Source organism: Quercus robur, chromosome 12 (assembly GCF_932294415.1).
Source record: "Quercus robur chromosome 12, dhQueRobu3.1, whole genome shotgun sequence".
In the NCBI taxonomy this organism is placed as follows: domain Eukaryota; kingdom Viridiplantae; phylum Streptophyta; class Magnoliopsida; order Fagales; family Fagaceae; genus Quercus; species Quercus robur.
The window spans coordinates 24,862,403-25,006,045 of NC_065545.1; positions in this window are offsets into that span (position 1 = coordinate 24,862,403).

The window sequence follows — 143,643 nt, forward strand, 5'->3', positions numbered from 1 at the left end:
GAAGGAAAATTTTTTTTTCTCTATTTTTGGGCCTGTCCTGACCCGTTTCGTCTTGAAATGAAACCTGGATGATGTTTTTTAATTTTTCTAATTTTTTTCAATTAATTTTTGAATTTTCTAACTCTGGTTGACTTCGAACGGATAGGAATGAAATTTTTTTTGTTCTCTATTTTCCAGCATGTCCTGACCCGTTTCGTCTTGAAATGAAGCCTGGACGATGTTTTTAAATTTTTAGAATTTTTTTGCATTTATTTTTTAATTTTCTAACTCGGGTCGGGTTCGAACGGATAGGAAGGAAATATTTTTTCTTCTCTATTTTTTGGCCTGTCCTGACCCGTTTATTCTTGAAATGAAGCCTTGACGAAGTTTTTTAATTTTTAAAATTTTTTTGCATTTATTTTTGAATTTTCTATCTAGGGTCGGGTTCGAACGGATAGGAAGGAAAAAAAATTTTTCTCTATTTTTCGGCCTGTCCTGATCCGTTTCGTCTAGAAATGAAGCCTGGCTGATGTTTTTTAATTTTTAGAATTTTTTTGCATTTATTTTTGAATTTTCTAACTCGGGTCGGGTTCGAACGGATAGGAAGGAAAATTTTTTTTTCTCTATTTTTGGGCATGTCCTGACCCGTTTCGTCTTGAAATGAAACCTGGATGATGTTTTTTAATTTTTCTAATTTTTTTCAATTAATTTTTGAATTTTCTAACTCGGGTTGACTTCGAACGGATAGGAATGAAAATTTTTTTGTTCTCTATTTTCCAGCATGTCCTGACCCGTTTCGTCTTGAAATGAAGCCTGGACGATGTTTTTAAATTTTTAGAATTTTTTTGCATTTATTTTTTAATTTTCTAACTCGGGTCGGGTTCGAACGGATAGGAAGGAAATTTTTTTTCTTCTCTATTTTTCGGCCTGTCCTGACCCGTTTCGTCTTGAAATGAAGCCTGGATGATGTTTTTTAATTTTTAGAATTTTTTTGCATTTATTTTTGAATTTTCTAACTCGGGTCGGGTTCGAACGGATTGGAAGGAAATATTTTTTCTTCTCTATTTTTTGGCCTGTCCTGACCCGTTTATTCTTGAAATGAAGCCTTGACGAAGTTTTTTAATTTTTAAAATTTTTTTGCATTTATTTTTGAATTTTCTATCTAGGGTCGGGTTCGAACGGATAGGAAGGAAATATTTTTTCTTCTCTATTTTTTGGCCTGTCCTGACCCGTTTATTCTTGAAATGAAGCCTGTATGTTTTTTAATTTTTAGAATTTTTTTGCATTTATTGTCCAATTTTCTAACTCGGGTCGGGTTCGAACGGATCGGAAGGAAATTTTTTTTCTTCTCTATTTTTCGACCTGTCCTGACCCGTTTCGTCTTGAAATGAAGCCTGGATGATGTTTTTTAATTTTTAGAATTTTTTTGCATTTATTTTTGAATTTTCTAACTCGGGTCGGGTTCGAACGGATTGGAAGGAAATATTTTTTCTTCTCTATTTTTTGGCCTGTCCTGACCCGTTTATTCTTGAAATGAAGCCTTGACGAAGTTTTTTAATTTTTAAAATTTTTTTGCATTTATTTTTGAATTTTCTATCTAGGGTCGGGTTCGAACGGATAGGAAGGAAATATTTTTTCTTCTCTATTTTTTGGCCTGTCCTGACCCGTTTATTCTTGAAATGAAGCCTTGACGAAGTTTTTTAATTTTTAAAATTTTTTTGCATTTATTTTTGAATTTTCTATCTAGGGTCGGGTTCGAACGGATAGGAAGGAAATATTTTTTCTTCTCTATTTTTTGGCCTGTCCTGACCCGTTTATTCTTGAAATGAAGCCTTGACGAAGTTTTTTAATTTTTAAAATTTTTTTGCATTTATTTTTGAATTTTCTATCTAGGGTCGGGTTCGAACGGATACGAAGGAAATTTTTTTTCTTCTCTATGTTTGGGCCTGTCCTGACCCGTTTCGTCTTGAAATGAAGCCTGGATGATGTTTTCTAATTTTTAGAATTTTTTTGCATTTATTTTTGAATTTTCTAACTCGGGTCGAGTTCGAACGGATCAGAAGGAAATTTTTTTTCTTCTCTATTTTTCGGCTTGTCCTTACCCGTTTCGTCTTGAAATGAAGCCTGGATGATGTTTTTTAATTTTTAGAATTTTTTTGCTTTTACTTTTGAATTTTCTAACTCGGGTCGGGTTCGAACGGATCGGAAGGAAATTTTTTTTCTTCTCTATTTTTCGGCCTGTCCTGACCCGTTTCGTCTTGAAATGAAGCCTGGATGATGTTTTTTAATTTTTAGAATTTTTTTGCTTTTACTTTTGAATTTTCTAACTCGGGTCTGGTTCGAACGGATAGGAAGGAAATTTTTTTTTTCTCTATTTTTCGGCCTGTCCTGACCCGTTTCGTCTAGAAATGAAGCCTGGCTGATGTTTTTTAATTTTTAGAATTTTTTTGCATTTATTTTTGAATTTTATAACTCGGGTCGGGTTCGAACGGATAGGAAGGAAATTTTTTTTCTTCTCTATTTTTTGGCCTGTCCTGACCCGTTTATTCTTGAAATGAAGCCTGTATGATGTTTTTTAATTTTTAAATTTTTTTTGCATTTATTTTTTAATTTTCTAACTAGGGTCGGGTTCGAACGGATCGGAAGGAAATTTTTTTTCTTCTGTATTTTTGGGCCTGTCCTGACCCGTTTCGTCTTGAAATGAAGCCTGTATGTTTTTTAATTTTTAGAATTTTTTTGCATTTATTGTCCAATTTTCTAACTCGGGTCGGGTTCGAACGGATCGGAAGGAAATTTTTTTTCTTCTCTATTTTTCGACCTGTCCTGACCCGTTTCGTCTTGAAATGAAGCCTGGATGATGTTTTTTAATTTTTAGAATTTTTTTGCTTTTACTTTTGAATTTTCTAACTCGGGTCTGGTTCGAACGGATAGGAAGGAAATTTTTTTTTTCTCTATTTTTCGGCCTGTCCTGACCCGTTTCGTCTAGAAATGAAGCCTGGCTGATGTTTTTTAATTTTTAGAATTTTTTTGCATTTATTTTTGAATTTTATAACTCGGGTCGGGTTCGAACGGATAGGAAGGAAATTTTTTTTCTTCTCTATTTTTTGGCCTGTCCTGACCCGTTTATTCTTGAAATGAAGCCTGTATGATGTTTTTTAATTTTTAAATTTTTTTTGCATTTATTTTTTAATTTTCTAACTAGGGTCGGGTTCGAACGGATCGGAACGAAATTTTTTTTCTTCTGTATTTTTGGGCCTGTCCTGACCCGTTTCGTCTTGAAATGAAGCCTGTATGTTTTTTAATTTTTAGAATTTTTTTGCATTTATTGTCCAATTTTCTAACTCGGGTCGGGTTCGAACGGATCGGAAGGAAATTTTTTTTCTTTGCTATTTTTCGGCCTGTCCTGACCCGTTTCGTCTTGAAATGAACCTGGATGATGTTTTTTAATTTTTCTAATTTTTTTGAATTTTCTAACTCTGGTTGAGTTCGAACGGATAGGAATGAAATTTTTTTTGTTCTCTATTTTTCAGCATGTCCTGACCCGTTTCGTCTTGAAATGAAGCCTGGATGATGTTTTTAAATTTTTAGAATTTTTTTGCATTTATTTTTTAATTTTCTAACTCGGGTCGGGTTCGAACGGATAGGAAGGAAATTTTTTTTCTTCTCTATTTTTTGGCCTGTCCTGACCCGTTTATTCTTGAAATGAAGCCTTGACGAAGTTTTTTAATTTTTAAAATTTTTTTGCATTTATTTTTGAATTTTCTATCTAGGGTCGGGTTCGAACGGATAAGAAGGAAATTTTTTTTCTTCTCTATGTTTGGGCCTGTCCTGACCCGTTTCGTCTTGAAATGAAGCCTGGATGATGTTTTCTAATTTTTAGAATTTTTTTGCTTTTACTTTTGAATTTTCTAACTCGGGTCTGGTTCGAACGGATAGGAAGGAAATTTTTTTTTTCTCTATTTTTCGGCCTGTCCTGACCCGTTTCGTCTAGAAATGAAGCCTGGCTGATGTTTTTTAATTTTTAGAATTTTTTTGCATTTATTTCTGAATTTTATAACTCGGGTCGGGTTCGAACGGATTGGAAGGAAATTTTTTTTCTTCTCTATGTTTGGGCCTGTCCTGACCCGTTTCGTCTTGAAATGAAGTCTGGATGATGTTTTTTAATTTTTAGAATTTTTTTGCATTTATTTTTGAATTTTCTAACTCGGTTCGGGTTCGAATGGATCAGAAGTAAATTTTTTTTCTTCTCTATTTTTCGGTCTGTCCTGACCCGTTTCGTCTAGAAATGAAGCCTGGCTGATGTTTTTTAATTTTTGGAATTTTTTTGCATTTATTTTTGAATTTTCTAACTCGTGTCGGGTTCGAACGGATAGGAAGGAAATTTTTTCTCTTCTCAATTTTTTGGCCTGTCCTGACCTGTTTATTCTTGAAATGAAGCTTGTATGATTTTTTTTAATTTTTAAAATTTTTTGCATTTGTTTTTGAATTTTCTAACTAGGGTCGGATTCGAACGGATCGGAAGGAAATTTTTTTTCTTCTCTATGTTTGGGCCTGTCCTGACCCGTTTCGTCTTGAAATGATGCCTGGATGATGTTTTTCAATTTTTAGAATTTTTTTGCATTTATTTTTGACTTTTCTAACTCGGGTCGGGTTCGAACGGATCGGAAGGAAATTTTTTTTCTTCTGTATTTTTGGGCCTGTCCTGACCCGTTTCGTCTTGAAATGAACCTGGATGATGTTTTTTAATTTTTAGAATTTTTTTGCATTTAATTTTTAATTTTCTAACTCGGGTCGGGTTCGAACGGATAGGAAGGAAATTTTTTTTTTCTATATTTTTCGGCCTGTAATGACCCATTTATTCTTGAAATGAAGCCTGTACGATGTTTTTTAATTTTTAAAATTTTTTAGCATTTATTTTTGAATTTTCTAACTAGGGTTGGGTTCGAACGGATTGGAAGGAAATTTTTTTTCTTCTGTATTTTTGGGCCTGTCCTGAACCGTTTCGTCTTGAAATGAAGCCTGGATGATGTTTTTTAATTTTTAGAATTTTTTTGCATTTATTGTTGAATTTTCTAACCAGGGTCGGGTTCGAACGGATCGGAAGGAAATTTTTTTTCTTCTCTATGTTTGGGCCTGTCCTGACCCGTTTCGTCTTGAAATGAAGCTTGGATGATGTTTTTTAATTTTTAGAATTTTTTTGCATTTACTTTTGAATTTTCTAACTCGGGTCGGGTTCGAACGGATAGGATGGAAATTTTTTTTTCTCTATTTTTCGGCCTGCCCTGACCCGTTTCGTCTAGAAATGAAGCCTGGCTGATGTTTTTAAATTTTTAGAATTTTTTTTGCATTTATTTTTGAATTTTCTAACTCGTGTCGGGTTCGAACGGATAGGAAGGAAAATTTTTTTCTTTTGCATTTTTTGGCCTGTCCTAACCCGTTTATTCTTGAAATGAAGCCTGTACGATGTTTTTTAATTTTTAGAATTTTTTTGCATTTATTTTTGAATTTTCTAACTCGGGTCGGGTTCGAACGGATAGGAAGGAAATTTTTTTTCTTCTGTATTTTTTGGCCTGTCCTGACCCGTTTATTCTTGAAATGAAGCCTGTACGACGTTTTTTAATTTTCAAAATTTTTTTGCATTTATTTTTGAATTTTCTAACTAGGGTTGGGTTTGAACGGATCGGAAGGAAATTTTTTTTCTTCTGTATTTTTGGGCCTGTCCTGAACCGTTTCGTCTTGAAATGAAGCCTGGATGATGTTTTTTAATTTTTAGAATTTTTTTGCATTTATTGTTGAATTTTCTAACTAGGGTCGGGTTCGAACGGATAGGAAGGAAATTTTTTTTTTCTCTATTTTTTGGCATGTCCTGATCCGTTTCATCTTGAAATGAAGCCTGTATGATGTTTTTTAATTTTTAAATTTTTTTTGCATTTATTTTTTAATTTTCTAACTAGGGTCGGGTTCGAACGGATCGGAAGGAAATTTTTTTGCTTCTGTATTTTTGGGCCTGTCCTGACCCGTTTCGTCTTGAAATGAAGCCTGGATGTTTTTTAATTTTTAGAATTTTTTTGCATTTATTGTCCAATTTTCTAACTCGGGTCGGGTTCGAACGGATCGGAAGGAAATTTTTTTTCTTCTGTATTTTTGGGCCTGTCCTGAACCGTTTCGTCTTGAAATGAGGCCTGGATGATGTTTTTTAATTTTTAGAATTTTTTTGCATTTATTGTTGAATTTTCTAACTCGGGTCGGGTTCGAACGGATCGGAAGGAAATTTTTTTTCTTCTCTATTTTTGGGCCTGTCCTGACCCGTTTCGTCTTGAAATGAAACCTGGATGATGTTTTTTAATTTTTCTAATTTTTTTCAATTAATTTTTGAATTTTCTAACTCGGGTTGACTTCGAACGGATAGGAATGAAATTTTTTTTGTTCACAATTTTTCAGCATGTCCTGACCCGTTTCGTCTTGAAATGAAGCCTGGACGATGTTTTTAAATTTTTAGAATTTTTTTGCATTTATTTTTTAATTTTCTAACTCGGGTCGGGTTCGAACGGATAGGAAGGAAATATTTTTTCTTCTCTATTTTTTGGCCTGTCCTGACCCGTTTATTCTTGAAATGAAGCCTAGACGATGTTTTTTAATTTTTAAAATTTTTTTGCATTTATTTTTGAATTTTCTAACTAGGGTCGGGTTCGAACGGATGGGAAGGAAATTTTTTTTCTTCTGTATTTTTGGGCCTGTCCTTACCCGTTTCGTCTTGAAATGAAGCCTGGATGATGTTTTTTAATTTTTAGAATTTTTTTGCATTTATTGTTGAATTTTCTAACTCGGGTCGGGTTCGAACGGATCGGAAGGAAATTTTTTTTCTTCTCTATTTTTCGGCCTGTCCTGACCCGTTTCGTCTTGAAATGAAGCCTGGATGATGTTTTTTAATTTTTAGAATTTTTTTGCTTTTACATTTGAATTTTCTAACTCGGGTCTGGTTCGAACGGATAGGAAGGAAATTTTTTTTCTTCTGTATTTTTTGGCCTGTCCTGACCCGTTTATTCTTGAAATGAAGCCTGTACGATGTTTTTTAATTTTTAAAATTTTTTTGCATTTATTTTTGAATTTTCTAACTAGGGTTGGGTTCGAACGGATCGGAAGGAAATTTTTTTTCTTCTGTATTTTTGGGCCTGGCCTGAACCGTTTCGTCTTGAAATGAAGCCTGGATGATGTTTTTTAATTTTTAGAATTTTTTTGCATTTATTTTTGAATTTTCTAACTTGGGTCGGGTTCGAACGGATAGGAAGGAAAATTTTTTTTTCTCTATTTTTCGGCCTGTCCTGATCCGTTTCCTCTAGAAATGAAGCCTGGCTGATGTTTTTTAATTTTTAGAATTTTTTTGCATTTATTTTTGAATTTTCTAACTCGGGTCGGGTTCGAACGGATAGGAAGGAAAATTTTTTTTTCTCTATTTTTGGGCCTGTCCTGACCCATTTCGTCTTGAAATGAAACCTGGATGATGTTTTTTAATTTTTCTAATTTTTTTCAATTAATTTTTGAATTTTCTAACTCGGGTTGACTTCGAACGGATAGGAATGAAATTTTTTTTGTTCTCTATTTTTCAGCATGTCCTGAACCGTTTCGTCTTGAAATGAAGCCTGGACGATGTTTTTAAATTTTTAGAATTTTTTTGCATTTATTTTTTAATTTTCTAACTCGGGTCGGGTTCGAACGGATAGGAAGGAAATATTTTTTCTTCTCTATTTTTTGGCCTGTCCTGACCCGTTTATTCTTGAAATGAAGCCTAGACGATGTTTTTTAATTTTTAAAATTTTTTTGCATTTATTTTTGAATTTTCTAACTAGGGTCGGGTTCGAACGGATAGGAAGGAAATTTTTTTTCTTCTGTATTTTTGGGCCTGTCCTTACCCGTTTCGTCTTGAAATGAAGCCTGGATGATGTTTTTTTATTTTTAGAATTTTTTTGCATTTATTGTTGAATTTTCTAACTCGGGTCGGGTTCGAACGGATCGGAAGGAAATTTTTTTTCTTCTCTATTTTTCGGCCTGTCCTGACCCGTTTCGTCTTGAAATGAAGCCTGGATGATGTTTTTTAATTTTTAGAATTTTTTTGCTTTTACTTTTGAATTTTCTAACTCGGGTCTGGTTCGAACGGATAGGAAGGAAATTTTTTTTCTTCTCTATTTTTTGGCCTGTCCTGACCCGTTTATTCTTGAAATGAAGCCTGTATGATGTTTTTTAATTTTTCTAATTTTTTTGAATTTTCTAACTCGGGTTGAGTTCGAACGGATAGGAATGAAATTTTTTTTGTTCTCTATTTTTCAGCATGTCGTGACCCGTTTCGTCTTGAAATGAAGCCTGGATTATATTTTTAAATTTTTAGAATTTTTTTGCATTTATTTTTTAATTTTCTAAGTCGGGTCGGGTTCGAACGGATAGGAAGGAAATTTTTTTTCTTCTCTATTTTTTGGCCTGTCCTGACCCGTTTATTCTTGAAATGAAGCCTTGACGAAGTTTTTTAATTTTTAAAATTTTTTTGCATTTATTTTTGAATTTTCTAACTAGGATCGGGTTCGAATGGATAAGAAGGAAATTTTTTTTCTTCTCTATGTTTGGGCCTGTACTGACCCGTTTCGTCTTGAAATGAAGCCTGGATGATGTTTTTTAATTTTTAGAATTTTTTTGCATTTATTTTTGAATTTTCTAACTCGGGTCGGGTTCGAACGGATTAGAAGGAAATTTTTTTTCTTCTCTATTTTTCGGTCTGTCCTGACCCGTTTCGTCTAGAAATGAAGCCTGGCTGATGTTTTTTAATTTTTGGAATTTTTTTGCATTTATTTTTGAATTTTCTAACTCGGGTCGGGTTTGAACGGATAGGAATGAAATTTTTTTTCTTCTGTATTTTTTGGCCTGTCCTGACCCGTTTATTCTTGAAATGAAGCCTGTACGATGTTTTTTAATTTATAAAATTTTTTTGCATTTATTTTTGAATTTTCTAACTTGGGTCGGGTTCGAACGGATAGGAAGGAAAATTTTTTTTTCTCTATTTTTCGGCCTGTCCTGATCCGTTTCGTCTAGAAATGAAGCCTGGCTGATGTTTTTTAATTTTTAGAATTTTTTTGCATTTATTTTTGAATTTTCTAACTCGGGTCGGGTTCGAACGGATAGGAAGGAAAATTTTTTTTTCTCTATTTTTGGGCCTGTCCTGACCCGTTTCGTCTTGAAATGAAACTTGGATGATGTTTTTTAATTTTTCTAATTTTTTTTCAATTAATTTTTGAATTTTCTAACTCGGGTTGACTTCGAACGGATAGGAATGAAATTTTTTTTGTTCTCTATTTTTCAGCATGTCCTGAACCGTTTCGTCTTGAAATGAAGCCTGGACGATGTTTTTAAATTTTTAGAATTTTTTTGCATTTATTTTTTAATTTTCTAACTCGGGTCGGGTTCGAACGGATAGGAAGGAAATATTTTTTCTTCTCTATTTTTTGGCCTGTCCTGACCCGTTTATTCTTGAAATGAAGCCTAGACGATGTTTTTTAATTTTTAAAATTTTTTTGCATTTATTTTTGAATTTTCTAACTGGGTCGGGTTCGAACGGATAGGAAGGAAATTTTTTTTCTTCTGTATTTTTGGGCCTGTCCTTACCCGTTTCGTCTTGAAATGAAGCCTGGATGATGTTTTTTAATTTTTAGAATTTTTTTGCATTTATTTTTGAATTTTCTAACTCGGGTCGGGTTCGAACGGATCGGAAGGAAATTTTTTTTCTTCACTATTTTTCGGCCTGTCCTGACCCGTTTCGTCTTGAAATGAAGCCTGGATGATGTTTTTTAATTTTTAGAATTTTTTTGCTTTTACTTTTGAATTTTCTAACTCGGGTCTGGTTCGAACGGATAGGAAGGAAATTTTTTTTTTCTCTATTTTTCGGCCTGTCCTGACCCGTTTCGTCTAGAAATGAAGCCTGGCTGATGTTTTTTAATTTTTAGAATTTTTTTGCATTTATTTTTGAATTTTATAACTCGGGTCGGGTTCGAACGGATAGGAAGGAAATTTTTTTTCTTCTCTATTTTTTGGCCTGTCCTGACCCGTTTATTCTTGAAATGAAGCCTGTATGATGTTTTTTAATTTTTACATTTTTTTTGCATTTATTTTTTAATTTTCTAACTAGGGTCGGGTTCGAACGGATCGGAAGGAAATTTTTTTGGTTCTGTATTTTTGGGCCTGTCCTGACCCGTTTCGTCTTGAAATGAAGCCTGGATGTTTTTTAATTTTTAGAATTTTTTAGCATTTATTGTCCAATTTTCTAACTCGGGTCGGGTTCGAACGGATCGGAAGGAAATTTTTTTTCTTCACTATTTTTCGGCCTGTCCTGACCCGTTTCGTCTTGAAATGAAGCCTGGATGATGTTTTTTAATTTTTAGAATTCTTTTGCATTTATTGTTGAATTTTCTAACTCGGGTCGGGTTCGAACGGATCGGAAGGAAATTTTTTTTCTTCTCTATTTTTCGGCCTGTCCTGACCCGTTTCGTCTTGAAATGAAACCTGGATGATGTTTTTTAATTTTTCTAATTTTTTTGAATTTTCTAACTCGGGTTGAGTTCGAACGGATAGGAATGAAATTTTTTTTGTTCTCTATTTTTCAGCATGTCCTGACCCGTTTCGTCTTGAAATGAAGCCTGGATTATTTTTTTAAATTTTTAGAATTTTTTTTGCATTTATTTTTTAATTTTCTAACTCGGGTCGGGTTCGAACGGATAGGAAGGAAATTTTTTTTCTTCTCTATTTTTTGGCCTGTCCTGACCCGTTTATTCTTGAAATGAAGCCTTGACGAAGTTTTTTAATTTTTAAAATTTTTTTGCATTTATTTTTTAATTTTCTAACTAGGGTCGGGTTCGAACGGATAAGAAGGAAATTTTTTTTCTTCTCTATGTTTGGGCCTGTCCTGACCCGTTTCGTCTTGAAATGAAGCCTGGATGATGTTTTTTAATTTTTAGAATTTTTTTGCATTTATTTTTGAATTTTCTAACTCTGGTCGGGTTCGAACGGATCAGAAGGAAATTTTTTTTCTTCTCTATTTTTCGGTCTGTCCTGACCCGTTTCGTCTAGAAATGAAGCCTGGCTGATGTTTTTTAATTTTTGGAATTTTTTTGCATTTATTTTTGAATTTTCTAACTCGGGTCGGGTTTGAACGGATAGGAATGAAATTTTTTTTCTTATGAATTTTTTGGCCTGTCCTGACCCGTTTATTCTTGAAATGAAGACTGTACGATGTTTTTTAATTTTTAAAATTTTTTTGCATTTATTTTTGAATTTTCTAACTAGGGTTGGGTTCGAACGGATCGGAAGGAAATTTTTTTTCTTCTGTATTTTTGGGTCTGTCCTGAACCGTTTCGTCTTGAAATGAAGCCTGGATGATGTTTTTTAATTTTTAGAATTTTTTTGCATTTATTGTTGAATTTTCTAACTCGGGTCGGGTTCGAACGGATCGGAAGGAAATTTTTTTTCTTCTCTATTTTTCGGCCTGTCCTGACCCGTTTCGTCTTGAAATGAAGCCTGGATGATGTTTTTTAATTTTTAGAATTTTTTTGCTTTTACTTTTGAATTTTCTAACTCGGGTCTGGTTCGAACGGATAGGAAGGAAATTTTTTTTCTTCTGTATTTTTTGGCCTGTCCTGATCCGTTTATTCTTGAAATGAAGCCTGTATGATGTTTTTTAATTTTTAAAATTTTTTTGCATTTATTTTTGAATTTTCTAACTAGGGTTGGGTTCGAACGGATCGGAAGGAAATTTTTTTTCTTCTGTATTTTTGGGCCTGTCCTGAACCGTTTCGTCTTGAAATGAAGCCTGGATGATGTTTTTTAATTTTTAGAATTTTTTTGCATTTATTGTTGAATTTTCTAACTTGGGTCGGGTTCGAACGGATAGGAAGGAAAAATTTTTTTTCTCTATTTTTCGGCCTGTCCTGATCCGTTTCGTCTAGAAATGAAGCCTGGCTGATGTTTTTTAATTTTTAGAATTTTTTTGCATTTATTTTTGAATTTTCTAACTCGGGTCGGGTTCGAACGGATAGGAAGGAAAATTTTTTTTTCTCTATTTTTGGGCCAGTCCTGACCCGTTTCGTCTTGAAATGAAACCTGGATGATGTTTTTTAATTTTTCTAATTTTTTTCAATTAATTTTTGAATTTTCTAACTCGGGTTGACTTCGAACGGATAGGAATGAAATTTTTTTTGTTCTCTATTTTTCAGCATGTCCTGACCCGTTTCGTCTTGAAATGAAGCCTGGACGATGTTTTTAAATTTTTAGAATTTTTTTGCATTTATTTTTTAATTTTCTAACTCGGGTCGGGTTCGAACGGATAGGAAGGAAATATTTATTCTTCTCTATTTTTTGGCCTGTCCTGACCCGTTTATTCTTGAAATGAAGCCTAGACGATGTTTTTTAATTTTTAAAATTTTTTTGCATTTATTTTTTAATTTTCTAACTAGGGTCGGGTTCGAACGGATAGGAAGGAAATTTTTTTTCTTCTGTATTTTTGGGCCTGTCCTTACCCGTTTCGTCTTGAAATGAAGCCTGGATGATGTTTTTTAATTTTTAGAATTTTTTTGCATTTATTTTTGAATTTTCTAACTCGGGTCGGGTTCGAACGGATCGGAAGGAAATTTTTTTTCTTCACTATTTTTCGGCCTGTCCTGACCCGTTTCGTCTTGAAATGAAGCCTGGATGATGTTTTTTAATTTTTAGAATTTTTTTGCATTTATTGTTGAATTTTCTAACTCGGGTCGGGTTCGAACGGATCGGAAGGAAATTTTTTTTCTTCTCTATTTTTCGGCCTGTCCTGACCCGTTTCGTCTTGAAATGAAACCTGGATGATGTTTTTTAATTTTTCTAATTTTTTTGAATTTTCTAACTCGGGTTGAGTTCGAACGGATAGGATTGAAATTTTTTTTGTTCTCTATTTTTCAGCATGTCCTGACCCGTTTCGTCTTGAAATGAAGCCTGGATTATTTTTTTAAATTTTTAGAATTTTTTTGCATTTATTTTTTAATTTTCTAACTCGGGTCGGGTTCGAACGGATAGGAAGGAAATTTTTTTTCTTCTCTATTTTTTGGCCTGTCCTGACCCGTTTATTCTTGAAATGAAGCCTTGACGAAGTTTTTTAATTTTTAAAATTTTTTTGCATTTATTTTTGAATTTTCTAACTAGGGTCGGGTTCGAACGGATAAGAAGGAAATTTTTTTTCTTCTCTATGTTTGGGCCTGTCCTGACCCGTTTCGTCTTGAAATGAAGCCTGGATGATGTTTTTTAATTTTTAGAATTTTTTTGCATTTATTTTTGAATTTTCTAACTCGGGTCGGGTTCGAACGGATCAGAAGGAAATTTTTTTTCTTCTATATTTTTCGGTCTGTCCTGACCCGTTTCGTCTAGAAATGAAGCCTGGCTGATGTTTTTTAATTTTTGGAATTTTTTTGCATTTATTTTTGAATTTTCTAACTCGGGTCGGGTTTGAACGGATAGGAAGGAAATTTTTTTTCTTCTGTATTTTTTGGCCTGTCCTGACCCGTTTATTCTTGAAATGAAGCCTGTACGATGTTTTTTAATTTTTAAAATTGTTTTGCATTTATTTTTGAATTTTCTAACTAGGGTTGGGTTCGAACGGATCGGAAGGAAATTTTTTTCTTCTGTATTTTTGGGCCTGTCCTGAACCGTTTCGTCTTGAAATGAAGCCTGGATGATATTTTTTAATTTTTAGAATTTTTTTGCATTTATTGTTGAATTTTCTAACTAGGGTCGGGTTCGAATGGATAGGAAGGAAAATTTTTTTTTCTCTATTTTTCGGCCTGTCCTGATCCGTTTCGTCTAGAAATGAAGCCTGGCTGATGTTTTTTAATTTTTAGAATTTTTTTGCATTTATTTTTGAATTTTCTAACTCGGGTCGGGTTCGAACGGATAGGAAGGAAAATTTTTTTTTCTCTATTTTTGGGCCTGTCCTGACCCGTTTCGTCTTGAAATGAAACCTGGATGATGTTTTTTAATTTTTCTAATTTTTTTCAATTAATTTTTGAATTTTCTAACTCGGGTTGACTTCGAACGGATAGAAATGAAATTTTTTTTGTTCTCTATTTTTCAGCATGTCCTGACCCGTTTCGTCTTGAAATGAAGCCTGGACGATGTTTTTAAATTTTTAGAATTTTTTTGCATTTATTTTTTAATTTTCTAACTCGGGTCGGGTTCGAACGGATAGGAAGGAAATATTTTTTCTTCTCTATTTTTTGGCCTGTCCTGACCCGTTTATTCTTGAAATGAAGCCTAGACGATGTTTTTTAATTTTTAAAATTTTTTTGCATTTATTTTTGAATTTTCTAACTAGGGTCGGGTTCGAACGGATGGGAAGGAAATTTTTTTTCTTCTGTATTTTTGGGCCTGTCCTTACCCGTTTCGTCTTGAAATGAAGCCTGGATGATGTTTTTTAATTTTTAGAATTTTTTTGCATTTATTGTTGAATTTTCTAACTCGGGTCGGGTTCGAACGGATCGGAAGGAAATTTTTTTTCTTCTCTATTTTTCGGCCTGTCCTGACCCGTTTCGTCTTGAAATGAAGCCTGGATGATGTTTTTTAATTTTTAGAATTTTTTTGCTTTTACATTTGAATTTTCTAACTCGGGTCTGGTTCGAACGGATAGGAAGGAAATTTTTTTTCTTCTGTATTTTTTGGCCTGTCCTGACCCGTTTATTCTTGAAATGAAGCCTGTACGATGTTTTTTAATTTTTAAAATTTTTTTGCATTTATTTTTGAATTTTCTAACTAGGGTTGGGTTCGAACGGATCGGAAGGAAATTTTTTTTCTTCTGTATTTTTGGGCCTGGCCTGAACCGTTTCGTCTTGAAATGAAGCCTGGATGATGTTTTTTAATTTTTAGAATTTTTTTGCATTTATTGTTGAATTTTCTAACTTGGGTCGGGTTCGAACGGATAGGAAGGAAAATTTTTTTTTCTCTATTTTTCGGCCTGTCCTGATCCGTTTCCTCTAGAAATGAAGCCTGGCTGATGTTTTTTAATTTTTAGAATTTTTTTGCATTTATTTTTGAATTTTCTAACTCGGGTCGGGTTCGAACGGATAGGAAGGAAAATTTTTTTTTCTCTATTTTTGGGCCTGTCCTGACCCGTTTCGTCTTGAAATGAAACCTGGATGATGTTTTTTAATTTTTCTAATTTTTTTCAATTAATTTTTGAATTTTCTAACTCGGGTTGACTTCGAACGGATAGGAATGAAATTTTTTTTGTTCTCTATTTTTCAGCATGTCCTGAACCGTTTCGTCTTGAAATGAAGCCTGGACGATGTTTTTAAATTTTTAGAATTTTTTTGCATTTATTTTTTAATTTTCTAACTCGGGTCGGGTTCGAACGGATAGGAAGGAAATATTTTTTCTTCTCTATTTTTTGGCCAGTCCTGACCCGTTTATTCTTGAAATGAAGCCTAGACGATGTTTTTTAATTTTTAAAATTTTTTTGCATTTATTTTTGAATTTTCTAACTAGGGTCGGGTTCGAACGGATAGGAAGGAAATTTTTTTTCTTCTGTATTTTTGGGCCTGTCCTTACCCGTTTCGTCTTGAAATGAAGCCTGGATGATGTTTTTTTATTTTTAGAATTTTTTTGCATTTATTGTTGAATTTTCTAACTCGGGTCGGGTTCGAACGGATCGGAAGGAAATTTTTTTTCTTCTCTATTTTTCGGCCTGTCCTGACCCGTTTCGTCTTGAAATGAAGCCTGGATGATGTTTTTTAATTTTTAGAATTTTTTTGCTTTTACTTTTGAATTTTCTAACTCGGGTCTGGTTCGAACGGATAGGAAGGAAATTTTTTTTCTTCTCTATTTTTTGGCCTGTCCTGACCCGTTTATTCTTGAAATGAAGCCTGTATGATGTTTTTTAATTTTTCTAATTTTTTTGAATTTTCTAACTCGGGTTGAGTTCGAACGGATAGGAATGAAATTTTTTTTGTTCTCTATTTTTCAGCATGTCGTGACCCGTTTCGTCTTGAAATGAAGCCTGGATTATATTTTTAAATTTTTAGAATTTTTTTGCATTTATTTTTTAATTTTCTAAGTCGGGTCGGGTTCGAACGGATAGGAAGGAAATTTTTTTTCTTCTCTATTTTTTGGCCTGTCCTGACCCGTTTATTCTTGAAATGAAGCCTTGACGAAGTTTTTTAATTTTTAAAATTTTTTTGCATTTATTTTTGAATTTTCTAACTAGGATCGGGTTCGAATGGATAAGAAGGAAATTTTTTTTCTTCTCTATGTTTGGGCCTGTACTGACCCGTTTCGTCTTGAAATGAAGCCTGGATGATGTTTTTTAATTTTTAGAATTTTTTTGCATTTATTTTTGAATTTTCTAACTCGGGTCGGGTTCGAACGGATTAGAAGGAAATTTTTTTTCTTCTCTATTTTTCGGTCTGTCCTGACCCGTTTCGTCTAGAAATGAAGCCTGGCTGATGTTTTTTAATTTTTGGAATTTTTTCGCATTTATTTTTGAATTTTCTAACTCGGGTCGGGTTTGAACGGATAGGAATGAAATTTTTTTTCTTCTGTATTTTTTGGCCTGTCCTGACCCGTTTATTCTTGAAATGAAGCCTGTACGATGTTTTTTAATTTATAAAATTTTTTTGCATTTATTTTTGAATTTTCTAACTAGGGTTGGGTTCGAACGGATCGGAAGGAAATTTTTTTTCTTCTGTATTTTTGGGCCTGTCCTGAACCGTTTCGTCTTGAAATGAAGCCTGGATGATGTTTTTTAATTTTTAGAATTTTTTTGCATTTATTGTTGAATTTTCTAACTCGGGTCGGGTTCGAACGGATCGGAAGGAAATTTTTTTTCTTCTCTATTTTTCGGCCTGTCCTGACCCGTTTCGTCTTGAAATGAAGCCTGGATGATGTTTTTTAATTTTTAGAATTTTTTTGCTTTTACTTTTGAATTTTCTAACTCGGGTCTGGTTCGAACGGATAGGAAGGAAATTTTTTTTCATCTGTATTTTTTGGCCTGTCCTGACCCGTTTATTCTTGAAATGAAGCCTGTACGATGTTTTTTAATTTTTAAAATTTTTTTGCATTTATTTTTGAATTTTCTAACTAGGGTTGGGTTCGAACGGATCGGAAGGAAATTTTTTTTCTTCTGTATTTTTGGGCCTGTCCTGAACCGTTTCGTCTTGAAATGAAGCCTGGATGATGTTTTTTAATTTTTAGAATTTTTTTGCATTTATTGTTGAATTTTCTAACTTGGGTCGGGTTCGAACGGATAGGAAGGAAAATTTTTTTTTCTCTATTTTTCGGCCTGTCCTGATCCGTTTCGTCTAGAAATGAAGCCTGGCTGATGTTTTTTAATTTTTAGAATTTTTTTGCATTTATTTTTGAATTTTCTAACTCGGGTCGGGTTCGAACGGATAGGAAGGAAAATTTTTTTTTCTCTATTTTTGGGCCTGTCCTGACCAGTTTCGTCTTGAAATGAAACTTGGATGATGTTTTTTAATTTTTCTAATTTTTTTTCAATTAATTTTTGAATTTTCTAACTCGGGTTGACTTCGAACGGATAGGAATGAAATTTTTTTTGTTCTCTATTTTTCAGCATGTCCTGAACCGTTTCGTCTTGAAATGAAGCCTGGACGATGTTTTTAAATTTTTAGAATTTTTTTGCATTTATTTTTTAATTTTCTAACTCGGGTCGGGTTCGAACGGATAGGAAGGAAATATTTTTTCTTCTCTATTTTTTGGCCTGTCCTGACCCGTTTATTCTTGAAATGAAGCCTAGACGATGTTTTTTAATTTTTAAAATTTTTTTGCATTTATTTTTGAATTTTCTAACTGGGTCGGGTTCGAACGGATAGGAAGGAAATTTTTTTTCTTCTGTATTTTTGGGCCTGTCCTTACCCGTTTCGTCTTGAAATGAAGCCTGGATGATGTTTTTTAATTTTTAGAATTTTTTTGCATTTATTTTTGAATTTTCTAACTCGGGTCGGGTTCGAACGGATCGGAAGGAAATTTTTTTTCTTCACTATTTTTCGGCCTGTCCTGACCCGTTTCGTCTTGAAATGAAGCCTGGATGATGTTTTTTAATTTTTAGAATTTTTTTGCTTTTACTTTTGAATTTTCTAACTCGGGTCTGGTTCGAACGGATAGGAAGGAAATTTTTTTTTTCTCTATTTTTCGGCCTGTCCTGACCCGTTTCGTCTAGAAATGAAGCCTGGCTGATGTTTTTTAATTTTTAGAATTTTTTTGCATTTATTTTTGAATTTTATAACTCGGGTCGGGTTCGAACGGATAGGAAGGAAATTTTTTTTCTTCTCTATTTTTTGGCCTGTCCTGACCCGTTTATTCTTGAAATGAAGCCTGTATGATGTTTTTTAATTTTTACATTTTTTTTGCATTTATTTTTTAATTTTCTAACTAGGGTCGGGTTCGAACGGATCGGAAGGAAATTTTTTTGGTTCTGTATTTTTGGGCCTGTCCTGACCCGTTTCGTCTTGAAATGAAGCCTGGATGTTTTTTAATTTTTAGAATTTTTTAGCATTTATTGTCCAATTTTCTAACTCGGGTCGGGTTCGAACGGATCGGAAGGAAATTTTTTTTCTTCACTATTTTTCGGCCTGTCCTGACCCGTTTCGTCTTGAAATGAAGCCTGGATGATGTTTTTTAATTTTTAGAATTTTTTTGCATTTATTGTTGAATTTTCTAACTCGGGTCGGGTTCGAACGGATCGGAAGGAAATTTTTTTTCTTCTCTATTTTTCGGCCTGTCCTGACCCGTTTCGTCTTGAAATGAAACCTGGATGATGTTTTTTAATTTTTCTAATTTTTTTGAATTTTCTAACTCGGGTTGAGTTCGAACGGATAGGAATGAAATTTTTTTTGTTCTCTATTTTTCAGCATGTCCTGACCCGTTTCGTCTTGAAATGAAGCCTGGATTATTTTTTTAAATTTTTAGAATTTTTTTGCATTTATTTTTTAATTTTCTAACTCGGGTCGGGTTCGAACGGATAGGAAGGAAATTTTTTTTCTTCTCTATTTTTTGGCCTGTCCTGACCCGTTTATTCTTGAAATGAAGCCTTGACGAAGTTTTTTAATTTTTAAAATTTTTTTGCATTTATTTTTTAATTTTCTAACTAGGGTCGGGTTCGAACGGATAAGAAGGAAATTTTTTTTCTTCTCTATGTTTGGGCCTGTCCTGACCCGTTTCGTCTTGAAATGAAGCCTGGATGATGTTTTTTAATTTTTAGAATTTTTTTGCATTTATTTTTGAATTTTCTAACTCTGGTCGGGTTCGAACGGATCAGAAGGAAATTTTTTTTCTTCTCTATTTTTCGGTCTGTCCTGACCCGTTTCGTCTAGAAATGAAGCCTGGCTGATGTTTTTTAATTTTTGGAATTTTTTTGCATTTATTTTTGAATTTTCTAACTCGGGTCGGGTTTGAACGGATAGGAATGAAATTTTTTTTCTTCTGAATTTTTTGGCCTGTCCTGACCCGTTTATTCTTGAAATGAAGACTGTACGATGTTTTTTAATTTTTAAAATTTTTTTGCATTTATTTTTGAATTTTCTAACTGGGTCGGGTTCGAACGGATAGGAAGGAAATTTTTTTTCTTCTGTATTTTTGGGCCTGTCCTTACCCGTTTCGTCTTGAAATGAAGCCTGGATGATGTTTTTTAATTTTTAGAATTTTTTTGCATTTATTTTTGAATTTTCTAACTCGGGTCGGGTTCGAACGGATCGGAAGGAAATTTTTTTTCTTCACTATTTTTCGGCCTGTCCTGACCCGTTTCGTCTTGAAATGAAGCCTGGATGATGTTTTTTAATTTTTAGAATTTTTTTGCTTTTACTTTTGAATTTTCTAACTCGGGTCTGGTTCGAACGGATAGGAAGGAAATTTTTTTTTTCTCTATTTTTCGGCCTGTCCTGACCCGTTTCGTCTAGAAATGAAGCCTGGCTGATGTTTTTTAATTTTTAGAATTTTTTTGCATTTATTTTTGAATTTTATAACTCGGGTCGGGTTCGAACGGATAGGAAGGAAATTTTTTTTCTTCTCTATTTTTTGGCCTGTCCTGACCCGTTTATTCTTGAAATGAAGCCTGTATGATGTTTTTTAATTTTTACATTTTTTTTGCATTTATTTTTTAATTTTCTAACTAGGGTCGGGTTCGAACGGATCGGAAGGAAATTTTTTTGGTTCTGTATTTTTGGGCCTGTCCTGACCCGTTTCGTCTTGAAATGAAGCCTGGATGTTTTTTAATTTTTAGAATTTTTTAGCATTTATTGTCCAATTTTCTAACTCGGGTCGGGTTCGAACGGATCGGAAGGAAATTTTTTTTCTTCACTATTTTTCGGCCTGTCCTGACCCGTTTCGTCTTGAAATGAAGCCTGGATGATGTTTTTTAATTTTTAGAATTTTTTTGCATTTATTGTTGAATTTTCTAACTCGGGTCGGGTTCGAACGGATCGGAAGGAAATTTTTTTTCTTCTCTATTTTTCGGCCTGTCCTGACCCGTTTCGTCTTGAAATGAAACCTGGATGATGTTTTTTAATTTTTCTAATTTTTTTGAATTTTCTAACTCGGGTTGAGTTCGAACGGATAGGAATGAAATTTTTTTTGTTCTCTATTTTTCAGCATGTCCTGACCCGTTTCGTCTTGAAATGAAGCCTGGATTATTTTTTTAAATTTTTAGAATTTTTTTGCATTTATTTTTTAATTTTCTAACTCGGGTCGGGTTCGAACGGATAGGAAGGAAATTTTTTTTCTTCTCTATTTTTTGGCCTGTCCTGACCCGTTTATTCTTGAAATGAAGCCTTGACGAAGTTTTTTAATTTTTAAAATTTTTTTGCATTTATTTTTTAATTTTCTAACTAGGGTCGGGTTCGAACGGATAAGAAGGAAATTTTTTTTCTTCTCTATGTTTGGGCCTGTCCTGACCCGTTTCGTCTTGAAATGAAGCCTGGATGATGTTTTTTAATTTTTAGAATTTTTTTGCATTTATTTTTGAATTTTCTAACTCTGGTCGGGTTCGAACGGATCAGAAGGAAATTTTTTTTCTTCTCTATTTTTCGGTCTGTCCTGACCCGTTTCGTCTAGAAATGAAGCCTGGCTGATGTTTTTTAATTTTTGGAATTTTTTTGCATTTATTTTTGAATTTTCTAACTCGGGTCGGGTTTGAACGGATAGGAATGAAATTTTTTTTCTTCTGAATTTTTTGGCCTGTCCTGACCCGTTTATTCTTGAAATGAAGACTGTACGATGTTTTTTAATTTTTAAAATTTTTTTGCATTTATTTTTGAATTTTCTAACTGGGTCGGGTTCGAACGGATAGGAAGGAAATTTTTTTTCTTCTGTATTTTTGGGCCTGTCCTTACCCGTTTCGTCTTGAAATGAAGCCTGGATGATGTTTTTTAATTTTTAGAATTTTTTTGCATTTATTTTTGAATTTTCTAACTCGGGTCGGGTTCGAACGGATCGGAAGGAAATTTTTTTTCTTCACTATTTTTCGGCCTGTCCTGACCCGTTTCGTCTTGAAATGAAGCCTGGATGATGTTTTTTAATTTTTAGAATTTTTTTGCTTTTACTTTTGAATTTTCTAACTCGGGTCTGGTTCGAACGGATAGGAAGGAAATTTTTTTTTTCTCTATTTTTCGGCCTGTCCTGACCCGTTTCGTCTAGAAATGAAGCCTGGCTGATGTTTTTTAATTTTTAGAATTTTTTTGCATTTATTTTTGAATTTTATAACTCGGGTCGGGTTCGAACGGATAGGAAGGAAATTTTTTTTCTTCTCTATTTTTTGGCCTGTCCTGACCCGTTTATTCTTGAAATGAAGCCTGTATGATGTTTTTTAATTTTTACATTTTTTTTGCATTTATTTTTTAATTTTCTAACTAGGGTCGGGTTCGAACGGATCGGAAGGAAATTTTTTTGGTTCTGTATTTTTGGGCCTGTCCTGACCCGTTTCGTCTTGAAATGAAGCCTGGATGTTTTTTAATTTTTAGAATTTTTTAGCATTTATTGTCCAATTTTCTAACTCGGGTCGGGTTCGAACGGATCGGAAGGAAATTTTTTTTCTTCACTATTTTTCGGCCTGTCCTGACCCGTTTCGTCTTGAAATGAAGCCTGGATGATGTTTTTTAATTTTTAGAATTTTTTTGCATTTATTGTTGAATTTTCTAACTCGGGTCGGGTTCGAACGGATCGGAAGGAAATTTTTTTTCTTCTCTATTTTTCGGCCTGTCCTGACCCGTTTCGTCTTGAAATGAAACCTGGATGATGTTTTTTAATTTTTCTAATTTTTTTGAATTTTCTAACTCGGGTTGAGTTCGAACGGATAGGAATGAAATTTTTTTTGTTCTCTATTTTTCAGCATGTCCTGACCCGTTTCGTCTTGAAATGAAGCCTGGATTATTTTTTTTAAATTTTTAGAATTTTTTTGCATTTATTTTTTAATTTTCTAACTCGGGTCGGGTTCGAACGGATAGGAAGGAAATTTTTTTTCTTCTCTATTTTTTGGCCTGTCCTGACCCGTTTATTCTTGAAATGAAGCCTTGACGAAGTTTTTTAATTTTTAAAATTTTTTTGCATTTATTTTTTAATTTTCTAACTAGGGTCGGGTTCGAACGGATAAGAAGGAAATTTTTTTTCTTCTCTATGTTTGGGCCTGTCCTGACCCGTTTCGTCTTGAAATGAAGCCTGGATGATGTTTTTTAATTTTTAGAATTTTTTTGCATTTATTTTTGAATTTTCTAACTCTGGTCGGGTTCGAACGGATCAGAAGGAAATTTTTTTTCTTCTCTATTTTTCGGTCTGTCCTGACCCGTTTCGTCTAGAAATGAAGCCTGGCTGATGTTTTTTAATTTTTGGAATTTTTTTGCATTTATTTTTGAATTTTCTAACTCGGGTCGGGTTTGAACGGATAGGAATGAAATTTTTTTTCTTCTGAATTTTTTGGCCTGTCCTGACCCGTTTATTCTTGAAATGAAGACTGTACGATGTTTTTTAATTTTTAAAATTTTTTTGCATTTATTTTTGAATTTTCTAACTGGGTCGGGTTCGAACGGATAGGAAGGAAATTTTTTTTCTTCTGTATTTTTGGGCCTGTCCTTACCCGTTTCGTCTTGAAATGAAGCCTGGATGATGTTTTTTAATTTTTAGAATTTTTTTGCATTTATTTTTGAATTTTCTAACTCGGGTCGGGTTCGAACGGATCGGAAGGAAATTTTTTTTCTTCACTATTTTTCGGCCTGTCCTGACCCGTTTCGTCTTGAAATGAAGCCTGGATGATGTTTTTTAATTTTTAGAATTTTTTTGCTTTTACTTTTGAATTTTCTAACTCGGGTCTGGTTCGAACGGATAGGAAGGAAATTTTTTTTTTCTCTATTTTTCGGCCTGTCCTGACCCGTTTCGTCTAGAAATGAAGCCTGGCTGATGTTTTTTAATTTTTAGAATTTTTTTGCATTTATTTTTGAATTTTATAACTCGGGTCGGGTTCGAACGGATAGGAAGGAAATTTTTTTTCTTCTCTATTTTTTGGCCTGTCCTGACCCGTTTATTCTTGAAATGAAGCCTGTATGATGTTTTTTAATTTTTACATTTTTTTTGCATTTATTTTTTAATTTTCTAACTAGGGTCGGGTTCGAACGGATCGGAAGGAAATTTTTTTGGTTCTGTATTTTTGGGCCTGTCCTGACCCGTTTCGTCTTGAAATGAAGCCTGGATGTTTTTTAATTTTTAGAATTTTTTAGCATTTATTGTCCAATTTTCTAACTCGGGTCGGGTTCGAACGGATCGGAAGGAAATTTTTTTTCTTCACTATTTTTCGGCCTGTCCTGACCCGTTTCGTCTTGAAATGAAGCCTGGATGATGTTTTTTAATTTTTAGAATTTTTTTGCATTTATTGTTGAATTTTCTAACTCGGGTCGGGTTCGAACGGATCGGAAGGAAATTTTTTTTCTTCTCTATTTTTCGGCCTGTCCTGAACCGTTTCGTCTTGAAATGAAACCTGGATGATGTTTTTTAATTTTTCTAATTTTTTTGAATTTTCTAACTCGGGTTGAGTTCGAACGGATAGGAATGAAATTTTTTTTGTTCTCTATTTTTCAGCATGTCCTGACCCGTTTCGTCTTGAAATGAAGCCTGGATTATTTTTTTAAATTTTTAGAATTTTTTTGCATTTATTTTTTAATTTTCTAACTCGGGTCGGGTTCGAACGGATAGGAAGGAAATTTTTTTTCTTCTCTATTTTTTGGCCTGTCCTGACCCGTTTATTCTTGAAATGAAGCCTTGACGAAGTTTTTTAATTTTTAAAATTTTTTTGCATTTATTTTTTAATTTTCTAACTAGGGTCGGGTTCGAACGGATAAGAAGGAAATTTTTTTTCTTCTCTATGTTTGGGCCTGTCCTGACCCGTTTCGTCTTGAAATGAAGCCTGGATGATGTTTTTTAATTTTTAGAATTTTTTTGCATTTATTTTTGAATTTTCTAACTCTGGTCGGGTTCGAACGGATCAGAAGGAAATTTTTTTTCTTCTCTATTTTTCGGTCTGTCCTGACCCGTTTCGTCTAGAAATGAAGCCTGGCTGATGTTTTTTAATTTTTGGAATTTTTTTGCATTTATTTTTGAATTTTCTAACTCGGGTCGGGTTTGAACGGATAGGAATGAAATTTTTTTTCTTCTGAATTTTTTGGCCTGTCCTGACCCGTTTATTCTTGAAATGAAGACTGTACGATGTTTTTTAATTTTTAAAATTTTTTTGCATTTATTTTTGAATTTTCTAACTAGGGTTGGGTTCGAACGGATCGGAAGGAAATTTTTTTTCTTCTGTATTTTTGGGTCTGTCCTGAACCGTTTCGTCTTGAAATGAAGCCTGGATGATGTTTTTTAATTTTTAGAATTTTTTTGCATTTATTGTTGAATTTTCTAACTCGGGTCGGGTTCGAACGGATCGGAAGGAAATTTTTTTTCTTCTCTATTTTTCGGCCTGTCCTGACCCGTTTCGTCTTGAAATGAAGCCTGGATGATGTTTTTTAATTTTTAGAATTTTTTTGCTTTTACTTTTGAATTTTCTAACTCGGGTCTGGTTCGAACGGATAGGAAGGAAATTTTTTTTCTTCTGTATTTTTTGGCCTGTCCTGATCCGTTTATTCTTGAAATGAAGCCTGTATGATGTTTTTTAATTTTTAAAATTTTTTTGCATTTATTTTTGAATTTTCTAACTAGGGTTGGGTTCGAACGGATCGGAAGGAAATTTTTTTTCTTCTGTATTTTTGGGCCTGTCCTGAACCGTTTCGTCTTGAAATGAAGCCTGGATGATGTTTTTTAATTTTTAGAATTTTTTTGCATTTATTGTTGAATTTTCTAACTTGGGTCGGGTTCGAACGGATAGGAAGGAAAAATTTTTTTTCTCTATTTTTCGGCCTGTCCTGATCCGTTTCGTCTAGAAATGAAGCCTGGCTGATGTTTTTTAATTTTTAGAATTTTTTTGCATTTATTTTTGAATTTTCTAACTCGGGTCGGGTTCGAACGGATAGGAAGGAAAATTTTTTTTTCTCTATTTTTGGGCCAGTCCTGACCCGTTTCGTCTTGAAATGAAACCTGGATGATGTTTTTTAATTTTTCTAATTTTTTTCAATTAATTTTTGAATTTTCTAACTCGGGTTGACTTCGAACGGATAGGAATGAAATTTTTTTTGTTCTCTATTTTTCAGCATGTCCTGACCCGTTTCGTCTTGAAATGAAGCCTGGACGATGTTTTTAAATTTTTAGAATTTTTTTGCATTTATTTTTTAATTTTCTAACTCGGGTCGGGTTCGAACGGATAGGAAGGAAATATTTATTCTTCTCTATTTTTTGGCCTGTCCTGACCCGTTTATTCTTGAAATGAAGCCTAGACGATGTTTTTTAATTTTTAAAATTTTTTTGCATTTATTTTTTAATTTTCTAACTAGGGTCGGGTTCGAACGGATAGGAAGGAAATTTTTTTTCTTCTGTATTTTTGGGCCTGTCCTTACCCGTTTCGTCTTGAAATGAAGCCTGGATGATGTTTTTTAATTTTTAGAATTTTTTTGCATTTATTTTTGAATTTTCTAACTCGGGTCGGGTTCGAACGGATCGGAAGGAAATTTTTTTTCTTCACTATTTTTCGGCCTGTCCTGACCCGTTTCGTCTTGAAATGAAGCCTGGATGATGTTTTTTAATTTTTAGAATTTTTTTGCATTTATTGTTGAATTTTCTAACTCGGGTCGGGTTCGAACGGATCGGAAGGAAATTTTTTTTCTTCTCTATTTTTCGGCCTGTCCTGACCCGTTTCGTCTTGAAATGAAACCTGGATGATGTTTTTTAATTTTTCTAATTTTTTTGAATTTTCTAACTCGGGTTGAGTTCGAACGGATAGGAATGAAATTTTTTTTGTTCTCTATTTTTCAGCATGTCCTGACCCGTTTCGTCTTGAAATGAAGCCTGGATTATTTTTTTAAATTTTTAGAATTTTTTTGCATTTATTTTTTAATTTTCTAACTCGGGTCGGGTTCGAACGGATAGGAAGGAAATTTTTTTTCTTCTCTATTTTTTGGCCTGTCCTGACCCGTTTATTCTTGAAATGAAGCCTTGACGAAGTTTTTTAATTTTTAAAATTTTTTTGCATTTATTTTTGAATTTTCTAACTAGGGTCGGGTTCGAACGGATAAGAAGGAAATTTTTTTTCTTCTCTATGTTTGGGCCTGTCCTGACCCGTTTCGTCTTGAAATGAAGCCTGGATGATGTTTTCTAATTTTTAGAATTTTTTTGCATTTATTTTTGAATTTTCTAACTCGGGTCGGGTTCGAACGGATCAGAAGGAAATTTTTTTTCTTCTATATTTTTCGGTCTGTCCTGACCCGTTTCGTCTAGAAATGAAGCCTGGCTGATGTTTTTTAATTTTTGGAATTTTTTTGCATTTATTTTTGAATTTTCTAACTCGGGTCGGGTTTGAACGGATAGGAAGGAAATTTTTTTTCTTCTGTATTTTTTGGCCTGTCCTGACCCGTTTATTCTTGAAATGAAGCCTGTACGATGTTTTTTAATTTTTAAAATTGTTTTGCATTTATTTTTGAATTTTCTAACTAGGGTTGGGTTCGAATGGATCGGAAGGAAATTTTTTTCTTCTGTATTTTTGGGCCTGTCCTGAACCGTTTCGTCTTGAAATGAAGCCTGGATGATATTTTTTAATTTTTAGAATTTTTTTGCATTTATTGTTGAATTTTCTAACTAGGGTCGGGTTCGAATGGATAGGAAGGAAAATTTTTTTTTCTCTATTTTTCGGCCTGTCCTGATCCGTTTCGTCTAGAAATGAAGCCTGGCTGATGTTTTTTAATTTTTAGAATTTTTTTGCATTTATTTTTGAATTTTCTAACTCGGGTCGGGTTCGAACGGATAGGAAGGAAAATTTTTTTTTCTCTATTTTTGGGCCTGTCCTGACCCGTTTCGTCTTGAAATGAAACCTGGAGGATGTTTTTTAATTTTTCTAATTTTTTTCAATTAATTTTTGAATTTTCTAACTCGGGTTGACTTCGAACGGATAGAAATGAAATTTTTTTTGTTCTCTATTTTTCAGCATGTCCTGACCCGTTTCGTCTTGAAATGAAGCCTGGACGATGTTTTTAAATTTTTAGAATTTTTTTGCATTTATTTTTTAATTTTCTAACTCGGGTCGGGTTCGAACGGATAGGAAGGAAATATTTTTTCTTCTCTATTTTTTGGCCTGTCCTGACCCGTTTATTCTTGAAATGAAGCCTAGACGATGTTTTTTAATTTTTAAAATTTTTTTACATTTATTTTTGAATTTTCTAACTAGGGTCGGGTTCGAACGGATAGGAAGGAAATTTTTTTTCTTCTCTATTTTTGGGCCTGTCCTTACCCGTTTCGTCTTGAAATGAAGCCTGGATGATGTTTTTTAATTTTTAGAATTTTTTTGCATTTATTTTTGAATTTTCTAACTCGGGTCGGGTTCGAACGGATCGGAAAGAAATTTTTTTTCTTCACTATTTTTCGGCCTGTCCTGACCCGTTTCGTCTTGAAATGAAGCCTGGATGATGTTTTTTAATTTTTAGAATTTTTTTGCATTTATTGTTGAATTTTCTAACTCGGGTCGGGTTCGAACGGATCGGAAGGAAATTTTTTTTCTTCTCTATTTTTCGGCCTGTCCTGACCCGTTTCGTCTTGAAATGAAGCCTGGATGATGTTTTTTAATTTTTAGAATTTTTTTGCTTTTACTATTGAATTTTCTAACTCGGGTCTGGTTCGAACGGATAGGAAGGAAATTTTTTTTCTTCTGTATTTTTTGGCCTGTCCTGACCCGTTTATTCTTGAAATGAAGCCTGTACGATGTTTTTTAATTTTTAAAATTTTTTTGCATTTATTTTTGAATTTTCTAACTAGGGTTGGGTTCGAACGGATCGGAAGGAAATTTTTTTTCTTCTGTATTTTTGGGCCTGTCCTGAACCGTTTCATCTTGAAATGAAGCCTGGATGATGTTTTTTAATTTTTAGAATTTTTTTGCATTTATTGTTGAATTTTCTAACTTGGGTCGGGTTCGAACGGATAGGAAGGAAAATTTTTTTTTCTCTATTTTTCGGCCTGTCCTGATCCGTTTCGTCTAGAAATGAAGCCTGGCTGATGTTTTTTAATTTTTAGAATTTTTTTGCATTTATTTTTGAATTTTCTAACTCGGGTCGGGTTCGAACGGATAGGAAGGAAAATTTTTTTTTCTCTATTTTTGGGCCTGTCCTGACCCGTTTCGTCTTGAAATGAAACCTGGATGATGTTTTTTAATTTTTCTAATTTTTTTCAATTAATTTTTGAATTTTCTAACTCGGGTTGACTTCGAACGGATAGGAATGAAATTTTTTTTGTTCTCTATTTTTCAGCATGTCCTGAACCGTTTCGTCTTGAAATGAAGCCTGGACGATGTTTTTAAATTTTTAGAATTTTTTTGCATTTATTTTTTAATTTTCTAACTCGGGTCGGGTTCGAACGGATAGGAAGGAAATTTTTTTTCTTCTCTATTTTTTGGCCTGTTCTGATCCGTTTATTCTTGAAATGAAGCCTAGACGATGTTTTTTAATTTTTAAAATTTTTTTGCATTTATTTTTGAATTTTCTAACTAGGGTCGGGTTCGAACGGATAGGAAGGAAATTTTTTTTCTTCTGTATTTTTGAGCCTGTCCTTACCCGTTTCGTCTTGAAATGAAGCCGGGATGATGTTTTTTAATTTTTAGAATTTTTTTGCATTTATTGTTGAATTTTCTAACTCGGGTCAGGTTCGAACGGATCGGAAGGAAATTTTTTTTCTTCTCTATTTTTCGGCCTGTCCTGACCCGTTTCGTCTTGAAATGAAGCCTGGATGATGTTTTTTAATTTTTAGAATTTTTTTGCTTTTACTTTTGAATTTTCTAACTCGGGTCTGGTTCGAACGGATAGGAAGGAAATTTTTTTTCTTCTGTATTTTTTGGCCTGTCCTGACCCGTTTATTCTTGAAATGAAGCCTGTACGATGTTTTTTAATTTTTAAAATTTTTTTGCATTTATTTTTGAATTTTCTAACTAGGGTTGGGTTCGAACGGATCGGAAGGAAATTTTTTTTCTTCTCTATTTTTGGGCCTGTCCTGACCCGTTTCGTCTTGAAATGAAGCCTGGATGATGTTTTTTAATTTTTAGAATTTTTTTGCTTTTACTATTGAATTTTCTAACTCGGGTCTGGTTCGAACGGATAGGAAGGAAATTTTTTTTCTTCTGTATTTTTTGGCCTGTCCTGACCCGTTTATTCTTGAAATGAAGCCTGTACGATGTTTTTTAATTTTTAAAATTTTTTTGCATTTATTTTTGAATTTTCTAACTAGGGTTGGGTTCGAACGGATCGGAAGGAAATTTTTTTTCTTCTGTATTTTTGGGCCTGTCCTGAACCGTTTCATCTTGAAATGAAGCCTGGATGATGTTTTTTAATTTTTAGAATTTTTTTGCATTTATTGTTGAATTTTCTAACTTGGGTCGGGTTCGAACGGATAGGAAGGAAAATTTTTTTTTCTCTATTTTTCGGCCTGTCCTGATCCGTTTCGTCTAGAAATGAAGCCTGGCTGATGTTTTTTAATTTTTAGAATTTTTTTGCATTTATTTTTGAATTTTCTAACTCGGGTCGGGTTCGAACGGATAGGAAGGAAAATTTTTTTTTCTCTATTTTTGGGCCTGTCCTGACCCGTTTCGTCTTGAAATGAAACCTGGATGATGTTTTTTAATTTTTCTAATTTTTTTCAATTAATTTTTGAATTTTCTAACTCGGGTTGACTTCGAACGGATAGGAATGAAATTTTTTTTGTTCTCTATTTTTCAGCATGTCCTGAACCGTTTCGTCTTGAAATGAAGCCTGGACGATGTTTTTAAATTTTTAGAATTTTTTTGCATTTATTTTTTAATTTTCTAACTCGGGTCGGGTTCGAACGGATAGGAAGGAAATTTTTTTTCTTCTCTATTTTTTGGCCTGTCCTGATCCGTTTATTCTTGAAATGAAGCCTAGACGATGTTTTTTAATTTTTAAAATTTTTTTGCATTTATTTTTGAATTTTCTAACTAGGGTCGGGTTCGAACGGATAGGAAGGAAATTTTTTTTCTTCTGTATTTTTGAGCCTGTCCTTACCCGTTTCGTCTTGAAATGAAGCCGGGATGATGTTTTTTAATTTTTAGAATTTTTTTGCATTTATTGTTGAATTTTCTAACTCGGGTCAGGTTCGAACGGATCGGAAGGAAATTTTTTTTCTTCTCTATTTTTCGGCCTGTCCTGACCCGTTTCGTCTTGAAATGAAGCCTGGATGATGTTTTTTAATTTTTAGAATTTTTTTGCTTTTACTTTTGAATTTTCTAACTCGGGTCTGGTTCGAACGGATAGGAAGGAAATTTTTTTTCTTCTGTATTTTTTGGCCTGTCCTGACCCGTTTATTCTTGAAATGAAGCCTGTACGATGTTTTTTAATTTTTAAAATTTTTTTGCATTTATTTTTGAATTTTCTAACTAGGGTTGGGTTCGAACGGATCGGAAGGAAATTTTTTTTCTTCTCTATTTTTGGGCCTGTCCTGACCCGTTTCGTCTTGAAATGAAGCCTGGATGATGTTTTTTAATTTTTAGAATTTTTTTGCTTTTACTATTGAATTTTCTAACTCGGGTCTGGTTCGAACGGATAGGAAGGAAATTTTTTTTCTTCTGTATTTTTTGGCCTGTCCTGACCCGTTTATTCTTGAAATGAAGCCTGTACGATGTTTTTTAATTTTTAAAATTTTTTTGCATTTATTTTTGAATTTTCTAACTAGGGTTGGGTTCGAACGGATCGGAAGGAAATTTTTTTTCTTCTGTATTTTTGGGCCTGTCCTGAACTGTTTCATCTTGAAATGAAGCCTGGATGATGTTTTTTAATTTTTAGAATTTTTTTGCATTTATTGTTGAATTTTCTAACTTGGGTCGGGTTCGAACGGATAGGAAGGAAAATTTTTTTTTCTCTATTTTTCGGCCTGTCCTGATCCGTTTCGTCTAGAAATGAAGCCTGGCTGATGTTTTTTAATTTTTAGAATTTTTTTGCATTTATTTTTGAATTTTCTAACTCGGGTCGGGTTCGAACGGATAGGAAGGAAAATTTTTTTTTCTCTATTTTTGGGCCTGTCCTGACCCGTTTCGTCTTGAAATGTAACCTGGATGATGTTTTTTAATTTTTCTAATTTTTTTCAATTAATTTTTGAATTTTCTAACTCGGGTTGACTTCGAACGGATAGGAATGAAATTTTTTTTGTTCTCTATTTTTCAGCATGTCCTGAACCGTTTCGTCTTGAAATGAAGCCTGGACGATGTTTTTAAATTTTTAGAATTTTTTTGCATTTATTTTTTAATTTTCTAACTCGGGTCGGGTTCGAACGGATAGGAAGGAAATATTTATTCTTCTCTATTTTTTGGCCTGTCCTGACCCGTTTATTCTTGAAATGAAGCCTAGACGATGTTTTTTAATTTTTAAAATTTTTTTGCATTTATTTTTTAATTTTCTAACTAGGGTCGGGTTCGAACGGATAGGAAGGAAATTTTTTTTCTTCTGTATTTTTGGGCCTGTCCTTACCCGTTTCGTCTTGAAATGAAGCCTGGATGATGTTTTTTAATTTTTAGAATTTTTTTGCATTTATTTTTGAATTTTCTAACTCGGGTCGGGTTCGAACGGATCGGAAGGAAATTTTTTTTCTTCACTATTTTTCGGCCTGTCCTGACCCGTTTCGTCTTGAAATGAAGCCTGGATGATGTTTTTTAATTTTTAGAATTTTTTTGCATTTATTGTTGAATTTTCTAACTCGGGTCGGGTTCGAACGGATCGGAAGGAAATTTTTTTTCTTCTCTATTTTTCGGCCTGTCCTGACCCGTTTCGTCTTGAAATGAAACCTGGATGATGTTTTTTAATTTTTCTAATTTTTTTGAATTTTCTAACTCGGGTTGAGTTCGAACGGATAGGAATGAAATTTTTTTTGTTCTCTATTTTTCAGCATGTCCTGACCCGTTTCGTCTTGAAATGAAGCCTGGATTATTTTTTTAAATTTTTAGAATTTTTTTGCATTTATTTTTTAATTTTCTAACTCGGGTCGGGTTCGAACGGATAGGAAGGAAATTTTTTTTCTTCTCTATTTTTTGGCCTGTCCTGACCCGTTTCTTCTTGAAATGAAGCCTTGACGAAGTTTTTTAATTTTTAAAATTTTTTTGCATTTATTTTTGAATTTTCTAACTAGGGTCGGGTTCGAACGGATAAGAAGGAAATTTTTTTTCTTCTCTATGTTTGGGCCTGTCCTGACCCGTTTCGTCTTGAAATGAAGCCTGGATGATGTTTTTTAATTTTTAGAATTTTTTTGCATTTATTTTTGAATTTTCTAACTCGGGTCGGGTTCGAACGGATCAGAAGGAAATTTTTTTTCTTCTATATTTTTCGGTCTGTCCTGACCCGTTTCGTCTAGAAATGAAGCCTGGCTGATGTTTTTTAATTTTTGGAATTTTTTTGCATTTATTTTTGAATTTTCTAACTCGGGTCGGGTTTGAACGGATAGGAAGGAAATTTTTTTTCTTCTGTATTTTTTGGCCTGTCCTGACCCGTTTATTCTTGAAATGAAGCCTGTACGATGTTTTTTAATTTTTAAAATTGTTTTGCATTTATTTTTGAATTTTCTAACTAGGGTTGGGTTCGAATGGATCGGAAGGAAATTTTTTTCTTCTGTATTTTTGGGCCTGTCCTGAACCGTTTCGTCTTGAAATGAAGCCTGGATGATATTTTTTAATTTTTAGAATTTTTTTGCATTTATTGTTGAATTTTCTAACTAGGGTCGGGTTCGAATGGATAGGAAGGAAAATTTTTTTTTCTCTATTTTTCGGCCTGTCCTGATCCGTTTCGTCTAGAAATGAAGCCTGGCTGATGTTTTTTAATTTTTAGAATTTTTTTGCATTTATTTTTGAATTTTCTAACTCGGGTCGGGTTCGAACGGATAGGAAGGAAAATTTTTTTTTCTCTATTTTTGGGCCTGTCCTGACCCGTTTCGTCTTGAAATGAAACCTGGATGATGTTTTTTAATTTTTCTAATTTTTTTCAATTAATTTTTGAATTTTCTAACTCGGGTTGACTTCGAACGGATAGAAATGAAATTTTTTTTGTTCTCTATTTTTCAGCATGTCCTGACCCGTTTCGTCTTGAAATGAAGCCTGGACGATGTTTTTAAATTTTTAGAATTTTTTTGCATTTATTTTTTAATTTTCTAACTCGGGTCGGGTTCGAACGGATAGGAAGGAAATATTTTTTCTTCTCCATTTTTTGGCCTGTCCTGACCCGTTTATTCTTGAAATGAAGCCTAGACGATGTTTTTTAATTTTTAAAATTTTTTTACATTTATTTTTGAATTTTCTAACTAGGGTCGGGTTCGAACGGATAGGAAGGAAATTTTTTTTCTTCTCTATTTTTGGGCCTGTCCTTACCCGTTTCGTCTTGAAATGAAGCCTGGATGATGTTTTTTAATTTTTAGAATTTTTTTGCATTTATTTTTGAATTTTCTAACTCGGGTCGGGTTCGAACGGATCGGAAGGAAATTTTTTTTCTTCACTATTTTTCGGCCTGTCCTGACCCGTTTCGTCTTGAAATGAAGCCTGGATGATGTTTTTTAATTTTTAGAATTTTTTTGCATTTATTGTTGAATTTTCTAACTCGGGTCGGGTTCGAACGGATCGGAAGGAAATTTTTTTTCTTCTCTATTTTTCGGCCTGTCCTGACCCGTTTCGTCTTGAAATGAAACCTGGATGATGTTTTTAATTTTTCTAATTTTTTTGAATTTTCTAACTCGGGTTGAGTTCGAACGGATAGGAATGAAATTTTTTTTGTTCTCTTTTTTTCAGCATGTCCTGACCCGTTTCGTCTTGAAATGAAGCCTGGATTATTTTTTTAAATTTTTAGAATTTTTTTGCATTTATTTTTTAATTTTCTAACTCGGGTCGGGTTCGAACGGATAGGAAGGAAATTTTTTTTCCTCTCTATTTTTTGGCCTGTCCTGACCCGTTTATTCTTGAAATGAAGCCTTGACGAAGTTTTTTAATTTTTAAAATTTTTTTGCATTTATTTTTGAATTTTCTAACTAGGGTCGGGTTCGAACGAATAAGAAGGAAATTTTTTTTCTTCTCTATGTTTGGGCCTGTCCTGACCCGTTTCGTCTTGAAATGAAGCCTGGATGATGTTTTTTAATTTTTAGAATTTTTTTGCATTTATTTTTGAATTTTCTAACTCGGGTCGGGTTCGAACGGATCAGAAGGAAATTTTTTTTCTTCTATATTTTTCGGTCTGTCCTAACCCGTTTCGTCTAGAAATGAAGCCTGGCTGATGTTTTTTAATTTTTGGAATTTTTTTGCATTTATTTTTGAATTTTCTAACTCGGGTCGGGTTTGAACGGATAGGAAGGAAATTTTTTTTCTTCTGTATTTTTTGGCCTGTCCTGACCCGTTTATTCTTGAAATGAAGCCTGTACGATGTTTTTTAATTTTTAAAATTGTTTTGCATTTATTTTTGAATTTTCTAACTAGGGTTGGGTTCGAACGGATCGGCAGGAAATTTTTTTCTTCTGTATTTTTGGGCCTGTCCTGAACCGTTTCGTCTTGAAATGAAGCCTGGATGATGTTTTTTAATTTTTAGAATTTTTTTGCATTTATTGTTGAATTTTCTAACTAGGGTCGGGTTCGAACGGATAGGAAGGAAAATTTTTTTTTCTCTATTTTTCGGCCTGTCCTGATCCGTTTCGTCTAGAAATGAAGCTTGGCTGATGTTTTTTAATTTTTAGAATTTTTTTGCATTTATTTTTGAATTTTCTAACTCGGGTCGGGTTCGAACGGATAGGAAGGAAAATTTTTTTTTCTCTATTTTTGGGCCTGTCCTGACCCGTTTCGTCTTGAAATGAAACCTGGATGATGTTTTTTAATTTTTCTAATTTTTTTCAATTAATTTTTGAATTTTCTAACTCGGGTTTGACTTCGAACGGATAGGAATGAAATTCTTTTTGTTCTCTATTTTTCAGCATGTCCTGACCCGTTTCGTCTTGAAATGAAGCCTGGACGATGTTTTTAAATTTTTAGAATTTTTTTGCATTTATTTTTTAATTTTCTAACTCGGGTCGGGTTCGAACGGATAGGAAGGAAATATTTTTTCTTCTCTATTTTTTGGCCTGTCCTGACCCGTTTATTCTTGAAATGAAGCCTAGACGATGTTTTTTTATTTTTAAAATTTTTTTCCATTTATTTTTGAATTTTCTAACTAGGGTCGGGTTCGAACGGATAGGAAGGAAATTTTTTTTCTTCTGTATTTTTGGGCCTGTCCTTACCCGTTTCGTCTTGAAATGAAGCCTGGATGATGTTTTTTAATTTTTAGAATTTTTTTGCATTTATTGTTGAATTTTCTAACTCGGGTCGGGTTCGAACGGATCGGAAGGAAATTTTTTTTCTTCTCTATTTTTGGGCCTGTCCTGACCCGTTTCGTCTTGAAATGAAGCCTGGATGATGTTTTTTAATTTTTAGAATTTTTTTGCTTTTACTATTGAATTTTCTAACTCGGGTCTGGTTCGAACGGATAGGAAGGAAATTTTTTTTCTTCTGTATTTTTTGGCCTGTCCTGACCCGTTTATTCTTGAAATGAAGCCTGTACGATGTTTTTTAATTTTTAAAATTTTTTTGCATTTATTTTTGAATTTTCTAACTAGGGTTGGGTTCGAACGGATCGGAAGGAAATTTTTTTTCTTCTGTATTTTTGGGCCTGTCCTGAACCGTTTCATCTTGAAATGAAGCCTGGATGATGTTTTTTAATTTTTAGAATTTTTTTGCATTTATTGTTGAATTTTCTAACTTGGGTCGGGTTCGAACGGATAGGAAGGAAAATTTTTTTTTCTCTATTTTTCGGCCTGTCCTGATCCGTTTCGTCTAGAAATGAAGCCTGGCTGATGTTTTTTAATTTTTAGAATTTTTTTGCATTTATTTTTGAATTTTCTAACTCGGGTCGGGTTCGAACGGATAGGAAGGAAAATTTTTTTTTCTCTATTTTTGGGCCTGTCCTGACCCGTTTCGTCTTGAAATGAAACCTGGATGATGTTTTTTAATTTTTCTAATTTTTTTCAATTAATTTTTGAATTTTCTAACTCGGGTTGACTTCGAACGGATAGGAATGAAATTTTTTTTGTTCTCTATTTTTCAGCATGTCCTGAACCGTTTCGTCTTGAAATGAAGCCTGGACGATGTTTTTAAATTTTTAGAATTTTTTTGCATTTATTTTTTAATTTTCTAACTCGGGTCGGGTTCGAACGGATAGGAAGGAAATTTTTTTTCTTCTCTATTTTTTGGCCTGTCCTGATCCGTTTATTCTTGAAATGAAGCCTAGACGATGTTTTTTAATTTTTAAAATTTTTTTGCATTTATTTTTGAATTTTCTAACTAGGGTCGGGTTCGAACGGATAGGAAGGAAATTTTTTTTCTTCTGTATTTTTGAGCCTGTCCTTACCCGTTTCGTCTTGAAATGAAGCCGGGATGATGTTTTTTAATTTTTAGAATTTTTTTGCATTTATTGTTGAATTTTCTAACTCGGGTCAGGTTCGAACGGATCGGAAGGAAATTTTTTTTCTTCTCTATTTTTCGGCCTGTCCTGACCCGTTTCGTCTTGAAATGAAGCCTGGATGATGTTTTTTAATTTTTAGAATTTTTTTGCTTTTACTTTTGAATTTTCTAACTCGGGTCTGGTTCGAACGGATAGGAAGGAAATTTTTTTTCTTCTGTATTTTTTGGCCTGTCCTGACCCGTTTATTCTTGAAATGAAGCCTGTACGATGTTTTTTAATTTTTAAAATTTTTTTGCATTTATTTTTGAATTTTCTAACTAGGGTTGGGTTCGAACGGATCGGAAGGAAATTTTTTTTCTTCTCTATTTTTCGGCCTGTCCTGACCCGTTTCGTCTTGAAATGAAGCCTGGATGATGTTTTTTAATTTTTAGAATTTTTTTGCTTTTACTATTGAATTTTCTAACTCGGGTCTGGTTCGAACGGATAGGAAGGAAATTTTTTTTCTTCTGTATTTTTTGGCCTGTCCTGACCCGTTTATTCTTGAAATGAAGCCTGTACGATGTTTTTTAATTTTTAAAATTTTTTTGCATTTATTTTTGAATTTTCTAACTAGGGTTGGGTTCGAACGGATCGGAAGGAAATTTTTTTTCTTCTGTATTTTTGGGCCTGTCCTGAACTGTTTCATCTTGAAATGAAGCCTGGATGATGTTTTTTAATTTTTAGAATTTTTTTGCATTTATTGTTGAATTTTCTAACTTGGGTCGGGTTCGAACGGATAGGAAGGAAAATTTTTTTTTCTCTATTTTTCGGCCTGTCCTGATCCGTTTCGTCTAGAAATGAAGCCTGGCTGATGTTTTTTAATTTTTAGAATTTTTTTGCATTTATTTTTGAATTTTCTAACTCGGGTCGGGTTCGAACGGATAGGAAGGAAAATTTTTTTTTCTCTATTTTTGGGCCTGTCCTGACCCGTTTCGTCTTGAAATGTAACCTGGATGATGTTTTTTAATTTTTCTAATTTTTTTCAATTAATTTTTGAATTTTCTAACTCGGGTTGACTTCGAACGGATAGGAATGAAATTTTTTTTGTTCTCTATTTTTCAGCATGTCCTGAACCGTTTCGTCTTGAAATGAAGCCTGGACGATGTTTTTAAATTTTTAGAATTTTTTTGCATTTATTTTTTAATTTTCTAACTCGGGTCGGGTTCGAACGGATAGGAAGGAAATATTTATTCTTCTCTATTTTTTGGCCTGTCCTGACCCGTTTATTCTTGAAATGAAGCCTAGACGATGTTTTTTAATTTTTAAAATTTTTTTGCATTTATTTTTTAATTTTCTAACTAGGGTCGGGTTCGAACGGATAGGAAGGAAATTTTTTTTCTTCTGTATTTTTGGGCCTGTCCTTACCCGTTTCGTCTTGAAATGAAGCCTGGATGATGTTTTTTAATTTTTAGAATTTTTTTGCATTTATTTTTGAATTTTCTAACTCGGGTCGGGTTCGAACGGATCGGAAGGAAATTTTTTTTCTTCACTATTTTTCGGCCTGTCCTGACCCGTTTCGTCTTGAAATGAAGCCTGGATGATGTTTTTTAATTTTTAGAATTTTTTTGCATTTATTGTTGAATTTTCTAACTCGGGTCGGGTTCGAACGGATCGGAAGGAAATTTTTTTTCTTCTCTATTTTTCGGCCTGTCCTGACCCGTTTCGTCTTGAAATGAAACCTGGATGATGTTTTTTAATTTTTCTAATTTTTTTGAATTTTCTAACTCGGGTTGAGTTCGAACGGATAGGAATGAAATTTTTTTTGTTCTCTATTTTTCAGCATGTCCTGACCCGTTTCGTCTTGAAATGAAGCCTGGATTATTTTTTTAAATTTTTAGAATTTTTTTGCATTTATTTTTTAATTTTCTAACTCGGGTCGGGTTCGAACGGATAGGAAGGAAATTTTTTTTCTTCTCTATTTTTTGGCCTGTCCTGACCCGTTTCTTCTTGAAATGAAGCCTTGACGAAGTTTTTTAATTTTTAAAATTTTTTTGCATTTATTTTTGAATTTTCTAACTAGGGTCGGGTTCGAACGGATAAGAAGGAAATTTTTTTTCTTCTCTATGTTTGGGCCTGTCCTGACCCGTTTCGTCTTGAAATGAAGCCTGGATGATGTTTTTTAATTTTTAGAATTTTTTTGCATTTATTTTTGAATTTTCTAACTCGGGTCGGGTTCGAACGGATCAGAAGGAAATTTTTTTTCTTCTATATTTTTCGGTCTGTCCTGACCCGTTTCGTCTAGAAATGAAGCCTGGCTGATGTTTTTTAATTTTTGGAATTTTTTTGCATTTATTTTTGAATTTTCTAACTCGGGTCGGGTTTGAACGGATAGGAAGGAAATTTTTTTTCTTCTGTATTTTTTGGCCTGTCCTGACCCGTTTATTCTTGAAATGAAGCCTGTACGATGTTTTTTAATTTTTAAAATTGTTTTGCATTTATTTTTGAATTTTCTAACTAGGGTTGGGTTCGAATGGATCGGAAGGAAATTTTTTTCTTCTGTATTTTTGGGCCTGTCCTGAACCGTTTCGTCTTGAAATGAAGCCTGGATGATATTTTTTAATTTTTAGAATTTTTTTGCATTTATTGTTGAATTTTCTAACTAGGGTCGGGTTCGAATGGATAGGAAGGAAAATTTTTTTTTCTCTATTTTTCGGCCTGTCCTGATCCGTTTCGTCTAGAAATGAAGCCTGGCTGATGTTTTTTAATTTTTAGAATTTTTTTGCATTTATTTTTGAATTTTCTAACTCGGGTCGGGTTCGAACGGATAGGAAGGAAAATTTTTTTTTCTCTATTTTTGGGCCTGTCCTGACCCGTTTCGTCTTGAAATGAAACCTGGATGATGTTTTTTAATTTTTCTAATTTTTTTCAATTAATTTTTGAATTTTCTAACTCGGGTTGACTTCGAACGGATAGAAATGAAATTTTTTTTGTTCTCTATTTTTCAGCATGTCCTGACCCGTTTCGTCTTGAAATGAAGCCTGGACGATGTTTTTAAATTTTTAGAATTTTTTTGCATTTATTTTTTAATTTTCTAACTCGGGTCGGGTTCGAACGGATAGGAAGGAAATATTTTTTCTTCTCCATTTTTTGGCCTGTCCTGACCCGTTTATTCTTGAAATGAAGCCTAGACGATGTTTTTTAATTTTTAAAATTTTTTTACATTTATTTTTGAATTTTCTAACTAGGGTCGGGTTCGAACGGATAGGAAGGAAATTTTTTTTCTTCTCTATTTTTGGGCCTGTCCTTACCCGTTTCGTCTTGAAATGAAGCCTGGATGATGTTTTTTAATTTTTAGAATTTTTTTGCATTTATTTTTGAATTTTCTAACTCGGGTCGGGTTCGAACGGATCGGAAGGAAATTTTTTTTCTTCACTATTTTTCGGCCTGTCCTGACCCGTTTCGTCTTGAAATGAAGCCTGGATGATGTTTTTTAATTTTTAGAATTTTTTTGCATTTATTGTTGAATTTTCTAACTCGGGTCGGGTTCGAACGGATCGGAAGGAAATTTTTTTTCTTCTCTATTTTTCGGCCTGTCCTGACCCGTTTCGTCTTGAAATGAAACCTGGATGATGTTTTTAATTTTTCTAATTTTTTTGAATTTTCTAACTCGGGTTGAGTTCGAACGGATAGGAATGAAATTTTTTTTGTTCTCTATTTTTCAGCATGTCCTGACCCGTTTCGTCTTGAAATGAAGCCTGGATTATTTTTTTAAATTTTTAGAATTTTTTTGCATTTATTTTTTAATTTTCTAACTCGGGTCGGGTTCGAACGGATAGGAAGGAAATTTTTTTTCCTCTCTATTTTTTGGCCTGTCCTGACCCGTTTATTCTTGAAATGAAGCCTTGACGAAGTTTTTTAATTTTTAAAATTTTTTTGCATTTATTTTTGAATTTTCTAACTAGGGTCGGGTTCGAACGAATAAGAAGGAAATTTTTTTTCTTCTCTATGTTTGGGCCTGTCCTGACCCGTTTCGTCTTGAAATGAAGCCTGGATGATGTTTTTTAATTTTTAGAATTTTTTTGCATTTATTTTTGAATTTTCTAACTCGGGTCGGGTTCGAACGGATCAGAAGGAAATTTTTTTTCTTCTATATTTTTCGGTCTGTCCTAACCCGTTTCGTCTAGAAATGAAGCCTGGCTGATGTTTTTTAATTTTTGGAATTTTTTTGCATTTATTTTTGAATTTTCTAACTCGGGTCGGGTTTGAACGGATAGGAAGGAAATTTTTTTTCTTCTGTATTTTTTGGCCTGTCCTGACCCGTTTATTCTTGAAATGAAGCCTGTACGATGTTTTTTAATTTTTAAAATTGTTTTGCATTTATTTTTGAATTTTCTAACTAGGGTTGGGTTCGAACGGATCGGCAGGAAATTTTTTTCTTCTGTATTTTTGGGCCTGTCCTGAACCGTTTCGTCTTGAAATGAAGCCTGGATGATGTTTTTTAATTTTTAGAATTTTTTTGCATTTATTGTTGAATTTTCTAACTAGGGTCGGGTTCGAACGGATAGGAAGGAAAATTTTTTTTTCTCTATTTTTCGGCCTGTCCTGATCCGTTTCGTCTAGAAATGAAGCTTGGCTGATGTTTTTTAATTTTTAGAATTTTTTTGCATTTATTTTTGAATTTTCTAACTCGGGTCGGGTTCGAACGGATAGGAAGGAAAATTTTTTTTTCTCTATTTTTGGGCCTGTCCTGACCCGTTTCGTCTTGAAATGAAACCTGGATGATGTTTTTTAATTTTTCTAATTTTTTTCAATTAATTTTTGAATTTTCTAACTCGGGTTTGACTTCGAACGGATAGGAATGAAATTTTTTTTGTTCTCTATTTTTCAGCATGTCCTGACCCGTTTCGTCTTGAAATGAAGCCTGGACGATGTTTTTAAATTTTTAGAATTTTTTTGCATTTATTTTTTAATTTTCTAACTCGGGTCGGGTTCGAACGGATAGGAAGGAAATATTTTTTCTTCTCTATTTTTTGGCCTGTCCTGACCCGTTTATTCTTGAAATGAAGCCTAGACGATGTTTTTTTATTTTTAAAATTTTTTTCCATTTATTTTTGAATTTTCTAACTAGGGTCGGGTTCGAACGGATAGGAAGGAAATTTTTTTTCTTCTGTATTTTTGGGCCTGTCCTTACCCGTTTCGTCTTGAAATGAAGCCTGGATGATGTTTTTTAATTTTTAGAATTTTTTTGCATTTATTGTTGAATTTTCTAACTCGGGTCGGGTTCGAACGGATCGGAAGGAAATTTTTTTTCTTCTCTATTTTTGGGCCTGTCCTGACCCGTTTCGTCTTGAAATGAAGCCTGGATGATGTTTTTTAATTTTTAGAATTTTTTTGCTTTTACTATTGAATTTTCTAACTCGGGTCTGGTTCGAACGGATAGGAAGGAAATTTTTTTTCTTCTGTATTTTTTGGCCTGTCCTGACCCGTTTATTCTTGAAATGAAGCCTGTACGATGTTTTTTAATTTTTAAAATTTTTTTGCATTTATTTTTGAATTTTCTAACTAGGGTTGGGTTCGAACGGATCGGAAGGAAATTTTTTTTCTTCTGTATTTTTGGGCCTGTCCTGAACCGTTTCATCTTGAAATGAAGCCTGGATGATGTTTTTTAATTTTTAGAATTTTTTTGCATTTATTGTTGAATTTTCTAACTTGGGTCGGGTTCGAACGGATAGGAAGGAAAATTTTTTTTTCTCTATTTTTCGGCCTGTCCTGATCCGTTTCGTCTAGAAATGAAGCCTGGCTGATGTTTTTTAATTTTTAGAATTTTTTTGCATTTATTTTTGAATTTTCTAACTCGGGTCGGGTTCGAACGGATAGGAAGGAAAATTTTTTTTTCTCTATTTTTGGGCCTGTCCTGACCCGTTTCGTCTTGAAATGAAACCTGGATGATGTTTTTTAATTTTTCTAATTTTTTTCAATTAATTTTTGAATTTTCTAACTCGGGTTGACTTCGAACGGATAGGAATGAAATTTTTTTTGTTCTCTATTTTTCAGCATGTCCTGAACCGTTTCGTCTTGAAATGAAGCCTGGACGATGTTTTTAAATTTTTAGAATTTTTTTTGCATTTATTTTTTAATTTTCTAACTCGGGTCGGGTTCGAACGGATAGGAAGGAAATTTTTTTTCTTCTCTATTTTTTGGCCTGTCCTGATCCGTTTATTCTTGAAATGAAGCCTAGACGATGTTTTTTAATTTTTAAAATTTTTTTGCATTTATTTTTGAATTTTCTAACTAGGGTCGGGTTCGAACGGATAGGAAGGAAATTTTTTTTCTTCTGTATTTTTGAGCCTGTCCTTACCCGTTTCGTCTTGAAATGAAGCCGGGATGATGTTTTTTAATTTTTAGAATTTTTTTGCATTTATTGTTGAATTTTCTAACTCGGGTCAGGTTCGAACGGATCGGAAGGAAATTTTTTTTCTTCTCTATTTTTCGGCCTGTCCTGACCCGTTTCGTCTTGAAATGAAGCCTGGATGATGTTTTTTAATTTTTAGAATTTTTTTGCTTTTACTTTTGAATTTTCTAACTCGGGTCTGGTTCGAACGGATAGGAAGGAAATTTTTTTTCTTCTGTATTTTTTGGCCTGTCCTGACCCGTTTATTCTTGAAATGAAGCCTGTACGATGTTTTTTAATTTTTAAAATTTTTTTGCATTTATTTTTGAATTTTCTAACTAGGGTTGGGTTCGAACGGATCGGAAGGAAATTTTTTTTCTTCTGTATTTTTGGGCCTGTCCTGAACCGTTTCGTCTTGAAATGAAGCCTGGATGATGTTTTTTAATTTTTAGAATTTTTTTGCATTTATTGTTGAATTTTCTAACTTGGGTCGGGTTCGAACGGATAGGAAGGAAAATTTTTTTTTTCTCTATTTTTCGGCCTGTCCTGATCCGTTTCGTCTAGAAATGAAGCCTGGCTGATGTTTTTTAATTTTTAGAATTTTTTTGCATTTATTTTTGAATTTTCTAACTCGGGTTGGGTTCGAACGGATAGGAAGGAAAATTTTTTTTTCTCTATTTTTGGGCCTGTCCTGACCCGTTTCGTCTTGAAATGAAACCTGGATGATGTTTTTTAATTTTTCTAATTTTTTTCAATTAATTTTTGAATTTTCTAACTCGGGTTGACTTCGAACGGATAGGAATGAAATTTTTTTTGTTCTCTATTTTTCAGCATGTCCCGAACTGTTTCGTCTTGAAATGAAGCCTGGACGATGTTTTTAAATTTTTAGAATTTTTTTGCATTTATTTTTTAATTTTCTAACTCGGGTCGGGTTCGAACGGATAGGAAGGAAATATTTATTCTTCTCTATTTTTTGGCCTGTCCTGACCCGTTTATTCTTGAAATGAAGCCTAGACGATGTTTTTTAATTTTTAAAATTTTTTTGCATTTATTTTTGAATTTTCTAACTAGGGTCGGGTTCGAACGGATAGGAAGGAAATTTTTTTTCTTCTGTATTTTTGGGCCTGTCCTTACCCGTTTCGTCTTGAAATGAAGCCTGGATGATGTTTTTTAATTTTTAGAATTTTTTTGCATTTATTTTTGAATTTTCTAACTCGGGTCGGGTTCGAACGGATCGGAAGGAAATTTTTTTTCTTCACTATTTTTCGGCCTGTCCTGACCCGTTTCGTCTTGAAATAAAGCCTGGATGATGTTTTTTAATTTTTAGAATTTTTTTGCATTTATTGTTGAATTTTCTAACTCGGGTCGGGTTCGAACGAATCGGAAGGAAATTTTTTTTCTTCTCCATTTTTCGGCCTGTCCTGACCCGTTTCGTCTTGAAATGAAACCTGGGATGATGTTTTTTAATTTTTCTAATTTTTTTGAATTTTCTAACTCGGGTCGGGTTCGAACGGATAGGAATGAAATTTTTTTTGTTCTCTATTTTTCAGCATGTCCCGAACCGTTTCGTCTTGAAATGAAGCCTGGACGATGTTTTTAAATTTTTAGAATTTTTTTGCATTTATTTTTTAATTTTCTAACTCGGGTCGGGTTCGAACGGATAGGAAGGAAATATTTTTTATTCTCTATTTTTTGGCCTGTCCTGACCCGTTTATTCTTGAAATGAAGCCTAGACGATGTTTTTTAATTTTTAAAATTTTTTTGCATTTATTTTTGAATTTTCTAACTAGGGTCGGGTTCGAACGGATAGGAAGGAAATTTTTTTTCTTCTGTATTTTTGGGCCTGTCCTTACCCGTTTCGTCTTGAAATGAAGCCTGGATGATGTTTTTTAATTTTTAGAATTTTTTTGCATTTATTGTTGAATTTTCTAACTCGGGTCGGGTTCGAACGGATCGGAAGGAAATTTTTTTTCTTCTCTATTTTTCGGCCTGTCCTGACCCGTTTCGTCTTGAAATGAAGCCTGGATGATGTTTTTTAATTTTTAGAATTTTTTTGCTTTTACTTTTGAATTTTCTAACTCGGGTCTGGTTCGAACGGATAGGAAGGAAATTTTTTTTCTTCTGTATTTTTAGCCTGTCCTGACCCGTTTATTCTTGAAATGAAGCCTGTACGATGTTTTTTAATTTTTAAAATTTTTTTGCATTTATTTTTGAATTTTCTAACTAGGGTTGGGTTCGAACGGATCGGAAGGAAATTTTTTTTCTTCTGTATTTTTGGGCCTGTCCTGAACCGTTTCGTCTTGAAATGAAGCCTGGATGATATTTTTTAATTTTTAGAATTTTTTTGCATTTATTGTTGAATTTTCTAACTTGGGTCGGGTTCGAACGGATAGGAAGGAAAATTTTTTTTTCTCTATTTTTCGGCCTGTCCTGATCCGTTTCGTCTAGAAATGAAGCCTGGCTGATGTTTTTTAATTTTTAGAATTTTTTTGCATTTATTTTTGAATTTTCTAACTCGGGTCGGGTTCGAACGGATAGGAAGGAAAATTTTTTTTTCTCTATTTTTGGGCCTGTCCTGACCCGTTTCGTCTTGAAATGAAACCTGGATGATGTTTTTTAATTTTTCTAATTTTTTTCAATTAATTTTTGAATTTTCTAACTCGGGTTGACTTCGAACGGATAGGAATGAAATTTTTTTTGTTCTCTATTTTTCAGCATGTCCTGACCCGTTTCGTCTTGAAATGAAGCCTGGACGATGTTTTTAAATTTTTAGAATTTTTTTGCATTTATTTTTTAATTTTCTAACTCGGGTCGGGTTCGAACGGATAGGAAGGAAATATTTTTTCTTCTCTGTTTTTTGGCCTGTCCTGACCCGTTTATTCTTTAAATGAAGCCTAGACGATGTTTTTTAATTTTTAAAATTTTTTTGCATTTATTTTTGAATTTTCTAACTAGGGTCGGGTTCGAACGGATAGGAAGGAAATTTTTTTTCTTCTGTATTTTTGGGCCTGTCCTTACCCGTTTCGTCTTGAAATGAAGCCTGGATGATGTTTTTTAATTTTTAGAATTTTTTTGCATTTATTGTTGAATTTTCTAACTCGGGTCGGGTTCGAACGGATCGGAAGGAAATTTTTTTTCTTCTCTATTTTTCGGCCTGTCCTGACCCGTTTCGTCTTGAAATGAAGCCTGGATGATGTTTTTTAATTTTTAGAATTTTTTTGCTTTTACTTTTGAATTTTCTAACTCGGGTCTGGTTCGAACGGATAGGAAGGAAATTTTTTTTCTTCTGTATTTTTTGGCCTGTCCTGACCCGTTTATTCTTGAAATGAAGCCTGTACGATGTTTTTTAATTTTTAAAATTTTTTTGCATTTATTTTTGAATTTTCTAACTAGGGTTGGGTTCGAACGGATCGGAAGGAAATTTTTTTTCTTCTGTATTTTTGGGCCTGTCCTGAACCGTTTCGTCTTGAAATGAAGCCTGGATGATGTTTTTTAATTTTTAGAATTTTTTTGCATTTATTGTTGAATTTTCTAACTTGGGTCGGGTTCGAACGGATAGGAAGGAAAATTTTTTTTTCTCTATTTTTCGGCCTGTCCTGATCCGTTTCGTCTAGAAATGAAGCCTGGCTGATGTTTTTTAATTTTTAGAATTTTTTTGCATTTATTTTTTAATTTTCTAACTCGGGTCGGGTTCGAACGGATAGGAAGGAAAATTTTTTATTCTCTATTTTTGGGCCTGTCCTGACCCGTTTCGTCTTGAAATGAAACCTGGATGATGTTTTTTAATTTTTCTAATTTTTTTCAATTAATTTTTGAATTTTCTAACTCGGGTTGACTTCGAACGGATAGGAATGAAATTTTTTTTGTTCTCTATTTTTCAGCATGTCCTGACCCGTTTCGTCTTGAAATGAAGCCTGGACGATGTTTTTAAATTTTTAGAATTTTTTTGCATTTATTTTTTAATTTTCTAACTCGGGTCGGGTTCGAACGGATAGGAAGGAAATATTTTTTCTTCTCTATTTTTTGGCCTGTCCTGACCCGTTTATTCTTGAAATGAAGCCTAGACGATGTTTTTTAATTTTTAAAATTTTTTCGCATTTATTTTTGAATTTTCTAACTTGGGTCGGGTTCGAACGGATAGGAAGGAAATTTTTTTTCTTCTGTATTTTTGGTCCTGTCCTTACCCGTTTCGTCTTGAAATGAAGCCTGGATGATGTTTTTTAATTTTTAGAATTTTTTTGCATTTATTGTTGAATTTTCTAACTCGGGTCGGGTTCGAACGGATCGGAAGGAAATTTTTTTTCTTCTCTATTTTTCGGCTTGTCCTGACCCGTTTCGTCTTGAAATGAAGCCTGGATGATGTTTTTTAATTTTTAGAATTTTTTTGCTTTTACTTTTGAATTTTCTAACTCGGGTCTGGTTCGAACGGATAGGAAGGAAATTTTTTTTTTCTCTATTTTTGGGCCTGTCCTGACCCGTTTCGTCTTGAAATGAAACCTGGATGATGTTTTTTAATTTTTCTAATTTTTTTCAATTAATTTTTGAATTTTCTAACTCGGGTTGACTTCGAACGGATAGGAATGAAATTTTTTTTGTTCTCTATTTTTCAGCATGTCCTGACCCGTTTCGTCTTGAAATGAAGCCTGGACGATGTTTTTAAGTTTTTAGAATTTTTTTGCATTTATTTTTTAATTTTCTAACTCGGGTCGGGTTCGAACGGATAGGAAGGAAATATTTTTTCTTCTCTATTTTTTGGCCTGTCCTGACCCGTTTATTCTTGAAATGAAGCCTAGACGATGTTTTTTAATTTTTAAAATTTTTTTGCATTTATTTTTGAATTTTCTAACTTGGGTCGGGTTCGAACGGATAGGAAGGAAATTTTTTTTCTTCTGTATTTTTGGTCTTGTCCTTACCCGTTTCGTCTTGAAATGAAGCTTGGATGATGTTTTTTAATTTTTAGAATTTTTTTGCATTTATTGTTGAATTTTCTAACTCGGGTCGGGTTCGAACGGATCGGAAGGAAATTTTTTTTCTTCTCTATTTTTCGGCTTGTCCTGACCCGTTTCGTCTTGAAATGAAGCCTGGATGATGTTTTTTAATTTTTAGAATTTTTTTGCTTTTACTTTTGAATTTTCTAACTCGGGTCTGGTTCGAACGGATACGAAGGAAATTTTTTTTTTCTCTATTTTTCGGCCTGTCCTGACCCGTTTCGTCTAGAAATGAAGCCTGGCTGATGTTTTTTAATTTTTAGAATTTTTTTGCATTTATTTTTTAATTTTATAACTCGGGTCGGGTTCGAACGGATAGGAAGGAAATTTTTTTTCTTCTCTATTTTTTGGCCTGTCCTGACCCGTTTATTCTTGAAATGAAGCCTGTATGATGTTTTTTAATTTTTAAATTTTTTTTGCATTTATTTTTTAATTTTCTAACTAGGGTCGGGTTCGAACGGATCGGAAGAAAATTTTTTTGCTTCTGTATTTTTGGGCCTGTCCTGACCCGTTTCGTCTTGAAATGAAGCCTGGATGTTTTTTAATTTTTAGAATTTTTTTGCATTTATTGTCCAATTTTCTAACTCGGGTCGGGTTCGAACGGATCGGAAGGAAATTTTTTTTCTTCTGTATTTTTGGGCCTGTCCTGAACCGTTTCGTCTTGAAATGAAGCCTGGATGATGTTTTTTAATTTTTAGAAATTTTTTGCATTTATTGTTGAATTTTCTAACTCGGGTCGGGTTCGAACGGATCGGAAGGAAATTTTTTTTCTTCTCTATTTTTCGGCCTGTCCTGACCCGTTTCGTCTTGAAATGAATCCTGGATGATGTTTTTTAATTTTTCTAATTTTTTTGAATTTTCTAACTCGGGTCGGGTTCGAACGGATAGGAATGAAATTTTTTTTGTTCTTTATTTTTCAGCATGTCCCGAACCGTTTCGTCTTGAAATGAAGCCTGGACGATGTTTTTAAATTTTTAGAATTTTTTTGCATTTATTTTTTAATTTTCTAACTCGGGTCGGGTTCGAACGGATAGGAAGGAAATATTTTTTCTTCTCTATTTTTTGGCCTGTCCTGACCCGTTTATTCTTGAAATGAAGCCTAGACGATGTTTTTTAATTTTTAAAATTTTTTTGCATTTATTTTTGAATTTTCTAACTAGGGTCGGGTTCGAACGGATAGGAAGGAAATTTTTTTTCTTCTGTATTTTTGGGCCTGTCCTTACCCGTTTCGTCTTGAAATGAAGCCTGGATGATGTTTTTTAATTTTTAGAATTTTTTTGCATTTATTGTTGAATTTTCTAACTCGGGTCGGGTTCGAACGGATCGGAAGGAAATTTTTTTTCTTCTCTATTTTTCGGCCTGTCCTGACCCGTTTCGTCTTGAAATGAAGCCTGGATGATGTTTTTTAATTTTTAGAATTTTTTTGCTTTTACTTTTGAATTTTCTAACTCGGGTCTGGTTCGAACGGATAGGAAGGAAATTTTTTTTCTTCTGTATTTTTAGCCTGTCCTGACCCGTTTATTCTTGAAATGAAGCCTGTACGATGTTTTTTAATTTTTAAAATTTTTTTGCATTTATTTTTGAATTTTCTAACTAGGGTTGGGTTCGAACGGATCGGAAGGAAATTTTTTTTCTTCTGTATTTTTGGGCCTGTCCTGAACCGTTTCGTCTTGAAATGAAGCCTGGATGATATTTTTTAATTTTTAGAATTTTTTTGCATTTATTGTTGAATTTTCTAACTTGGGTCGGGTTCGAACGGATAGGAAGGAAAATTTTTTTTTCTCTATTTTTCGGCCTGTCCTGATCCGTTTCGTCTAGAAATGAAGCCTGGCTGATGTTTTTTAATTTTTAGAATTTTTTTGCATTTATTTTTGAATTTTCTAACTCGGGTCGGGTTCGAACGGATAGGAAGGAAAATTTTTTTTTCTCTATTTTTGGGCCTGTCCTGACCCGTTTCGTCTTGAAATGAAACCTGGATGATGTTTTTTAATTTTTCTAATTTTTTTCAATTAATTTTTGAATTTTCTAACTCGGGTTGACTTCGAACGGATAGGAATGAAATTTTTTTTGTTCTCTATTTTTCAGCATGTCCTGACCCGTTTCGTCTTGAAATGAAGCCTGGACGATGTTTTTAAATTTTTAGAATTTTTTTGCATTTATTTTTTAATTTTCTAACTCGGGTCGGGTTCGAACGGATAGGAAGGAAATATTTTTTCTTCTCTATTTTTTGGCCTGTCCTGACCCGTTTATTCTTTAAATGAAGCCTAGACGATGTTTTTTAATTTTTAAAATTTTTTTGCATTTATTTTTGAATTTTCTAACTAGGGTCGGGTTCGAACGGATAGGAAGGAAATTTTTTTTCTTCTGTATTTTTGGGCCTGTCCTTACCCGTTTCGTCTTGAAATGAAGCCTGGATGATGTTTTTTAATTTTTAGAATTTTTTTGCATTTATTGTTGAATTTTCTAACTCGGGTCGGGTTCGAACGGATCGGAAGGAAATTTTTTTTCTTCTCTATTTTTCGGCCTGTCCTGACCCGTTTCGTCTTGAAATGAAGCCTGGATGATGTTTTTTAATTTTTAGAATTTTTTTGCTTTTACTTTTGAATTTTCTAACTCGGGTCTGGTTCGAACGGATAGGAAGGAAATTTTTTTTCTTCTGTATTTTTTGGCCTGTCCTGACCCGTTTATTCTTGAAATGAAGCCTGTACGATGTTTTTTAATTTTTAAAATTTTTTTGCATTTATTTTTGAATTTTCTAACTAGGGTTGGGTTCGAACGGATCGGAAGGAAATTTTTTTTCTTCTGTATTTTTGGGCCTGTCCTGAACCGTTTCGTCTTGAAATGAAGCCTGGATGATGTTTTTTAATTTTTAGAATTTTTTTGCATTTATTGTTGAATTTTCTAACTTGGGTCGGGTTCGAACGGATAGGAAGGAAAATTTTTTTTTCTCTATTTTTCGGCCTGTCCTGATCCGTTTCGTCTAGAAATGAAGCCTGGCTGATGTTTTTTAATTTTTAGAATTTTTTTGCATTTATTTTTTAATTTTCTAACTCGGGTCGGGTTCGAACGGATAGGAAGGAAAATTTTTTATTCTCTATTTTTGGGCCTGTCCTGACCCGTTTCGTCTTGAAATGAAACCTGGATGATGTTTTTTAATTTTTCTAATTTTTTTCAATTAATTTTTGAATTTTCTAACTCGGGTTGACTTCGAACGGATAGGAATGAAATTTTTTTTGTTCTCTATTTTTCAGCATGTCCTGACCCGTTTCGTCTTGAAATGAAGCCTGGACGATGTTTTTAAATTTTTAGAATTTTTTTGCATTTATTTTTTAATTTTCTAACTCGGGTCGGGTTCGAACGGATAGGAAGGAAATATTTTTTCTTCTCTATTTTTTGGCCTGTCCTGACCCGTTTATTCTTGAAATGAAGCCTAGACGATGTTTTTTAATTTTTAAAATTTTTTCGCATTTATTTTTGAATTTTCTAACTTGGGTCGGGTTCGAACGGATAGGAAGGAAATTTTTTTTCTTCTGTATTTTTGGTCCTGTCCTTACCCGTTTCGTCTTGAAATGAAGCCTGGATGATGTTTTTTAATTTTTAGAATTTTTTTGCATTTATTGTTGAATTTTCTAACTCGGGTCGGGTTCGAACGGATCGGAAGGAAATTTTTTTTCTTCTCTATTTTTCGGCTTGTCCTGACCCGTTTCGTCTTGAAATGAAGCCTGGATGATGTTTTTTAATTTTTAGAATTTTTTTGCTTTTACTTTTGAATTTTCTAACTCGGGTCTGGTTCGAACGGATAGGAAGGAAATTTTTTTTTTCTCTATTTTTGGGCCTGTCCTGACCCGTTTCGTCTTGAAATGAAACCTGGATGATGTTTTTTAATTTTTCTAATTTTTTTCAATTAATTTTTGAATTTTCTAACTCGGGTTGACTTCGAACGGATAGGAATGAAATTTTTTTTGTTCTCTATTTTTCAGCATGTCCTGACCCGTTTCGTCTTGAAATGAAGCCTGGACGATGTTTTTAAGTTTTTAGAATTTTTTTGCATTTATTTTTTAATTTTCTAACTCGGGTCGGGTTCGAACGGATAGGAAGGAAATATTTTTTCTTCTCTATTTTTTGGCCTGTCCTGACCCGTTTATTCTTGAAATGAAGCCTAGACGATGTTTTTTAATTTTTAAAATTTTTTTGCATTTATTTTTGAATTTTCTAACTTGGGTCGGGTTCGAACGGATAGGAAGGAAATTTTTTTTCTTCTGTATTTTTGGTCTTGTCCTTACCCGTTTCGTCTTGAAATGAAGCTTGGATGATGTTTTTTAATTTTTAGAATTTTTTTGCATTTATTGTTGAATTTTCTAACTCGGGTCGGGTTCGAACGGATCGGAAGGAAATTTTTTTTCTTCTCTATTTTTCGGCTTGTCCTGACCCGTTTCGTCTTGAAATGAAGCCTGGATGATGTTTTTTAATTTTTAGAATTTTTTTGCTTTTACTTTTGAATTTTCTAACTCGGGTCTGGTTCGAACGGATACGAAGGAAATTTTTTTTTTCTCTATTTTTCGGCCTGTCCTGACCCGTTTCGTCTAGAAATGAAGCCTGGCTGATGTTTTTTAATTTTTAGAATTTTTTTGCATTTATTTTTTAATTTTATAACTCGGGTCGGGTTCGAACGGATAGGAAGGAAATTTTTTTTCTTCTCTATTTTTTGGCCTGTCCTGACCCGTTTATTCTTGAAATGAAGCCTGTATGATGTTTTTTAATTTTTAAATTTTTTTTGCATTTATTTTTTAATTTTCTAACTAGGGTCGGGTTCGAACGGATCGGAAGGAAATTTTTTTGCTTCTGTATTTTTGGGCCTGTCCTGACCCGTTTCGTCTTGAAATGAAGCCTGGATGTTTTTTAATTTTTAGAATTTTTTTGCATTTATTGTCCAATTTTCTAACTCGGGTCGGGTTCGAACGGATCGGAAGGAAATTTTTTTTCTTCTGTATTTTTGGGCCTGTCCTGAACCGTTTCGTCTTGAAATGAAGCCTGGATGATGTTTTTTAATTTTTAGAATTTTTTTGCATTTATTGTTGAATTTTCTAACTCGGGTCGGGTTCGAACGGATCGGAAGGAAATTTTTTTTCTTCTCTATTTTTCGGCCTGTCCTGACCCGTTTCGTCTTGAAATGAAACCTGGATGATGTTTTTTAATTTTTCTAATTTTTTTGAATTTTCTAACTCGGGTCGGGTTCGAACGGATAGGAATGAAATTTTTTTTGTTCTCTATTTTTCAGCATGTCCCGAACCGTTTCGTCTTGAAATGAAGCCTGGACGATGTTTTTAAATTTTTAGAATTTTTTTGCATTTATTTTTTAATTTTCTAACTCGGGTCGGGTTCGAACGGATAGGAAGGAAATATTTTTTCTTCTCTATTTTTTGGCCTGTCCTGACCCGTTTATTCTTGAAATGAAGCCTAGACGATGTTTTTTAATTTTTAAAATTTTTTTGCATTTATTTTTGAATTTTCTAACTAGGGTCGGGTTCGAACGGATAGGAAGGAAATTTTTTTTCTTCTGTATTTTTGGGCCTGTCCTTACCCGTTTCGTCTTGAAATGAAGCCTGGATGATGTTTTTTAATTTTTAGGATTTTTTTGCATTTATTGTTGAATTTTCTAACTCGGGTCGGGTTCGAACGGATCGGAAGGAAATTTTTTTTCTTCTCTATTTTTCGGCCTGTCCTGACCCGTTTCGTCTTGAAATGAAGCCTGGATGATGTTTTTTAATTTTTAGAATTTTTTTGCTTTTACTTTTGAATTTTCTAACTCGGGTCTGGTTCGAACGGATAGGAAGGAAATTTTTTTTCTTCTGTATTTTTAGCCTGTCCTGACCCGTTTATTCTTGAAATGAAGCCTGTACGATGTTTTTTAATTTTTAAAATTTTTTTGCATTTATTTTTGAATTTTCTAACTAGGGTTGGGTTCGAACGGATCGGAAGGAAATTTTTTTTCTTCTGTATTTTTGGGCCTGTCCTGAACCGTTTCGTCTTGAAATGAAGCCTGGATGATATTTTTTAATTTTTAGAATTTTTTTGCATTTATTGTTGAATTTTCTAACTTGGGTCGGGTTCGAACGGATAGGAAGGAAAATTTTTTTTTCTCTATTTTTCGGCCTGTCCTGATCCGTTTCGTCTAGAAATGAAGCCTGGCTGATGTTTTTTAATTTTTAGAATTTTTTTGCATTTATTTTTGAATTTTCTAACTCGGGTCGGGTTCGAACGGATAGGAAGGAAAATTTTTTTTTCTCTATTTTTGGGCCTGTCCTGACCCGTTTCGTCTTGAAATGAAACCTGGATGATGTTTTTTAATTTTTCTAATTTTTTTCAATTAATTTTTGAATTTTCTAACTCGGGTTGACTTCGAACGGATAGGAATGAAATTTTTTTTGTTCTCTATTTTTCAGCATGTCCTGACCCGTTTCGTCTTGAAATGAAGCCTGGACGATGTTTTTAAATTTTTAGAATTTTTTTGCATTTATTTTTTAATTTTCTAACTCGGGTCGGGTTCGAACGGATAGGAAGGAAATATTTTTTCTTCTCTATTTTTTGGCCTGTCCTGACCCGTTTATTCTTGTAATGAAGCCTAGACGATGTTTTTTAATTTTTAAAATTTTTTTGCATTTATTTTTGAATTTTCTAACTAGGGTCGGGTTCGAACGGATAGGAAGGAAATTTTTTTTCTTCTGTATTTTTGGGCCTGTCCTTACCCGTTTCGTCTTGAAATGAAGCCTGGATGATGTTTTTTAATTTTTAGAATTTTTTTGCATTTATTGTTGAATTTTCTAACTCGGGTCGGGTTCGAACGGATCGGAAGGAAATTTTATTTCTTCTCTATTTTTCGGCCTGTCCTGACCCGTTTCGTCTTGAAATGAAGCCTGGATGATGTTTTTTAATTTTTAGAATTTTTTTGCTTTTACTTTTGAATTTTCTAACTCGGGTCTGGTTCGAACGGATAGGAAGGAAATTTTTTTTCTTCTGTATTTTTTGGCCTGTCCTGACCCGTTTATTCTTGAAATGAAGCCTGTACGATGTTTTTTAATTTTTAAATTTTTTTGCATTTATTTTTGAATTTTCTAACTAGGGTTGGGTTCGAACGGATCGGAAGGAAATTTTTTTTCTTCTGTATTTTTGGGCCTGTCCTGAACCGTTTCGTCTTGAAATGAAGCCTGGATGATGTTTTTTAATTTTTAGAATTTTTTTGCATTTATTGTTGAATTTTCTAACTTGGGTCGGGTTCGAACGGATAGGAAGGAAAATTTTTTTTTCTCTATTTTTCGGCCTGTCCTGATCCGTTTCGTCTAGAAATGAAGCCTGGCTGATGTTTTTTAATTTTTAGAATTTTTTTGCATTTATTTTTGAATTTTCTAACTCGGGTCGGGTTCGAACGGATAGGAAGGAAAATTTTTTTTTCTCTATTTTTGGGCCTGTCCTAACCCGTTTCGTCTTGAAATGAAACCTGGATGATGTTTTTTAATTTTTCTAATTTTTTTCAATTAATTTTTGAATTTTCTAACTCGGGTTGACTTCGAACGGATAGGAATGAAATTTTTTTTGTTCTCTATTTTTCAGCATGTCCTAACCCGTTTCGTCTTGAAATGAAGCCTGGACGATGTTTTTAAATTTTTAGAATTTTTTTGCATTTATTTTTTAATTTTCTAACTCGGGTCGGGTTCGAACGGATAGGAAGGAAATATTTTTTCTTCTCTATTTTTTGGCCTGTCCTGACCCGTTTATTCTTGAAATGAAGCCTAGACGATGTTTTTTAATTTTTAAAATTTTTTTGCATTTATTTTTGAATTTTCTAACTAGGGTCGGGTTCGAACGGATAGGAAGGAAATTTTTTTTCTTCTGTATTTTTGGGCCTGTCCTTACCCGTTTCGTCTTGAAATGAAGCCTGGATGATGTTTTTTAATTTTTAGAATTTTTTTGCATTTATTGTTGAATTTTCTAACTCGGGTCGGGTTCGAACGGATCGGAAGGAAATTTTTTTTCTTCTCTATTTTTCGGCCTGTCCTGACCCGTTTCGTCTTGAAATGAAGCCTGGATGATGTTTTTTAATTTTTAGAATTTTTTTGCTTTTACTTTTGAATTTTCTAACTCGGGTCTGGTTCGAACGGATAGGAAGGAAATTTTTTTTCTTCTGTATTTTTTGGCCTGTCCTGACCCGTTTATTCTTGAAATGAAGCCTGTACGATGTTTTTTAATTTTTAAAATTTTTTTGCATTTATTTTTGAATTTTCTAACTAGGGTTGGGTTCGAACGGATCGGAAGGAAATTTTTTTTCTTCTGTATTTTTGGGCCTGTCCTGAACCGTTTCGTCTTGAAATGAAGCCTGGATGATATTTTTTAATTTTTAGAATTTTTTTGCATTTATTGTTGAATTTTCTAACTTGGGTCGGGTTCGAACGGATAGGAAGGAAAATTTTTTTTTCTCTATTTTTCGGCCTGTCCTGATCCGTTTCGTCTAGAAATGAAGCCTGGCTGATGTTTTTTAATTTTTAGAATTTTTTTGCATTTATTTTTGAATTTTCTAACTCGGGTCGGGTTCGAACGGATAGGAAGGAAAAATTTTTTTTCTCTATTTTTGGGCCTGTCCTGACCCGTTTCGTCATGAAATGAAACCTGGATGATGTTTTTTAATTTTTCTAATTTTTTTCAATTAATTTTTGAATTTTCTAACTCGGGTTGACTTCGAACGGATAGGAATGAAATTTTTTTTGTTCTCTATTTTTCAGCATGTCCTGAACCGTTTCGTCTTGAAATGAAGCCTGGACGATGTTTTTAAATTTTTAGAATTTTTTTGCATTTATTTTTTAATTTTCTAACTCGGGTCGGGTTCGAACGGATAGGAAGGAAATATTTTTTCTTCTCTATTTTTTGGCCTGTCCTGACCCGTTTATTCTTGTAATGAAGCCTAGACGATGTTTTTTAATTTTTAAAATTTTTTTGCATTTATTTTTGAATTTTCTAACTAGGGTCGGGTTCAAACGGATAGGAAGGAAATTTTTTTTCTTCTGTATTTTTGGGCCTGTCCTTACCCGTTTCGTCTTGAAATGAAGCCTGGATGATGTTTTTTAATTTTTAGAATTTTTTTGCATTTATTGTTGAATTTTCTAACTCGGGTCGGGTTCGAACGGATCGGAAGGAAATTTTATTTCTTCTCTATTTTTCGGCCTGTCCTGACCCGTTTCGTCTTGAAATGAAGCCTGGATGATGTTTTTTAATTTTTAGAATTTTTTTGCTTTTACTTTTGAATTTTCTAACTCGGGTCTGGTTCGAACGGATAGGAAGGAAATTTTTTTTCTTCTGTATTTTTTGGCCTGTCCTGACCCGTTTATTCTTGAAATGAAGCCTGTACGATGTTTTTTAATTTTTAAATTTTTTTGCATTTATTTTTGAATTTTCTAACTAGGGTTGGGTTCGAACGGATCGGAAGGAAATTTTTTTTCTTCTGTATTTTTGGGCCTGTCCTGAACCGTTTCGTCTTGAAATGAAGCCTGGATGATGTTTTTTAATTTTTAGAATTTTTTTGCATTTATTGTTGAATTTTCTAACTTGGGTCGGGTTCGAACGGATAGGAAGGAAAATTTTTTTTTCTCTATTTTTCGGCCTGTCCTGATCCGTTTCGTCTAGAAATGAAGCCTGGCTGATGTTTTTTAATTTTTAGAATTTTTTTGCATTTATTTTTGAATTTTCTAACTCGGGTCGGGTTCGAACGGATAGGAAGGAAAATTTTTTTTTCTCTATTTTTGGGCCTGTCCTAACCCGTTTCGTCTTGAAATGAAACCTGGATGATGTTTTTTAATTTTTCTAATTTTTTTCAATTAATTTTTGAATTTTCTAACTCGGGTTGACTTCGAACGGATAGGAATGAAATTTTTTTTGTTCTCTATTTTTCAGCATGTCCTAACCCGTTTCGTCTTGAAATGAAGCCTGGACGATGTTTTTAAATTTTTAGAATTTTTTTGCATTTATTTTTTAATTTTCTAACTCGGGTCGGGTTCGAACGGATAGGAAGGAAATATTTTTTCTTCTCTATTTTTTGGCCTGTCCTGACCCGTTTGTTCTTGAAATGAAGCCTAGACGATGTTTTTTAATTTTTAAAATTTTTTTGCATTTATTTTTGAATTTTCTAACTAGGGTCGGGTTCGAACGGATAGGAAGGAAATTTTTTTTCTTCTGTATTTTTGGGCCGGTCCTTACCCGTTTCGTCTTGAAATGAAGCCTGGATGATGTTTTTTAATTTTTAGAATTTTTTTGCATTTATTTTTGAATTTTCTAACTCGGGTCGGGTTCGAACTGATCGGAAGGAAATTTTTTTTCTTCTCTATTTTTCGGCCTGTCCTGACCCGTTTCGTCTTGAAATGAAGCCTGGATGATGTTTTTTAATTTTTAGAATTTTTTTGCTTTTACTTTTGAATTTTCTAACTCGGGTCTGGTTCGAACGGATAGGAAGGAAATTTTTTTTCTTCTCTATTTTTCGGCCTGTCCTGACCCGTTTCGTCTTGAAATGAAACCTGGATGATGTTTTTTAATTTTTCTAATTTTTTTGAATTTTCTAACTCGGGTTGAGTTCGAACGGATAGGAATGAAATTTTTTTTGTTCTCTATTTTTCAGCATGTCCTGACCCGTTTCGTCTTGAAATGAAGCCTGGATTATTTTTTTAAATTTTTAGAATTTTTTTGCATTTATTTTTTAATTTTCTAACTCGGGTCGGGTTCGAACGGATAGGAAGGAAATTTTTTTTCTTCTCTATTTTTTGGCCTGTCCTGACCCGTTTATTCTTGAAATGAAGCCTTGACGAAGTTTTTTAATTTTTAAAATTTTTTTGCATTTATTTTTGAATTTTCTAACTAGGGTCGGGTTCGAACGGATATGAAGGAAATTTTTTTTCTTCTCTATGTTTGGGCCTGTCCTGACCCGTTTCGTCTTGAAATGAAGCCTGGATGATGTTTTTTAATTTTTAGAATTTTTTTGCATTTATTTTTGAATTTTCTAACTCGGGTCGGGTTCGAACGGATCGGAAGGAAATTTTTTTTCTTCTCTATTTTTCGGCCTGTCCTGACCCGTTTCGTCTTGAAATGAAGCCTGGATGATGTTTTTTAATTTTTAGAATTTTTTTGCTTTTACTTTTGAATTTCCTAACTCGGGTCTGGTTCGAACGGATAGGAAGGAAATTTTTTTTCTTCTGTATTTTTTGGCCTGTCCTGATCCGTTTATTCTTGAAATGAAGCCTGTACGATGTTTTTTAATTTTTAAAATTTTTTTGCATTTATTTTTGAATTTTCTAACTAGGGTTGGGTTCGAACGGATCGGAAGGAAATTTTTTTTCTTCTGTATTTTTGGGCCTGTCCTGAACCGTTTCGTCTTGAAATGAAGCCTGGATGATGTTTTTTAATTTTTAGAATTTTTTTGCATTTATTGTTGAATTTTCTAACTTGGGTCGGGTTCGAACGGATAGGAAGGAAAAATTTTTTTTCTCTATTTTTCGGCCTGTCCTGATCCGTTTCGTCTAGAAATGAAGCCTGGCTGATTTTTTTAATTTTTAGAATTTTTTTGCATTTATTTTTGAATTTTCTAACTCGGGTCGGGTTCGAACGGATAGGAAGGAAAATTTTTTTTTCTCTATTTTTGGGCCTGTCCTGACCCGTTTCGTCTTGAAATGAAGCCTGGATGATGTTTTTTAATTTTTAGAATTTTTTTGCATTTATTGTTGAATTTTCTAACTCGGGTCGGGTTCGAACGGATCGGAAGGAAATTTTTTTTCTTCTCTATTTTTCGGCCTGTCCTGACCCGTTTCGTCTTGAAATGAAACCTGGATGATGTTTTTTAATTTTTCTAATTTTTTTGAATTTTCTAACTCGGGTTGAGTTCGAACGGATAGGAATGAAATTTTTTTTGTTCTCTATTTTTCAGCATGTCCTGACCCGTTTCGTCTTGAAATGAAGCCTGTATTATTTTTTTAAATTTTTAGAATTTTTTTGCATTTATTTTTTAATTTTCTAACTCGGGTCGGGTTCGAACGGATAGGAAGGAAATTTTTTTTCTTCTCTATTTTTTGGCCTGTCCTGACCCGTTTATTCTTGAAATGAAGCCTTGATGAAGTTTTTTAATTTTTAAAATTTTTTTGCATTTATTTTTGAATTTTCTAACTAGGGTCGGGTACGAACGGATAAGAAGGAAATTTTTTTTCTTCTCTATGTTTGGGCCTGTCCTGACCCGTTTCGTCTTGAAATGAAGCCTGGATGATGTTTTTTAATTTTTAGAATTTTTTTGCATTTATTTTTGAATTTTCTAACTCTGGTCGGGTTCGAACGGATCAGAAGGAAATTTTTTTTCTTCTCTATTTTTCGGTCTGTCCTGACCCGTTTCGTCTAGAAATGAAGCCTGGCTGATGTTTTTTAATTTTTGGAATTTTTTTGCATTTATTTTTGAATTTTCTAACTCGGGTCAGGTTTGAACGGATAGGAATGAAATTTTTTTTCTTCTGTATTTTTTGGCCTGTCCTGACCCGTGTATTCTTGAAATGAAGACTGTACGATGTTTTTTAATTTTTAAAATTTTTTTGCATTTATTTTTGAATTTTCTAACTAGGGTTGGGTTCGAACGGATCGGAAGGAAATTTTTTTTCTTCTGTATTTTTGGGTCTGTCCTGAACCGTTTCGTCTTGAAATGAAGCCTGGATGATGTTTTTTAATTTTTAGAATTTTTTTGCATTTATTGTTGAATTTTCTAACTCGGGTCGGGTTCGAACGGATCGGAAGGAAATTTTTTTTCTTCTCTATTTTTCGGCCTGTCCTGACCCGTTTCGTCTTGAAATGAAGCCTGGATGATGTTTTTTAATTTTTAGAATTTTTTTGCTTTTACTTTTGAATTTCCTAACTCGGGTCTGGTTCGAACGGATAGGAAGGAAATTTTTTTTCTTCTGTATTTTTTGGCCTGTCCTGATCCGTTTATTCTTGAAATGAAGCCTGTACGATGTTTTTTAATTTTTAAAATTTTTTTGCATTTATTTTTGAATTTTCTAACTAGGGTTGGGTTCGAACGGATCGGAAGGAAATTTTTTTTCTTCTGTATTTTTGGGCCTGTCCTGAACCGTTTCGTCTTGAAATGAAGCCTGGATGATGTTTTTTAATTTTTAGAATTTTTTTGCATTTATTGTTGAATTTTCTAACTTGGGTCGGGTTCGAACGGATAGGAAGGAAAAATTTTTTTTCTCTATTTTTCGGCCTGTCCTGATCCGTTTCGTCTAGAAATGAAGCCTGGCTGATGTTTTTTAATTTTTAGAATTTTTTTGCATTTATTTTTGAATTTTCTAACTCGGGTCGGGTTCGAACGGATAGGAAGGAAAATTTTTTTTTTCTCTATTTTTGGGCCTGTCCTGACCCGTTTCGTCTTGAAATGAAACCTGGATGATGTTTTTTAATTTTTCTAATTTTTTTCAATTAATTTTTGAATTTTCTAACTCGGGTTGAGTTCGAACGGATAGGAATGAAATTTTTTTTGTTCTCTATTTTTCAGCATGTCCTGACCCGTTTCGTCTTGAAATGAAGCCTGGATTATTTTTTTAAATTTTTAGAATTTTTTTGCATTTATTTTTTAATTTTCTAACTCGGGTCGGGTTCGAACGGATAGGAAGGAAATTTTTTTTCTTCTCTATTTTTTGGCCTGTCCTGACCCGTTTATTCTTGAAATGAAGCCTTGACGAAGTTTTTTAATTTTTAAAATTTTTTTGCATTTATTTTTGAATTTTCTAACTAGGGTCGGGTTCGAACGGATATGAAGGAAATTTTTTTTCTTCTCTATGTTTGGGCCTGTCCTGACCCGTTTCGTCTTGAAATGAAGCCTGGATGATGTTTTTTAATTTTTAGAATTTTTTTGCATTTATTTTTGAATTTTCTAACTCGGGTCGGGTTCGAACGGATCGGAAGGAAATTTTTTTTCTTCTCTATTTTTCGGCCTGTCCTGACCCGTTTCGTCTTGAAATGAAGCCTGGATGATGTTTTTTAATTTTTAGAATTTTTTTGCTTTTACTTTTGAATTTCCTAACTCGGGTCTGGTTCGAACGGATAGGAAGGAAATTTTTTTTCTTCTGTATTTTTTGGCCTGTCCTGATCCGTTTATTCTTGAAATGAAGCCTGTACGATGTTTTTTAATTTTTAAAATTTTTTTGCATTTATTTTTGAATTTTCTAACTAGGGTTGGGTTCGAACGGATCGGAAGGAAATTTTTTTTCTTCTGTATTTTTGGGCCTGTCCTGAACCGTTTCGTCTTGAAATGAAGCCTGGATGATGTTTTTTAATTTTTAGAATTTTTTTGCATTTATTGTTGAATTTTCTAACTTGGGTCGGGTTCGAACGGATAGGAAGGAAAAAATTTTTTTCTCTATTTTTCGGCCTGTCCTGATCCGTTTCGTCTAGAAATGAAGCCTGGCTGATTTTTTTAATTTTTAGAATTTTTTTGCATTTATTTTTGAATTTTCTAACTCGGGTCGGGTTCGAACGGATAGGAAGGAAAATTTTTTTTTCTCTATTTTTGGGCCTGTCCTGACCCGTTTCGTCTTGAAATGAAGCCTGGATGATGTTTTTTAATTTTTAGAATTTTTTTGCATTTATTGTTGAATTTTCTAACTCGGGTCGGGTTCGAACGGATCGGAAGGAAATTTTTTTTCTTCTCTATTTTTCGGCCTGTCCTGACCCGTTTCGTCTTGAAATGAAACCTGGATGATGTTTTTTAATTTTTCTAATTTTTTTGAATTTTCTAACTCGGGTTGAGTTCGAACGGATAGGAATGAAATTTTTTTTGTTCTCTATTTTTCAGCATGTCCTGACCCGTTTCGTCTTGAAATGAAGCCTGGATTATTTTTTTTAAATTTTTAGAATTTTTTTGCATTTATTTTTTAATTTTCTAACTCGGGTCGGGTTCGAACGGATAGGAAGGAAATTTTTTTTCTTCTCTATTTTTTGGCCTGTCCTGACCCGTTTATTCTTGAAATGAAGCCTTGATGAAGTTTTTTAATTTTTAAAATTTTTTTGCATTTATTTTTGAATTTTCTAACTAGGGTCGGGTACGAACGGATAAGAAGGAAATTTTTTTTCTTCTCTATGTTTGGGCCTGTCCTGACCCGTTTCGTCTTGAAATGAAGCCTGGATGATGTTTTTTAATTTTTAGAATTTTTTTGCATTTATTTTTGAATTTTCTAACTCTGGTCGGGTTCGAACGGATCAGAAGGAAATTTTTTTTCTTCTCTATTTTTCGGTCTGTCCTGACCCGTTTCGTCTAGAAATGAAGCCTGGCTGATGTTTTTTAATTTTTGGAATTTTTTTGCATTTATTTTTGAATTTTCTAACTCGGGTCAGGTTTGAACGGATAGGAATGAAATTTTTTTTCTTCTGTATTTTTTGGCCTGTCCTGACCCGTGTATTCTTGAAATGAAGACTGTACGATGTTTTTTAATTTTTAAAATTTTTTTGCATTTATTTTTGAATTTTCTAACTAGGGTTGGGTTCGAACGGATCGGAAGGAAATTTTTTTTCTTCTGTATTTTTGGGTCTGTCCTGAACCGTTTCGTCTTGAAATGAAGCCTGGATGATGTTTTTTAATTTTTAGAATTTTTTTGCATTTATTGTTGAATTTTCTAACTCGGGTCGGGTTCGAACGGATCGGAAGGAAATTTTTTTTCTTCTCTATTTTTCGGCCTGTCCTGACCCGTTTCGTCTTGAAATGAAGCCTGGATGATGTTTTTTAATTTTTAGAATTTTTTTGCTTTTACTTTTGAATTTCCTAACTCGGGTCTGGTTCGAACGGATAGGAAGGAAATTTTTTTTCTTCTGTATTTTTTGGCCTGTCCTGATCCGTTTATTCTTGAAATGAAGCCTGTATGATGTTTTTTAATTTTTAAAATTTTTTTGCATTTATTTTTGAATTTTCTAACTAGGGTTGGGTTCGAACGGATCGGAAGGAAATTTTTTTTCTTCTGTATTTTTGGGCCTGTCCTGAACCGTTTCGTCTTGAAATGAAGCCTGGATGATGTTTTTTAATTTTTAGAATTTTTTTGCATTTATTGTTGAATTTTCTAACTTGGGTCGGGTTCGAACGGATAGGAAGGAAAAATTTTTTTTCTCTATTTTTCGGCCTGTCCTGATCCGTTTCGTCTAGAAATGAAGCCTGGCTGATGTTTTTTAATTTTTAGAATTTTTTTGCATTTATTTTTGAATTTTCTAACTCGGGTCGGGTTCGAACGGATAGGAAGGAAAATTTTTTTTTTCTCTATTTTTGGGCCTGTCCTGACCCGTTTCGTCTTGAAATGAAACCTGGATGATGTTTTTTAATTTTTCTAATTTTTTTCAATTAATTTTTGAATTTTCTAACTCGGGTTGACTTCGAACGGATAGGAATGAAATTTTTTTTGTTCTCTATTTTTCAGCATGTCCTGACCCGTTTCGTCTTGAAATGAAGCCTGGACGATGTTTTTAAATTTTTAGAATTTTTTTGCATTTATTTTTTAATTTTCTAACTCGGGTCGGGTTCGAACGGATAGGAAGGAAATATTTATTCATCTCTATTTTTTGGCCTGTCCTGACCCGTTTATTCTTGAAATGAAGCCTAGACGATGTTTTTTAATTTTTAAAATTTTTTTGCATTTATTTTTGAATTTTCTAACTAGGGTCGGGTTCGAACGGATAGGAAGGAAATTTTTTTTCTTCTGTATTTTTGGGCCTGTCCTTACCCGTTTCGTCTTGAAATGAAGCCTGGATGATGTTTTTTAATTTTTAGAATTTTTTTGCATTTATTTTTGAATTTTCTAACTCGGGTCGGGTTCGAACGGATCGGAAGGAAATTTTTTTTCTTCACTATTTTTCGGCCTGTCCTGACCCGTTTCGTCTTGAAATGAAGCCTGGATGATATTTTTTAATTTTTAGAATTTTTTTGCATTTATTGTTGAATTTTCTAACTCGGGTCGGGTTCGAACGGATCGGAAGGAAATTTTTTTTCTTCTCTATTTTTCGGCCTGTCCTGACCCGTTTCGTCTTGAAATGAAACCTGGATGATGTTTTTTAATTTTTCTAATTTTTTTGAATTTTCTAACTCGGGTTGAGTTCGAACGGATAGGAATAAAATTTTTTTTGTTCTCTATTTTTCAGCATGTCCTGACCCGTTTCGTCTTGAAATGAAGCCTGGATTATTTTTTTAAATTTTTAGAATTTTTTTGCATTTATTTTTTAATTTTCTAACTCGGGTCGGGTTCGAACGGATAGGAAGGAAATTTTTTTTCTTCTCTATTTTTTGGCCTGTCCTGACCCGTTTATTCTTGAAATGAAGCCTTGACGAAGTTTTTTAATTTTTAAAATTTTTTTGCATTTATTTTTGAATTTTCTGACTAGGGTCGGGTTCGAACGGATAAGAAGGAAATTTTTTTTCTTCTCTATGTTTGGGCCTGTCCTGACCCGTTTCGTCTTGAAATGAAGCCTGGATGATGTTTTTTAATTTTTAGAATTTTTTTGCATTTATTTTTGAATTTTCTAACTTTGGTCGGGTTCGAACGGATCAGAAGGAAATTTTTTTTCTTCTCTATTTTTCGGTCTGTCCTGACCCGTTTCGTCTAGAAATGAAGCCTGGCTGATGTTTTTTAATTTTTGGAAATTTTTGGCATTTATTTTTGAATTTTCTAACCCGGGTCGGGTTTGAACGGATAGGAATGAAATTTTTTTTCTTATGTATTTTTTGGCCTGTCCTGACCCGTTTATTCTTGAAATGAAGACTGTACGATGTTTTTTCATTTTTAAAATTTTTTTGCATTTATTTTTGTATTTTCTAACTAGGGTTGGGTTCGAACGGATCGGAAGGAAATTTTTTTTGTTCTCTATTTTTCAGCATGTCCTGACCCGTTTCGTCTTGCAATGAAGCCTGGACGATGTTTTTAAATTTTTAGAATTTTTTTGCATTTATTTTTTAATTTTCTAACTCGGGTCGGGTTCGAACGGATAGGAAGGAAATATTTTTTCTTCTCTATTTTTTGGCCTGTCCTGACCCGTTTATTCTTGAAATGAAGCCTAGACGATGTTTTTTAATTTTTAAAATTTTTTTGCATTTATTTTTGAATTTTCTAACTAGGGTCGGGTTCGAACGGATAGGAAGGAAATTTTTTTTCTTCTGTATTTTTGGGCCTGTCCTTACCCGTTTCGTCTTGAAATGAAGCCTGGATGATGTTTTTTAATTTTTAGAATTTTTTTGCATCTATTTTTGAATTTTCTAACTCGGGTCGGGTTCGAACGGATCGGAAGGAAATTTTATTTCTTCTCTATTTTTCGGCCTGTCCTGACCCGTTTCGTCTTGAAATGAAACCTGGATGATGTTTTTTAATTTTTCTAATTTTTTTGAATTTTCTAACTCGGGTTGAGTTCGAACGGATAGGAATGAAATTTTTTTTGTTCTCTATTTTTCAGCATGTCCTGACCCGTTTCGTCTTGAAATGAAGCCTGGATTATTTTTTTAAATTTTTAGAATTTTTTTGCATTTATTTTTTAATTTTCTAACTCGGGTCGGGTTCGAACGGATAGGAAGGAAATTTTTTTTCTTCTCTATTTTTTGGCCTGTCCTGACCCGTTTATTCTTGAAATGAAGCCTTGACGAAGTTTTTTAATTTTTAAAATTTTTTTGCATTTATTTTTGAATTTTCTAACTAGGGTCGGGTTCGAACGGATAAGAAGGAAATTTTTTTTCTTCTCTATGTTTGGGCCTGTCCTGACCCGTTTCGTCTTGAAATGAAGCCTGGATGATGTTTTTTAATTTTTAGAATGTTTTTGCATTTATTTTTGAATTTTCTAACTCTGGTCGGGTTCGAACGGATCAGAAGGAAATTTTTTTTCTTCTCTATTTTTCGGTCTGTCCTGACCCGTTTCGTCTAGAAATGAAGCCTGGCTGATGTTTTTTAATTTTTGGAATTTTTTTGCATTTATTTTTGAATTTTCTAACTCGGGTCGGGTTTGAACGGATAGGAATGAAATTTTTTTTCTTCTGTATTTTTTGGCCTCTCCTGACCCGTTTATTCTTGAAATGAAGACTGTACGATGTTTTTTAATTTTTAAAATTTTTTTGCATTTATTTTTGAATTTTCTAACTAGGGTTGGGTTCGAACGGATCGGAAGGAAATTTTTTTTCTTCTGTATTTTTGGGTCTGTCCTGAACCGTTTCGTCTTGAAATGAAGCCTGGATGATGTTTTTTAATTTTTAGAATTTTTTTGCATTTATTGTTGAATTTTCTAACTCGGGTCGGGTTCGAACGGATCGGAAGGAAATTTTTTTTCTTCTCTATTTTTCGGCCTGTCCTGACCCGTTTCGTCTTGAAATGAAGCCTGGATGATGTTTTTTAATTTTTAGAATTTTTTTGCTTTTACTTTTGAATTTCCTAACTCGGGTCTGGTTCGAACGGATAGGAAGGAAATTTTTTTTCTTCTGTATTTTTTGGCCTGTCCTGATCCGTGTATTCTTGAAATGAAGCCTGTATGATGTTTTTTAATTTTTAAAATTTTTTTGCATTTATTTTTGAATTTTCTAACTAGGGTTGGGTTCGAACGGATCGGAAGGAAATTTTTTTTCTTCTGTATTTTTGGGCCTGTCCTGAACCGTTTCGTCTTGAAATGAAGCCTGGATGATGTTTTTTAATTTTTAGAATTTTTTTGCATTTATTGTTGAATTTTCTAACTTGGGTCGGGTTCGAACGGATAGGAAGGAAAAATTTTTTTTCTCTATTTTTCGGCCTGTCCTGATCCGTTTCGTCTAGAAATGAAGCCTGGCTGATGTTTTTTAATTTTTAGAATTTTTTTGCATTTATTTTTGAATTTTCTAACTCGGGTCGGGTTCGAACGGATAGGAAGGAAAATTTTTTTTTCTCTATTTTTGGGCCTGTCCTAACCCGTTTCGTCTTGAAATGAAGCCTGGATGATGTTTTTTAATTTTTAGAATTTTTTTGCATTTATTTTTGAATTTTCTAACTCGGGTCGGGTTCGAACGGATCGGAAGGAAATTTTTTTTCTTCACTATTTTTCGGCCTGTCCTGACCTGTTTCGTCTTGAAATGAAGCCTGGATGATGTTTTTTAATTTTTAGAATTTTTTTGCATTTATTGTTGAATTTTCTAACTCGGGTCGGGTTCGAACGGATCGGAAGGAAATTTTTTTTCTTCTCTATTTTTCGGCCTGTCCTGACCCGTTTCGTCTTGAAATGAAACCTGGATGATGTTTTTTAATTTTTCTAATTTTTTTGAATTTTCTAACTCGGGTTGAGTTCGAACGGATAGGAATGAAATTTTTTTTGTTCTCTATTTTTCAGCATGTCCTGACCCGTTACGTCTTGAAATGAAGCCTGGATTATTTTTTTAAATTTTTAGAATTTTTTTGCATTTATTTTTTAATTTTCTAACTCGGGTCGGGTTCGAACGGATAGGAAGGAAATTTTTTTTCTTCTCTATTTTTTGGCCTGTCCTGACCCGTTTATTCTTGAAATGAAGCCTTGACGAAGTTTCTTAATTTTTAAAATTTTTTTGCATTTATTTTTGAATTTTCTAACTAGGGTCGGGTTCGAACGGATAAGAAGGAAATTTGTTTTCTTCTCTATGTTTGGGCCTGTCCTGACCCGTTTCGTCTTGAAATGAAGCCTGGATGATGTTTTTTAATTTTTAGAATTTTTTTGCATTTATTTTTGAATTTTCTAACTCGGGTCGGGTTCGAACGGATCAGAAGGAAATTTTTTTTCTTCTATATTTTTCGGTCTGTCCTGACCCGTTTCGTCTAGAAATGAAGCCTGGCTGATGTTTTTTAATTTTTGGAATTTTTTTGCATTTATTTTTGAATTTTCTAACTCGGGTCGGGTTTGAACGGATAGGAAGGAAATTTTTTTTCTTCTGTATTTTTTGGCCTGTCCTGACCCGTTTATTCTTGAAATGAAGCCTGTACGATGTTTTTTAATTTTTAAAATTGTTTTGCATTTAGTTTTGAATTTTCTAACTAGGGTTGGGTTCGAACGGATCGGAAGGAAATTTGTTTTCTTCTGTATTTTTGGGCCTGTCCTGAACCGTTTCGTCTTGAAATGAAGCCTGGATGATGTTTTTTAATTTTTAGAATTTTTTTACATTTATTGTTGAATTTTCTAACTACGGTCGGGTTCGAACGGATAGGAAGGAAAAATTTTTTTTCTCTATTTTTCGGCCTGTCCTGATCCGTTTCGTCTAGAAATGAAGCCTGGCTGATGTTTTTTAATTTTTAGAATTTTTTTGCATTTATTTTTGAATTTTCTAACTCGGGTCGGGTTCGAACGGATAGGAAGGAAAATTTTGTTTTTCTCTATTTTTGGGCCTGTCCTGACCCGTTTCGTCTTGAAATGAAACCTGGATGATGTTTTTTAATTTTTCTAATTTTTTTCAATTAATTTTTGAATTTTCTAACTCGGGTTGACTTCGAACGGATAGGAATGAAATTTTTTTTGTTCTCTATTTTTCAGCAGGTCCTGACCCGTTTCGTCTTGAAATGAAACCTGGACGATGTTTTTAAATTTTTAGAATTTTTTTGCATTTATTTTTTAATTTTCTAACTCGGGTCGGGTTCGAACGGATAGGAAGGAAATATTTTTTCTTCTCTATTTTTTGGCCTGTCCTGACCCGTTTATTCTTGAAATGAAGCCTAGACGATGTTTTTTAATTTTTAAAATTTTTTTTCATTTATTTTTGAATTTTCTAACTTGGGTCGGGTTCGAACGGATAGGAAGGAAATTTTTTTTCTTCTGTATTTTTGGTCCAGTCCTTACCCGTTACGTCTTGAAATGAAGCCTGTATGATGTTTTTTAATTTTTAGAATTTTTTTGCATTTATTGTTGAATTTTCTAATTCGGGTCGGGTTCGAACGGATAGGAAGGAAATTTTTTTTCTTCTCTATTTTTCGGCCTGTCCTGACCCGTTTCGTCTTGAAATGAAACCTGGATGATGTTTTTTAATTTTTCTAATTTTTCTGAATTTTCTAACTCGGGTCGGGTTCGAACGGATATGAAGGAAATTTTTTTTTCTCTATTTTTCGGCCTGTCCTGACCCGTTTCGTCTAGAAATGAAGCCTGGCTGATGTTTTTTAATTTTTAGAATTTTTTTGCATTTATTTTTTAATTTTATAACTCGGGTCGGGTTCGAACGGATAGGAAGGAAATTTTTTTTCTTCTCTATTTTTTGGCCTGTCCAGACCCGTTTATTCTTGAAATGAAGCCTGTATGATGTTTTTTAATTTTTAAATTTTTTTTGCATTTATTTTTTAATTTTCTAACTAGGGTCGGGTTCGAACGGATCGGAAGGAAATTTTTTTGCTTCTGTATTTTTGGGCCTGTCCTGACCCGTTTCGTCTTGAAATGAAGCCTGGATGTTTTTTAATTTTTAGAATTTTTTTGCATTTATTGTCCAATTTTCTAACTCGGGTCGGGTTCGAACGGATCGGAAGGAAATTTTTTTTCTTCTGTATTTTTGGGCCTGTCCTGAACCGTTTCGTCTTGAAATGAAGCCTGGATGATGTTTTTTAATTTTTAGAATTTTTTTGCATTTATTGTTGAATTTTCTAACTCGGGTCGGGTTCGAACGGATCGGAAGGAAATTTTTTTTCTTCTCTATTTTTCGGCCTGTCCTGACCCGTTTCGTCTTGAAATGAAACCTGGATGATGTTTTTTAATTTTTCTAATTTTTTTGAATTTTCTAACTCGGGTCGGGTTCGAACGGATAGGAATGAAATTTTTTTTGTTCTCTATTTTTCAGCATGTCCCGAACCGTTTCGTCTTGAAATGAAGCCTGGACGATGTTTTTAAATTTTTAGAATTTTTTTGCATTTATTTTTTAATTTTCTAACTCGGGTCGGGTTCGAACGGATAGGAAGGAAATATTTTTTATTCTCTATTTTTTGGCCTGTCCTGACCCGTTTATTCTTGAAATGAAGCCTAGACGATGTTTTTTAATTTTTAAAATTTTTTTGCATTTATTTTTGAATTTTCTAACTAGGGTCGGGTTCGAACGGATAGGAAGGAAATTTTTTTTCTTCTGTATTTTTGGGCCTGTCCTTACCCGTTTCGTCTTGAAATGAAGCCTGGATGATGTTTTTTAATTTTTAGAATTTTTTTGCATTTATTGTTGAATTTTCTAACTCGGGTCGGGTTCGAACGGATCGGAAGGAAATTTTTTTTCTTCTCTATTTTTCGGCCTGTCCTGACCCGTTTCGTCTTGAAATGAAGCCTGGATGATGTTTTTTAATTTTTAGAATTTTTTTGCTTTTACTTTTGAATTTTCTAACTCGGGTCTGGTTCGAACGGATAGGAAGGAAATTTTTTTTCTTCTGTATTTTTTGGCCTGTCCTGACCCGTTTATTCTTGAAATGAAGCCTGTACGATGTTTTTTAATTTTTAAAATTTTTTTGCATTTATTTTTGAATTTTCTAACTAGGGTTGGGTTCGAACGGATCGGAAGGAAATTTTTTTTCTTCTGTATTTTTGGGCCTGTCCTGAACCGTTTCGTCTTGAAATGAAGCCTGGATGATGTTTTTTAATTTTTAGAATTTTTTTGCATTTATTGTTGAATTTTCTAACTCGGGTCGGGTTCGAACGGATCGGAAGGAAATTTTTTTTCTTCTCTATTTTTCGGCCTGTCCTGACCCGTTTCGTCTTGAAATGAAGCCTGGATGATGTTTTTTAATTTTTAGAATTTTTTTGCTTTTACTTTTGAATTTTCTAACTCGGGTCTGGTTCGAACGGATAGGAAGGAAATTTTTTTTCTTCTGTATTTTTTGGCCTGTCCTGACCCGTTTATTCTTGAAATGAAGCCTGTACGATGTTTTTTAATTTTTAAAATTTTTTTGCATTTATTTTTGAATTTTCTAACTAGGGTTGGGTTCGAACGGATCGGAAGGAAATTTTTTTCCTTCTGTATTTTTCGGCCTGTCCTGAACCGTTTCGTCTTGAAATGAAGCCTGGATGATGTTTTTTAATTTTTAGAATTTTTTTGCATTTATTGTTGAATTTTCTAACTCGGGTCGGGTTCGAACGGATCGGAAGGAAATTTTTTTTCTTCTCTATTTTTCGGCCTGTCCTGACCCGTTTCGTCTTGAAATGAAGCCTGGATGATGTTTTTTAATTTTTAGAATTTTTTTGCTTTTACTTTTGAATTTCCTAACTCGGGTCGGGTTCGAACGGATAGGAAGGAAAATTTTTTTTTCTCTATTTTTGGGCCTGTCCTGACCGGTTTCGTCTTGAAATGAAACCTGGATGATGTTTTTTAATTTTTCTAATTTTTTTCAATTAATTTTTGAATTTTCTAACTCGGGTTGACTTCGAACGGATAGGAATGAAATTTTTTTTGTTCTCTATTTTTCAGCATGTCCTGACCCGTTTCGTCTTGAAATGAAGCCTGGACGATGTTTTTAAATTTTTAGAATTTTTTTGCATTTATTTTTTAATTTTCTATCTCGGGTCGGGTTCGAACGGATAGGAAGGAAATATTTTTTCTTCTCTATTTTTTGGCCTGTCTTGACCCGTTTCGTCTTGAAATGAAGCCTGGATGATGTTTTTTAATTTTTAGAATTTTTTTGCTTTTACTTTTGAATTTTCTAACTCGGGTCTGGTTCGAACGGATAGGAAGGAAATTTTTTTTTTTCTCTATTTTTCGGCCTGTCCTGACCCGTTTCGTCTAGAAATGAAGCCTGGCTGATGTTTTTTAATTTTTAGAATTTTTTTGCATTTATTTTTGAATTTTATAACTCGGGTCGGGTTCGAACGGATAGGAAGGAAATTTTTTTTCATCTCTATTTTTTGGCCTGTCCTGACCCGTTTATTCTTGAAATGAAGCCTGTATGATGTTTTTTAATTTTTACATTTTTTTTGCATTTATTTTTTAATTTTCTAACTAGGGTCGGGTTCGAACGGATAGGAAGGAAATTTTTTTTCTTCTGTATTTTTGGGCCTGTCCTTACCCGTTTCGTCTTGAAATGAAGCCTGGATGATGTTTTTTAATTTTTAGAATTTTTTTGCATTTATTTTTGAATTTTCTAACTCGGGTCGGGTTCGAACGGATCGGAAGGAAATTTTTTTTCTTCTCTATTTTTCGGCCTGTCCTGACCCGTTTCGTCTTGAAATGAAGCCTGGATGATGTTTTTTAATTTTTAGAATTTTTTTGCTTTTACTTTTGAATTTTCTAACTCGGGTCGGGTTCGAACGGATCGGAAGGAAATTTTTTTTCTTCTCTATTTTTCGGCCTGTCCTGACCCGTTTCGTCTTGAAATGAAACCTGGATGATGTTTTTTAATTTTTCTAATTTTTTTCAATTAATTTTTGAATTTTCTAACTCGGGTTGACTTCGAACGGATAGGAATGAAATTTTTTTTGTTCTCTATTTTTCAGCATGTCCTGACCCGTTTCGTCTTGCAATGAAGCCTGGACGATGTTTTTAAATTTTTAGAATTTTTTTGCATTTATTTTTTAATTTTCTAACTCGGGTCGGGTTCGAACGGATAGGAAGGAAATATTTTTTCTTCTCTATTTTTTGGCCTGTCCTGACCCGTTTATTCTTGAAATGAAGCCTAGACGATGTTTTTTAATTTTTAAAATTTTTTTGCATTTATTTTTGAATTTTCTAACTAGGGTCGGGTTCGAACAGATAGGAAGGAAATTTTTTTTCTTCTGTATTTTTGGGCCTGTCCTTACCCGTTTCGTCTTGAAATGAAGCCTGGATGATGTTTTTTAATTTTTAGAATTTTTTTGCATTTATTTTTGAATTTTCTAACTCGGGTCGGGTTCGAACGGATCGGAAGGAAATTTTATTTCTTCTCTATTTTTCGGCCTGTCCTGACCCGTTTCGTCTTGAAATGAAACCTGGATGATGTTTTTTAATTTTTCTAATTTTTTTGAATTTTCTAACTCGGGTTGAGTTCGAACGGATAGGAATGAAATTTTTTTTGTTCTCTATTTTTCAGCATGTCCTGACCCGTTTCGTCTTGAAATGAAGCCTGGATTATTTTTTTAAATTTTTAGAATTTTTTTGCATTTATTTTTTAATTTTCTAACTCGGGTCGGGTTCGAACGGATAGGAAGGAAATTTTTTTTCTTCTCTATTTTTTGGCCTGTCCTGACCCGTTTATTCTTGAAATGAAGCCTTGACGAAGTTTTTTAATTTTTAAAATTTTTTTGCATTTATTTTTGAATTTTCTAACTAGGGTCGGGTTCGAACGGATAAGAAGGAAATTTTTTTTCTTCTCTATGTTTGGGCCTGTCCTGACCCGTTTCGTCTTGAAATGAAGCCTGGATGATGTTTTTTAATTTTTAGAATTTTTTTGCATTTATTTTTGAATTTTCTAACTCTGGTCGGGTTCGAACGGATCAGAAGGAAATTTTTTTTCTTCTCTATTTTTCGGTCTGTCCTGACCCGTTTCGTCTAGAAATGAAGCCTGGCTGATGTTTTTTAATTTTTGGAATTTTTTTGCATTTATTTTTGAATTTTCTAACTCGGGTCGGGTTTGAACGGATAGGAATGAAATTTTTTTCTTCTGTATTTTTTGGCCTCTCCTGACCCGTTTATTCTTGAAATGAAGACTGTACGATGTTTTTTAATTTTTAAAATTTTTTTGCATTTATTTTTGAATTTTCTAACTAGGGTTGGGTTCGAACGGATCGGAAGGAAATTTTTTTTCTTCTGTATTTTTGGGTCTGTCCTGAACCGTTTCGTCTTGAAATGAAGCCTGGATGATGTTTTTTAATTTTTAGAATTTTTTTGCATTTATTGTTGAATTTTCTAACTCGGGTCGGGTTCGAACGGATCGGAAGGAAATTTTTTTTCTTCTCTATTTTTCGGCCTGTCCTGACCCGTTTCGTCTTGAAATGAAGCCTGGATGATGTTTTTTAATTTTTAGAATTTTTTTGCTTTTACTTTTGAATTTTCTAACTCGGGTCGGGTTCGAACGGATCGGAAGGAAATTTTTTTTCTTCTCTATTTTTCGGCCTGTCCTGACCCGTTTCGTCTTGAAATGAAACCTGGATGATGTTTTTTAATTTTTCTAATTTTTTTCAATTAATTTTTGAATTTTCTAACTCGGGTTGACTTCGAACGGATAGGAATGAAATTTTTTTTGTTCTCTATTTTTCAGCATGTCCTGACCCGTTTCGTCTTGCAATGAAGCCTGGACGATGTTGTTAAATTTTTAGAATTTTTTTGCATTTATTTTTTAATTTTCTAACTCGGGTCGGGTTCGAACGGATAGGAAGGAAATATTTTTTCTTCTCTATTTTTTGGCCTGTCCTGACCCGTTTATTCTTGAAATGAAGCCTAGACGATGTTTTTTAATTTTTAAAATTTTTTTGCATTTATTTTTGAATTTTCTAACTAGGGTCGGGTTCGAACGGATAGGAAGGAAATTTTTTTTCTTCTGTATTTTTGGGCCTGTCCTTACCCGTTTCGTCTTGAAATGAAGCCTGGATGATGTTTTTTAATTTTTAGAATTTTTTTGCATTTATTTTTGAATTTTCTAACTCGGGTCGGGTTCGAACGGATCGGAAGGAAATTTTATTTCTTCTCTATTTTTCGGCCTGTCCTGACCCGTTTCGTCTTGAAATGAAACCTGGATGATGTTTTTTAATTTTTCTAATTTTTTTGAATTTTCTAACTCGGGTTGAGTTCGAACGGATAGGAATGAAATTTTTTTTGTTCTCTATTTTTCAGCATGTCCTGACCCGTTTCGTCTTGAAATGAAGCCTGGATTATTTTTTTAAATTTTTAGAATTTTTTTGCATTTATTTTTTAATTTTCTAACTCGGGTCGGGTTCGAACGGATAGGAAGGAAATTTTTTTTCTTCTCTATTTTTTGGCCTGTCCTGACCCGTTTATTCTTGAAATGAAGCCTTGACGAAGTTTTTTAATTTTTAAAATTTTTTTGCATTTATTTTTGAATTTTCTAACTAGGGTCGGGTTCGAACGGATAATAAGGAAATTTTTTTTCTTCTCTATGTTTGGGCCTGTCCTGACCCGTTTCGTCTTGAAATGAAGCCTGGATGATGTTTTTTAATTTTTAGAATTTTTTTGCATTTATTTTTGAATTTTCTAACTCTGGTCGGGTTCGAACGGATCAGAAGGAAATTTTTTTTCTTCTCTATTTTTCGGTCTGTCCTGACCCGTTTCGTCTAGAAATGAAGCCTGGCTGATGTTTTTTAATTGTTGGAATTTTTTTGCATTTATTTTTGAATTTTCTAACTCGGGTCGGGTTTGAACGGATAGGAATGAAATTTTTTTTCTTCTGTATTTTTTGGCCTCTCCTGACCCGTTTATTCTTGAAATGAAGACTGTACGATGTTTTTTAATTTTTAAAATTTTTTTGCATTTATTTTTGAATTTTCTAACTAGGGTTGGGTTCGAACGGATCGGAAGGAAATTTTTTTTCTTCTGTATTTTTGGGTCTGTCCTGAACCGTTTCGTCTTGAAATGAAGCCTGGATGATGTTTTTTAATTTTTAGAATTTTTTTGCATTTATTGTTGAATTTTCTAACTCGGGTCGGGTTCGAACGGATCGGAAGGAAATTTTTTTTCTTCTCTATTTTTCGGCCTGTCCTGACCCGTTTCGTCTTGAAATGAAGCCTGGATGATGTTTTTTAATTTTTAGAATTTTTTTGCTTTTACTTTTGAATTTCCTAACTCGGGTCTGGTTCGAACGGATAGGAAGGAAATTTTTTTTCTTCTGTATTTTTTGGCCTGTCCTGATCCGTTTATTCTTGAAATGAAGCCTGTATGATGTTTTTTAATTTTTAAAATTTTTTTGCATTTATTTTTGAATTTTCTAACTAGGGTTGGGTTCGAACGGATCGGAAGGAAATTTTTTTTCTTCTGTATTTTTGGGCCTGTCCTGAACCGTTTCGTCTTGAAATGAAGCCTGGATGATGTTTTTTAATTTTTAGAATTTTTTTGCATTTATTGTTGAATTTTCTAACTTGGGTCGGGTTCGAACGGATAGGAAGGAAAAAATTTTTTTCTCTATTTTTCGGCCTGTCCTGATCCGTTTCGTCTAGAAATGAAGCCTGGCTGATGTTTTTTAATTTTTAGAATTTTTTTGCATTTATTTTTGAATTTTCTAACTCGGGTCGGGTTCGAACGGATAGGAAGGAAAATTTTTTTTTCTCTATTTTTGGGCCTGTCCTGACCCGTTTCGTCTTGAAATGAAGCCTGGATGATGTTTTTTAATTTTTAGAATTTTTTTGCATTTATTTTTGAATTTTCTAACTCGGGTCGAGTTCGAACGGATCGGAAGGAAATTTTTTTTCTTCACTATTTTTCGGCCTGTCCTGACCCGTTTCATCTTGAAATGAAGCCTGGATGATGTTTTTTAATTTTTAGAATTTTTTTGCATTTATTGTTGAATTTTCTAACTCGGGTCGGGTTCGAACGGATCGGAAGGAAATTTTTTTTCTTCTCTATTTTTCGGCCTGTCCTGACCCGTTTCGTCTTGAAATGAAACCTGGATGATGTTTTTTAATTTTTCTAATTTTTTTGAATTTTCTAACTCGGGTTGAGTTCGAACGGATAGGAATGAAATTTTTTTTGTTCTCTATTTTTCAGCATGTCCTGACCCGTTTCGTCTAGAAATGAAGCCTGGCTGATGTTTTTTAATTGTTGGAATTTTTTTGCATTTATTTTTGAATTTTCTAACTCGGGTCGGGTTCGAACGGATAGGAAGGAAATTTTTTTTCTTCTCTATTTTTTGGCCTGTCCTGACCCGTTTATTCTTGAAATGAAGCCTTGACGAAGTTTCTTAATTTTTAAAATTTTTTTGCATTTATTTTTGAATTTTCTAACTAGGGTCGGGTTCGAACGGATAAGAAGGAAATTTGTTTTCTTCTCTATGTTTGGGCCTGTCCTGACCCGTTTCGTCTTGAAATGAAGCCTGGATGATGTTTTTTAATTTTTAGAATTTTTTTGCATTTATTTTTGAATTTTCTAGCTCGGGTCGGGTTCGAACGGATCAGAAGGAAATTTTTTTTCTTCTATATTTTTCGGTCTGTCCTGACCCGTTTCGTCTAGAAATGAAGCCTGGCTGATGTTTTTTAATTTTTGGAATTTTTTTGCATTTATTTTTGAATTTTCTAACTCGGGTCGGGTTTGAACGGATAGGAAGGAAATTTTTTTTCTTCTGTATTTTTTGGCCTGTCCTGACCCGTTTATTCTTGAAATGAAGCCTGTACGATGTTTTTTAATTTTTAAAATTGTTTTGCATTTAGTTTTGAATTTTCTAACTAGGGTTGGGTTCGAACGGATCGGAAGGAAATTTTTTTTCTTCTGTATTTTTGGGCCTGTCCTGAACCGTTTCGTCTTGAAATGAAGCCTGGATGATGTTTTTTAATTTTTAGAATTTTTTTGCATTTATTGTTGAATTTTCTAACTAAGGTCGGGTTCGAACGGATAGGAAGGAAAAAAAATTTTTCTCTATTTTTCGGCCTGTCCTGATCCGTTTCGTCTAGAAATGAAGCCTGGCTGATGTTTTTTAATTTTTAGAATTTTTTTGCATTTATTTTTGAATTTTCTAACTCGGGTCGGGTTCGAACGGATAGGAAGGAAAATTTTTTTTTTCTCTATTTTTGGGCCTGTCCTGACCCGTTTCGTCTTGAAATGAAACCTGGATGATGTTTTTTAATTTTTCTAATTTTTTTCAATTCATTTTTGAATTTTCTAACTCGGGTTGACTTCGAACGGATAGGAATGAAATTTTTTTTGTTCTCTATTTTTCAGCAGGTCCTGACCCGTTTCGTCTTGAAATGAAGCCTGGACGATGTTTTTAAATTTTTAGAATTTTTTTGCATTTATTTTTTAATATTCTAACTCGGGTCGGGTTCGAACGGATAGGAAGGACATATTTTTTATTCTCTATTTTTTGGCCTGTCCTGACCCGTTTATTCTTGAAATGAAGCCTAGACGATGTTTTTTAATTTTTAAAATTTTTTTGCATTTATTTTTGAATTTTCTAACTTGGGTCGGGTTCGAACGGATAGGAAGGAAATTTTTTTTCTTCTGTATTTTTGGTCCAGTCCTTACCCGTTACGTCTTGAAATGAAGCCTGTATGATGTTTTTTAATTTTTAGAATTTTTTTGCATTTATTGTTGAATTTTCTAATTCGGGTCGGGTTCGAACGGATAGGAAGGAAATTTTTTTTCTTCTCTATTTTTCGGCCTGTCCTGACCCGTTTCGTCTTGAAATGAAACCTGGATGATGTTTTTTAATTTTTCTAATTTTTCTGAATTTTCTAACTCGGGTCGGGTTCGAACGGATATGAAGGAAATTTTTTTTTCTCTATTTTTCGGCCTATCCTGACCCGTTTCGTCTAGAAATGAAGCCTGGCTGATGTTTTTTAATTTTTAGAATTTTTTTGCATTTATTTTTTAATTTTATAACTCGGGTCGGGTTCGAACGGATAGGAAGGAAATTTTTTTTCTTCTCTATTTTTTGGCCTGTCCTGACCCGTTTATTCTTGAAATGAAGCCTGTATGATGTTTTTTAATTTTTAAATTTTTTTTGCATTTATTTTTTAATTTTCTAACTAGGGTCGGGTTCGAACGGATCGGAAGGAAATTTTTTTGCTTCTGTATTTTTGGGCCTGTCCTGACCCGTTTCGTCTTGAAATGAAGCCTGGATGTTTTTTAATTTTTAGAATTTTTTTGCATTTATTGTCCAATTTTCTAACTCGGGTCGGGTTCGAACGGATCGGAAGGAAATTTTTTTTCTTCTGTATTTTTGGGCCTGTCCTGAACCGTTTCGTCTTGAAATGAAGCCTGGATGATGTTTTTTAATTTTTAGAATTTTTTTGCATTTATTGTTGAATTTTCTAACTCGGGTCGGGTTCGAACGGATCGGAAGGAAATTTTTTTTCTTCTCTATTTTTCGGCCTGTCCTGACCCGTTTCGTCTTGAAATGAAACCTGGATGATGTTTTTTAATTTTTCTAATTTTTTTGAATTTTCTAACTCGGGTCGGGTTCGAACGGATAGGAATGAAATTTTTTTTGTTCTCTATTTTTCAGCATGTCCCGAACCGTTTCGTCTTGAAATGAAGCCTGGACGATGTTTTTAAATTTTTAGAATTTTTTTGCATTTATTTTTTAATTTTCTAACTCGGGTCGGGTTCGAACGGATAGGAAGGAAATATTTTTTATTCTCTATTTTTTGGCCTGTCCTGACCCGTTTATTCTTGAAATGAAGCCTAGACGATGTTTTTTAATTTTTAAAATTTTTTTGCATTTATTTTTGAATTTTCTAACTAGGGTCGGGTTCGAACGGATAGGAAGGAAATTTTTTTTCTTCTGTATTTTTGGGCCTGTCCTTACCCGTTTCGTCTTGAAATGAAGCCTGGATGATGTTTTTTAATTTTTAGAATTTTTTTGCATTTATTGTTGAATTTTCTAACTCGGGTCGGGTTCGAACGGATCGGAAGGAAATTTTTTTTCTTCTCTATTTTTCGGCCTGTCCTGACCCGTTTCGTCTTGAAATGAAGCCTGGATGATGTTTTTTAATTTTTAGAATTTTTTTGCTTTTACTTTTGAATTTTCTAACTCGGGTCTGGTTCGAACGGATAGGAAGGAAATTTTTTTTCTTCTGTATTTTTTGGCCTGTCCTGACCCGTTTATTCTTGAAATGAAGCCTGTACGATGTTTTTTAATTTTTAAAATTTTTTTGCATTTATTTTTGAATTTTCTAACTAGGGTTGGGTTCGAACGGATCGGAAGGAAATTTTTTTTCTTCTGTATTTTTGGGCCTGTCCTGAACCGTTTCGTCTAGAAATGAAGCCTGGCTGATGTTTTTTAATTTTTAGAATTTTTTTGCATTTATTTTTGAATTTTATAACTCGGGTCGGGTTCGAACGGATAGGAAGGAAATTTTTTTTCTTCTCTATTTTTTGGCCTGTCCTGACCCGTTTACTCTTGAAATGAAGCCTGTATGATGTTTTTTAATTTTTACATTTTTTTTGCATTTATTTTTTAATTTTCTAACTAGGGTCGGGTTCGAACGGATCGGAAGGAAATTTTTTTGCTTCTGTATTTTTGGGCCTGTCCTGAACCGTTTCGTCTTGAAATGAAGCCTGGATGATGTTTTTTAATTTTTAGAATTTTTTTGCATTTATTGTTGAATTTTCTAACTTGGGTCGGGTTCGAACGGATAGGAAGGAAAATTTTTTTTTTCTCTATTTTTCGGCCTGTCCTGATCCGTTTCGTCTTGAAATGAAGCCTGGCTGATGTTTTTTAATTTTTAGAATTTTTTTGCATTTATTTTTGAATTTTCTAACTCGGGTCGGGTTCGAACGGATAGGAAGGAAAATTTTTTTTTCTCTATTTTTGGGCCTGTCCTGACCGGTTTCGTCTTGAAATGAAACCTGGATGATGTTTTTTACATTTTTTTTGCATTTATTTTTTAATTTTCTAACTTGGGTCGGGTTCGAACGGATAGGAAGGAAATTTTTTTTCTTCTGTATTTTTGGGCCTGTCCTTACCCGTTTCGTCTTGAAATGAAGCCTGGATGATGTTTTTTAATTTTTAGAATTTTTTTGCTTTTACTTTTGAATTTTCTAACTCGGGTCTGGTTCGAACGGATAGGAAGGAAATTTTTTTTCTTCTGTATTTTTTGGCCTGTCCTGACCCGTTTATTCTTGAAATGAAGCCTGTACGATGTTTTTTAATTTTTAAAATTTTTTTGCATTTATTTTTGAATTTTCTAACTAGGGTTGGGTTCGAACGGATCGGAAGGAAATTTTTTTCCTTCTGTATTTTTGGGCCTGTCCTGAACCGTTTCGTCTTGAAATGAAGCCTGGATGATGTTTTTTAATTTTTAGAATTTTTTTGCATTTATTGTTGAATTTTCTAACTCGGGTCGGGTTCGAACGGATCGGAAGGAAATTTTTTTTCTTCTCTATTTTTCGGCCTGTCCTGACCCGTTTCGTCTTGAAATGAAGCCTGGATGATGTTTTTTAATTTTTAGAATTTTTTTGCTTTTACTTTTGAATTTTCTAACTCGGGTCTGGTTCGAACGGATAGGAAGGAAATTTTTTTTCTTCTGTATTTTTTGGCCTGTCCTGACCCGTTTATTCTTGAAATGAAGCCTGTACGATGTTTTTTAATTTTTAAAATTTTTTTGCATTTATTTTTGAATTTTCTAACTAGGGTTGGGTTCGAACGGATCGGAAGGAAATTTTTTTCCTTCTGTATTTTTGGGCCTGTCCTGAACCGTTTCGTCTTGAAATGAAGCCTGGATGATGTTTTTTAATTTTTAGAATTTTTTTGCATTTATTGTTGAATTTTCTAACTTGGGTCGGGTTCGAACGGATAGGAAGGAAAATTTTTTTTTCTCTATTTTTCGGCCTGTCCTGATCCGTTTCGTCTAGAAATGAAGCCTGGCTGATGTTTTTTAATTTTTAGAATTTTTTTGCATTTATTTTTGAATTTTCTAACTCGGGTCGGGTTCGAACGGATAGGAAGGAAAATTTTTTTTTCTCTATTTTTGGGCCTGTCCTGACCGGTTTCGTCTTGAAATGAAACCTGGATGATGTTTTTTAATTTTTCTAATTTTTTTCAATTAATTTTTGAATTTTCTAACTCGGGTTGACTTCGAACGGATAGGAATGAAATTTTTTTTGTTCTCTATTTTTCAGCATGTCCTGACCCGTTTCGTCTTGAAATGAAGCCTGGACGATGTTTTTAAATTTTTAGAATTTTTTTGCATTTATTTTTTAATTTTCTATCTCGGGTCGGGTTCGAACGGATAGGAAGGAAATATTTTTTCTTCTCTATTTTTTGGCCTGTCCTGACCCGTTTCGTCTTGAAATGAAGCCTGGATGATGTTTTTTAATTTTTAGAATTTTTTTGCTTTTACTTTTGAATTTTCTAACTCGGGTCTGGTTCGAACGGATAGGAAGGAAATTTTTTTTTTCTCTATTTTTCGGCCTGTCCTGACCCGTTTCGTCTAGAAATGAAGCCTGGCTGATGTTTTTTAATTTTTAGAATTTTTTTGCATTTATTTTTGAATTTTATAACTCGGGTCGGGTTCGAACGGATAGGAAGGAAATTTTTTTTCATCTCTATTTTTTGGCCTGTACTGACCCGTTTATTCTTGAAATGAAGCCATTATGATGTTTTTTAATTTTTACATTTTTTTTGCATTTATTTTTTAATTTTCTAACTAGGGTCGGGTTCGAACGGATAGGAAGGAAATTTTTTTTCTTCTGTATTTTTGGGCCTGTCCTTACCCGTTTCGTCTTGAAATGAAGCCTGGATGATGTTTTTTAATTTTTAGAATTTTTTTGCATTTATTTTTGAATTTTCTAACTCGGGTCGGGTTCGAACGGATCGGAAGGAAATTTTTTTTCTTCTCTATTTTTCGGCCTGTCCTGACCCGTTTCGTCTTGAAATGAAGCCTGGATGATGTTTTTTAATTTTTAGAATTTTTTTGCTTTTACTTTTGAATTTTCTAACTCGGGTCTGGTTCGAACGGATAGGAAGGAAATTTTTTTTTTCTCTATTTTTCGGCCTGTCCTGACCCGTTTCGTCTAGAAATGAAGCCTGGCTGATGTTTTTTAATTTTTAGAATTTTTTTGCATTTATTTTTGAATTTTATAACTCGGGTCGGGTTCGAACGGATAGGAAGGAAATTTTTTTTCTTCTCTATTTTTTGGCCTGTCCTGACCCGTTTATTCTTGAAATGAAGCCTGTATGATGTTTTTTAATTTTTACATTTTTTTTGCATTTATTTTTTAATTTTCTAACTAGGGTCGGGTTCGAACGGATCGGAAGGAAATTTTTTTGCTTCTGTATTTTTGGGCCTGTCCTGAACCGTTTCGTCTTGAAATGAAGCCTGGATGATGTTTTTTAATTTTTAGAATTTTTTTGCATTTATTGTTGAATTTTCTAACTTGGGTCGGGTTCGAACGGATAGGAAGGAAAATTTTTTTTTCTCTATTTTTCGGCCTGTCCTGATCCGTTTCGTCTTGAAATGAAGCCTGGATGATGTTTTTTAATTTTTAGAATTTTTTTGCATTTATTTTTGAATTTTCTAACTCGGGTCGGGTTCGAACGGATAGGAAGGAAAAGTTTTTTTTCTCTATTTTTGGGCCTGTCCTGACCGGTTTCGTCTTGAAATGAAACCTGGATGATGTTTTTTACATTTTTTTTGCATTTATTTTTTAATTTTCTAACTAGGGTCGGGTTCGAACGGATAGGAAGGAAATTTTTTTTCTTCTGTATTTTTGGGCCTGTCCTTACCCGTTTCGTCTTGAAATGAAGCCTGGATGATGTTTTTTAATTTTTAGAATTTTTTTGCATTTATTTTTGAATTTTCTAACTCGGGTCGGGTTCGAACGGATCGGAAGGAAATTTTTTTTCTTCTCTATTTTTCGGCCTGTCCTGACCCGTTTCGTCTTGAAATGAAGCCTGGATGATGTTTTTTAATTTTTAGAATTTTTTTGCTTTTACTTTTGAATTTTCTAACTCGGGTCTGGTTCGAACGGATAGGAAGGAAATTTTTTTTTTCTCTATTTTTCGGCCTGTCCTGACCCGTTTCGTCTAGAAATGAAGCCTGGCTGATGTTTTTTAATTTTTAGATTTTTTTTGCATTTATTTTTGAATTTTATAACTCGGGTCGGGTTCGAACGGATAGGAAGGAAATTTTTTTTCTTCTCTATTTTTTGGCCTGTCCTGACCCGATTATTCTTGAAATGAAGCCTGTATGATGTTTTTTAATTTTTAGAATTTTTTTGCATTTATTGTTGAATTTTCTAATTCGGGTCGGGTTCGAACGGATCGGAAGGAAATTTTTTTTCTTCTCTATTTTTCGGCTTGTCCTGACCCGTTTCGTCTTGAAATGAAGCCTGGATGATGTTTTTTAATTTTCAGAATTTTTTTGCTTTTACTTTTGAATTTTCTAACTCGGGTCTGGTTCGAACGGATAGGAAGGAAATTTTTTTTTTCTCTATTTTTCGGCCTGTCCTGACCCGTTTCGTCTTGAAATGAAGCCTGGATGATGTTTTTTAATTTTTAGAATTTTTTTGCTTTTACTTTTGAATTTTCTAACTCGGGTCTGGTTCGAACGGAGAGGAAGGAAATTTTTTTTTTCTCTATTTTTCGGCCTGTCCTGACCCGTTTCGTCTAGAAATGAAGCCTGGCTGATGTTTTTTAATTTTTAGAATTTTTTTGCATTTATTTTTTAATTTTATAACTCGGGTCTGGTTCGAACGGATAGGAAGGAAATTTTTTTTCTTCTCTATTTTTTGGCCTGTCCTGACCCGTTTATTCTTGAAATGAAGCCTGTATGATGTTTTTTAATTTTTAAATTTTTTTTGCATTTATTTTTTAATTTTCTAACTAGGGTCGGGTTCGAACGGATCGGAAGGAAATTTTTTTGCTTCTGTATTTTTGGGCCTGTCCTGACCCGTTTCGTCTTGAAATGAAGCCTGGATGTTTTTTAATTTTTAGAATTTTTTTGCATTTATTGTCCAATTTTCTAACTCGGGTCGGGTTCGAACGGATCGGAAGGAAATTTTTTTTCTTCTGTATTTTTGGGCCTGTCCTGAACCGTTTCGTCTTGAAATGAAGCCTGGATGATGTTTTTTAATTTTTAGAATTTTTTTGCACTTATTGTTGAATTTTCTAACTCGGGTCGGGTTCGAACGGATCGGAAGGAAATTTTTTTTCTTCTCTATTTTTCGGCCTGTCCTGACCCGTTTCGTCTTGAAATGAAACCTGGATGATGTTTTTTAATTTTTCTAATTTTTTTGAATTTTCTAACTCGGGTCGGGTTCGAACGGATAGGAATGAAATGTTTTTTGTTCTCTATTTCTCAGCATGTCCCGAACCGTTTCGTCTTGAAATGAAGCCTGGACGATGTTTTTAAATTTTTAGAATTTTTTTGCATTTATTTTTTAATTTTCTAACTCGGGTCGGGTTCAAACGGATAGGAAGGAAATATTTTTTCTTCTCTATTTTTTGGCCTGTCCTGACCCGTTTATTCTTGAAATGAAGCCTAGACGATGTTTTTTAATTTTTAAAATTTTTTTGCATTTATTTTTGAATTTTCTAACTAGGGTCGGGTTCGAACGGATAGGAAGGAAATTTTTTTTCTTCTGTATTTTTGGGCCTGTCCTTACCCGTTTCGTCTTGAAATGAAGCCTGGATGATGTTTTTTAATTTTTAGAATTTTTTTGCATTTATTGTTGAATTTTCTAACTCGGGTCGGGTTCGAACGGATCGGAAGGAAATTTTTTTTCTTCTCTATTTTTCGGCCTGTCCTGACCCGTTTCGTCTTGAAATGAAGCCTGGATGATGTTTTTTAATTTTTAGAATTTTTTTGCATTTATTGTTGAATTTTCTAACTTGGGTCGGGTTCGAACGGATAGGAAGGAAAATTTTTTTTTCTCTATTTTTCGGCCTGTCCTTATCCGTTTCGTCTAGAAATGAAGCCTGGCTGATGTTTTTTAATTTTTAGAATTTTTTTGCATTTATTTTTGAATTTTCTAACTCGGGTCGGGTTCGAACGGATAGGAAGGAAAATTTTTTTTTTCTCTATTTTTGGGCCTGTCCTGACCCGTTTCGTCTTGAAATGAAACCTGGATGATGTTTTCTAATTTTTCTAATTTTTTTCAATTAATTTTTGAATTTTCTAACTCGGGTTGACTTCGAACGGATAGGAATGAAATTTTTTTTGTTCTCTATTTTTCAGAATGTCCTGAACCGTTTCGTCTTGAAATGAAGCCTGGACGATGTTTTTAAATTTTTAGAATTTTTTTGCATTTATTTTTTAATTTTCTAACTCGGGTCGGGTTCGAACGGATAGGAAGGAAATATTTTTTCTTCTCTATTTTTTGGCCTGTCCTGACCCGTTTATTCTTGAAATGAAGCCTAGACGATGTTTTTTAATTTTTAAAATTTTTTTGCATTTATTTTTGAATTTTCTAACTAGGGTCGGGTTCGAACGGATAGGAAGGAAATTTTTTTTCTTCTGTATTTTTGGGCCTGTCCTTACCCGTTTCGTCTTGAAATGAATCCTGGATGATGTTTTTTAATTTTTAGAATTTTTTTGCATTTATTGTTGAATTTTCTAACTCGGGTCGGGTTCGAACGGATCGGAAGGAAATTTTTTTTCTTCTCTATTTTTCGGCCTGTCCTGACCCGTTTCGTCTTGAAATGAAGCCTGGATGATGTTTTTTAATTTTTAGAATTTTTTTACTTTTACTTTTGAATTTTCTAACTCGGGTCTGGTTCGAACGGATAGGAAGGAAATTTTTTTTCTTCTGTATTTTTTGGCCTGTCCTGAACCGTTTCGTCTTGAAATGAAGCCTGGATAATGTTTTTTAATTTTTAGAATTTTTTTACATTTATTGTTGAATTTTCTAACTTGGGTCGGGTTCGAACGGATAGGAAGGAAAATTTTTTTTTCTCTATTTTTCGGCCTGTCCTGATCCGTTTCGTCTAGAAATGAAGCCTGGCTGATGTTTTTTAATTTTTAGAATTTTTTTGCATTTATTTTTGAATTTTCTAACTCGGGTCGGGTTCGAACGGATAGGAAGGAAAAATTTTTTTTCTCTATTTTTGGGCCTGTCCTGACCGGTTTCGTCTTGAAATGAAACCTGGATGATGTTTTTTAATTTTTCTAATTTTTTTCAATTAATTTTTGAATTTTCTAACTCGGGTTGACTTCGAACGGATAGGAATGAAATTTTTTTTGTTCTCTATTTTTCAGCATGTCCTGACCCGTTTCGTCTTGAAATGAAGCCTGGACGATGTTTTTAAATTTTTAGAATTTTTTTGCATTTATTTTTTAATTTTCTATCTCGGGTCGGGTTCGAACGGATAGGAAGGAAATATTTTTTCTTCTCTATTTTTTGGCCTGTCCTGACCCGTTTCGTCTTGAAATGAAGCCTGGATGATGTTTTTTAATTTTTAGAATTTTTTTGCTTTTACTTTTGAATTTTCTAACTCGGGTCTGGTTCGAACGGATAGGAAGGAAATTTTTTTTTTCTCTATTTTTCGGCCTGTCCTGACCCGTTTCGTCTAGAAATGAAGCCTGGCTGATGTTTTTTAATTTTTAGAATTTTTTTGCATTTATTTTTGAATTTTATAACTCGGGTCGGGTTCGAACGGATAGGAAGGAAATTTTTTTTCTTCTCTATTTTTTGGCCTGTCCTGACCCGTTTATTCTTGAAATGAAGCCTGTATGATGTTTTTTAATTTTTACATTTTTTTTGCATTTATTTTTTAATTTTCTAACTAGGGTCGGGTTCGAACGGATAGGAAGGAAATTTTTTTTCTTCTGTATTTTTGGGCCTGTCCTTACCCGTTTCGTCTTGAAATGAAGCCTGGATGATGTTTTTTAATTTTTAGAATTTTTTTGCATTTATTTTTGAATTTTCTAACTCGGGTCGGGTTCGAACGGATCGGAAGGAAATTTTTTTTCTTCTCTATTTTTCGGCCTGTCCTGACCCGTTTCGTCTTGAAATGAAGCCTGGATGATGTTTTTTAATTTTTAGAATTTTTTTGCTTTTACTTTTGAATTTTCTAACTCGGGTCTGGTTCGAACGGATAGGAAGGAAATTTTTTTTTTCTCCATTTTTCGGCCTGTCCTGACCCGTTTCGTCTAGAAATGAAGCCTGGCTGATGTTTTTTAATTTTTAGAATTTTTTTGCATTTATTTTTGAATTTTATAACTCGGGTCGGGTTCGAACGGATAGGAAGGAAATTTTTTTTCTTCTCTATTTTTTGGCCTGTCCTGACCCGTTTACTCTTGAAATGAAGCCTGTATGATGTTTTTTAATTTTTACATTTTTTTTGCATTTATTGTTGAATTTTCTAACTTGGGTCGGGTTCGAACGGATAGGAAGGAAAATTTTTTTTTCTCTATTTTTCGGCCTGTCCTGATCCGTTTCGTCTAGAAATGAAGCCTGGCTGATGTTTTTTAATTTTTAGAATTTTTTTGCATTTATTTTTGAATTTTCTAACTCGGGTCGGGTTCGAACGGATAGGAAGGAAAATTTTTTTTTCTCTATTTTTGGGCCTGTGCTGACTGGTTTCGTCTTGAAATGAAACCTGGATGATGTTTTTTAATTTTTCTAATTTTTTTCAATTAATTTTTGAATTTTCTAACTCGGGTTGACTTCGAACGGATAGGAATGAAATTTTTTTTGTCCTCTACTTTTCAGCATGTCCTGACCCGTTTCGTCTTGAAATGAAGCCTGGAAGATGTTTTTAAATTTTTAGAATTTTTTTGCATTTATTTTTTAATTTTCTAACTCGGGTCGGGTTCGAACGGATAGGAAGGAAATATTTTTTCTTCTCTATTTTTTGGCCTGTCCTGACCCGTTTCGTCTTGAAATGAAGCCTGGATGATGTTTTTTAATTGTTAGAATTTTTTTGCTTTTACTTTTGAATTTTCTAACTCGGGTCTGGTTCGAACGGATAGGAAGGAAATTTTTTTTTTCTCTATTTTTCGGCCTGTCCTGACCCGTTTCGTCTAGAAATGAAGCCTGGCTGATGTTTTTTAATTTTTAGAATTTTTTTGCATTTATTTTTGAATTTTATAACTCGGGTCGGGTTCGAACGGATAGGAAGGAAATTTTTTTTCTTCTCTATTTTTTGGCCTGTCCTGACCCGTTTATTCTTGAAATGAAGCCTGTATGATGTTTTTTACATTTTTTTTGCATTTATTTTTTAATTTTCTAACTAGGGTCGGGTTCGAACGGATAGGAAGGAAATTTTTTTTCTTCTGTATTTTTGGGCCTGTCCTTACCCGTTTCGTCTTGAAATGAAGCCTGGATGATGTTTTTTAATTTTTAGAATTTTTTTGCATTTATTTTTGAATTTTCTAACTCGGGTCGGGTTCGAACGGATCGGAAGGAAATTTTTTTTCTTCTCTATTTTTCGGCCTGTCCTGACCCGTTTCGTCTTGAAATGAAGCCTGGATGATGTTTTTTAATTTTTAGAATTTTTTTGCTTTTACTTTTGAATTTTCTAACTCGGGTCTGGTTCGAACGGATAGGAAGGAAATTTTTTTTTTTCTCTATTTTTCGGCCTGTCCTGACCCGTTTCGTCTAGAAATGAAGCCTGGCTGATGTTTTTTAATTTTTAGATTGTTTTTGCATTTATTTTTGAATTTTATAACTCGGGTCGGGTTCGAACGGATAGGAAGGAAATTTTTTTTCTTCTCTATTTTTTTGCCTGTCCTGACCCGTTTATTCTTGAAATGAAGCCTGTATGATGTTTTTTAATTTTTAGAATTTTTTTGCATTTATTGTTGAATTTTCTAATTCGGGTCGGGTTCGAACGGATCGGAAGGAAATTTTTTTTCTTCTCTATTTTTCGGCTTGTCCTGACCCGTTTCGTCTTGAAATGAAGCCTGGATGATGTTTTTTAATTTTTAGAATTTTTTTGCTTTTACTTTTGAATTTTCTAACTCGGGTCTGGTTCGAACGGATAGGAAGGAAATTTTTTTTTTCTCTATTTTTCGGCCTGTCCTGACCCGTTTCGTCTAGAAATGAAGCCTGGCTGATGTTTTTTAATTTTTAGAATTTTTTTGCATTTATTTTTTAATTTTATAACTCGGGTCTGGTTCGAACAGATAGGAAGGAAATTTTTTTTCTTCTCTATTTTTTGGCCTGTCCTGACCCGTTTATTCTTGAAATGAAGCCTGTATGATGTTTTTTAATTTTTAAATTTTTTTTGCATTTATTTTTTAATTTTCTAACTAGGGTCGGGTTCGAACGGATTGGAAGGAAATTTTTTTGCTTCTGTATTTTTGGGCCTGTCCTGACCCGTTTCGTCTTGAAATGAAGCCTGGATGTTTTTTAATTTTTAGAATTTTTTTGCATTTATTGTCCAATTTTCTAACTCGGGTCGGGTTCGAACGGATCGGAAGGAAATTTTTTTTCTTCTGTATTTTTGGGCCTGTCCTGAACCGTTTCGTCTTGAAATGAAGCCTGGATGATGTTTTTTAATTTTTAGAATTTTTTTGCATTTATTGTTGAATTTTCTAACTCGGGTCGGGTTCGAACGGATCGGAAGGAAATTTTTTTTCTTCTCTATTTTTCGGCCTGTCCTGACCCGTTTCGTCTTGAAATGAAACCTGGATGATGTTTTTTAATTTTTCTAATTTTTTTGAATTTTCTAACTCGGGTCGGGTTCGAACGGATAGGAATGAAATTTTTTTTGTTCTCTATTTTTCAGCATGTCCCGAACCGTTTCGTCTTGAAATGAAGCCTGGACGATGTTTTTAAATTTTTAGAATTTTTTTGCATTTATTTTTTAATTTTCTAACTCGGGTCGGGTTCGAACGGATAAGAAGGAAATATTTTTTCTTCTCTATTTTTTGGCCTGTCCTGACCCGTTTATTCTTGAAATGAAGCCTAGACGATGTTTTTTAATTTTTAAAATTTTTTTGCATTTATTTTTGAATTTTCTAACTAGGGTCGGGTTCGAACGGATAGGAAGGAAATTTTTTTTCTTCTGTATTTTTGGGCCTGTCCTTACCCGTTTCGTCTTGAAATGAAGCCAGGATGATGTTTTTTAATTTTTAGAATTTTTTTGCATTTATTGTTGAATTTTCTAACTCGGGTCGGGTTCGAACGGATCGGAAGGAAATTTTTTTTCTTCTCTATTTTTCGGCCTGTCCTGACCCGTTTCGTCTTGAAATGAAGCCTGGATGATGTTTTTTAATTTTTAGAATTTTTTTGCATTTATTGTTGAATTTTCTAACTTGGGTCGGGTTCGAACGGATAGGAAGGAAAATTTTTTTTTTCTCTATTTTTCGGCCTGTCCTGATCCGTTTCGTCTAGAAATGAAGCCTGGCTGATGTTTTTTAATTTTTAGAATTTTTTTGCATTTATTTTTGAATTTTCTAACTCGGGTCGGGTTCGAACGGATAGGAAGGAAAATTTTTTTTTCTCTATTTTTGGGCCTGTCCTGACCCGTTTCGTCTTGAAATGAAACCTGGATGATGTTTTCTAATTTTTCTAATTTTTTTCAATTAATTTTTGAATTTTCTAACTCGGGTTGACTTCGAACGGATAGGAATGAAATTTTTTTTGTTCTCTATTTTTCAGCATGTCCTGAACCGTTTCGTCTTGAAATGAAGCCTGGACGATGTTTTTAAATTTTTAGAATTTTTTTGCATTTATTTTTTAATTTTCTAACTCGGGTCGGGTTCGAACGGATAGGAAGGAAATATTTTTTCTTCTCTATTTTTTGGCCTGTCCTGACCCGTTTATTCTTGAAATGAAGCCTAGACGATGTTTTTTAATTTTTAAAATTTTTTTTGCATTTATTTTTGAATTTTCTAACTAGGGTCGGGTTCGAACGGATAGGAAGGAAATTTTTTTTCTTCTGTATTTTTGGGCCTGTCCTTACCCGTTTCGTCTTGAAATGAATCCTGGATGATGTTTTTTAATTTTTAGAATTTTTTTGCATTTATTGTTGAATTTTCTAACTCGGGTCGGGTTCGAACGGATCGGAAGGAAATTTTTTTTCTTCTCTATTTTTCGGCCTGTCCTGACCCGTTTCGTCTTGAAATGAAGCCTGGATGATGTTTTTTAATTTTTAGAATTTTTTTGCTTTTACTTTTGAATTTTCTAACTCGGGTCTGGTTCGAACGGATAGGAAGGAAATTTTTTTTCTTCTGTATTTTTTGGCCTGTCCTGACCCGTTTATTCTTGAAATGAAGCCTGTACGATGTTTTTTAATTTTTAAAATTTTTTTGCATTTATTTTTGAATTTTCTAACTAGGGTTGGGTTCGAACGGATCGGAAGGAAATTTTTTTTCTTCTGTATTTTTGGGCCTGTCCTGAACCGTTTCGTCTTGAAATGAAGCCTGGATGATGTTTTTTAATTTTTAGAATTTTTTTACATTTATTGTTGAATTTTCTAACTTGGGTCGGGTTCGAACGGATAGGAAGGAAAATTTTTTTTTCTCTATTTTTCGGCCTGTCCTTATCCGTTTCATCTAGAAATGAAGCCTGGCTGATGTTTTTTAATTTTTAGAATTTTTTTGCATTTATTTTTGAATTTTCTAACTCGGGTCGGGTTCGAACGGATAGGAAGGAAAATTTTTTTTTCTCTATTTTTGGGCCTGTCCTGACCGGTTTCGTCTTGAAATGAAACCTGGATGATGTTTTTTAATTTTTCTAATTTTTTTCAATTAATTTTTCAATTTTCTAACTCGGGTTGACTTCGAACGGATAGGAATGGAATTTTTTTTGTTCTCTATTTTTCAGCATGTCCTGACCCGTTTCGTCTTGAAATGAAGCCTGGACGATGTTTTTAAATTTTTAGAATTTTTTTGCATTTATTTTTTAATTTTCTAACTCGGGTCGGGTTCGAACGGATAGGAATGAAATATTTTTTCTTCTCTATTTTTTGGCCTGTCCTGACCCGTTTCGTCTTGAAATGAAGCCTGGATGATGTTTTTTAATTTTTAGAATTTTTTTGCTTTTACTTTTGAATTTTCTAACTCGGGTCTGGTTCGAACGGATAGGAAGGAAATTTTTTTTTCTCTATTTTTCGGCCTGTACTGACCCGTTTCGTCTAGAAATGAAGCCTGGCTGATGTTTTTTAATTTTTAGAATTTTTTTGCATTTATTTTTGTATTTTATAACTCGGGTCGGGTTCGAACGGATAGGAAGGAAATTTTTTTTCTTCTCTATTTTTTGGCATGTCCTGACCCGTTTATTCTTGAAATGAAGCCTGTATGATGTTTTTTAATTTTTACATTTTTTTTGCATTTATTTTTTAATTTTCTAACTAGGGTCGGGTTCGAACGGATAGGAAGGAAATTTTTTTTCTTCTGTATTTTTGGGCCTGTCCTTACCCGTTTCGTCTTGAAATGAAGCCTGGATGATGTTTTTTAATTTTTAGAATTTTTTTGCATTTATTTTTGAATTTTCTAACTCTGGTCGGGTTCGAACGGATCAGAAGGAAATTTTTTTTCTTCTCTATTTTTCGGCCTGTCCTGACCCGTTTCGTCTTGAAATGAAGCCTGGATGATGTTTTTTAATTTTTAGAATTTTTTTGCTTTTACTTTTGAATTTTCTAACTCGGGTCTGGTTCGAACGGATAGGAAGGAAATTTTTTTTTTTCTCTATTTTTCGGCCTGTCCTGACCCGTTTCGTCTAGAAATGAAGCCTGGCTGATGTTTTTTAATTTTTAGAATTTTTTTGCATTTAGTTTTGAATTTTATAACTCGGGTCGGGTTCGAACGGATAGGAAGGAAATTTTTTTTCTTCTCTATTTTTTTGCCTGTCCTGACCCGTTTATTCTTGAAATGAAGCCTGTATGATGTTTTTTAATTTTTACATTTTTTTTGCATTTATTTTTTAATTTTCTAACTAGGGTCGGGTTCGAACGGATCGGAAGGAAATTTTTTTGCTTCTGTATTTTTGGGCCTGTCCTGACCCGTTTCGTCTTGAAATGAAGCCTGGATGTTTTTTAATTTTTAGAATTTTTTTGCATTTATTGTCCAATTTTCTAACTCGGGTCGGGTTCGAACGGATCGGAAGGAAATTTTTTTTCTTCACTATTTTTCGGCCTGTCCTGACCCGTTTCGTCTTGAAATGAAGCCTGGATGATGTTTTTTAATTTTTAGAATTTTTTTGCATTTATTGTTGAATTTTCTAACTCGGGTCGGGTTCGAACGGATCGGAAGGAAATTTTTTTTCTTCTCTATTTTTCGGCCTGTCCTGACCCGTTTCGTCTTGAAATGAAACCTGGATGATGTTTTTTAATTTTTTTAATTTTTTTGAATTTTCTAACTCGGGTTGAGTTCGAACGGATAGGAATGAAATTTTTTTTGTTCTCTATTTTTCAGCATGTCCTGACCCGTTTCGTCTTGAAATGAAGTCTGGATTATTTTTTAAAATTTTTAGAATTTTTTTGCATTTATTTTTTAATTTTCTAACTCGGGTCGGGTTCGAACGGATAGGAAGGAAATATTTTTTCTTCTCTATTTTTTGGCCTGTCCTGACCCGTTTATTCTTGAAATGAAGCCTTGACCAAGTTTTTTAATTTTTAAAATTTTTTTGCATTTATTTTTGAATTTTCTAACTAGGGTCGGGTTCGAACGGATAAGAAGGAAATTTTTTTTCTTCTCTATGTTTTGGCCTGTCCTGACCCGTTTCGTCTTGAAATGAAGCCTGGATGATGTTTTTTAATTTTTAGAATTTTTTTGCTTTTACTTTTGAATTTTCTAACTCGGGTCTGGTTCGAACGGATAGGAAGGAAATTTTTTTTTTCTCTATTTTTCGGCCTGTCCTGACCCGTTTCGTCTAGAAATGAAGCCTGGCTGATGTTTTTTAATTTTTAGAATTTTTTTGCATTTATTTTTTAATTTTATAACTCGGGTCTGGTTCGAACGGATAGGAAGGAAATTTTTTTTCTTCTCTATTTTTTGGCCTGTCCTGACCCGTTTATTCTTGAAATGAAGCCTGTATGATGTTTTTTAATTTTTAAATTTTTTTTGCATTTATTTTTTAATTTTCTAACTAGGGTCGGATTCGAACGGATCGGAAGGAAATTTTTTTGCTTCTGTATTTTTGGGCCTGTCCTGACCCGTTTCGTCTTGAAATGAAGCCTGGATGTTTTTTAATTTTTAGAATTTTTTTGCATTTATTGTCCAATTTTCTAACTCGGGTCGGGTTCGAACGGATCGGAAGGAAATTTTTTTTCTTCTGTATTTTTGGGCCTGTCCTGAACCGTTTCGTCTTGAAATGAAGCCTGGATGATGTTTTTTAATTTTTAGAATTTTTTTGCATTTATTGTTGAATTTTCTAACTCGGGTCGGGTTCGAACGGATCGGAAGGAAATTTTTTTTCTTCTCTATTTTTCGGCCTGTCCTGACCCGTTTCGTCTTGAAATGAAACCTGGATGATGTTTTTTAATTTTTCTAATTTTTTTGAATTTTCTAACTCGGGTCGGGTTCGAACGGATAGGAATGAAATTTTTTTTGTTCTCTATTTCTCAGCATGTCCCGAACCTTTTCGTCTTGAAATGAAGCCTGGACGATGTTTTTAAATTTTTAGAATTTTTTTGCATTTATTTTTTAATTTTCTAACTCGGGTCGGGTTCGAACGGATAGGAAGGAAATATTTTTTCTTCTCTATTTTTTGGCCTGTCCTGACCCGTTTATTCTTGAAATGAAGCCTAGACGATGTTTTTTAATTTTTAAAATTTTTTTGCATTTATTTTTGAATTTTCTAACTAGGGTCGGGTTCGAACGGATAGGAAGGAAATTTTTTTTCCTCTGTATTTTTGGGCCTGTCCTTACCCGTTTCGTCTTGAAATGAAGCCTGGATGATGTTTTTTAATTTTTAGAATTTTTTTGCATTTATTGTTGAATTTTCTAACTCGGGTCGGCTTCGAACGGATCGGAAGGAAATTTTTTTTCTTCTCTATTTTTCGGCCTGTCCTGACCCGTTTCGTCTTGAAATGAAGCCTGGATGATGTTTTTTAATTTTTAGAATTTTTTTGCATTTATTGTTGAATTTTCTAACTTGGGTCGGGTTCGAACGGATAGGAAGGAAAATTTTTTTTTCTCTATTTTTCGGCCTGTCCTGATCCGTTTCGTCTAGAAATGAAGCCTGGCTGATGTTTTTTAATTTTTAGAATTTTTTTGCATTTATTTTTGAATTTTATAACTCGGGTCGGGTTCGAACGGATAGGAAGGAAAATTTTTTTTTCTCTATTTTTGGGCCTGTCCTGACCCGTTTCGTCTTGAAATGAAACCTGGATGATGTTTTCTAATTTTTCTAATTTTTTTCAATTAATTTTTGAATTTTCTAACTCGGGTTGACTTCGAACGGATAGGAATGAAATTTTTTTTGTTCTCTATTTTTCAGCATGTCCTGAACCGTTTCGTCTTGAAATGAAGCCTGGACGATGTTTTTAAATTTTTAGAATTTTTTTGCATTTATTTTTTAATTTTCTAACTCGGGTCGGGTTCGAACGGATAGGAAAGAAATATTTTTTCTTCTCTATTTTTTGGCCTGTCCTGACCCGTTTATTCTTGAAATGAAGCCTAGACGATGTTTTTTAATTTTTAAAATTTTTTTGCATTTATTTTTGAATTTTCTAACTAGGGTCGGGTTCGAACGGATAGGAAGGAAATTTTTTTTCTTCTGTATTTTTGGGCCTGTCCTTACCCGTTTCGTCTTGAAATGAAGCCTGGATGATGTTTTTTAATTTTTAGAATTTTTTTGCATTTATTGTTGAATTTTCTAACTCGGGTCGGGTTCGAACGGATCGGAAGGAAATTTTTTTTCTTCTCTATTTTTCGGCCTGTCCTGACCCGTTTCGTCTTGAAATGAAGCCTGGATGATGTTTTTTAATTTTTAGAATTTTTTTGCATTTATTGTTGAATTTTCTAACTTGGGTCGGGTTCGAACGGATAGGAAGGAAAATTTTTTTTCTCTATTTTTGGGCCTGTCCTGATCCGTTTCGTCTAGAAATGAAGCCTGGCTGATGTTTTTTAATTTTTAGAATTTTTTTGCATTTATTTTTGAATTTTCTAACTCGGGTCGGGTTCGAACGGATAGGAAGGAAAATTTTTTTTTCTCTATTTTTGGGCCTGTCCTGACCCGTTTCGTCTTGAAATGAAACCTGGATGATGTTTTCTAATTTTTCTAATTTTTTTCAATTAATTTTTGAATTTTCTAACTCGGGTTGACTTCGAACGGATAGGAATGAAATTTTTTTTGTTCTCTATTTTTCAGCATGTCCTGAACCGTTTCGTCTTGAAATGAAGCCTGGACGATGTTTTTAAATTTTTAGAATTTTTTTGCATTTATTTTTTAATTTTCTAACTCGGGTCGGGTTCGAACGGATAGGAAGGAAATATTTTTTCTTCTCTATTTTTTGGCCTGTCCTGACCCGTTTATTCTTGAAATGAAGCCTAGACGATGTTTTTTAATTTTTAAAATTTTTTTTCATTTATTTTTGAATTTTCTAACTAGGGTCGGGTTCGAACGGATAGGAAGGAAATTTTTTTTCTTCTGTATTTTTGGGCCTGTCCTTACCCGTTTCGTCTTGAAATGAATCCTGGATGATGTTTTTTAATTTTTAGAATTTTTTTGCATTTATTGTTGAATTTTCTAACTCGGGTCGGGTTCGAACGGATCGGAAGGAAATTTTTTTTCTTCTCTATTTTTCGGCCTGTCCTGACCCGTTTCGTCTTGAAATGAAGCCTGGATGATGTTTTTTAATTTTTAGAATTTTTTTGCTTTTACTTTTGAATTTTCTAACTCGGGTCTGGTTCGAACGGATAGGAAGGAAATTTTTTTTCTTCTGTATTTTTTGGCCTGTCCTGACCCGTTTATTCTTGAAATGAAGCCTGTACGATGTTTTTTAATTTTTAAAATTTTTTTGCATTTATTTTTGAATTTTCTAACTAGGGTTGGGTTCGAACGGATCGGAAGGAAATTTTTTTTCTTCTGTATTTTTGGGCCTGTCCTGAACCGTTTCGTCTTGAAATGAAGCCTGGATGATGTTTTTTAATTTTTAGAATTTTTTTACATTTATTGTTGAATTTTCTAACTTGGGTCGGGTTCGAACGGATAGGAAGGAAAATTTTTTTTTCTCTATTTTTCGGCCTGTCCTGATCCGTTTCGTCTAGAAATGAAGCCTGGCTGATGTTTTTTAATTTTTAGAATTTTTTTGCATTTATTTTTGAATTTTCTAACTCGGGTCGGGTTCGAACGGATAGGAAGGAAAATTTTTTTTTCTCTATTTTTGGGCCTGTCCTGACCGGTTTCGTCTTGAAATGAAACCTGGATGATGTTTTTTAATTTTTCTAATTTTTTTCAATTAATTTTTGAATTTTCTAACTCGGGTTGACTTCGAACGGATAGGAATGAAATTTTTTTTGTTCTCTATTTTTCAGCATGTCCTGACCCGTTTCGTCTTGAAATGAAGCCTGGACGATGTTTTTAAATTTTTAGAATTTTTTTGCATTTATTTTTTAATTTTCTATCTCGGGTCGGGTTCGAACGGATAGGAAGGAAATATTTTTTCTTCTCTATTTTTTGGCCTGTCCTGACCCGTTTATTCTTGAAATGAAGCCTGGATGATGTTTTTTAATTTTTAGAATTTTTTTGCATTTATTTTTGAATTTTCTAACTCGGGTCGGGTTCGAACGGATCGGAAGGAAATTTTTTTTCTTCTCTATTTTTCGGCCTGTCCTGACCCGTTTCGTCTTGAAATGAAGCCTGGATGATGTTTTTTAATTTTTAGAATTTTTGTGCTTTTACTTTTGAATTTTCTAACTCGGGTCTGGTTCGAACGGATAGGAAGGAAATTTTTTTTTTCTCTATTTTTCGACCTGTCCTGACCCGTTTCGTCTAGAAATGAAGCCTGGCTGATGTTTTTTAATTTTTAGAATTTTTTTGCATTTATTTTTGAATTTTATAACTCGGGTCGGGTTCGAACGGATAGGAAGGAAATTTTTTTTCTTCTCTATTTTTTGGCCTGTCCTGACCCGTTTATTCTTGAAATGAAGCCTGTATGATGTTTTTTAATTTTTACATTTTTTTTGCATTTATTTTTTAATTTTCTAACTCGGGTCTGGTTCGAACGGATAGGAAGGAAAATTTTTTTTTCTCTATTTTTCGGCCTGTCCTGATCCGTTTCGTCTAGAAATGAAGCCTGGCTGATGTTTTTTAATTTTTAGAATTTTTTTGCATTTATTTTTGAATTTTCTAACTCGGGTCGGGGTCGAACGGATAGGAAGGAAAATTTTTTTTTCTCTATTTTTGGGCCTGTCCTGACCGGTTTCGTCTTGAAATGAAACCTGGATGATGTTTTTTAATTTTTCTAATTTTTTTCAATTAATTTTTGAATTTTCTAACTCGGGTTGACTTCGAACGGATAGGAATGAAATTTTTTTTGTTCTCTATTTTTCAGCATGTCCTGACCCGTTTCGTCTTGAAATGAAGCCTGGACGATGTTTTTAAATTTTTAGAATTTTTTTGCATTTATTTTTTAATTTTCTAACTCGGGTCGGGTTCGAACGGATAGGAAGGAAATATTTTTTCTTCTCTATTTTTTGGCCTGTCCTGACCCGTTTCGTCTTGAAATGAAGCCTGGATGATGTTTTTTAATTGTTAGAATTTTTTTGCTTTTACTTTTGAATTTTCTAACTCGGGTCTGGTTCGAACGGATAGGAAGGAAATTTTTTTTTTCTCTATTTTTCGGCCTGTCCTGACCCGTTTCGTCTAGAAATGAAGCCTGGCTGATGTTTTTTAATTTTTAGAATTTTTTTGCATTTATTTTTGAATTTTATAACTCGGGTCGGGTTCGAACGGATAGGAAGGAAATTTTTTTTCTTCTCTATTTTTTGGCCTGTCCTGACCCGTTTATTCTTGAAATGAAGCCTGTACGATGTTTTTTACATTTTTTTTGCATTTATTTTTTAATTTTCTAACTAGGGTCGGGTTCGAACGGATAGGAAGGAAATTTTTTTTCTTCTGTATTTTTGGGCCTGTCCTTACCCGTTCTGTCTTGAAATGAAGCCTGGATGATGTTTTTTAATTTTTAGAATTTTTTTGCATTTATTTTTGAATTTTCTAACTCGGGTCGGGTTCGAACGGATCGGAAGGAAATTTTTTTTCTTCTCTATTTTTCGGCCAGTCCTGACCCGTTTCGTCTTGAAATGAAGCCTGGATGATGTTTTTTAATTTTTAGAATTTTTTTGCTTTTACTTTTGAATTTTCTAACTCGGGTCTGGTTCGAACGGATAGGAAGGAAATTTTTTTTTTCTCTATTTTTCGGCCTGTCCTGACCCGTTTCGTCTAGAAATGAAGCCTGGCTGATGTTTTTTAATTTTTAGATTTTTTTTGCATTTATTTTTGAATTTTATAACTCGGGTCAGGTTCGAACGGATAGGAAGGAAATTTTTTTTCTTCTCTATTTTTTTGCCTGTCCTGACCCGTTTATTCTTGAAATGAAGCCTGTATGATGTTTTTTAATTTTTAGAATTTTTTTGCATTTATTGTTGAATTTTCTAATTCGGGTCGGGTTCGAACGGATCGGAAGGAAATTTTTTTTCTTCTCTATTTTTCGGCTTGTCCTGACCCGTTTCGTCTTGAAATGAAGCCTGGATGATGTTTTTTAATTTTTAGAATTTTTTTGCTTTTACTTTTGAATTTTCTAACTCGGGTCTGGTTCGAACGGATAGGAAGGAAATTTTTTTTTTCTCTATTTTTCGGCCTGTCCTGACCCGTTTCGTCTAGAAATGAAGCCTGGCTGATGTTTTTTAATTTTTAGAATTTTTTTGCATTTATTTTTTAATTTTATAACTCGGGTCTGGTTCGAACAGATAGGAAGGAAATTTTTTTTCTTCTCTATTTTTTGGCCTGTCCTGACCCGTTTATTCTTGAAATGAAGCCTGTATGATGTTTTTTAATTTTTAAATTTTTTTTGCATTTATTTTTTAATTTTCTAACTAGGGTCGGGTTCGAACGGATCGGAATGAAATTTTTTTGCTTCGGTATTTTTGGGCCCGTCCTGACCCGTTTCGTCTTGAAATGAAGCCTGGATGTTTTTCAATTTTTAGAATTTTTTTGCATTTATTGTCCAATTTTCTAACTCGGGTCGGGTTCGAACGGATCGGAAGGAAATTTTTTTTCTTCTGTATTTTTGGGCCTGTCCTGAACCGTTTCGTCTTGAAATGAAGCCTGGATGATGTTTTTTAATTTTTAGAATTTTTTTGCATTTATTGTTGAATTTTCTAACTCGGGTCGGGTTCGAACGGATCGGAAGGAAATTTTTTTTCTTCTCTATTTTTCGGCCTGTCCTGACCCGTTTCGTCTTGAAATGAAGCCTGGATGATGTTTTTTAATTTTTAGAATTTTTGTGCTTTTACTTTTGAATTTTCTAACTCGGGTCTGGTTCGAACGGATAGGAAGGAAATTTTTTTTTTCTCTATTTTTCGGCCTGTCCTGACCCGTTTCTTCTAGAAATGAAGCCTGGCTGATGTTTTTTAATTTTTAGAATTTTTTTGCATTTATTTTTGAATTTTATAACTCGGGTCGGGTTCGAACGGATAGGAAGGAAATTTTTTTTCTTCTCTATTTTTTGGCCTGTCCTGACCCGTTTATTCTTGAAATGAAGCCTGTATGATGTTTTTTAATTTTTACATTTTTTTTGCATTTATTTTTTAATTTTCTAACTCGGGTCTGGTTCGAACGGATAGGAAGGAAAATTTTTTTTTCTCTATTTTTCGGCCTGTCCTGATCCGTTTCGTCTAGAAATGAAGCCTGGCTGATGTTTTTTAATTGTTAGAATTTTTTTGCATTTATTTTTGAATTTTCTAACTCGGGTCGGGTTCGAACGGATAGGAAGGAAAATTTTTTTTTCTCTATTTTTGGGCCTGTCCTGACCGGTTTCGTCTTGAAATGAAACCTGGATGATGTTTTTTAATTTTTCTAATTTTTTTCAATTAATTTTTGAATTTTCTAACTCGGGTTGACTTCGAACGGATAGGAATGAAATTTTTTTTGTTCTCTATTTTTCAGCATGTCCTGACCCGTTTCGTCTTGAAATGAAGCCTGGACGATGTTTTTAAATTTTTAGAATTTTTTTGCATTTATTTTTTAATTTTCTAACTCGGGTCGGGTTCGAACGGATAGGAAGGAAATATTTTTTCTTCTCTATTTTTAGGCCTGTCCTGACCCGTTTCGTCTTGAAATGAAGCCTGGATGATGTTTTTTAATTGTTAGAATTTTTTTGCTTTTACTTTTGAATTTTCTAACTCGGGTCTGGTTCGAACGGATAGGAAGGAAATTTTTTTTTTCTCTATTTGTCGGCCTGTCCTGACCCGTTTCGTCTAGAAATGAAGCCTGGCTGATGTTTTTTAATTTTTAGAATTTTTTTGCATTTATTTTTGAATTTTATAACTCGGGTCGGGTTCGAACGGATAGGAAGGAAATTTTTTTTCTTCTCTATTTTTTGGCCTGTCCTGACCCGTTTATTCTTGAAATGAAGCCTGTATGATGTTTTTTACATTTTTTTTGCATTTATTTTTTAATTTTCTAACTAGGGTCGGGTTCGAACGGATAGGAAGGAAATTTTTTTTCTTCTGTATTTTTGGGCCTGTCCTTACCCGTTCCGTCTTGAAATGAAGCCTGGATGATGTTTTTTAATTTTTAGAATTTTTTTGCATTTATTTTTGAATTTTCTAACTCGGGTCGGGTTCGAACGGATCGGAAGGAAATTTTTTTTTTCTCTATTTGTCGGCCTGTCCTGACCCGTTTCGTCTAGAAATGAAGCCTGGCTGATGTTTTTTAATTTTTAGAATTTTTTTGCATTTATTTTTGAATTTTATAACTCGGGTCGGGTTCGAACGGATAGGAAGGAAATTTTTTTTCTTCTCTATTTTTTGGCCTGTCCTGACCCGTTTATTCTTGAAATGAAGCCTGTATGATGTTTTTTACATTTTTTTTGCATTTATTTTTTAATTTTCTAACTAGGGTCGGGTTCGAACGGATAGGAAGGAAATTTTTTTTCTTCTGTATTTTTGGGCCTGTCCTTACCCGTTCCGTCTTGAAATGAAGCCTGGATGATGTTTTTTAATTTTTAGAATTTTTTTGCTTTTACTTTTGAATTTTCTAACTCGGGTCTGGTTCGAACGGATAGGAAGGAAATTTTTTTTTTCTCTATTTTTCGGCCTGTCCTGACCCGTTTCGTCTAGAAATGAAGCCTGGCTGATGTTTTTTAATTTTTAGATTTTTTTTGCATTTATTTTTGAATTTTATAACTCGGGTCGGGTTCGAACGGATAGGAAGGAAATTTTTTTTCTTCTCTATTTTTTTGCCTGTCCTGACCCGTTTATTCTTGAAATGAAGCCTGTATGATGTTTTTTAATTTTTAGAATTTTTTTGCATTTATTGTTGAATTTTCTAATTCGGGTCGGGTTCGAACGGATCGGAAGGAAATTTTTTTTCTTCTCTATTTTTCGGCTTGTCCTGACCCGTTTCGTCTTGAAATGAAGCCTGGATGATGTTTTTTAATTTTTAGAATTTTTTTGCTTTTACTTTTGAATTTTCTAACTCGGGTCTGGTTCGAACGGATAGGAAGGAAATTTTTTTTTTTCTCTATTTTTCGGCCTGTCCTGACCCGTTTCGTCTAGAAATGAAGCCTGGCTGATGTTTTTTAATTTTTAGAATTTTTTTGCATTTATTTTTTAATTTTATAACTCGGGTCTGGTTCGAACAGATAGGAAGGAAATTTTTTTTCTTCTCTATTTTTTGGCCTGTCCTGACCCGTTTATTCTTGAAATGAAGCCTGTATGATGTTTTTTAATTTTTAAATTTTTTTTGCATTTATTTTTTAATTTTCTAACTAGGGTCGGGTTCGAACGGATCGGAAGGAAATTTTTTTGCTTCTGTATTTTTGGGCCTGTCCTGACCCGTTTCGTCTTGAAATGAAGCCTGGATGTTTTTTAATTTTTAGAATTTTTTTGCATTTATTGTCCAATTTTCTAACTCGGGTCGGGTTCGAACGGATCGGAAGGAAATTTTTTTTCTTCTGTATTTTTGGGCCTGTCCTGAACCGTTTCGTCTTGAAATGAATCCTGGATGATGTTTTTTAATTTTTAGAATTTTTTTGCATTTATTGTTGAATTTTCTAACTCGGGTCGGGTTCGAACGGATCGGAAGGGAATTTTTTTCTTCTCTATTTTTCGGCCTGTCCTGATCCGTTTCGTCTTGAAATGAAACCTGGATGATGTTTTTTAATTTTTCTAATTTTTTTGAATTTTCTAACTCGGGTCGGGTTCGAACGGATAGGAATGAAATTTTTTTTGTTCTCTATTTTTCAGCATGTCCCGAACCGTTTCGTCTTGAAATGAAGCCTGGACGATGTTTTTAAATTTTTAGAATTTTTTTGCATTTATTTTTTAATTTTCTAACTCGGGTCGGGTTCGAACGGATAGGAAGGAAATATTTTTTCTTCTCTATTTTTTGGCCTGTCCTGACCCGTTTATTCTTGAAATGAAGCCTAGACGATGTTTTTTAATTTTTAAAATTTTTTTGCATTTATTTTTGAATTTTCTAACTAGGGTCGGGTTCGAACGGATAGGAAGGAAATTTTTTTTCTTCTGTATTTTTGGGCCTGTCCTTACCCGTTTCGTCTTGAAATGAAGCCTGGATGATGTTTTTTAATTTTTAGAATTTTTTTGCATTTATTGTTGAATTTTCTAACTCGGGTCGGGTTCGAACGGATCGGAAGGAAATTTTTTTTCTTCTCTATTTTTCGGCCTGTCCTGACCCGTTTCGTCTTGAAATGAAGCCTGGATGATGTTTTTTAATTTTTAGAATTTTTTTGCATTTATTGTTGAATTTTCTAACTTGGGTCGGGTTCGAACGGATAGGAAGGAAAATTTTTTTTTCTCTATTTTTCGGCCTGTCCTGATCCGTTTCGTCTAGAAATGAAGCCTGGCTGATGTTTTTTAATTTTTAGAATTTTTTTGCATTTATTTTTGAATTTTCTAACTCGGGTCGGGTTCGAACGGATAGGAAGGAAAATTTTTTTTTCTCTATTTTTGGGCCTGTCTTGACCCGTTTCATCTTGAAATGAAACCTGGATGATGTTTTCTAATTTTTCTAATTTTTTTCAATTAATTTTTGAATTTTCTAACTCGGGTTGACTTCGAACGGATAGGAATGAAATTTTTTTTGTTCTCTATTTTTCAGCATGTCCTGAACCGTTTCGTCTTGAAATGAAGCCTGGACGATGTTTTTAAATTTTTAGAATTTTTTTGCATTTATTTTTTAATTTTCTAACTCGGGTCGGGTTCGAACGGATAGGAAGGAAATATTTTTTCTTCTCTATTTTTTGGCCTGTCCTGACCCGTTTATTCTTGAAATGAAGCCTAGACGATGTTTTTTAATTTTTAAAATTTTTTTGCATTTATTTTTGAATTTTCTAACTAGGGTCGGGTTCGAACGGATAGGAAGGAAATTTTTTTTCTTCTGTATTTTTGGGCCTGTCCTTACCCGTTTCGTCTTGAAATGAATCCTGGATGATGTTTTTTAATTTTTAGAATTTTTTTGCATTTATTGTTGAATTTTCTAACTCGGGTCGGGTTCGAACGGATCAGAAGGAAATTTTTTTTCTTCTCTATTTTTCGGCCTGTCCTGACCCGTTTCGTCTTGAAATGAAGCCTGGATGATGTTTTTTAATTTTTAGAATTTTTTTGCTTTTACTTTTGAATTTTCTAACTCGGGTCTGGTTCGAACGGATAGGAAGGAAATTTTTTTTCTTCTGTATTTTTTGGCCTGTCCTGACCCGTTTATTCTTGAAATGAAGCCTGTACGATGTTTTTTAATTTTTAAAATTTTTTTGCATTTATTTTTGAATTTTCTAACTAGGGTTGGGTTCGAACGGATAGGAAGGAAATTTTTTTTCTTCTGTATTTTTGGGCCTGTCCTGAACCGTTTCGTCTTGAAATGAAGCCTGGATGATGTTTTTTAATTTTTAAAATTTTTTAACATTTATTGTTGAATTTTCTAACTTGGGTCGGGTTCGAACGGATAGGAAGGAAAATTTTTTTTTCTCTATTTTTCGGCCTGTCCTGATCCGTTTCGTCTAGAAATGAAGCCTGGCTGATGTTTTTTAATTTTTAGAATTTTTTTGCATTTATTTTTGAATTTTCTAACTCGGGTCGGGTTCGAACGGATAGGAAGGAAAATTTTTTTTTCTCTATTTTTCGGCCTGTCCTGATCCGTTTCGTCTAGAAATGAAGCCTGGCTGATGTTTTTTAATTTTTAGAATTTTTTTGCATTTATTTTTGAATTTTCTAACTTGGGTCGGGTTCGAACGGATAGGAAGGAAATTTTTTTTTTCTCTATTTTTGGGCCTGTCCTGACCCGTTTCGTCTTGAAATGAAACCTGGATGATGTTTTTTAATTTTTCTAATTTTTTTCAATTAATTTTTGAATTTTCTAACTCGGGTTGACTTCGAACGGATAGGAATGAAATTTTTTTTGTTCTCTATTTTTCAGCATGTCCTGACCCGTTTCGTCTTGAAATGAAGCCTGGACGATGTTTTTAAATTTTTAGAATTTTTTTGCATTTATTTTTTAATTTTCTAACTCGGGTCGGGTTCGAACGGATTGGAAGGAAATATTTTTTCTTCTCTATTTTTTGGCCTGTCCTGACCCGTTTCGTCTTGAAATGAAGCCTGGATGATGTTTTTTAATTTTTAGAATTTTTTTGCTTTTACTTTTGAATTTTCTAACTCGGGTCTGGTTCGAACGGATAGGAAGGAAATTTTTTTTTCTCTATTTTTCGGCCTGTCCTGACCCGTTTCGTCTAGAAATGAAGCCTGGCTGATGTTTTTTAATTTTTAGAATTTTTTTGCATTTATTTTTGTATTTTATAACTCGGGTCGGGTTCGAACGGATAGGAAGGAAATTTTTTTTCTTCTCTATTTTTTGGCATGTCCTGACCCGTTTATTCTTGAAATGAAGCCTGTATGATGTTTTTTAATTTTTACATTTTTTTTGCATTTATTTTTTAATTTTCTAACTCGGGTCGGGTTCGAACGGATAGGAAGGAAAATTTTTTTTTCTCTATTTTTCGGCCTGTCCTGATCCGTTTCGTCTAGAAATGAAGCCTGGCTGATGTTTTTTAATTTTTAGAATTTTTTTGCATTTATTTTTGAATTTTCTAACTCGGGTCGGGTTCGAACGGATAGGAAGGAAAATTTTTTTTTCTCTATTTTTCGGCCTGTCCTGATCCGTTTCGTCTAGAAATGAAGCCTGGCTGATGTTTTTTAATTTTTAGAATTTTTTTGCATTTATTTTTGAATTTTCTAACTTGGGTCGGGTTCGAACGGATAGGAAGGAAATTTTTTTTTTCTCTATTTTTGGGCCTGTCCTGACCCGTTTCGTCTTGAAATGAAACCTGGATGATGTTTTTTAATTTTTCTAATTTTTTTCAATTAATTTTTGAATTTTCTAACTCGGGTTGACTTCGAACGGATAGGAATGAAATTTTTTTTGTTCTCTATTTTTCAGCATGTCCTGACCCGTTTCGTCTTGAAATGAAGCCTGGACGATGTTTTTAAATTTTTAGAATTTTTTTGCATTTATTTTTTAATTTTCTAACTCGGGTCGGGTTCGAACGGATAGGAAGGAAATATTTTTTCTTCTCTATTTTTTGGCCTGTCCTGACCCGTTTCGTCTTGAAATGAAGCCTGGATGATGTTTTTTAATTTTTAGAATTTTTTTGCTTTTACTTTTGAATTTTCTAACTCGGGTCTGGTTCGAACGGATAGGAAGGAAATTTTTTTTTCTCTATTTTTCGGCCTGTCCTGACCCGTTTCGTCTAGAAATGAAGCCTGGCTGATGTTTTTTAATTTTTAGAATTTTTTTGCATTTATTTTTGTATTTTATAACTCGGGTCGGGTTCGAACGGATAGGAAGGAAATTTTTTTTCTTCTCTATTTTTTGGCATGTCCTGACCCGTTTATTCTTGAAATGAAGCCTGTATGATGTTTTTTAATTTTTACATTTTTTTTGCATTTATTTTTTAATTTTCTAACTAGGGTCGGGTTCGAACGGATAGGAAGGAAATTTTTTTTCTTCTGTATTTTTGGGCCTGTCCTTACCCGTTTCGTCTTGAAATGAAGCCTGGATGATGTTTTTTAATTTTTAGAATTTTTTTGCATTTATTTTTGAATTTTCTAACTCGGGTCGGGTTCGAACGGATCGGAAGGAAATTTTTTTTCTTCTCTATTTTTCGGCCTGTCCTGACCCGTTTCGTCTTGAAATGAAGCCTGGATGATGTTTTTTAATTTTTAGAATTTTTTTGCTTTTACTTTTGAATTTTCTAACTCGGGTCTGGTTCGAACGGATAGGAAGGAAATTTTTTTTTTCTCTATTTTTCGGCCTGTCCTGACCCGTTTCGTCTAGAAATGAAGCCTGGCTGATGTTTTTTAATTTTTAGAATTTTTTTGCATTTATTTTTGAATTTTATAACTCGGGTCGGGTTCGAACGGATAGGAAGGAAATTTTTTTCCTTCTCTATTTTTTGGCCTGTCCTGACCCGTTTATTCTTGAAATGAAGCCTGTATGATGTTTTTTAATTTTTACATTTTTTTTGCATTTATTTTTTAATTTTCTAACTAGGGTCGGGTTCGAACGGATCGGAAGGAAATTTTTTTGCTTCTGTATTTTTGGGCCTGTCCTGACCCGTTTCGTCTTGAAATGAAGCCTGGATGTTTTTTAATTTTTAGAATTTTTTTGCATTTATTGTCCAATTTTCTAACTCGGGTCGGGTTCGAACGGATCGGAAGGAAATTTTTTTTCTTCACTATTTTTCGGCCTGTCCTGACCCGTTTCGTCTTGAAATGAAGCCTGGATGTTTTTTAATTTTTAGAATTTTTTTGCATTTATTGTCCAATTTTCTAACTCGGGTCGGGTTCGAACGGGTCGGAAGGAAATTTTTTTTCTTCCCTATTTTTCGGCCTGTCCTGACCCGTTTCGTCTTGAAATGAAACCTGGATGATGTTTTTTAATTTTTTTAATTTTTTTGAATTTTCTAACTCGGGTTGAGTTCGAACGGATAGGAATGAAATTTTTTTTGTTCTCTATTTTTCAGCATGTCCTGACCCGTTTCGTCTTGAAATGAAGCCTGGATTATTTTTTAAAATTTTTAGAATTTTTTTGCATTTATTTTTTAATTTTCAAACTCGGGTCGGGTTCGAACGGATAGGAAGGAAATTTTTTTTCTTCTCTATTTTTTGGCCTGTCCTGACCCGTTTATTCTTGAAATGAAGCCTTGACCAAGTTTTTTAATTTTTAAAATTTTTTTGCATTTATTTTTGAATTTTCTAACTAGGGTCGGGTTCGAACGGATAAGAAGGAAATTTTTTTTCTTCTCTATGTTTGGGCCTGTCCTGACCCGTTTCGTCTTGAAATGAAGCCTGGATGATGTTTTTTAATTTTTAGAATTTTTTTGCATTTATTTTTGAATTTTCTAACTCGGGTCGGGTTCGAACGGATCGGAAGGAAATTTTTTTTCTTCTCTATTTTTCGGCTTGTCCTGACCCGTTTCGTCTTGAAATGAAGCCTGGATGATGTTTTTTAATTTTTAGAATTTTTTTGCTTTTACTTTTGAATTTTCTAACTCGGGTCTGGTTCGAACGGATAGGAAGGAAATTTTTTTTTTCTCTATTTTTCGGCCTGTCCTGACCCGTTTCGTCTAGAAATGAAGCCTGGCTGATGTTTTTTAATTTTTAGAATTTTTTTGCATTTATTTTTGAATTTTATAACTCGGGTCGGGTTCGAACGGATAGGAAGGAAATTTTTTTCCTTCTCTATTTTTTGGCCTGTCCTGACCCGTTTATTCTTGAAATGAAGCCTGTATGATGTTTTTTAATTTTTACATTTTTTTTGCATTTATTTTTTAATTTTCTAACTAGGGTCGGGTTCGAACGGATCGGAAGGAAATTTTTTTGCTTCTGTATTTTTGGGCCTGTCCTGACCCGTTTCGTCTTGAAATGAAGCCTGGATGTTTTTTAATTTTTAGAATTTTTTTGCATTTATTGTCCAATTTTCTAACTCGGGTCGGGTTCGAACGGATCGGAAGGAAATTTTTTTTCTTCACTATTTTTCGGCCTGTCCTGACCCGTTTCGTCTTGAAATGAAGCCTGGATGATGTTTTTTAATTTTTAGAATTTTTTTGCATTTATTGTTGAATTTTCTAACTCGGGTCGGGTTCGAACGGATCGGAAGGAAATTTTTTTTCTTCTCTATTTTTCGGCCTGTCCTGACCCGTTTCGTCTTGAAATGAAACCTGGATGATGTTTTTTAATTTTTTTAATTTTTTTGAATTTTCTAACTCGGGTTGAGTTCGAACGGATAGGAATGAAATTTTTTTTGTTCTCTATTTTTCAGCATGTCCTGACCCGATTCGTCTTGAAACGAAGCCTGGATTATTTTTTAAAATTTTTAGAATTTTTTTGCATTTATTTTTTAATTTTCTAACTCGGGTCGGGTTCGAATGGATAGGAAGGAAATTTTTTTTCTTCTCTATTTTTTGGCCTGTCCTGACCCGTTTATTCTTGAAATGAAGCCTTGACCAAGTTTTTTAATTTTTAAAATTTTTTTGCATTTATTTTTGAATTTTCTAACTAGGGTCGGGTTCGAACGGATAAGAAGGAAATTTTTTTTCTTCTCTATGTTTGGGCCTGTCCTGACCCGTTTCGTCTTGAAATGAAGCCTGGATGATGTTTTTTAATTTTTAGAATTTTTTTGCATTTATTTTTGAATTTTCTAACTCGGGTCGGGTTCGAACGGATCGGAAGGAAATTTTTTTTCTTCTCTATTTTTCGGGTTGTCCTGACCCGTTTCATCTTGAAATGAAGCCTGGATGATGTTTTTTAATTTTTAGAATTTTTTTGCTTTTACTTTTGAATTTTCTAACTCGGGTCTGGTTCGAACGGATAGGAAGGAAATTTTTTTTTTCTCTATTTTTCGGCCTGTCCTGACCCGTTTCGTCTAGAAATGAAGCCTGGCTGATGTTTTTTAATTTTTAGAATTTTTTTGCATTTATTTTTTAATTTTATAACTCGGGTCGGGTTCGAACGGATAGGAAGGAAATTTTTTTTCTTCTCTATTTTTTGGCCTGTCCTGACCCGTTTATTCTTGAAATGAAGCCTGTATGATGTTTTTTAATTTTTAGAATTTTTTTGCATTTATTGTTGAATTTTCTAACTCGGGTCGGGTTCGAACGGATCGGAAGGAAATTTTTTTTCTTCTCTATTTTTCGGCTTGTCCTGACCCGTTTCGTCTTGAAATGAAGCCTGGATGATGTTTTTTAATTTTTAGAATTTTTTTGCTTTTACTTTTGAATTTTCTAACTCGGGTCTGGTTCGAACGGATAGGAAGGAAATTTTTTTTTTCTCTATTTTTCGGCCTGTCCTGACCCGTTTCGTCTAGAAATGAAGCCTGGCTGATGTTTTTTAATTTTTAGAATTTTTTTGCATTTATTTTTTAATTTTATAACTCGGGTCGGGTTCGAACGGATAGGAAGGAAATTTTTTTTCTTCTCTATTTTTTGGCCTGTCCTGACCCGTTTATTCTTGAAATGAAGCCTGTATGATGTTTTTTAATTTTTAAATTTTTTTTGCATTTATTTTTTAATTTTCTAACTAGGGTCGGGTTCGAACGGATCGGAAGTAAATTTTTTTGCTTCTGTATTTTTGGGCCTGTCCTGACCCGTTTCGTCTTGAAATGAAGCCTGGATGTTTTTTAATTTTTAGAATTTTTTTGCATTTATTGTCCAATTTTCTAACTCGGGTCGGGTTCGAACGGATCGGAAGGAAATTTTTTTTCTTCTGTATTTTTGGGCCTGTCCTGAACCGTTTCGTCTTGAAATGAAGCCTAGATGATGTTTTTTAATTTTTAGAAATTTTTTGCATTTATTGTTGAATTTTCTAACTCGGGTCGGGTTCGAACGGATCGGAAGGAAATTTTTTTTCTTCTCTATTTTTCGGCCTGTCCTGACCCGTTTCGTCTTGAAATGAAACCTGGATGATGTTTTTTAATTTTTCTAATTTTTTTGAATTTTCTAACTCGGGTCGGGTTCGAACGGATAGGAATGAAATTTTTTTTGTTCTCTATTTTTCAGCATGTCCCGAACCGTTTCGTCTTGAAATGAAGCCTGGACGATGTTTTTAAATTTTTAGAATTTTTTTGCATTTATTTTTTAATTTTCTAACTCGGGTCGGGTTCGAACGGATAGGAAGGAAATATTTTTTCTTCTCTATTTTTTGGCCTGTCCTGACCCGTTTATTCTTGAAATGAAGCCTAGACGATGTTTTTTAATTTTTAAAATTATTTTGAAATTATTTTTGAATTTTCTAACTAGGGTCGGGTTCGAACGGATAGGAAGGAAATTTTTTTTCTTCTGTATTTTTGGGCCTGTCCTTACCCGTTTCGTCTTGAAATGAAGCCTGGATGATGTTTTTTAATTTTTAGAATTTTTTTGCATTTATTGTTGAATTTTCTAACTCGGGTCGGGTTCGAACGGATCGGAAGGAAATTTTTTTTCTTCTCTATTTTTCGGCCTGTCCTGACCCGTTTCGTCTTGAAATGAAGCCTGGATGATGTTTTTTAATTTTTAGAATTTTTTTGCTTTTACTTTTGAATTTTCTAACTCGGGTCTGGTTCGAACGGATAGGAAGGAAATTTTTTTTCTTCTGTATTTTTTGGCCTGTCCTGACCCGTTTATTCTTGAAATGAAGCCTGTACGATGTTTTTTAATTTTTAAAATTTTTTTGCATTTATTTTTGAATTTTCTAACTAGGGTTGGGTTCGAACGGATCGGAAGGAAATTTTTTTTCTTCTGTATTTTTGGGCCTGTCCTGAACCGTTTCGTCTTGAAATGAAGCCTGGATGATGTTTTTTAATTTTTAGAATTTTTTTCCATTTATTGTTGAATTTTCTAACTTGGGTCGGGTTCGAACGGATAGGAAGGAAAATTTTTTTTTCTCTATTTTTCGGCCTGTCCTGACCCGTTTCGTCTTGAAATGAAGCCTGGATGATGTTTTTTAATTTTTAGAATTTTTTTGCTTTTACTTTTGAATTTTCTAACTCGGGTCTGGTTCGAACGGATAGGAAGGAAATTTTTTTTCTTCTGTATTTTTTGGCCTGTCCTGACCCGTTTATTCTTGAAATGAAGCCTGTACGATGTTTTTTAATTTTTAAAATTTTTTTGCATTTATTTTTGAATTTTCTAACTAGGGTTGGGTTCGAACGGATCGGAAGGAAATTTTTTTCTTCTCTATTTTTCGGCTTGTCCTGACCCGTTTCGTCTTGAAATGAAGCCTGGATGATGTTTTTTAATTTTTAGAATTTTTTTGCTTTTACTTTTGAATTTTCTAACTCGGGTCTGGTTCGAACGGATAGGAAGGAAATTTTTTTTTTCTCAATTTTTCGGCCTGTCCTGACCCGTTTCGTCTAGAAATGAAGCCTGGCTGATGTTTTTTAATTTTTAGAATTTTTTTGCATTTATTTTTTAATTTTATAACTCGGGTCGGGTTCGAACGGATAGGAAGGAATTTTTTTTTCTTCTCTATTTTTTGGCCTGTCCTGACCCGTTTATTCTTGAAATGAAGCCTGTATGATGTTTTTTAATTTTTAAATTTTTTTTGCATTTATTTTTTAATTTTCTAACTAGGGTCGGGTTCGAACGGATCGGAAGGAAATTTTTTTGCTTCTGTATTTTTGGGCCTGTCCTGACCCGTTTCGTCTTGAAATGAAGCCTGGATGTTTTTTAATTTTTAGAATTTTTTTGCATTTATTGTCCACTTTTCTAACTCGGGTCGGGTTCGAACGGATCGGAAGGAAATTTTTTTTCTTCTGTATTTTTGGGCCTGTCCTGAACCGTTTCGTCTTGAAATGAAGCCTGGATGATGTTTTTTAATTTTTAGAATTTTTTTGCATTTATTGTTGAATTTTCTAACTCGGGTCGGGTTCGAACGGATCGGAAGGAAATTTTTTTTCTTCTCTATTTTTCGGCCTGTCCTGACCCGTTTCGTCTTGAAATGAAACCTGGATGATGTTTTTTAATTTTTCTAATTTTTTTGAATTTTCTAACTCGGGTCGGGTTCGAACGGATAGGAATGAAATTTTTTTTGTTCTCTATTTTTCAGCATGTCCCGAACCGTTTCGTCTTGAAATGAAGCCTGGACGATGTTTTTAAATTTTTAGAATTTTTTTGCATTTATTTTTTAATTTTCTAACTCGGGTCGGGTTCGAACGGATAGGAAGGAAATATTTTTTCTTCTCTATTTTTTGGCCTGTCCTGACCCGTTTATTCTTGAAATGAAGCCTAGACGATGTTTTTTAATTTTTAAAATTTTTTTGAAATTATTTTTGAATTTTCTAACTAGGGTCGGGTTCGAACGGATAGGAAGGAAATTTTTTTTCTTCTGTATTTTTGGGCCTGTCCTTACCCGTTTCGTCTTGAAATGAAGCCTGGATGATGTTTTTTAATTTTTAGAATTTTTTTGCACTTATTGTTGAATTTTCTAACTCGGGTCGGGTTCGAACGGATCAGAAGGAAATTTTTTTTCTTCTCTATTTTTCGGCCTGTCCTGACCCGTTTCGTCTTGAAATGAAGCCTGGATGATGTTTTCTAATTTTTAGAATTTTTTTGCTTTTACTTTTGAATTTTCTAACTCGGGTATGGTTCGAACGGATAGGAAGGAAATTTTTTTTCTTCTGTATTTTTTGGCCTGTCCTGACCCGTTTATTCTTGAAATGAAGCCTGTACGATGTTTTTTAATTTTTAAAATTTTTTTGCATTTATTTTTGAATTTTCTAACTAGGGTTGGGTTCGAACGGATCGGAAGGAAATTTTTTTTCTTCTGTATTTTTGGGCCTGTCGTGAACCGTTTCGTCTTGAAATGAAGCCTGGATGATGTTTTTTAATTTTTAGAATTTTTTTCCATTTATTGTTGAATTTTCTAACTTGGGTCGGGTTCGAACGGATAGGAAGGAAAATTTTTTTTTCTCTATTTTTCGGCCTGTCCTGACACGTTTCGTCTTGAAATGAAGCCTGGATGATGTTTTTTAATTTTTAGAATTTTTTTGCTTTTACTTTTGAATTTTCTAACTCGGGTCTGGTTCGAACGGATAGGAAGGAAATTTTTTTTCTTCTGTATTTTTTGGCCTGTCCTGACCCGTTTATTCTTGAAATGAAGCCTGTACGATGTTTTTTAATTTTTAAAATTTTTTTTGCATTTATTTTTGAATTTTCTAACTCGGGTCGGGTTCGAACGGATAGGAAGGAAATATTTTTTCTGCTCTATTTTTTGGCCTGTCCTGACCCGTTTATTCTTGAAATGAAGCCTAGACGATGTTTTTTAATTTTTAAAATTTTTTTGCATTTATTTTTTAATTTTCTAACTTGGGTCGGGTTCGAACGGATAGGAAGGAAATTTTTTTTCTTCTGTATTTTTGGTCCTGTCCTTACCCGTTTCGTCTTGAAATGAAGCCTGGATGATGTTTTTTAATTTTTAGAATTTTTTTGCTTTTACTTTTGAATTTTCTAACTCGGGTCTGGTTCGAACGGATAGGAAGGAAATTTTTTTTTTCTCTATTTTTCGGCCTGTCCTGACCCGTTTCGTCTAGAAATGAAGCCTGGCTGATGTTTTTTAATTTTTAGAATTTTTTTGCATTTATTTTTTAATTTTATAACTCGGGTCGGGTTCGAACGGATAGGAAGGAAATTTTTTTTCTTCTCTATTTTTTGGCCTGTCCTGACCCGTTTATTCTTGAAATGAAGCCTGTATGATGTTTTTTAATTTTTAAATTTTTTTTGCATTTATTTTTTAATTTTCTAACTAGGGTCGGGTTCGAACGGATTGGAAGGAAATTTTTTTGCTTCTGTATTTTTGGGCCTGTCCTGACCCGTTTCGTCTTGAAATGAAGCCTGGATGTTTTTTAATTTTTAGAATTTTTTTGCATTTATTGTCCAATTTTCTAACTCGGGTCGGGTTCGAACGGATCGGAAGGAAATTTTTTTTCTTCTGTATTTTTGGGCCTGTCCTGAACTGTTTCGTCTTGAAATGAAGCCTGGATGATGTTTTTTAATTTTTAGAATTTTTTTGCATTTATTGTTGAATTTTCTAACTCGGGTCGGGTTCGAACGGATCGGAAGGAAATTTTTTTTCTTCTCAATTTTTCGGCCTGTCCTGACCCGTTTCGTCTTGAAATGAAACCTGGATGATGTTTTTTAATTTTTCTAATTTTTTTGAATTTTCTAACTCGGGTCGGGTTCGAACGGATAGGAATGAAATTTTTTTTGTTCTTTATTTTTCAGCATGTCCCGAACCGTTTCGTCTTGAAATGAAGCCTGGACGATGTTTTTAAATTTTTAGAATTTTTTTGCATTTATTTTTTAATTTTCTAACTCGGGTCGGGTTCGAACGGATAGGAAGGAAATATTTTTTCTTCTCTATTTTTTGGCCTGTCCTGACCCGTTTATTCTTGAAATGAAGCCTAGACGATGTTTTTTAATTTTTAAAATTTTTTTGCATTTATTTTTGAATTTTCTAACTAGGGTCGGGTTCGAACGGATAGGAAGGAAATTTTTTTTCTTCTGTATTTTTGGGCCTGTCCTTACCCGTTTCGTCTTGAAATGAAGCCTGGATGATGTTTTTTAATTTTTAGAATTTTTTTGCATTTATTTTTGAATTTTCTAACTCGGGTCGGGTTCGAACGGATCGGAAGGAAATTTTTTTTCTTCTCTATTTTTCGGCCTGTCCTGACCCGTTTCGTCTTGAAATGAAGCCTGGATGATGTTTTTTAATTTTTAGAATTTTTTTGCTTTTACTTTTGAATTTTCTAACTCGGGTCTGGTTCGAACGGATAGGAAGGAAATTTTTTTTTTCTCTATTTTTCGGCCTGTCCTGACCCGTTTCGTCTAGAAATGAAGCCTGGCTGATGTTTTTTAATTTTTAGAATTTTTTTGCATTTATTTTTGAATTTTATAACTCGGGTCGGGTTCGAACGGATAGGAAGAAAATTTTTTTTCTTCTCTATTTTTTGGCCTGTCCTGACCCGTTTATTCTTGAAATGAAGCCAGTATGATGTTTTTTAATTTTTACATTTTTTTTGCATTTATTTTTTAATTTTCTAACTAGGGTCGGGTTCGAACGGATCGGAAGGAAATTTTTTTGCTTCTGTATTTTTGGGCCTGTCCTGACCCGTTTCGTCTTGAAATGAAGCCTGGATGTTTTTTAATTTTTAGAATTTTTTTGCATTTATTGTCCAATTTTCTAACTCGGGTCGGGTTCGAACGGATCGGAAGGAAATTTTTTTTCTTCACTATTTTTCGGCCTGTCCTGACCCGTTTCGTCTTGAAATGAAGCCTGGATGATGTTTTTTAATTTTTAGAATTTTTTTGCATTTATTGTTGAATTTTCTAACTCGGGTCGGGTTTGAACGGATCGGAAGGAAATTTTTTTTCTTCTCTATTTTTCGGCCTGTCCTGACCCGTTTCGTCTTGAAATGAAACCTGGATGATGTTTTTTAATTTTTCTAATTTTTTATAATTTTCTAACTCGGGTTGAGTTCGAACGGATAGGAATGAAATTTTTTTTGTTCTCTATTTTTCAGCATGTCCTGACCCGTTTCGTCTTGAAATGAAGCCTGGATTATTTTTTTAAATTTTTAGAATTTTTTTGCATTTATTTTTTAATTTTCTAACTCGGGTCGGGTTCAAATGGATAGGAAGGAAATTTTTTTTCTTCTCTATTTTTTGGCCTGTCCTGAGCCGTTTATTCTTGAAATGAAGCCTTGACCAAGTTTTTTAATTTTTAAAATTTTTTTGCATTTATTTTTGAATTTTCTAACTAGGGTCGGGTTCGAACGGATAAGAAGGAAATTTTTTTTCTTCTCTATGTTTGGGCCTGTCCTGACCCGTTTCGTCTTGAAATGAAGCCTGGATGATATTTTTTAATTTTTAGAATTTTTTTGCATTTATTTTTGAATTTTCTAACTCGGGTCGGGTTCGAACGGACCAGAAGGAAATTTTTTTTCTTCTCTATTTTTCGGTCTGTCCTGACCCGTTTCGTCTAGAAATGAAGCCTGGCTGATGTTTTTTAATTTTTGGAATTTTTTTGCATTTATTTTTGAATTTTCTAACTCGGGTCGGGTTTGAACGGATAGGAAGGAAATTTTTTTTCTTCTGTATTTTTTGGCCTGTCCTGACCCGTTTATTCTTGAAATGAAGCCTGTATGATGTTTTTTAATTTTTAAAATTGTTTTGCATTTATTTTTGAATTTTCTAACTAGGGTTGGGTTCGAACGGATCGGAAGGAAATTTTTTTTCTTCTGTATTTTTGGGCCTGTCCTGAACCGTTTCGTCTTGAAATGAAGCCTGGATGATGTTTTTTAATTTTTAGAATTTTTTTGCATTTATTGTTGAATTTTCTAACTACGGTCGGGTTCGAACGGATAGGAAGGAAAATTTTTTTTTCTCTATTTTTCGGCCTGTCCTGATCCGTTTCGTCTAGAAATGAAGCCTGGCTGATGTTTTTTAATTTTTAGAATTTTTTTGCATTTATTTTTGAATTTTCTAACCCGGGTCGGGTTCGAACGGATAGGAAGGAAAATTTTTTTTTCTCTATTTTTGGGCCTGTCCTGACCCGTTTCGTCTTGAAATGAAACCTGGATGATGTTTTTTAATTTTTCTAATTTTTTTCAATTAATTTTTGAATTTTCTAACTCGGGTTGACTTCGAACGGATAGGAACGAAATTTTTTTTGTTCTCTATTTTTCAGCATGTCCTGACCCGTTTCGTCTTGAAATGAAGCCTGGACGATGTTTTTAAATTTTTAGAATTTTTTTGCATTTATTTTTTAATTTTCTAACTCGGGTCGGGTTCGAACGGATAGGAAGGAAATATTTTTTCTGCTCTATTTTTTGGCCTGTCCTGACCCGTTTATTCTTGAAATGAAGCCTAGACGATGTTTTTTAATTTTTAAAATTTTTTTGCATTTATTTTTTAATTTTCTAACTTGGGTCGGGTTCGAACGGATAGGAAGGAAATTTTTTTTCTTCTGTATTTTTGGTCCTGTCCTTACCCGTTTCGTCTTGAAATGAAGCCTGGATGATGTTTTTTAATTTTTAGAATTTTTTTGCTTTTACTTTTGAATTTTCTAACTCGGGTCTGGTTCGAACGGATAGGAAGGAAATTTTTTTTTTCTCTATTTTTCGGCCTGTCCTGACCCGTTTCGTCTAGAAATGAAGCCTGGCTGATGTTTTTTAATTTTTAGAATTTTTTTGCATTTATTTTTTAATTTTATAACTCGGGTCGGGTTCGAACGGATAGGAAGGAAATTTTTTTTCTTCTCTATTTTTTGGCCTGTCCTGACCCGTTTATTCTTGAAATGAAGCCTGTATGATGTTTTTTAATTTTTAAATTTTTTTTGCATTTATTTTTTAATTTTCTAACTAGGGTCGGGTTCGAACGGATTGGAAGGAAATTTTTTTGCTTCTGTATTTTTGGGCCTGTCCTGACCCGTTTCGTCTTGAAATGAAGCCTGGATGTTTTTTAATTTTTAGAATTTTTTTGCATTTATTGTCCAATTTTCTAACTCGGGTCGGGTTCGAACGGATCGGAAGGAAATTTTTTTTCTTCTGTATTTTTGGGCCTGTCCTGAACTGTTTCGTCTTGAAATGAAGCCTGGATGATGTTTTTTAATTTTTAGAATTTTTTTGCATTTATTGTTGAATTTTCTAACTCGGGTCGGGTTCGAACGGATCGGAAGGAAATTTTTTTTCTTCTCAATTTTTCGGCCTGTCCTGACCCGTTTCGTCTTGAAATGAAACCTGGATGATGTTTTTTAATTTTTCTAATTTTTTTGAATTTTCTAACTCGGGTCGGGTTCGAACGGATAGGAATGAAATTTTTTTTGTTCTTTATTTTTCAGCATGTCCCGAACCGTTTCGTCTTGAAATGAAGCCTGGACGATGTTTTTAAATTTTTAGAATTTTTTTGCATTTATTTTTTAATTTTCTAACTCGGGTCGGGTTCGAACGGATAGGAAGGAAATATTTTTTCTTCTCTATTTTTTGGCCTGTCCTGACCCGTTTATTCTTGAAATGAAGCCTAGACGATGTTTTTTAATTTTTAAAATTTTTTTGCATTTATTTTTGAATTTTCTAACTAGGGTCGGGTTCGAACGGATAGGAAGGAAATTTTTTTTCTTCTGTATTTTTGGGCCTGTCCTTACCCGTTTCGTCTTGAAATGAAGCCTGGATGATGTTTTTTAATTTTTAGAATTTTTTTGCATTTATTTTTGAATTTTCTAACTCGGGTCGGGTTCGAACGGATCGGAAGGAAATTTTTTTTCTTCTCTATTTTTCGGCCTGTCCTGACCCGTTTCGTCTTGAAATGAAGCCTGGATGATGTTTTTTAATTTTTAGAATTTTTTTGCTTTTACTTTTGAATTTTCTAACTCGGGTCTGGTTCGAACGGATAGGAAGGAAATTTTTTTTTTCTCTATTTTTCGGCCTGTCCTGACCCGTTTCGTCTAGAAATGAAGCCTGGCTGATGTTTTTTAATTTTTAGAATTTTTTTGCATTTATTTTTGAATTTTATAACTCGGGTCGGGTTCGAACGGATAGGAAGAAAATTTTTTTTCTTCTCTATTTTTTGGCCTGTCCTGACCCGTTTATTCTTGAAATGAAGCCAGTATGATGTTTTTTAATTTTTACATTTTTTTTGCATTTATTTTTTAATTTTCTAACTAGGGTCGGGTTCGAACGGATCGGAAGGAAATTTTTTTGCTTCTGTATTTTTGGGCCTGTCCTGACCCGTTTCGTCTTGAAATGAAGCCTGGATGTTTTTTAATTTTTAGAATTTTTTTGCATTTATTGTCCAATTTTCTAACTCGGGTCGGGTTCGAACGGATCGGAAGGAAATTTTTTTTCTTCACTATTTTTCGGCCTGTCCTGACCCGTTTCGTCTTGAAATGAAGCCTGGATGATGTTTTTTAATTTTTAGAATTTTTTTGCATTTATTGTTGAATTTTCTAACTCGGGTCGGGTTCGAACGGATCGGAAGGAAATTTTTTTTCTTCTCTATTTTTCGGCCTGTCCTGACCCGTTTCGTCTTAAAATGAAACCTGGATGATGTTTTTTAATTTTTCTAATTTTTTATAATTTTCTAACTCGGGTTGAGTTCGAACGGATAGGAATGAAATTTTTTTTGTTCTCTATTTTTCAGCATGTCCTGACCCGTTTCGTCTTGAAATGAAGCCTGGATTATTTTTTTAAATTTTTAGAATTTTTTTGCATTTATTTTTTAATTTTCTAACTCGGGTCGGGTTCAAATGGATAGGAAGGAAATTTTTTTTCTTCTCTATTTTTTGGCCTGTCCTGAGCCGTTTATTCTTGAAATGAAGCCTTGACGAAGTTTTTTAATTTTTAAAATTTTTTTGCATTTATTTTTGAATTTTCTAACTAGGGTCGGGTTCGAACGGATAAGAAGGAAATTTTTTTTCTTCTCTATGTTTGGGCCTGTCCTGACCCGTTTCGTCTTGAAATGAAGCCTGGATGATATTTTTTAATTTTTAGAATTTTTTTGCATTTATTTTTGAATTTTCTAACTCGGGTCGGGTTCGAACGGACCAGAAGGAAATTTTTTTTCTTCTCTATTTTTCGGTCTGTCCTGACCCGTTTCGTCTAGAAATGAAGCCTGGCTGATGTTTTTTAATTTTTGGAATTTTTTTGCATTTATTTTTGAATTTTCTAACTCGGGTCGGGTTTGAACGGATAGGAAGGAAATTTTTTTTCTTCTGTATTTTTTGGCCTGTCCTGACCCGTTTATTCTTGAAATGAAGCCTGTATGATGTTTTTTAATTTTTAAAATTGTTTTGCATTTATTTTTGAATTTTCTAACTAGGGTTGGGTTCGAACGGATCGGAAGGAAATTTTTTTTCTTCTGTATTTTTGGGCCTGTCCTGAACCGTTTCGTCTTGAAATGAAGCCTGGATGATGTTTTTTAATTTTTAGAATTTTTTTGCATTTATTGTTGAATTTTCTAACTACGGTCGGGTTCGAACGGATAGGAAGGAAAATTTTTTTTTCTCTATTTTTCGGCCTGTCCTGATCCGTTTCGTCTAGAAATGAAGCCTGGCTGATGTTTTTTAATTTTTAGAATTTTTTTGCATTTATTTTTGAATTTTCTAACTCGGGTCGGGTTCGAACGGATAGGAAGGAAAATTTTTTTTTCTCTATTTTTGGGCCTGTCCTGACCCGTTTCGTCTTGAAATGAAACCTGGATGATGTTTTTTAATTTTTCTAATTTTTTTCAATTAATTTTTGAATTTTCTAACTCGGGTTGACTTCGAACGGATAGGAACGAAATTTTTTTTGTTCTCTATTTTTCAGCATGTCCTGACCTGTTTCGTCTTGAAATGAAGCCTGGACGATGTTTTTAAATTTTTAGAATTTTTTTGCATTTATTTTTTAATTTTCTAACTCGGGTCGGGTTCGAACGGATAGGAAGGAAATATTTTTTCTGCTCTATTTTTTGGCCTGTCCTGACCCGTTTATTCTTGAAATGAAGCCTAGACGATGTTTTTTAATTTTTAAAATTTTTTTGCATTTATTTTTTAATTTTCTAACTTGGGTCGGGTTCGAACGGATAGGAAGGAAATTTTTTTTCTTCTGTATTTTTGGTCCTGTCCTTACCCGTTTCGTCTTGAAATGAAGCCTGGATGATGTTTTTTAATTTTTAGAATTTTTTTGCATTTATTGTTGAATTTTCTAACTCGGGTCGGGTTCGAACGGATCGGAAGGAAATTTTTTTTCTTCTCTATTTTTCGGCTTGTCCTGACCCGTTTCGTCTTGAAATGAAGCCTGGATGATGTTTTTTAATTTTTAGAATTTTTTTGCTTTTACTTTTGAATTTTCTAACTCGGGTCTGGTTCGAACGGATAGGAAGGAAATTTTTTTTTTCTCTATTTTTCGGCCTGTCCTGACCCGTTTCGTCTAGAAATGAAGCCTGGCTGATGTTTTTTAATTTTTAGAATTTTTTTGCATTTATTTTTTAATTTTATAACTCGGGTCGGGTTCGAACGGATAGGAAGGAAATTTTTTTTCTTCTCTATTTTTTGGCCTGTCCTGACCCGTTTATTCTTGAAATGAAGCCTGTATGATGTTTTTTAATTTTTAAATTTTTTTTGCATTTATTTTTTAATTTTCTAACTAGGGTCGGGTTCGAACGGATCGGAAGGAAATTTTTTTGCTTCTGTATTTTTGGGCCTGTCCTGACCCGTTTCGTCTTGAAATGAAGCCTGGATGTTTTTTAATTTTTAGAATTTTTTTGCATTTATTGTCCAATTTTCTAACTCGGGTCGGGTTCGAACGGATCGGAAGGAAATTTTTTTTCTTCTCTATTTTTTGGCCTGTCCTGACCCGTTTCGTCTTGAAATGAAGCCTGGATGATGTTTTTTAATTTTTAGAATTTTTTTGCATTTATTGTTGAATTTTCTAACTCGGGTCGGGTTCGAACGGATCGGAAGGAAATTTTTTTTCTTCTCTATTTTTCGGCCTGTCCTGACCCGTTTCGTCTTGAAATGAAACCTGGATGATGTTTTTTAATTTTTCTAATTTTTTTGAATTTTCTAACTCGGGTTGAGTTCGAACGGATAGGAATGAAATTTTTTTTGTTCTCTATTTTTCAGCATGTCCTGACCCGTTTCGTCTTGAAATGAAGCCTGGATTATTTTTTTAAATTTTTAGAATTTTTTTGCATTTATTTTTTAATTTTCTAACTCGGGTCGGGTTCGAACGGATAGGAAGGAAATTTTTTTTCTTCTCTATTTTTTGGCCTGTCCTGACCCGATTATTCTTGAAATGAAGCCTTGACGAAGTTTTTTAATTTTTAAAATTATTTTGCATTTATTTTTGAATTTTCTAACTAGGGTCGGGTTCGAACGGATAAGAAGGAAATTTTTTTTCTTCTCTATGTTTGGGCCTGTCCTGACCCGTTTCGTCTTGAAATGAAGCCTGGATGATGTTTTTTAATTTTTAGAATTTTTTTGCATTTATTTTTGAATTTTCTAACTCGGGTCGGGTTCGAACGGATCAGAAGGAAATTTTTTTTCTTCTCTATTTTTCGGTCTGTCCTGACCCGTTTCGTCTAGAAATGAAGCCTGGCTGATGTTTTTTAATTTTTGGAATTTTTTTGCATTTATTTTTGAATTTTCTAACTCGGGTCGGGTTCGAACGGATAGGAAGGAAATTTTTTTTCTTCTCTATTTTTTGGCCTGTCCTGACCCGTTTATTATTGAAATGAAGCTTGTATGATGTTTTTTAATTTTTAAAATTTTTTTGCATTTGTTTTTGAATTTTCTAACTAGGGTCGGATTCGAACGGATCGGAAGGAAATTTTTTTTCTTCTCTATGTTTGGGCCTGTCCTGACCCGTTTCGTCTTGAAATGATGCCTGGATGATTTTTTCAATTTTTAAAATTTTTTTGCATTTATTTTTGAATTTTCTAACTCGGGTCGGGTTCGAACGGATCGGAAGGAAATTTTTATTCTTCTGTATTTTTGGGCCTGTCCTGACCCGTTTCGTCTTGAAATGAAGCCTGGATGATGTTTTTTAACTTTTAGAATTTTTTTGCATTTAATTTTTAATTTTCTAACTCGGGTCGGGTTCGAACGGATAGGAAGGAAATTTTTTTTTTTTCTATATTTTTCGGCCTGTCCTGACCCGTTTCGTCTAGAAATGAAGCCTGGACGAAGTTTTTTAATTTTTAAAATTTTTTTGCATTTATTTTTTAATTTTCTAACTAGGGTCGGGTTCGAACGGATCGGAAGGAAATTTTTTTGCTTCTGTATTTTTGGGCCTGTCCTGACCCGTTTCGTCTTGAAATGAAGCCTGAATGTTTTTTAATTTTTAGAATTTTTTTGCATTTATTGTCCAATTTTCTAACTCGGGTCGGGTTCGAACGGATCGGAAGGAAATTTTTTTTCTTCTCTATTTTTTGGCCTGTCCTGACCCGTTTCGTCTTGGAATGAAGCCTGGATGATGTTTTTTAATTTTTAGAATTTTTTTGCATTTATTGTTGAATTTTCTAACTCGGGTCGGGTTCGAACGGATCGGAAGGAAATTTTTTTTCTTCTCTATTTTTCGGCCTGTCCTGACCCGTTTCGTCTTGAAATGAAACCTGGATGATGTTTTTCAATTTTTCTAATTTTTTTGAATTTTCTAACTCGGGTTGAGTTCGAACGGATAGGAATGAAATTTTTTTTGTTCTCTATTTTTCAGCATGTCCTGAACCGTTTCGTCTTGAAATGAAGCCTGGACGATGTTTTTAAATTTTTAGAATTTTTTTGCATTTATTTTTTAATTTTCTAACTCGGGTCGGGTTCGAACGGATAGGAAGGAAATTTTTTTTCTTCTCTATTTTTTGGCCTGTCCTGACCCGTTTATTCTTGAAATGAAGCCTTGACGAAGTTTTTTAATTTTTAAAATTTTTTTGCATTTATTTTTGAATTTTCTAACTAGGGTCGGGTTCGAACGGATAAGAAGGAAATTTTTTTTCTTCTCTATGTTAGGGTCTGTCCTGACCCGTTTCGTCTTGGAATGAAGCCTGGATTTTTTTTTTAATTTTTAGAATTTTTTTGCATTTATTTTTGAATTTTCTAACTCGGGTCGGGTTCGAACGGATCAGAAGGAAATTTTTTTTCTTCTCTATTTTTCGGTCTGTCCTGACCCGTTTCGTCTTGAAATGAAGCCTGGATTTTTTTTTTAATTTTTAGAATTTTTTTGCTTTTACTTTTGAATTTTCTAACTCTGGTCGGGTTCGAACGGATCGGAAGGAAATTTTTATTCTTCTGTATTTTTGGGCCTGTCCTGACCCGTTTCGTCTTGAAATGAAGCCTGGATGATGTTTTTTAACTTTTAGAATTTTTTTGCATTTAATTTTTAATTTTCTAACTCGGGTCGTGTTCGAACGGATAGGAAGGAAATTTTTTTTTCTATATTTTTCGGCCTGTCCTGACCCGTTTCGTCTAGAAATGAAGCCTGGACGAAGTTTTTTAATTTTTAAAATTTTTTTGCATTTATTTTTGAATTTTCTAACTAGGGTCGGGTTCGAACGGATAGGAAGGAAATTTTTTTTCTTCTCTATGTTTGGGCCTGTCCTGACCCGTTTCATCTTGAAATGAAGCCTGGATGATGTTTTTTAATTTTTAGAATTTTTTTGCATTTATTTTTGAATTTTCTAACTCGGGTCGGGTTCGAACGGATCGGAAGGAAATTTTTTTTATTCTCTATTTTTCGGCCTGTCCTGACCCGTTTCGTTTTGAAATGAAGCCTGGATGATGTTTTTTAATTTTTAGAATTTTTTTGCATTTACTTTTGAATTTTATAACTCGGGTCGGTTTCGAACGGATAGGAAGGAAATTTTTTTTTTCCCTATTTTTCGGCCTTCCCGGACCCGTTTCGTCTAGAAATGAAGCCTGGTTGATGTTTTTTAATTTTTAGAATTTTTTTTGCATTTATTTTTGAATTTTCTAACTCATGTCGGGTTCGAACGGATAGGAAGGAAATTTTTTTTCTTCTGTATTTTTGGGCCTGTCCTGACCCGTTTATTCTTGAAATGAAGCCTGTACGATGTTTTTTAATTTTTAAAATTTTTTTGCATTTATTTTTGAATTTTCTAACTAGGGTTGGGTTCGAACGGATCGGAAGGAAATTTTTTTTCTTCTGTATTTTTGGGCCTGTCCTGAACCGTTTCGTCTTGAAATGAAGCCTGGATGATGTTTTTTAATTTTTAGAATTTTTTTGCATTTATTGTTGAATTTTCTAACTAGGGTCGGGTTCGAACGGATCGGAAGGAAATTTTTTTTCTTCTCTATGTTTGGGCCTGTCCTGACCCGTTTCGTCTTGAAATGAAGCCTGGATGACGTTTTTTAATTTTTAGAATTTTTTTGCATTTATTTTTGAATTTTCTAACTCGGGTCGGGTTCGAACGGATCGGAAGGAAATTTTTTTTCTTCTCTATTTTTCGGCCTGTCCTGACCCGTTTCGTCTTGAAATGAAGCCTGGATGATGTTTTTTAATTTTTAGAATTTTTTTGCATTTACTTTTGAATTTTCTAACTCGGGTCGGGTTCGAACGGATAGGAAGGAAATTTTTTTTTTCTCTATTTTTCGGCCTGCCCTGACCCGTTTCGTCTAGAAATGAAGCCTGGCCAATGTTTTTTAATTTTTAGAATTTTTTTTTGCATTTATTTTTGAATTTTCTAACTCGTGTCGGGTTCGAACGGATAGGAAGGAAATTTTTTTTCTTTTGCATTTTTTGGCCTGTCCTGACCCGTTTATTCTTGAAATGAAGCCTGTACGATATTTTTTAATTTTTAGAATTTTTTTGCATTTATTTTTGAATTTTCTAACTCGGGTCGGGTTAGAACGGATAGGAAGTAAATTTTTTTTCTTCTGTATTTTTTGGCCTGTCCTGACCCGTTTATTCTTGAAATGAAGCCTGTACGATGTTTTTTAATTTTTAAAATTTTTTTGCATTTATTTTTGAATTTTCTAACTAGGGTTGGGTTCGAACGGATCGGAAGGAAATTTTTTTTCTTCTGTATTTTTTGGCCTGTCCTGACCCGTTTATTCTTGAAATGAAGCCTGTACGATGTTTTTTAATTTTTAAAATTTTTTTGCATTTATTTTTGAATTTTCTAACTAGGGTTGGGTTCGAACGGATCGGAAGGAAATTTTTTTTCTTCTGTATTTTTGGGCCTGTCCTGAACCGTTTCGTCTTGAAATGAAGCCTGGATGATGTTTTTTAATTTTTAGAATTTTTTTGCATTTATTCTTGAATTTTCTAAGTAGGGTCGGGTTCGAACGGATAGGAAGGAAAATTTTTTTTTCTCTATTTTTCGGCCTGTCCTGATCCGTTTCATCTAGAAATGAAGCCTGGCTGATGTTTTTTAATTTTTAGAATTTTTTTGCATTTATTTTTGAATTTTCTAACTCGGGTCGGGTTCGAACGGATCGGAAGGAAATTTTTTTTCTTCTCTATTTTTCGGCCTGTCCTGACCCGTTTCGTCTTGAAATGAAACCTGGATGATGTTTTTTAATTTTTCTAATTTTTTTGAATTTTCTAACTCGGGTTGAGTTCGAACGGATAGGAATGAAATTTTTTTTGTTCTCTATTTTCCAGCATGTCCTGACCCGTTTCTTCTTGAAATGAAGCCTGGATTATGTTTTTAAATTTTTAGAATTTTTTTGCATTTATTTTTTAATTTTCTAACTCGGGTCGGGTTCGAACGGATAGGAAGGAAATTTTTTTTCTTCTCTATTTTTTGGCCTGTCCTGACCCGTTTATTCTTTAAATGAAGCCTTGACGAAGTTTTTTAATTTTTAAAATTTTTTTGCATTTATTTTTGAATTTTCTAACTAGGGTCGGGTTCGAACGGATAAGAAGGAAATTTTTTTTCTTCTCTATGTTTGGGCCTGTCCTGACCCGATTCGTCTTGCAATGAAGTCTGGATGATGTTTTTTAATTTTTAGAATTTTTTTGCATTAATTTTTGAATTTTCTAACTCGGGTCGGGTTCGAACGGATCAGAAGGAAATTTTTTTTCTTCTCTATTTTTCGGTCTGTCCTGACCCGTTTCGTCTAGAAATGAAGCCTGGCTGATGTTTTTTAATTTTTGGAATTTTTTTGCATTTATTTTTGAATTTTCTAACTCGGGTCGGGTTCGAACGGATAGGAAGGAAATTTTTTTTCTTCTCTATTTTTTGGCCTGTCCTGACCCGATTATTATTGAAATGAAGCTTGTATGATGTTTTTTAATTTTTAAAATTTTTTTGCATTTGTTTTTGAATTTTCTAACTAGGGTCGGGTTCGAACGGATCGGAAGGAAATTTTTTTTCTTCTCTATGTTTGGGCCTGTCCTGACCCGTTTCGTCTTGAAATGATGCCTGGATGATGTTTTTCAATTTTTAGAATTTTTTTGCATTTATTTTTGAATTTTCTAACTCGGGTCGGGTTCGAACGGATCAGAAGGAAATTTTTTTTCTTCTGTATTTTTGGGCCTGTCCTGACCCGTTTCGTCTTGAAATGAAGCCTGGATGATGTTTTTTAACTTTTAGAATTTTTTTGCATTTAATTTTTAATTTTGTAACTCGGGTCTGGTTCGAACGGATAGGAAGGAAAATTTTTTTTTCTATATTTTTCGGCCTGTCCTGACCCGTTTCGTCTAGAAATGAAGCCTGGACGAAATTTTTTAATTTTTAAAATTTTTTTGCATTTATTTTTGAATTTTCTAACTAGGGTCGGGTTCGAACGGATAGGAAGGAAAATTTTTTTTTCTCTATTTTTCGTCCTGTCCTGATCCGTTTCGTCTAGACATGAAGCCTGGCTGATGTTTTTTAATTTTTAGAATTTTTTTGCAGTTATTTTTGAATTTTCTAACTCGGGTCGGGTTCGAACGGATAGGAAGGAAAATTTTTTTTTCTCTATTTTTGGGCCTGTCCAGACCCGTTTCGTCTTGAAATGAATCCTGGATGATGTTTTTTAATTTTTCTAATTTTTTTCAATTAATTTTTGAATTTTCTAACTCGGGTTGACTTCGAACGGATAGGAATGAAATTTTTTTTGTTCTCTATTTTTCAGCATGTCCTGACCCGTTTCGTCTTGAAATGAAGCCTGGATGATGTTTTTAAATTTTTAAAATTTTTTTGCATTTATTTTTTAATTTTCTAACTCGGGTCGGGTTCGAGCGGATAGGAAGAAAATTTTTTTTCTTCTCTATTTTTTGGTCTGTCCTGACCCGTTTATTCTTGAAATGAAGCCTTGACGAAGTTTTTTAATTTTTAAAATTTTTTTGCATTTATTTTTGTATTTTCTAACTAGGGTCGAGTTCGAACGGATAGGAAGGAAATTTTTGTTCATCTCTATGTTTGGGCCTGTCCTGACCCGTTTCGTCTTGAAATGAAGCCTGGAGGATGTTTTTTAATTTTTAGAATTTTTTTGCATTTATTTTTGAATTTTCTAACTCGGGTCGGGTTCGATCGGATCAGAAGGAAATTTTTTTTCTTCTCTATTTTTGGGTCTGTCCTGACCCGTTTCGTCTTGAAATGAAGCCTGGAAGATTTTTTTTAATTTTTAGAATTTTTTTGCATTTACTTTTGAATTTTCTAACTCGGGTCGGGTTCGAACGGATAGGAAGGAAATTTTTTTTTTTCGCTATTTTTCATCCTGTCCTGACCCGTTTCGTCTAGAAATGAAGCCTGGCTGATGTTTTTTAATTTTTGGAATTTTTTTGCATTTATTTTTGAATTTTCTAACTCGGGTTGAGTTCGAACGGATAAGAATGAAATTTTTTTTGTTCTCTATTTTTCAGCATGTCCTGACCCGTTTCGTCTTGAAATGAAGCCTGGATGATGTTTTTTAATTTTTAGAATTTTTTTGCATTTATTTTTTAATTTTCTAACTCGGGTCGGGTTCGAACGGATCGGAAGGAAATTTTTTTTCTTCTCTATTTTTCGGCTTGTCCTGACCCGTTTCGTCTTGAAATGAAGCCTGGATGATGTTTTTTAATTTTTAGAATTTTTTTGCTTTTACTTTTGAATTTTCTAACTCGGGTCTGGTTCGAACGGATAGGAAGGAAATTTTTTTTTTTCTCTATTTTTCGGCCTGTCCTGACCCGTTTCGTCTAGAAATGAAGCCTGGCTGATGTTTTTTAATTTTTAGAATTTTTTTGCATTTATTTTTTAATTTTATAACTCGGGTCGGGTTCGAACGGATAGGAAGGAAATTTTTTTTCTTCTCTATTTTTTGGCCTGTCCTGACCCGTTTATTCTTGAAATGAAGCCTGTATGATGTTTTTTAATTTTTAAATTTTTTTTGCATTTATTTTTTAATTTTCTAACTAGGGTCGGGTTCGAACGGATCGGAAGGAAATTTTTTTGCTTCTGTATTTTTGGGCCTGTCCTGACCCGTTTCGTCTTGAAATGAAGCCTGGATGTTTTTTAATTTTTAGAATTTTTTTGCATTTATTGTCCAATTTTCTAACTCGGGTCGGGTTCGAACGGATCGGAAGGAAATTTTTTTTCTTCTCTATTTTTTGGCCTGTCCTGACCCGTTTCGTCTTGGAATGAAGCCTGGATGATGTTTTTTAATTTTTAGAATTTTTTTGCATTTATTGTTGAATTTTCTAACTCGGGTCGGGTTCGAACGGATCGGAAGGAAATTTTTTTTCTTCTCTATTTTTCGGCCTGTCCTGACCCGTTTCGTCTTGAAATGAAACCTGGATGATGTTTTTTAATTTTTCTAATTTTTTTGAATTTTCTAACTCGGGTTGAGTTCGTACGGATAGGAATGAAATTTTTTTTGTTCTCTATTTTTCAGCATGTCCTGACCCGTTTCGTCTTGAAATGAAGCCTGGATTATTTTTTTAAATTTTTAGAATTTTTTTGCATTTATTTTTTAATTTTCTAACTCGGGTCGGGTTCGAACGGATAGGAAGGAAATTTTTTTTCTTCTCTATTTTTTGGCCTGTCCTGACCCGATTATTCTTGAAATGAAGCCTTGACGAAGTTTTTTAATTTTTAAAATTATTTTGCATTTATTTTTGAATTTTCTAACTAGGGTCGGGTTCGAACGGATAAGAAGGAAATTTTTTTTCTTCTCTATGTTTGGGCCTGTCCTGACCCGTTTCGTCTTGAAATGAAGCCTGGATGATGTTTTTTAATTTTTAGAATTTTTTTGCATTTATTTTTGAATTTTCTAACTCGGGTCGGGTTCGAACGGATCAGAAGGAAATTTTTTTTCTTCTCTATTTTTCGGTCTGTCCTGACCCGTTTCGTCTAGAAATGAAGCCTGGCTGATGTTTTTTAATTTTTGGAATTTTTTTACATTTATTTTTGAATTTTCTAACTCGGGTCGGGTTCGAACGGATAGGAAGGAAATTTTTTTTCTTCTCTATTTTTTGGCCTGTCCTGACCCGTTTATTATTGAAATGAAGCTTGTATGATGTTTTTTAATTTTTAAAATTTTTTTGCATTTGTTTTTGAATTTTCTAACTAGGGTCGGATTCGAACGGATCGGAAGGAAATTTTTTTTCTTCTCTATGTTTGGGCCTGTCCTGACCCGTTTCGTCTTGAAATGATGCCTGGATGATTTTTTCAATTTTAAAAATTTTTTTGCATTTATTTTTGAATTTTCTAACTCGGGTCGGGTTCGAACGGATCGGAAGGAAATTTTTATTCTTCTGTATTTTTGGGCCTGTCCTGACCCGTTTCGTCTTGAAATGAAGCCTGGATGATGTTTTTTAACTTTTAGAATTTTTTTGCATTTAATTTTTAATTTTCTAACTCGGGTCGGGTTCGAACGGATAGGAAGGAAATTTTTTTTTTTCTATATTTTTCGGCCTGTCCTGACCCGTTTCGTCTAGAAATGAAGCCTGGACGAAGTTTTTTAATTTTTAAAATTTTTTTGCATTTATTTTTTAATTTTCTAACTAGGGTCGGGTTCGAACGGATCGGAAGGAAATTTTTTTGCTTCTGTATTTTTGGGCCTGTCCTGACCCGTTTCGTCTTGAAATGAAGTCTGAATGTTTTTTAATTTTTAGAATTTTTTTGCATTTATTGTCCAATTTTCTAACTCGGGTCGGGTTCGAACGGATCGGAAGGAAATTTTTTTTCTTCTCTATTTTTTGGCCTGTCCTGACCCGTTTCGTCTTGGAATGAAGCCTGGATGATGTTTTTTAATTTTTAGAATTTTTTTGCATTTATTGTTGAATTTTCTAACTCGGGTCGGGTTCGAACGGATCGGAAGGAAATTTTTTTTCTTCTCTATTTTTCGGCCTGTCCTGACCCGTTTCGTCATGAAATGAAACCTGGATGATGTTTTTCAATTTTTCTAATTTTTTTGAATTTTCTAACTCGGGTTGAGTTCGAACGGATAGGAATGAAATTTTTTTTGTTCTCTATTTTTCAGCATGTCCTGAACCGTTTCGTCTTGAAATGTAGCCTGGACGATGTTTTTAAATTTTTAGAATTTTTTTGCATTTATTTTTTAATTTTCTAACTCGGGTCGGGTTCGAACGGATAGGAAGGAAATTTTTTTTCTTCTCTATTTTTTGGCCTGTCCTGACCCGTTTATTCTTGAAATGAAGCCTTGACGAAGTTTTTTAATTTTTAAAATTTTTTTGCATTTATTTTTGAATTTTCTAACTAGGGTTGGGTTCGAACGGATAAGAAGGAAATTTTTTTTCTTCTCTATGTTAGGGTCTGTCCTGACCCGTTTCGTCTTGGAATGAAGCCTGGATTTTTTTTTTAATTTTTAGAATTTTTTTGCATTTATTTTTGAATTTTCTAACTCGGGTCGGGTTCGAACGGATCAGAAGGAAATTTTTTTTCTTCTCTATTTTTCGGTCTGTCCTGACCCGTTTCGTCTTGAAATGAAGCATGGATTTTTTTTTTAATTTTTAGAATTTTTTTGCTTTTACTTTTGAATTTTCTAACTCTGGTCGGGTTCGAACGGATCGGAAGGAAATTTTTATTCTTCTGTATTTTTGGGCCTGTCCTGACCCGTTTCGTCTTGAAATGAAGCCTGGATGATGTTTTTTAACTTTTAGAATTTTTTTGCATTTAATTTTTAATTTTCTAACTCGGGTCGTGTTCGAACGGATAGGAAGGAAATTTTTTTTTCTATATTTTTCGGCCTGTCCTGACCCGTTTCGTCTAGAAATGAAGCCTGGACGAAGTTTTTTAATTTTTAAAATTTTTTTGCATTTATTTTTGAATTTTCTAACTAGGGTCGGGTTCGAACGGATAGGAAGGAAATTTTTTTTCTTCTCTATGTTTGGGCCTGTCCTGACCCGTTTCATCTTGAAATGAAGCCTGGATGATGTTTTTTAATTTTTAGAATTTTTTTGCATTTATTTTTGAATTTTCTAACTCGGGTCGGGTTCGAACGGATCGGAAGGAAATTTTTTTTATTCTCTATTTTTCGGCCTGTCCTGACCCGTTTCGTTTTGAAATGAAGCCTGGATGATGTTTTTTAATTTTTAGAATTTTTTTGCATTTACTTTTGAATTTTATAACTCGGGTCGGTTTCGAACGGATAGGAAGGAAATTTTTTTTTTCCCTATTTTTCGGCCTTCCCGGACCCGTTTCGTCTAGAAATGAAGCCTGGTTGATGTTTTTTAATTTTTAGAATTTTTTTTGCATTTATTTTTGAATTTTCTAACTCATGTCGGGTTCGAACGGATAGGAAGGAAATTTTTTTTCTTCTGTATTTTTGGGCCTGTCCTGACCCGTTTATTCTTGAAATGAAGCCTGTACGATGTTTTTTAATTTTTAAAATTTTTTTGCATTTATTTTTGAATTTTCTAACTAGGGTTGGGTTCGAACGGATCGGAAGGAAATTTTTTTTCTTCTGTATTTTTGGGCCTGTCCTGAACCGTTTCGTCTTGAAATGAAGCCTGGATGATGTTTTTTAATTTTTAGAATTTTTTTGCATTTATTGTTGAATTTTCTAACTAGGGTCGGGTTCGAACGGATCGGAAGGAAATTTTTTTTCTTCTCTATGTTTGGGCCTGTCCTGACCCGTTTCGTCTTGAAATGAAGCCTGGATGACGTTTTTTAATTTTTAGAATTTTTTTGCATTTATTTTTGAATTTTCTAACTCGGGTCGGGTTCGAACGGATCGGAAGGAAATTTTTTTTCTTCTCTATTTTTCGGCCTGTCCTGACCCGTTTCGTCTTGAAATGAAGCCTGGATGATGTTTTTTAATTTTTAGAATTTTTTTGCATTTACTTTTGAATTTTCTAACTCGGGTCGGGTTCGAACGGATAGGAAGGAAATTTTTTTTTTCTCTATTTTTCGGCCTGCCCTGACCCGTTTCGTCTAGAAATGAAGCCTGGCCAATGTTTTTTAATTTTTAGAATTTTTTTTTGCATTTATTTTTGAATTTTCTAACTCGTGTCGGGTTCGAACGGATAGGAAGGAAATTTTTTTTCTTTTGCATTTTTTGGCCTGTCCTGACCCGTTTATTCTTGAAATGAAGCCTGTACGATATTTTTTAATTTTTAGAATTTTTTTGCATTTATTTTTGAATTTTCTAACTCGGGTCGGGTTAGAACGGATAGGAAGGAAATTTTTTTTCTTCTGTATTTTTTGGCCTGTCCTGACCCGTTTATTCTTGAAATGAAGCCTGTACGATGTTTTTTAATTTTTAAAATTTTTTTGCATTTATTTTTTAATTTTCTAACTAGGGTTGGGTTCGAACGGATCGGAAGGAAATTTTTTTTCTTCTGTATTTTTTGGCCTGTCCTGACCCGTTTATTCTTGAAATGAAGCCTGTACGATGTTTTTTAATTTTTAAAATTTTTTTGCATTTATTTTTGAATTTTCTAACTAGGGTTGGGTTCGAACGGATCGGAAGGAAATTTTTTTTCTTCTGTATTTTTGGGCCTGTCCTGAACCGTTTCGTCTTGAAATGAAGCCTGGATGATGTTTTTTAATTTTTAGAATTTTTTTGCATTTATTCTTGAATTTTCTAAGTAGGGTCGGGTTCGAACGGATAGGAAGGAAAATTTTTTTTTCTCTATTTTTCGGCCTGTCCTGATCCGTTTCATCTAGAAATGAAGCCTGGCTGATGTTTTTTAATTTTTAGAATTTTTTTGCATTTATTTTTGAATTTTCTAACTCGGGTCGGGTTCGAACGGATCGGAAGGAAATTTTTTTTCTTCTCTATTTTTCGGCCTGTCCTGACCCGTTTCGTCTTGAAATGAAACCTGGATGATGTTTTTTAATTTTTCTAATTTTTTTGAATTTTCTAACTCGGGTTGAGTTCGAACGGATAGGAATGAAATTTTTTTTGTTCTCTATTTTCCAGCATGTCCTGACCCGTTTCTTCTTGAAATGAAGCCTGGATTATGTTTTTAAATTTTTAGAATTTTTTTGCATTTATTTTTTAATTTTCTAACTCGGGTCGGGTTCGAACGGATAGGAAGGAAATTTTTTTTCTTCTCTATTTTTTGGCCTGTCCTGACCCGTTTATTCTTGAAATGAAGCCTTGACGAAGTTTTTTAATTTTTAAAATTTTTTTGCATTTATTTTTGAATTTTCTAACTAGGGTCGGGTTCGAACGGATAAGAAGGAAATTTTTTTTCTTCTCTATGTTTGGGCCTGTCCTGACCCGATTCGTCTTGAAATGAAGTCTGGATGATGTTTTTTAATTTTTAGAATTTTTTTGCATTAATTTTTGAATTTTCTAACTCGGGTCGGGTTCGAACGGATCAGAAGGAAATTTTTTTTCTTCTCTATTTTTCGGTCTGTCCTGACCCGTTTCGTCTAGAAATGAAGCCTGGCTGATGTTTTTTAATTTTTGGAATTTTTTTGCATTTATTTTTGAATTTTCTAACTCGGGTCGGGTTCGAACGGATAGGAAGGAAATTTTTTTTCTTCTCTATTTTTTGGCCTGTCCTGACCCGTTTATTATTGAAATGAAGCTTGTATGATGTTTTTTAATTTTTAAAATTTTTTTGCATTTGTTTTTGAATTTTCTAACTAGGGTCGGGTTCGAACGGATCGGAAGGAAATTTTTTTTCTTCTCTATGTTTGGGCCTGTCCTGACCCGTTTCGTCTTGAAATGATGCCTGGATGATGTTTTTCAATTTTTAGAATTTTTTTGCATTTATTTTTGAATTTTCTAACTCGGGTCGGGTTCGAACGGATCAGAAGGAAATTTTTTTTCTTCTGTATTTTTGGGCCTGTCCTGACCCGTTTCGTCTTGAAATGAAGCCTGGATGATGTTTTTTAACTTTTAGAATTTTTTTGCATTTAATTTTTAATTTTGTAACTCGGGTCTGGTTCGAACGGATAGGAAGGAAATTTTTTTTTTCTATATTTTTCGCCCTGTCCTGACCCGTTTCGTCTAGAAATGAAGCCTGGACGAAATTTTTTAATTTTTAAAATTTTTTTGCATTTATTTTTGAATTTTCTAACTAGGGTCGGGTTCGAACGGATAGGAAGGAAAATTTTTTTTTCTCTATTTTTCGGCCTGTCCTGATCCGTTTCGTCTAGACATGAAGCCTGGCTGATGTTTTTTAATTTTTAGAATTTTTTTGCAGTTATTTTTGAATTTTCTAACTCGGGTCGGGTTCGAACGGATAGGAAGGAAAATTTTTTTTTCTCTATTTTTGGGCCTGTCCAGACCCGTTTCGTCTTGAAATGAATCCTGGATGATGTTTTTTAATTTTTCTAATTTTTTTCAATTAATTTTTGAATTTTCTAACTCGGGTTGACTTCGAACGGATAGGAATGAAATTTTTTTTGTTCTCTATTTTTCAGCATGTCCTGACCCGTTTCGTCTTGAAATGAAGCCTGGATGATGTTTTTAAATTTTTAAAATTTTTTTGCATTTATTTTTTAATTTTCTAACTCGGGTCGGGTTCGAGCGGATAGGAAGAAAATTTTTTTTCTTCTCTATTTTTTGGTCTGTCCTGACCCGTTTATTCTTGAAATGAAGCCTTGACGAAGTTTTTTAATTTTTAAAATTTTTTTGCATTTATTTTTGTATTTTCTAACTAGGGTCGAGTTCGAACGGATAGGAAGGAAATTTTTGTTCTTCTCTATGTTTGGGCCTGTCCTGACCCGTTTCGTCTTGAAATGAAGCCTGGAGGATGTTTTTTAATTTTTAGAATTTTTTTGCATTTATTTTTGAATTTTCTAACTCGGGTCGGGTTCGATCGGATCAGAAGGAAATTTTTTTTCTTCTCTATTTTTGGGTCTGTCCTGACCCGTTTCGTCTTGAAATGAAGCCTGGAAGATTTTTTTTAATTTTTAGAATTTTTTTGCATTTACTTTTGAATTTTCTAACTCGGGTCGGGTTCGAACGGATAGGAAGGAAATTTTTTTTTTTCGCTATTTTTCGTCCTGTCCTGACCCGTTTCGTCTAGAAATGAAGCCTGGCTGATGTTTTTTAATTTTTGGAATTTTTTTGCATTTATTTTTGAATTTTCTAACTCGGGTTGAGTTCGAACGGATAAGAATGAAATTTTTTTTGTTCTCTATTTTTCAGCATGTCCTGACCCGTTTCGTCTTGAAATGAAGCCTGGATGATGTTTTTAAATTTTTAGAATTTTTTTGCATTTATTTTTTAATTTTCTAACTCGGGTCGGGTTCGAACGGATAGGAAGGAAATTTTTTTTCTTCTCTATTTTTTGGCCTGTCCTGACCCGATTATTCTTGAAATGAAGCCTGTATGATGTTTTTTAATTTTCTAAATTTTTTTGCATTTATTTTTGAATTTTCTAACTAGGGTCGGGTTCGAACGGATCGGAAGGAAATTTTTTTTCTTCTCTATGTTTGGGCCTGTCCTGACCCGTTTCGTCTTAAAATGAAGCCTGGATGATGTTTTTCAATTTTTAGAATTTTTTTGCATTTATTTTTGAATTTTCTAACTCGGGTCGGGTTCGAACGGATCGGAAGGAAATTTTTTTTCTTCTCTATGTTTGGGCCTGTCCTGACCCGTTTCGTCTTGAAATGAAGCCTGGATGATGTTTTTAAATTTTTAGAATTTTTTTGCATTTATTTTTTAATTTTCTAACTCGGGTCGGGTTCGAACGGATAGGAAGGAAATTTTTTTTCTTCTCTATTTTTTGGCCTGTCCTGACCCGTTTATTCTTGAAATGAAGCCTTGACGAAGTTTTTTAATTTTTAAAATTTTTTTGCATTTATTTTTGAATTTTCTAACTAGGGTCGGGTTCGAACGGATAAGAAGGAAATTTTTTTTCTTCTCTATGTTTGGGTCTGTCCTGACCCGTTTCGTCTTGAAATGAAGCCTGGATGATGTTTTTTCATTTTTAGAATTTTTTTGCATTTATTTTTAAATTTTCTAACTCGGGTCGGGTTCGAACGGATCAGAAGGAAATTTTTTTTCTTCTCTATTTTTCGGTCTGTCCTGACCCGTTTCGTCTAGAAATGAAGCCTGGCTGATGTTTTTTAATTTTTTTAATTTTTTTGCATTTATTTTTGAATTTTCTAACTTGGGTTGGGTTCGAACGGATAGGAAGGAAATTTTTTTTCTTCTCTATTTTTTGGCCTGTCCTGACCCGTTTATTATTGAAATGAAGCTTGTATGATGTTTTTTAATTTTTAAAATTTTTTTGCATTTGTTTTTGAATTTTCTAACTAGGGTCGGATTCGAACGGATCGGAAGGAAATTTTTTTTCTTCTCTATGTTTGGGCCTGTCCTGACCCGTTTCGTCTTGAAATGATGCCTGGATGATGTTTTTCAAGTTTTAGAATTTTTTTGCATTTATTTTTGAATTTTCTAACTCGGGTCGGGTTCGAACGGATCGGAAGGAAATTTTTATTCTTCTGTATTTTTGGGCCTGTCCTGACCCGTTTCGTCTTGAAATGAAGCCTGGATGATGTTTTTTAAGTTTTAGAATTTTTTTGCATTTAATTTTTAATTTTCTAACTCAGGTCGGGTTCGAACGGATAGGAAGGAAATTTTTTTTTTCTATATTTTTCGGCCTGTCCTGACCCGTTTCGTCTAGAAATGAAGCCTGGACGAAGTTTTTTAATTTTTAAAATTTTTTTGCATTTATTTTTGAATTTTCTAACTAGGGTCGGGTTCGAACGGATAGGAAGGAAATTTTTTTTCTTCTCTATGTTTGGGCCTGTCCTGACCCGTTTCATCTTGAAATGAAGCCTGGATGATGTTTTTTAATTTTTAGAATTTTTTTGCATTTATTTTTGAATTTTCTAACTCGGGTCGGGTTCGAACGGATCGGAAGGAAATTTTTTATATTCTCTATTTTTCGGCCTGTCCTGACCCGTTTCGTCTTGAAATGAAGCCTGGATGATGTTTTTTAATTTTTAGAATTTTTTTGCATTTACTTTTGAATTTTCTAACTCGGGTCGGTTTCGAACGGATAGGAAGGAAATTTTTTTTTTCCCTATTTTTCGGCCTTCCCTGACCCGTTTCGTCTAGAAATGAAGCCTGGTTGATGTTTTTTAATTTTTAGAATTTTTTTTGCATTTATTTTTGAATTTTCTAACTCATGTCGGGTTCGAACGGATAGGAAGGAAATTTTTTTTCTTCTGTATTTTTGGGCCTGTCTTGACCCGTTTATTCTTGAAATGAAGCCTGTACGATGTTTTTTAATTTTTAAAATTTTTTTGCATTTATTTTTGAATTTTCTAACTAGGGTTGGGTTCGAACGGACCGGAAGGAAATTTTTTTTCTTCTGTATTTTTGGGCCTGTCCTGAACCGTTTCGTCTTGAAATGAAGCCTGGATGATGTTTTTTAATTTTTAGAATTTTTTTGCATTTATTGTTGAATTTTCTAACTAGGGTCGGGTTCGAACGGATCGGAAGGAAATTTTTTTTCTTCTCTATGTTTGGGCCTGTCCTGACCCGTTTCGTCTTGAAATGAAGCCTGGATGACGTTTTTTAATTTTTAGAATTTTTTTGCATTTATTTTTGAATTTTCTAACTCGGGTCGGGTTCGAACGGATCGGAAGGAAATTTTTTTTCTTCTCAATTTTTGGGCCTGTCCTGACCCGTTTCGTCTTGAAATGAAGCCTGGATGATGTTTTTTAATTTTTAGAATTTTTTTGCATTTACTTTTGAATTTTCTAACTCGGGTCGGGTTCGAACGGATAGGAAGGAAATTTTTTTTTTCTCTATTTTTCGGCCTGCCCTGACCCGTTTCGTCTAGAAATGAAGCCTGGCTGATGTTTTTTAATTTTTAGAATTTTTTTTTGCATTTGTTTTGAATTTTCTAACTCGTGTCGGGTTCGAACGGATAGGAAGGAAATTTTTTTTCTTTTGCATTTTTTGGCCTGTCCTGACCCGTTTATTCTTGAAATGAAGCCTGTACGATATTTTTTAATTTTTAGAATTTTTTTGCATTTATTTTTGAATTTTCTAACTCGGGTCGGGCTCGAACGGATAGGAAGGAAATTTTTTTTCTTCTGTATTTTTTGGCCTGTCCTGACCCGTTTATTCTTGAAATGAAGCCTGTACGATGTTTTTTAATTTTTAAAATTTTTTTGCATTTATTTTTGAATTTTCTAACTAGGGTTGGGTTCGAACGGATCGGAAGGAAATTTTTTTTCTTCTGTATTTTTGGGCCTGTCCTGAACCGTTTCGTCTTGAAATGAAGCCTGGATGATGTTTTTTAATTTTTAGAATTTTTTTGCATTTATTGTTGAATTTTCTAACTAGGGTCGGGTTCGAACGGATAGGAAGGAAAATTTTTTTTTCTCTATTTTTCGGCCTGTCCTGATCCGTTTCATCTAGAAATGAAGCCTGGCTGATGTTTTTTAATTTTTAGAATTTTTTTGCATTTATTTTTGAATTTTCTAACTCGGGTCGGGTTCGAACGGATCGGAAGGAAATTTTTTTTCTTCTCTATTTTTCGGCCTGTCCTGACCCGTTTCGTCTTGAAATGAAATCTGGATGATGTTTTTTAATTTTTCTAATTTTTTTGAATTTTCTAACTCGGGTTGAGTTCGAACGGATAGGAATGAAATTTTTTTTGTTCTCTATTTTTCAGCATGTCCTGACCCGTTTCTTCTTGAAATGAAGCCTGGATTATGTTTTTAAATTTTTAGAATTTTTTTGCATTTATTTTTTAATTTTCTAACTCGGGTCGGGTTCGAACGGATAGGAAGGAAATTTTTTTTCTTCTCTATTTTTTGGCCTGTCCTGACCCGTTTATTCTTGAAATGAAGCCTTGACGAAGTTTTTTAATTTTTTAAATTTTTTTGCATTTATTTTTGAATTTTCTAACTCGGGTCGGGTTCGAACGGATCGGAAGGAAATTTTTTTTCTTCTCTATTTTTCGGCCTGTCCTGACCCGTTTCGTCTAGAAATGAAGCCTGGCTGATGCTTTTTAATTTTTAGAATTTTTTTGCATTTATTTTTGAATTTTCTAACTCGGGTCGGGTTCGAACGGATAGGAAGGAAATTTTTTTTCTTCTCTATTTTTTGGCCTGTCCTGACCCGTTTATTCTTGAAATGAAGCCTGTATGATGTTTTTTAATTTTTAAATTTTTTTTGCATTTATTTTTTAATTTTCTAACTAGGGTCGGGTTCGAACGGATCGGAAGGAAATTTTTTTTCTTCTGTATTTTTGGGCCTGTCCTGACCCGTTTCGTCTTGAAATGAAGCCTGGATGTTTTTTAATTTTTAGAATTTTTTTGCATTTATTGTCCAATTTTCTAACTCGGGTCGGGTTCGAACGGATCGGAAGGAAATTTTTTTTCTTCTCTATTTTTCGGCCTGTCCTGACCCGTTTCATCTTGAAATGAAGCTTGGATGATGTTTTTTAATTTTTAGAATTTTTTTGCATTTATTGTTGAATTTTCTAACTCGGGTCGGGTTCAAACGGATCGGAAGGAAATTTTTTTTCCTCTCTATTTTTCGGCCTGTCCTGACCCGTTTCGTCTTGAAATGAAGCCTGGATGATGTTTTTTAATTTTTAGAATTTTTTTGCATTTAATTTTGAATTTTCTAACTCGGGTCGGGTTCGAACGGATAGGAAGGAAATTTTTTTTTTCTCTATTTTTCGGCCTGT